This window comes from Stigmatopora nigra, chromosome 16 (assembly GCF_051989575.1).
Source record: "Stigmatopora nigra isolate UIUO_SnigA chromosome 16, RoL_Snig_1.1, whole genome shotgun sequence".
Taxonomy (NCBI): Eukaryota; Metazoa; Chordata; class Actinopteri; order Syngnathiformes; family Syngnathidae; genus Stigmatopora; species Stigmatopora nigra.
This window is the reverse complement of record NC_135523.1, coordinates 6,001,281-6,145,459: the sequence shown is the minus strand read 5'-3', so window position 1 is coordinate 6,145,459 and position 144,179 is coordinate 6,001,281. Positions and strand designations below refer to the sequence as shown.

General features: G+C 38.2%; 6 protein-coding genes and 1 long non-coding RNA gene across 13 annotated transcripts in view; 4 read left to right on the top strand and 3 right to left on the bottom strand.

Moving 5' to 3' along the window:
• LOC144209268 (partitioning defective 3 homolog) overlaps positions 1 to 52,964 on the bottom strand; it is a 234,425-nt gene extending 181,461 nt beyond the window's left edge. For 3 of the 4 annotated variants that reach the window (XR_013329067.1, XR_013329066.1, XM_077735472.1), the window contains exons 1-4: positions 52,845 to 52,964; positions 52,524 to 52,741; positions 40,589 to 40,690; positions 4,824 to 4,995 (exon numbers count right to left, since the gene is read on the bottom strand). Coding sequence is in view for 1 of the 4 variants with exons in the window: in XM_077735472.1 (XP_077591598.1) it covers positions 4,824 to 4,995; positions 40,589 to 40,690; positions 52,524 to 52,643 (394 nt within the window). In the remaining 3 variants the exon portion in view is untranslated. Of the gene's footprint in view, positions 1 to 4,823; positions 4,996 to 32,343; positions 32,547 to 40,588; positions 40,691 to 52,523; positions 52,742 to 52,844 lie in introns of those variants that run through there. The other variant, XM_077735474.1, reaches the window with a different exon arrangement.
• Positions 52,965 to 53,715: 751 nt separating this feature from the next.
• Positions 53,716 to 60,984, bottom strand: cul2 (cullin 2). The gene is made up of 21 exons (XM_077736464.1): positions 60,866 to 60,984; positions 59,743 to 59,881; positions 59,495 to 59,597; positions 59,322 to 59,416; positions 58,942 to 59,047; positions 58,788 to 58,870; positions 58,621 to 58,717; positions 58,320 to 58,430; positions 57,696 to 57,858; positions 57,466 to 57,590; positions 57,186 to 57,293; positions 57,022 to 57,081; positions 56,807 to 56,935; positions 56,573 to 56,659; positions 56,318 to 56,470; positions 56,068 to 56,145; positions 55,909 to 55,975; positions 55,392 to 55,594; positions 55,164 to 55,265; positions 54,966 to 55,082; positions 53,716 to 54,430 (listed from the first exon to the last, which is right to left on the bottom strand). Exons 2-21 carry the CDS (start codon positions 59,859 to 59,861, stop codon positions 54,299 to 54,301), a joined length of 2,238 nt encoding a protein of 745 aa, XP_077592590.1. The 5' UTR covers positions 59,862 to 59,881; positions 60,866 to 60,984; the 3' UTR covers positions 53,716 to 54,298.
• Positions 60,985 to 63,494: 2,510 nt separating this feature from the next.
• LOC144209671 (cyclic AMP-responsive element-binding protein 1-like) lies at positions 63,495 to 66,345 on the top strand. Its single transcript, XM_077736113.1, has 3 exons — positions 63,495 to 63,721; positions 65,253 to 65,382; positions 65,607 to 66,345. The coding sequence occupies exons 1-3, from the start codon at positions 63,691 to 63,693 to the stop codon at positions 65,749 to 65,751; spliced, it is 306 nt and encodes a 101-aa protein (XP_077592239.1). The 5' UTR covers positions 63,495 to 63,690; the 3' UTR covers positions 65,752 to 66,345.
• A 754-nt stretch (positions 66,346 to 67,099) lies between these two features.
• On the top strand, positions 67,100 to 79,453 carry ccny (cyclin Y). 4 transcript variants are annotated; one of them, XM_077736173.1, is made up of 12 exons: positions 67,100 to 67,776; positions 73,508 to 73,582; positions 74,010 to 74,030; positions 74,626 to 74,660; positions 74,823 to 74,846; positions 75,103 to 75,203; positions 75,296 to 75,331; positions 75,526 to 75,583; positions 75,667 to 75,786; positions 76,069 to 76,235; positions 77,095 to 77,257; positions 78,665 to 79,453. In XM_077736173.1, exons 1-12 carry the CDS (start codon positions 67,623 to 67,625, stop codon positions 78,779 to 78,781), a joined length of 1,071 nt encoding a protein of 356 aa, XP_077592299.1. In that variant the 5' UTR covers positions 67,100 to 67,622; the 3' UTR covers positions 78,782 to 79,453. The 4 variants fall into 4 exon arrangements, with proteins under 4 accessions (XP_077592299.1, XP_077592300.1, XP_077592301.1 ...); XM_077736174.1 differs by lacking the exon at positions 74,010 to 74,030; XM_077736175.1 differs by lacking the exon at positions 74,823 to 74,846.
• A 1,844-nt stretch (positions 79,454 to 81,297) lies between these two features.
• On the top strand, positions 81,298 to 83,059 carry gjd4 (gap junction protein delta 4). The gene is made up of 2 exons (XM_077736147.1): positions 81,298 to 81,575; positions 81,650 to 83,059. The coding sequence occupies exons 1-2, from the start codon at positions 81,512 to 81,514 to the stop codon at positions 82,825 to 82,827; spliced, it is 1,242 nt and encodes a 413-aa protein (XP_077592273.1). The 5' UTR covers positions 81,298 to 81,511; the 3' UTR covers positions 82,828 to 83,059.
• A 3,235-nt stretch (positions 83,060 to 86,294) lies between these two features.
• LOC144209699 (uncharacterized) lies at positions 86,295 to 143,678 on the top strand. The gene is made up of 5 exons (XR_013329205.1): positions 86,295 to 86,388; positions 94,650 to 94,753; positions 111,654 to 111,746; positions 124,758 to 124,856; positions 143,558 to 143,678. It is a non-coding gene; the product is annotated as an uncharacterized LOC144209699 (long non-coding RNA).
• On the bottom strand, positions 87,296 to 89,777 carry fzd8a (frizzled class receptor 8a). The gene has a single exon (XM_077736146.1). The coding sequence runs from the start codon at positions 89,207 to 89,209 to the stop codon at positions 87,458 to 87,460; it is 1,752 nt and encodes a 583-aa protein (XP_077592272.1). The 5' UTR covers positions 89,210 to 89,777; the 3' UTR covers positions 87,296 to 87,457.
• Positions 143,679 to 144,179: the final 501 nt, after the last annotated feature.

Here is a 144,179-nt window from a genome sequence, read left to right as displayed (position 1 = left end):
ACAATATAATGACCTTCCTTCTATGTATGGTGAAGGATTTACGTATTTCCCTAGTGGCTTTTCTTGGTCTGGCATGCTTTTAAGCCATATGTTAACTTTAAATGACTATGAATGAAAATGCAAAGCAACTGTTGCTACATGAATTGTCAAAGAGCTTCATTTTTATTCTGTGAGTTACTTTGAAAATGTCAAGTCAGTGCCAGTTCAATACCTGAATAAATTATGGCTATGAGCCATTTTTACTCTTCTTCTGCAACCACCAACTACATATTGATGTCCCCCGTGTGCAGTGAGGGAGGATTTCCTGAATACATACTTACCCAAATCCTCCATGTGAGTACAAAAGGTTCCATTTTCAAAAAGAGTGGTGTTGCTACTGGACTATGGCAGTGGATAAGAAATATATTAAAGGGCACTCAAGGCCAATATGTGGTCTTCAAGTACAGTGCACATTTAAATTCTATACAAAGTATAAATATTGTCCCTTGTTCAGCCAGAGATCAAAAATGGTTGCCTATTAAATGTTGGCTAGATGCTGGCAGCATTGTTCAATAATTATGTAATACATTTCCTTCTATGATTAATTCGAAAAAATAGAGGGTATACTGTTTACAAAGTACATCAAAAAGTAACTAGTATAGAAACTAAAGAAGTTGCACTTTTGCACATTAAAAAGTAATGTGGCCAGTATTTTTCAAAGGTTTGCAAAACAATAATAAACCAAGAAAAGTTTGTTTTGCCATGATCAAAGCTTTGATTGTGGGCCAAAGTAAGCACCCTGAAAGTGGTTGCATGAGTGGGAAGAAGAAGAGGAATGTAGCAGGAGACTTCCCTCTGGAAGGATCATCCCACTTTTTTTAGTTTGATTTGATATAAAACAGGAGGATGGAAAAAAAGCAGAATGTGAGGTTTTCAAGGAGATGCAGCCAAGATAATTCATATCTTTGTTTCCTAATATAAAGTGTTGTCAATTTAAAGAGATACAAGGTTGGATATTGAGAAGAAATAAATAAAATAAAAGAGACGAGTTGAAGCAGCCAAAGAAAGAAAGAATATTCTACTTTCAGTGCGATCCAGTTATGGAAATTAGGTCATGTTATTGAATGGTACAGGAGCCGAAAGCAATGCTCGGGCTCCCTCGAGTGAGGCCTTGATCGTCCCACAACTCAGAGCTCTTTATGAATTGAAACCCCTCAAACTTTCTGGCTCGTGTATGAGTCATGTCATGTCCACTAGGGTTTCTTTTTAAAACATAAATGCCCCCGTTGATAAAGAAATCCTATAATACAGTTTGGGGATATGAGAATCAAAACGAAGACAAGAATTGCTATCTGAAAAATTGCCACAAGCTGATAACTGTACCTCTGATTTTGCTATACTATATTTTCACAAAGAAATAACTCTGATGAACAACGTAAATTGCTTCAAACCTGAGAAAAATTGCTGTAGACATTTTTACGTGTTTAAATATCAGGTTTGGAAGCAAGGTGTAAACCAGCACCGCAGAGAATAACGATGTGGTTCCTGTGTTAAAAATGAGGTGTAACAGTGGCAACATGGCTAACAGATGTTTTTAACTGGTGTGAACATTTGTTCAAATCCAAGAAACTAATGTTATTCATTCACCTGTACATAACATAATTTCAACATATCATAATAATATTCAAACTAAATGTGCAAGGTGCTATATAATGAATAATATGCATAATATTATTATTCTAGATGGCAATTATATGAGTATTACACTTCCTCTTGGTAATGTAGAATAAACAATATATTAGTTTAACAAATGAAACTATCCAAAGGTGTACTTTAACTTATTTTATATTGGGGAATAAACATTATAATGTTCATGGGGAATGCATTGCATGGCTGTCAGTTGCAATATATTATTCTAGATCAGTTTTACTGCCACATCTTGAAGGCCGGTCTATGAAAATAATGCATATATTTAAATAAATCTACAGAGGGGAAAAAAGGTTGAGGACCCCTGCTGCAAACCATGTGCTATGTCTTAATAGGTGACCTCCTATTGAGAGACAATGGAGTAGGTCAGTGGTGGAACAACAGCGAGAGGAGAGAGCCACTTACAAAGGGGACTAATGAGACAGAAGGAGGAGGAGGGGTTGTTTCACAGGGATGAAGAGCCTGGAGACAAAGAGATGCTAAATGCCCAAAATGGCTTTGTGGACTTATCGTGACCATACTGAGTGGCAATGCCCTTGGCAAATGGTGACCCTCTATTCAAATGTCATGTAAATGCACATCTAGAGAGTAATGATGGCACACTTCTGAAATTACGTTACCCTTGGGTCTTCAAACTGTCCAATTTCTAATCATTGTATTTCCCACACTCCTTGCAAATGCCTTAGTCTTTTTTTCTCCCAACTTTATATGTACAAAGCTAGAGCGTGGTTATTGAGGTATCCCATGGGGCTTACTTACTGAAGGAAAAGCCAATATTTTAGATCGTCACAGTTCACTAATGTGTCTTTGTAATGAGCATTATACATGCTGCTGGCCAGACACCCAAGTAAGAGCAAACAAACAAAGTCTTGCTTCCCATGCTCCCTGTCACAGGGTTAAAACCCTTCGCAATTTAAGTGGATGTCTGGATGTCACGAACTGTAAATCATCATGTTTCTCATCCAGGCCTGACTACTCTTATGCTGGTTTAACTGTGACACAAAGCTCAGCAAAATTGCCCTCAGTCGTGTGAAGGAACTAATAAAGCAGTGAAAAAGCTTTTCCGTACCCACTCACATACAGTATACAGCATGATTCAGCTGTTTGACTAAGCTTTTATTGAGATCCTTACAGGAGAGATACCAGAGGAGTAATACCTGCCACAGCACTGGTAACACAATCCCAGCAGTGCTGAGTGGAGTCTTTTGCCACTTCAAACACTTCACATTTGATTTCTAAAATAATGTCTTCACCATTTAACATAGCTAGCCATTTCTATAATTAGCTGTAATAGGGTTGGGATGACATGACAGTCTGAGTGTTTTTATGACCAATATTCCCAATGAGCATGAACTGAACACCCACTCGTTAGCAGTTAAAAAAAAAAAACAACAACACAGCAAGGGAAGTGCCTCCTTGTTCCCCCAACATGACGGAGTATGATTTAGTGTGTACACAGTTAATAGCCCCTTTGCTCACGGAGGTAGACGATGGGGCTCAGGAGGTCTGAGGGTTTAAAAGTGCTATCAGTGTTATAATAATGAGCAAGCTTTTTAGATGATCAAGTCCAATAGACAGACATTCTTTTGAGTCTTTGACGCACATATTTCAAATGAAACCCAAGTGCAAGTTGGAATCTGTAGTTGACTTATATGTTAAATGACATTATCCTATTATAAGCAATGTTTCTGCCATACTTTGTCTGAGGCAAAAAAACACCTATAATACTGTTATACTGTAATTTTTGTAAAACAAACACCCTGTTTGTTTCTGAAGGCAAATCAAGGGGAATAAATAATAGAAGACAATCATCAAATGGGATAAATCAGTAGATTTCAACTCCCTGGTTCCTTTCACATAAAAAATACGAATAACTAGTGAATGTTCTGCATCACCAGCAGGAGTGAGAGATTGAGGAGGTGGTTCTGGACTGAAGGGACAGATAAAGCAAGAAGATGATAGCGATAAGTATCAGGAGCTGCTGTCACAGCGAGCAGCATGTGGTTCAAAAACTTAAATCTGGTAGTTTATCTATAATGGGCAATCAGTGCCTTTGGAAGTCACCCAAATCCACAGGGAGAGGCTCAGACCGAGCAGCAGGCTACATTATCTGCAGAAACCTTTGACAAAAAGTTTGAAATAGCAACTTTTAACACTGGTCAGAACATGTTTCTGTGAGATTGATTATTTGAATGTAATACTCAAAAAGTTTCTGTTAGTGAGCACCAGGTGTTAAGGAGTATTGGACAGGAGATCAAGTTTCTTCAAACAAGTTTGCTTTCTGTCAGATGTCGTGTCCCAATCTGAAAAGTTTCCTTAAATGTTAACTAAAGACAGGTAGGGAGCCTCGGTATGAACTTTTACAATAGTGCAGGTGAGAAGTGCTCACTCGCCCGTGAGTTTGGCTCTTTTTCTTTATGCGAGTTCTGGTCATGGATGAGCTTTGAAGTTCAAGACACCAATGCATCATCCCTCTGGTTCCACTTCACGGAACGTCAACGTGTGATGAGCAACCTCCGCGCCAATGACCTGGAGGTGGCATTTCATACTTCTCTGCTTGTCCACCTTGGTTGGCCACGTGCGCTCAAATACACGCATGACTGAACATTAGGAATATTTCTCAGTTCTCCTTGCTTGGCTTTGGTCTATCATCAGTCAGAAATTGACATTCCTATATTCACAGTACAGTCTTGACAGGCAGTTGGTTCCAAGCATTACACTTGCAGAATGTCAAAACAAACAACTGAACACCCTCCGCCCCTCCTGGCACAAGCGCAACAATCACATTCTGACAGCTAGTGTGATTCAAAACAATATATGATCTGTTTTCTTTCTTTACGCTACTTCTCTGGAACAAACATGATAAGTGCAAAAAGCTCAACAGCTGAGTGAAAGTGCCCATTTCTTAATCAACATTTTTCTTCAACTTTTATTTTAATATAGCAGTGTATAGTGTCAACTCAGTCTACATTTTGCCTTAATGAGCTTCCATTGTCACTACCCAGAGATAGTAAAGTATCACATATAAGACTGCTGTAATTACATTGCCTCATTGAACACTATACCAGCATTCAACACCAGAATTCAATGAATGAGTTAAACCTATAACCTAAACTACAAATTATCATTGCACTTACTTGATCTCAAAGCAGAGGGGGTGACCTCAATCTCGCTGTTGGGTTGGTAGGGTTGGAAGGCTGATGAACTCAGTTCACCAGCAAATGGCTCGGGACTCTGAGTGCCCGTAGAGCTGGCACTTGTACCATCACCTCCATTGTGAGGATCCTGCTCTTCATATACAGCCACCAACTAAGGAAAGAGGAAAAAAATATATATTTATTTGTTTGTTCATTTTAATAGAAAAAGTATTTCAAAAAGGAACATATATTTAGAAAATATCTACTTTATGAGTCTCAAAATTGTTATTCTTACTTCAATTTCCATTTCTACAGCAGCCGATATAAAAATTATAAATAAAAACAAATTTTACCCAGATGCATAAACATTGTTATTTGTTGTATTAACATCATTTTTTTTCCTAGTTCAAACTCGTGGGGCACAGTTATGTTTCTCCAAGACACAGACAAACATATTGCTCCATAAAATCAAATCAAAACACACACATGAACATGGTCACCATGTAATTTTGTTGGGCAATAATTTTTGCAGTTGTTGAAAGAACTTCATATTTCCAGTCCTTCTTTGGATGTCAAAACATTTCATTCACACTTTCTATTTGCATCACCTTGACACAAAGGAAATGAATGCAGTATAAATACATTTTTAAAAAGCCTATTTTTCACTAAAATCTGAAGGAATGGACTAGGCATGCCTAATTGTGTGCGTTTGGTTTACTATTGATGAAAATGACACTTCATGTTGCCTTTGCACAATTACAGGAAACTTCATGTATTTTCATGAGCTTCTTTGTAATTCCATGCATCCCAAAATGTGTGTGGAATGTCTAACACTCTACTACAATCTGTCAGTATTTCCATCATGAAATTGCATTTGAATGGTTGTGAAGGACAGGTTGAAGGCAAATTTGCTCTGGGTAAAAAAAGAATCTAGTGTTTAAGAAAAGTATCAATAGAGCACTTTGCTGAATGTTTACTCATCAAATTGTTTTTATGTCCAAATTGGGAATTAGTTTAAGCAGAGCAGTGTGAAACTTTTTTGATTGACATGACTATGTTAGACGAAAACAATGACAATGCACGTGATGAAGAAAATGCTTAATCAGACAACAAAATAGCAATCAGGAATCCTATTTCTATGATAATGATGACAGGGACAGCTGTGTGGAGATGTTAAGGAAACACCAAACATCAAAGTGAGAAAGAGAATGAGAGTGATGTCCCTAGAGGTATTTTCACTGTCCAAGCCGATGTGATGAGCCAATGAATAATTAGTGACAAAGTAATCAGGCCTTCTATTCATACGTTCCTGGGAGTGTTTAGCAACTCAATGAGTTCTCTGCCTGCCAGCTGTCCATTTCAAGACATGATAAAGACTGTTGATAATGTAGTGGCAAAATTAAATTTTAAATACATTGCAAATGAGCCTACTGTTACCTTGAAAAGTGTGATCAGTTTTAAGAAACGGCATGGTGAAATGAAGAATATGATGCACTATACAGACAATGGAAAAATGGACAATTGATTATAAGTGTCCGAATTGAACATTCTTAAACAAGCATAATGGGAAATGTTACACATGATGTGCCAGTGTACAGGGAACTAAAATATTAAAAACCCATCTTTGGACAAAGGAACAGGAATCTGTTTTTACTGTTGATGGGAGAACACTCTTGCAGCTTCATGATGAAAGTCTCACACAACTGCTTTTTTTCTTCTTTGAGAATTTGTCACAGGCAGTTTTGCAATTAGACAATTTCACATTTCATTTGGGCATTTATGTTTTTTTCTGCTTGGCTCTGCCGGTAAAATGGGTTATTGTTTTTTTTTACAAGAAGCAAACATTTTGTGACACAAATGAGAACAGCATGGCTAATTGCAGAGAAGCATGTGAGCGGCAACTTTCCAAAGTAGCCTAGGCAGGGAAAGACAATTTTCAACAATCATAATAAAATGAATGTTTATGTTGTTGGAGTAGTATAGTCTTACACGATATACTGAGTAGAAGCAGGTATAGTGACTGTCACAACAGCTGCCAATCAGCTGAATTGCTGGAGAACAACATACTGGAGGGGGATGGCGAAGTTCAAGGGTTAAAAAGACACCAAAAAAGGGTAGGTATTTTTTTGCAGGCTACAGGTGGCACTTGGGATTCAACATTTCCAACCATCATCTATCACAGTAGGAGCATGAAGATGGGGAAGAGGGGAAAAAATACCAGGGATGCCTTTCATGTCAGTCTTGTTTGATCTGCTTTCCACTTTTGGCAGCAAAAAAGGGGCAACCAAGAGATGGATTGGAAGCAGCTGAGGGGGAGATGCAGAGCTGTTTTGACAACCTCTGCCTCCCTTGTGTCTTCACATCCCTAGTAGCCTTCCTTCTTTACCAAAGGCATTCAGCCCCCTCCAGAAGCCTCTGATCTGCCACAGAGCCCGGGCATTAGGGTTGGCAACGTTACAAAACAGTTGTCCCAAGTGCTCATCAAATGGTGCCATGAAAAAGCGAGACAAGTGAGGTTATTAGCAGTCACGGAGCTACCAGTGCCACGAGAGACTTGTAATACATGTGCTGTGATGCTGTGAAACTTTATCCATATCCACCATGACAGCATTTTTTTTCCACAGGCAATGGAAAGGCTTACAAAAATCTCAGAGCAGGGAAAATATGTTCTTCCCACTCAAATTGAGAAGATCTACTATATTACATGACAGTGAAACTAGTTTGGGGCCCAACTATACAAACAATAGAGCAGAAGAGCAATACGGAAAATGTACAGTGTGTTGAAAACCGGCCTCAATTTTAAACATATGTAGATAATACACAGTATACTATTGTATGATTGATACAATATGATTTGGCATCTGGCCACAAATACTTCAAAAGTAAAGAAAAGGTAAAAACTGTAAATAATTCCTCTAAGAAACAACAAGGGTCCAAATTTGTTAAAAATTGCCATGATTTGTCAATTCTGATTGCACTCTACCCACACATTTACCATTTCTCCAGCCTGACAATCACGTGGGTGTTTCAAGGATTCACGATCAGATAATGTGTTGGATTATTGTGACCTGTCATATTATCAGCTCTTATGTCATGACCTCAAGAAACACATCATCATCCTCTTCCTGACTGTGGTTTTTCTCCCTTTTTAATATTTCATGCTTTTTCCTTCTGTCTTTTATTCCTTGCATATGCAGTTTGAAGCAAACCAGTAAAGTGCTTAGTCCTGTATTTTTCCTGCTCATTAAGGCCATCAAATATTCAAAGAATAAGTCTCGAGTACTCTGGCCTGCCATTACTGGCATATCATACAAGGCTGGAATTGTAGCCTCACCGTGCATCAGAAAGGTCTGCATTATTTCAAGAGTCACACAAGTCTGATGCAAGGCTAAGTCAAACTCAAGACCAGAAATTCTGAAAAAAATGTGATATAATAATAGAGTACATATAGAACACATTCTTGCAGCAAATATGTACCAAGGTATGACCTAACAGAGATACATAAGATAACTATAGGTCCAAAGAATTAACCTACTTGCATTCAAAAAGTGTTCAAAATTGAAAGCAGCAACTAAACATTTCACATTTTGAAAAACCCAATATTTTTATTTAGATTGTTTCTGTCAAAGCCACTAGTTGAAAACATCTTGAGATTTTTTTACCCTGGAACTTTTCTGAGTAAAATCATCAATCCATGAAGCTCTGTGCGCTCTCAAGTCTGCTTCCATCTACACTGTGTGCACTCACTCTAATGTTTTCCATAGACAGCCCTGATTCACATGCAAAACAACAGACAGGTAGCCTCTCTTGGGGGAATGCAGAGCGACACAAGCATGCAACCTACAAGTATGAGGGCGCAGACGCTGATCCAAAAACAAATATATACAAAGGCAATATAAATCATCAATATTTTTTGGACTAGTTTACGTCTGGCCACAGTGCAATATTCTAAATACTGCTATTCAAGGAAGTGTCATTCAGTCTTTCATTGCATATGCACAAACCCACAAGATATTAATTTATGAAAAATAAATAAATAAATAAAATATGCTGGCAGTCAGTATAGCCCGAGAGGTATCAAACATTACAGGGACTTAAAATAAATTGAACAATCAACTCAGAAGGTTGCACAAAAAAAGGTATGCATTTGGAAGCTGTTGCTATTAATATTCAACCATGTTTAATATGAACAAGGGAATTACTTTTTTTAAATCATGATTTATGATGTACGTTCTTGAAAAATGTTTGTGGGTGGCCTCTGTCATCACTGAAATGGCCTCAATTGAGAGTCTGATAGCCCCAGGCCATGAAGCAACAACAGAGCCAGCACAAGTGTGCACAATATGCAAATAGCACTTTCAGTTGGGGACAAAAAGACAAAGGATGAAAAAAATACCCTAGAGTGCTTGACGACCCTCAAAGAACAAATGCTAATTAAATATTGCAAAACTATTACGAATTTTAAATTATTAACTATAGAAACATTCTCCCCGGGCTTGCATAAGCTTGCATGGGCTTTCTCCGGGTACTTTGGTTTCCTCTCACATCCCAAAATCATGCAGGTTAGGCTGTTTGAACACTCTAAATTGCCCCAAGGTATGAATGTGAGAAGGAATGGTTGGCCCTCTCCTTGTGCCCTCCTTGTAATCTGTATGATGAGTAAACTCTAGGAAACTCAGGAAAACTGAGTCAAGAAGACTGTAACAGACTAAATATTGGCTTTATGGGCAGAGGCAGATAGACAGTTGATGGATTGAGAAACGGACAGACGGACACAAACATAGAGATAGATTGAGCATATATCTATGGCTGTTTTTTTTTCACTGAGGTGTTCCCATTCACGGCCATATTACCAGTATGTGTGGTAATCTGAGCACTTTAGGAAATTATCTAAGCATTTGGCTAATGAGTCATTTCACACTCCAAGCTGCTGAGCTGTATAGGAAATCAGTTGTTCTACCTGCCCATCCGAAGTTTAAAATGTGTCATTCACTTGTACTTCCCCTGAGACGCCTCAGCGTATGTAAACGGTGATCATATTTGTTTTTCCCTTGATAAGAGCCACCTTCTGAACTCTAGTTGGAGATGTATTTCAAGAGATCTTGTGCCCTCTAGTGAACACAACACTTTGAGATTGTAAAACAATATTAACTGTGATTAGTTATCACAGTTATTACAATGGTGATTATGGTCCATCCCCCTGCCCATTCAGCTCTAGTAGTAAACATAAATGCAATCAAGTTAAAATCATTAGGGTTGATGTCAACATGAGGCCATTATGTGCTTCCAGTTAGGTCATATGGCAGACTGAAATTTGTGCATGACTACAATGTTTGAGAGAATTTAAAAGGGCATAGGAGTGCAGGGCATGAATCATTAATAACTCAAACAAGTCTATCCAATTCATACAACTATTTTAAAAGATGAGATGTGGGTAGACAGTGCTCCCTTTCTATACATTACAGGAGATTATAGGACAAGACGTGGGAGTATGTCTAGGGAGTGCTGCTGAACTCCCATAACCTCAATTATTCAGCATTAGACTTTGCTATTGATTTCCTGTTGGATCGACTTACTGAGTCGCAAGCGTAGGGACTGTGACACGCTATAGCCCTCTCACAGAGGGATGGATCGGAGTCTGTTATGGAGAGGATGAAAAAAGATACAGATCCACTCGTCGAAAAGAGGGTGTAATTAAAGATACCCCTTATCAAGGTTGTGATAGATGAAGACGTCACACTAGTGAAGATAGTTTATCGAGTGGCAAGTAGACTGGTTAATTTGACTTGGTAACCTTGGAGAGAAAGGCTGCCAAAGAGTAGAGGTCAGAGGTTTCCCACAAATGGGGCTCTTGCAAAAAAGCAACAATGTTTATGTTTGAAAGAAAATGCTGCAGCAGTCAGATGTACTAAGAAAGACTAATTGGTTGTGGATATATGCTATGTTATTGCTGAGGTTGAGGTATTTGAGCAGTTTGACTGTTTTTTCAAGCTGCCATCAACAGCTTCCCTGACCTCAGCAAAAACAAACAAATCCATGCCAATGGAAGTAGCAAAGTCTGTGTCAACGTCTCTCATACTTATCCATTTCAAACAAGTGATTTAAGTGCTTCCTCTAACTAAACATATATGTTATTTAAATATTTGTTTTGTTTTAACTTAGTAAACATACCATTTAATATTAATAACCTGTATCTCATCAGAAAGAAAATAGAATAGGAATATAATAAAACATAGTGAACGGAATAAATTATTTGAATGTATTTTCCTTCAACAAAGGCCTATTTGAGAGTGATGTGGGCTACTTATAAGTTCGCTGATGTTGGCAATATGTCTTTGCAGAAGGTCAGGTGCACTTTGGCTTCATTCCAGAAAAGCTTCAACTCTGAAAGGTCTCAGTGATATTACAATGTTAATGAAAATACAAGCTCGGAAAGGTAAGGGTTGACATGGCAAAATGTATCAATGAAAAACCCTATAGTCTTATGAGGGTATAGCGGACCCTTGCTTCTTCAATATGTCCTCTGGACTTGGCTCAGGTTCCAAATAAAACAGATGGTTGGAATTGCCTTGCACGTTCCCCTTTTCCTAACCTTGGAAAGCTGTGCTGTGTATGGCTTTAATCTGGGGTGAGGTGGTTTGGAAGGAGAAAGATGGAACCAAAGTATGGTGTCAGCTATGGAACTTTAAGTTATGAGGAAATGCTTTAAAAAGGATATACAATCTTTTACCACTCAATTAAATATTATTAAATATTTGCAATTTATAACTTGAACACCTATTCAAATGTCTTTACATGAATGACAAAGATTGTTTGAACATACATAAATAGTATTATCTCGGATGTCATAAAATAGCTTCCGATGATAGTAGCCAAAGAAATATATTGGTGAATGGGTAAATGAGGTGAGATTGAAAACTGTGAGAGCAACAACTGGCTACAGCTCCTCATCAACACTTGGACCAAATTTCCCAGATAATGAGCATTTCATGTAGGAGATTGATCAGCGTCACTAGTTATTAAGCATGTAGTGGTTCACATTGATGTATTGAATCCTTTCAGTTTTTCATGTTTGGTTCAGTTTGGTTGACTTGCACGTAGTCATTTATGCGTTTTTCCCCAGCAAAAAAAAATGTGCAAGCTATGCTCTACGTGCACAATCCAAGTCCTGTTGGAATTTCCGCCTAGACACCTTAAGTGTCGGACAGTCGGGCTCTGCTTGAGTAGTCTGTGCAGGCAAATCTCATCCCTCATGACAAATGTAAGCAATAAGCCTGAGCTAAAATACCATCTGATTTCACTGCTGTTAGACCAGATCGCTTCGAGTGGCTAGTGGTGCAGCGATGGACGCCCAGGCCGCAGCCAGCGGGAGACGCTAAAACCAGTAGCAGCACTTTTGCACTTCCCCATAAAACTTGCCGATGATACAAAGGCAGGTAGCTCGATCTAGTGTGTTGCAATATAATTCAAGTTCATTTTAAGTGGAATGTTTTTTCCAATTGTCAGTCAAGAGAAGACATCAAAAGACACCATTGGTATTTGAAGTTGTTTGACGCATAAAAATTATCTACAAGGTCACCTCAGAGTGTCAAAACTTTAAACTGGAAGTCATCAAAGAGAAGTAGGAGTTGCCTGAAGTCGTTCTTCATTTTCACACACAACGCAAAGTTTTGCAGAGGTAAGCGCATACTGAAAGTTCTTCGAAAGTTTTTTTTCTCCTTTGCTCAAAACTCAGAGGATTACGCATAACACCAAAGACTGTTTAGCTATAGAATGACAGGCGAGATAAGGAGTGAAAGATGTGGAGGTAAAATCCAGATCTGCACTTCACAGGACAGCTGGCAGCTCAGTGCCGCCTTAAAAATGATGGCATGCATGCAAATCAGCCAGTGAATCAGAGCGCCTGTGTGTTTAAAACAGTCTACACTGCTTCCTAGTTGACATTTAACCACTTTTCTATCACAGTTGTGATGGTAAAAAAAAAAAAAAATACAATGACAACAACAAACGATCATACATTACTATTTTGCATTTGCAGGGCTTGTGCAAATATTCTACTTTTTTTAAATATGGTAATGTGGAATGTCAATAGATGTGTGGTTTGAACATATCTACAGCTTGTAAGTGTTGGATCGTCCAAGCTGTTGTAAAAGTGTATTCATTTAACACAGAGACGGCAAAAATTTGGCTGGCCAAAGCAACAGCTGCATGCTCTGTTGGCCCGCCGCACCAACACCAGCAGGAGATCCCCTCTGCTATAACATACATGCAAATCCCCTAAGCTGATCTCAAAGGCTCCATTGGAAAGTGAAGCCTTCAGCAGGAGCCAAATGTCAGCTCCTCCAGCAGGTGGACAGCTGATCTGCGTAGAAAATAGGCCCTGGCATGTGACGTGTCTTGAGGTGCAATGTAAAAATCCTCCCTAGAGCATAATCTCCCCTTCAGAAGATGTGTAAGCTGCAGCTTTAAGGACCAGAATCAGCAGATTTCTCACCAGTAGAAGAGCATGTTCCAACTCCTTGACACTTGACAAAAAACATAAGATCACTGACATTAAGTGTGTGTACATCCTGTCCAAGTACTATTTTTGAAGATGGCAAATTGTCCTTGGTGAGAAATACAGTAGTACCTTTTCTTAGCATCTTTTTAGTTTTGATTTGTGAGCCATTGTTTGAATTAGGAGTAATAATACTGAATTTACCAAATATTGACTGAGGAGCAATATCGATGAAAGCCTCCATTCACTACATTATTCATTTATTTCTACTTAGACTGAATATTTTTCCATATCCATCAAATGGTCGCCATTGAACAACACACTGTGCATGTTAAATGAGAACATCCCTTAAGATACTGGCAAGAGATGAGGGTCTAACGGATAGGGCTTGATCAGTAGAGCCAATGGAACAACAATTTTTCCTTCCCCAGTAAGGGTTATTTTATTGTCTTCATTACAGGAACATTTTAACGTAAAAAATCTTATTATTTCATTGTGTATCTCATTAAATATAACTCCTTACTTATGATTAGCCCAGAATGCAATAAACAGCTCCTCTAATGTGTTTGTGTTACTCCAGAGCTGTCTAAAGAATAGCAATAGCCAGTGCACCTATTAATGGGCCATGGCAGGACTTGTGGCTTACCTTCCTGACTTGCCATTTGCCAGTGTGTCTCTTGTTAGCAGTCCTTCAAACCAATTAACACCTCAACCACCATTTAAGTCCTGTTCACAATAGCTGCATGCAATTAGGGAAAGGAAGCACGGCAGGAAGGACAATAAAGACTATTAACAGGCATTTGGGTCTACAATAGGTCAGTTTTCAGGTGGTAGACAGTGGTTGCAGATACTAATAATTCTTCAAAGCCAACTCACATGTATTTTTGTTCTGAACATTAAAGTGAAACGGAACAAGTAGTTTTGTGGGCTCTTGTACCTTAAAAGAGTCTCATGGGGAATATAATAAAGGTGGCGCTGGACTCTGATCTTCATTGGCTCTGTCCAATTAGCATCATGGCTCCTGTTTTTGGTTTGACTTTTTTTTTCCGAACCTTATTTTGGCAAGGTTGCATGATACTTCAGAACATTAACTGACATCATGGCAATTATTGCTATGATTAAATTCACAATTAAAGCTCTCAAATGTTGGTATGAAATTAGGCAGTTGGTCAAGCAAACCGCACAACCTATTTTATACTGCTTTTAAATTATATATTGTTGCTACAAGTAGGAACGGTCACCGCGGTTATTAAACTTGCTAAAAATAATCAGGGTCAACTATTCATATTTACTCAGCCTTGCACCCATCCTTCATGACATATACATGTACACTACATCATACATATACATGTATGCATGCATATACTGTACATCACATGAACAAAAATGTGCGATACCAAGCACCAAGCAATGTCTTTAGTACTATTCCCAAACCGTTAATGTGACAGTGAACTAGACCAACTGTCTCACTTTCTTCTGCGGATGGTAAATAATCAATTCCAACTAGAGGACCATACATGCAACTTAACTATATGATGGCTTAATGAGGGCTATTGATCGAATAATTGATTGCTTTATGCATGGGCTAACAGACTGTCTGCCAATCCATTTGGGAAGCTCATTACTTAATATGCATTATTCAGGGCTGACCACTAACTGAAGGAGACTGGAGTTTCATACGTGGAATGAATGTCAGGAGGAATATAATAGCAGGGGCAAAGGTACATCAAAAGCTCAATGATTGTTTTGTGTAAATAGATAAATAGTCAGCAGTGAAGTGGTATGAGAAATACAAAGACAGCCAGGTTTGATTTGTCAATAGATAACAAAGAGGAACACAAATACTTGCACAGTTTCAAAGTTACCTTGAGGTAACATAATGCAAAAAGAAATTTTCAAGGATATTGCCGCTGACTGTTTGGTTTATCCAACTCATTGGTGTTACATGATGATTGATTAATGAAAGAAAAGCTCCACCTTAAAGATTTTTCAGATGAAAATGACTGAAGACCTATTTTTATAGGTTTTAAATTGAACAATAAAATCATTTTCACATAAACTCTTGCAATTGTATTTGAACGTGTATAAATAATTGAACAGTACTGGTTTTCCTGAGTTAGAGTGAGATATTCCACAAATTCAACCTAGTATCAAGGAGGCATCTTAGATAGATGCCAGCTGGATACACGCATTGTGGAACACTGGCTCTTCAGAGTCCTTCTCAGATTACTAAATTCTTCACCTCATCTCGGAAAGTGATCTTAGACACTAACGAAGGAATCTTATTTCAGCAGCAACTGCTTATTGTCCATTCTGTCAATATCCAGAGCTTGTGACCACAGACTCTACTAAATGTCTGGTGAATTTAAAACAATACTAGTGCAATACAATTATTACTGTTAGCAGAACACCAATTTGTCTGTCAAACACATTACTCATATTGCTTTAATAATCCATATACTTATACTATAAGACATATACTTTAAAGCACAATGGAAAAATGAAAAATAAATGTATATCCTCTATCGCTCTGTCCACAAGGTGCCTGCACCAGTCAGGTGCGGTACTACACAAATATGGACTTCTATATCCAGAAATTACTGATCAAATGACATCCAAAAAACAAAATGTGCTCTTTACAATAGTAGCATTGCTCAGATTTGACTGACACTGCCTGGTATTTATCAGTAGGTTTTTTACTGTAATTGTATTACAAAGGATGCACTACTTATCACTTCCCCAAACTGGAATTCATTTTGGCTCTGCAAAGATAGACATCTATGGGGTCATGGCATTGTATTTGCTTGCCCTTTGGGTGATTCCATGTGGACAGAGTTAAATACCTCTATTCATTGGCAATTCACATTCTTTCTTCTAATTAAAGTATGACTGTCCAGGTTTAAGCTCCATTTACAAGTCTAATTTGGACCACTGTCTATATTAAAGATATGGCCAATTGTAATGAACTTGTTTGTTTGTGCCAAAAATGGCAGTGGAAGAATGCCAAAATGCTAACAGGAGACTCAAGGAAGGGTAGAGTGGTCAGTTCGCCCAAATTAATTCACAAATCAGAGATTTGATTCCAAATAAGTGTGAATTGTTGCCGAGATGAGTGTCCTGTGACTCTAAGTGAAGTCAGCTGGAATGAGCCTTAACTCCTTTCAACTTTGAATGGGATAAGTGGTGTATTATATGGTTGGCATTGGAAATAGGATAAAAAATATATACTTAAACCAGACTCATTGCTACAGATTTTCTGCCAATGTATTTTGATTAGCAGACAATACACTAAAAGAAACCATCTAAAATGATTATCCAGTAGCAGCAGTTTTTATGGACCAAGTTACCAGTGGACTTCCAGGTCTATCCAGGACACCAAAGCAGTGTTTGCCACAAACACCTCACTGTGTACAAGGATACCAAAGGTTTGAATCCCCAAGAGGGGGATCATTCTGAAGGCCCAGCTCTCTAATTGGGGTAGCCCTTATACACAAATGGCAGATTATGACCTATAAATGAGAATTTATGTGACCATTAGACGTGCTGGGAAACCCTGGCTGAGATGGAGGTCCTCATTAGGTATGCATCCAGGATGCCTGGCTCTGCCCAATTAGCCTGATGACACGAAAAACAGATTTTAGCTTTTGGATTTTTTCTTTTTTTTACATTTTGATGGCCACTCTAGGCTATTTACAGTTTAATTACTGGGTTATCCACGTTGTTTGTAGTTGAAGTGAAATGATAATTGAAGGAGGGGAAAAAAAGAGTCCAAAAAACCTGAGCAAATCGTGGTGAATAATCTGTGATACCAATTTTACTTCATCAAATGTCTCTTGTCAACCTCAAAATGAATGGAATATTTGCCCAATCTTGAAAAAGATTTGGGTCGATATATCCACCAGGAAATTACATACTTAATGGTATTACTTGGAACATTGATTGTCGTTTGCCGAATCATCAGGAGACTCAAATATTTGCTTTTGCAGAGAAAGAATTATTGCAGTTGACATAGAAGGGTGACTGGAAGAAGAAGATTATAGAAGATGAAAACAGGATGGGGGTAAGGATAATAAGTATATCATACATGTATTTAATCTTGATATACTTATTAAAACTGATTATGAGCAAAAGGGAACATAGGTCTTCATTTTCTGAAAACTCCTAACGCCTGACCATCTTTGACTAAGTACGACTTTGGAATCTTTTTTTTTAAATTTTCTATGCCAGGTGATGTGTATGGCTTTGTTCGTGTAAAGCACCTGTGTCACTTTAAAGGCAAAAATATCTCACAATCTCCACATGTTTCCCTTGGTCATTAAAGTTGGCCTCTCCACATAGGGATTGCCTGTCTGTCTTCATGGAATTTAATTAAATGAGGCCAGCTACTCAATGACAGCTCATTATTGATCAACAGGCTACCTCACACAAGACACTCAAGCACACGCTGGGGTGCTAATTGTGAAGTTAGAGGAGCACAAAGAATATCCATTTTTCTGTCCAGTAATTTTTCTTAACTAATACAAAAGAGCGCAAAATCAGTGTGACATATGTGCACACACATGCACCCTTTCAGGTACTGTACATTAATGGAGAAAAAGACATGAGAGATTGAGAAGCTGATGGAGTGGTTGTCTTGGAAACTGGCCCAGGTTATTATAAGAAGAATGCAAGGTGAGGTAGACCCACAATGCAAAGGTGTTAAGCAAGGTAGTGGATATCTGGTATGTCTGTTAGAAATGAACATGAATTTATGCATAGAGTGAATGGTATTTCGCCTATCAAACATTATTCTGACAAACATTATTCTGACAAACATTAAGCATTCTAACCAAGATTGCATTATATTGCATTCATTCATGTGAACATCAAATTGACAAGGTTCAAAAGTGATGTCAAATGCCTAACAAAGAGGATGTCTTCTCTTGCTGTCCAGCAATTCACAGAGCCCTCCCTACAGCCAGGAGAGGCAACATTCTTGTTATCAGTGTCCGCACGAGCTGTCTAAAGATCAAACCAAATGTATTTGGAGATCTTTGAAAATGGGCAATAATCAAAATATGAGCCAGAAGAAAAGCCAATACAACAAACAATTCCTAAACAAAAAAGCTGCATATATAACTGTGATTATCATCAATTCTGCTTATATATTATATTGGGGGGTTTTCTATACCATACAATCATTCAATGTTTTTATTAAGACATCATTAATTTGTGAAATAATTATCTTCCTAAGCAGCCACTTCCACATCCCAAATAACTGCTGATAATAAAAGTCCAACAAAGCATATAGTCAACTGGAAATTATATATATTTCAGACTATAAGGAAGGCTAGAGAAAAGGCTGTAGGATAGATATTGTTCCAAAAAATATTTTCCACTCTAGTTCTACAAAGCCCTTAAGACATGGAGGATGGCAAAGAGAGGATGATGTGAAACCTAGCCAACTGAGTTTCAATGTTTGCTTTCTTATTATACATTGGTTGAACCAAGAAAAGCTAGTTATATTCTTGATATAGGTGAAATAGGTTTGCTTAATTTTGTCTAATAAAAACAATATACAACTACAGCACAATCCAATGCAAACCACGCTGGTCATAAAAATGTTAAATATGAATCCAAGATACAAAGCTTCATGCCAGAACAACACTGCAGTGGATTAAGCAAATGACAGTATTTTCTGCGGCTTGGTGGCCAATCTACAAAACCGACTATTTTATTTCAACAACTCTGAAAAAGTGAGTGAGTGACAAAGTTTGTAATTATCATGAAGATTCTACATGCAACACTGTGAATGGCAATTGTCTCAAAATGTGGGGAGGGTGGGATTTTGCTTTTCCTGGCCATTACTGTCTCTTGATGGTTTGACACAAGTGACGAAAAATCCCACACAGTTTGCAATCACACTGCCCTATCAGTGGCAAGTGAGGTTAGAGCCCCATGGGGAGCAATCTGGGCCATTTCCAAGCAAGCATCTCCTCCAACCACGTTTTTTTTTTTTTAAATATGCTTTCAACAGAGGAGCAGAGCTCATTTTGTACACATAATTGTTGCCCCTTCCCCCATAGTCTCATTACAACACAATCTGATTACATGGTAGAAAATACAAGGAAGGAAGAAGAGGAAAAAAAAAACAATATTCACTATGAATATATGGTGGCAGGTCTCTCTTTGTGGCTACGGAACTTTTAAACCCACTATCAAGGGAATAGTCATGTGACTATTTCTGGGCCAAACTGTTCAGAAAAATGAATCCATTACATTGCTGTTAAGGTAAAAGCAAAAGGGTTTCGTCACTTTCTTGTATTCTGAGAAGCCAGGTTTATTAATTCAAGTAATGGTTCATTTTTTACCAAGATACTAGGGGTACAATCAAGTTAAACCCAAACAAGTTCATGCAATGGATGAATTATATTTCCTTTACAATTATTTCGCATTGTAGACTGCATTAAGTTGTCAGCAATCTGTAGTTCAGCTATCATTTAACACTACACTATTGATTGGTCCTTCCATTATTTTAAAACAAAACCAAAGTATGCCAAACAAGTCAGAGTGAGCTAAAAACAATAAAAAAACACTCAAATAAAACCTGTCCAAGATGGATTGTACACCCTTGATATTATTTGCTCAAATTATTAAGTAAAAACCTTGTCTACAACATCAGAGTTTTGTTATGCCTTGGTACATGCCGCATTTCCACCTGCTACATAGAAAATAGCCTGATAGTGCACTTGTAGGCTGTAGCAAGGGTAGAAATGCAATATCTTGGTGAGATTACTCGGCTGTGGAAGTGTTGCTTCCATCATTGAAGTAGATCAGCATCTGGCTCAACTTGTGGTGTCACCAAGTAGGGTGTCAGATCCATATTTATTGCTTGATTATAAAATCTAAATCACAATGGTTCAAGGTTTTAATGTCTTGCTAAATCCCTGCTTTAATACTCTATGGAGAAAAATGGCAAAAACATTAAGCAAGTTGTTTTGTTTCAAATGAATAATGCCATTTATAAAAACAATTTTGGACAATATGTATTTTATTTAACTAAATTTAAAGCATACTTTTATATTGCAGGTGTCAAATCAACATTTTGAGTGCAGAGGAGTGGCATAGACATCATAAGGTCTAAAAGGGCTGTAGCCTGTGACTGAAGTCAGCCAATTTGTGCGTATGACAGCAGCAGAATGAAACTGTTTCGGTTCAGTAACTGTGCTGACGTTTGGTGTCCCCTGACCTGAATGAGGATGTCATTGCCCTCCAACATGTCCAGTCTGTTTACTGAGTAATAAGCCAATGTCACTCTGGCTATTGTCAGTGCAAAAAGTTGTGAAAGCGAAATCACTCACAGTGGCTCATTTTTCAAAAGTGAAGGTTTGCTCTAATTGAAAAGAGAATAATCTCATTTCTTTTTTCTAACTATTTTTTTTCCCTCAGGATGTTTCAGTTCACTTTGTTGGACAACTTTTTTTTAATGCAGTTTCTATAGCATAGCACATTTCAATTTGAGTTTGTGTTTTTAGGTGTGAGCATCTCTTCGAAAGTGTAAGCAAGTGTGCATACACATCTTGCGTTAATCAGGATGTTGTCCCCAATGTCACATCTACAGATTTTGCTTGGCAAAGCTGAGTATTTATGAAGCAGTTTGCTCACTCCAGGGAGCAACATAGTCCTCAGTTATTGGAGTAAATCTATTACACATGCGGGCAACCCCGAGACAGAGGCTGTGAACACTAAGCTGCTTAAGTTTGAGAATACATACAGTATTTGGTCCAATTTGGGCTAATGCCTTGTTCACTCTTTTTTAGGAATAAAATGTCCCACCAAAGTTGTTTCTAGTATGCAGCCTATTCAAGTATATCCAAACAGACATTTTGGTTACATTGGTCCTACCACTGAAACAATTTGGCCTAAACTTTGCTAGGACACAACTATGCATGGTCAGCCTCCTGAATGGCTTGATCTAATTGGCCTAATTAAGAGTGTTTGGTTTATTATGACTGTAAAATGTCGATGTGCTTCAATGTAAGAAATTCAAATGGTATGTCTGTCATATTCTTGTTCTTTATACATAAAGGAGAGGTTGGATATCCGATTTCAGCAAACAGAGCTTCACTTTGAGCTGTTAATTGCATTTACTCAAAGAAAGCTCGTACCTATTTTCTTCCTAGTCTTCATAGTTTCCGTAAAAAAAGAGCTTGTGCTGAAATGAAATGTATTGGATTTATCTTTCAGTCTTACAAGAGGAAAATAATCGCCCACAAGAGTGCAGTAATTATTTTTTAAAAATGGATGAAACTGAAACAGCACAGAATATAAATATTCACTAAAAAGTGCAGCCATTGTATGGTCAAATGGATCAGTTTTGCATTCTGTCATCGAGAGCGGAAAACAGCAGCATTGTAATTTAGTTTTAAGTAAGAACAAAAGGCCCTTTTGTGAGTTTCAACGCCATAATCATTTTCACAGTTTTATCCACTTGGCAGTGAGGTGTCTGTTGTCCTGTAATTCTAAAAGCAGATGGTCACCACCATCCGGAGCTGCTCCATTCCATCTTGCAAATTGATGTTTCGGGCAAGTTTACGGCACTTTGTCATGATCTAGTTACAAGCATCTAACGTCTACAGTCTGTCTAATATTTAAGGGCCCCTTGTAGACCATTTCTGAAGAAGAACAGAGGCAGACATTGCTGAAGTCAAATCAGCTGTCAAACAGCTATTGAGCAGAAGATAATTTTTTTCTACTTAAACTGTGTACTCACATCAAAGTGTATATTCTTGAATGTACTACATTCAAAAGCATTTTATATTCCTGTCAAAATAAATTGAATCGAATAGAAGATCTCATTCATGTTGTGAATTTCTAATAATAGTTTAATGGTTAGGTTAAGGTGTAGTTTATAATCATAATGTTTATTGATTGACACTGTATGTTTACAACAGTTTATATGGTAAAATAATACATTTCGCAAAATGCATTTTTTATGGTTTTGATTTGAAATATAATGGATCCTTGCAAGGCATGTTCCTCCCACACAGTTTCATGGAAGCTCTATGCGAATTGTACTAGTAATCAAAACAATACATCTTGCTCTTTCATGCCTGGGGCAAGGAAATGTAATACATCTGTCAATCAAAAGTGAGCATTGAGTTGATTGTAATCTGCAACAATATCAAATGAAAACATGAGTGATGATATGAAGCATGTAATTGTGAGCCCACATAAACAGAGTATATAACCCTGCGTCAATTGATTGCATTAAGCATGTTAACCATTTCACCTCATGACCTAATGAACTGATTAATATGGTCCACAATGAAGACATTTGGTTAAAGACAAGGAAGTTAGATCAACAGCAGACTGCTGTCTTATTATTTTTTCAACTGCCTGTGTGTGAGAGAGAAAATCAACCAGGCAGGTAGAACTTATTCACACACCTGCACTTCACTCAGCACCGCTCTGCTAGTGGAGTGTTCTGAAAAGAGAGGTATAATGGAATGTCTAAATTGCACATGTGGTTATGATATGGCGAATACAAGCCTTCAAAACCTAATTTGTCCAAAAGTTTGACAGAGCACAAAAAGTCGTCCGGATTAGACAGAAAAAAAAGCCCACATAAGCAGAAGGTAAAAGATGCAATGAAGGCCTTAGCCCAAAGTTGGACAAAGATTCTTTCAATTTAAAGGCGGACATGCAAAGCAGAAACACACTGTGTTGCCACTCTATAAAATGAGCTAAGCAAATAAAATCACGTAACACTGCTCTAGGCTTTCACAACATGAGTGTTTGATCAAGTTAAGTCAAACATCATTAAACATTAATGAATCTTTAATCATGGTCATAGTGCACAACCTGGGTGATCTTAATAAAAACAAGTTTCTCTAATGACTCACAATCATTCAACAGTTGACAGCAAAACTAATGAGAGTCTAAGAAAAACACATTTAGGTTTTTGCTAGTCCATGGAATAACAGGCATGGGGGTGGGTGAGCCATTCCCAGAACTGAAAACTCCCAGGATCTGGAATATAGAGAGTTGATATTTTCTTAAGCAGGCCTCTGGGATGGCTTTTGAAACCATGCTTGATGTAGGATTTCATTTAGCTTGGAATAAAACCCTTCCCAGGGGTGTTCCCTCCAACTATAGGCTGCTTAACTTTGCTTCGTGCACACACATACGCACGCACACTTAAAGCAGGTTATGAATCATTCTCTTTGTCATGGTTTGCTCTTAAAACAAAGTCAAACGGAGCTAATGGGAATTGTCTTCAGCACCGATTACGAGGCACACTAAATCATTTCAAACAGAACAAATGTATTTAAAGTAAAACAACATATTGCAGTGATAATGACATATAATGTGTTGTGTTTTAACATACTAATTCTGGTAAATGATGCCATCTGTTGCCCTCTCTTAATTTACCTGTTAACAATTCAAAGCATAGTGATAACAGAAGATGGACTGTTGATTATTGCAATTAGTCAATGCCTTTGCAAAAAAGCATGTTTGGATAAGGCATTTGCCATAGAAATATGAGGTTGGAAATAAGTGCATGTGTCCATTTTTTTTTTAAGGACCGATAACAATACGTTGGACCGAAGTGTAACCTTTAAATCTGTCACCAATTGGTGCAAAGCTGTAAAACATTTTGCATGTAATTGAACACAAAAGGAATGATTCATATAAGAAAGTTCACTCTTTGCTGTGTTGCCAAATGCATTACTTCGAGGAGGTGGCAACCAGAAGGATGTAAGCCAACCTGCCGCCATTCATCACAGACAACACCTCCCGCCCTCTGCACTACACTGCAGAGTCCCCCAGCAGCTTCTTTTCTGTCAAGCCTTTTACATTCTATGTTGGGGAAAGAACGCTATATCGCAGGTCATTCCTGCTCACAGCAATACAACTATTAAATTGTACAAAATAAACATGTAGCAAATATACATGCACTGAAAAACTGCATCACCACAACGTGAGAATGACAGCCCCACTCAGAAATGAAATGTGTATCTGCACAAGGCCTAGTGTGTTCACATAGCACATTATAACTCTTCGTGAATGCATACGTAACAATCTTAAAGGGTCATTGACCCTAACAGCCACTTCATTGTACTGTGGAATTCAAAAGAAATTCTCCAGATTGAAAAAAAATAAATCAGATCCCATGCACTACTGTGTTTTCTGTAGCCCACACTTGGTGCTATGTTGTGGGTGGTCTGGAATCCCACCTTGTCATACAGAGCCTCTTCCTTCCTGGAAAAGCCCATTATCATACCCATGAGATTCATGAATCAGTCATTCAATGCACTGAAAGTATCATATTTCAACTATCGTTGACAGTGGTCACTATCTGATTTGTTCTAAATGTACATGTACTTATTTGTTTTTTTTTTAAATGAGCTAAATACTGGGGAAATATATTTTAGGAGTGAAGTTCTATCCAGGTAAAATTGATTATTGTAAATAGAAAACAATGCTGTGATCCACAAAACTGTTGTATTTTTGTGGCGGTTTACAGCACCTGTCTGAGACCATTTACTCCACATTTCCAGAGGAAATGTTTACTTTTTTATCTGCTCTTCTGTCAGATATGCAGTTTTCCACCAAGTCTGTAAACTACCGCTTGAGAAACCACTATTGATGGGTCTGCTTGCACTGAAGAGGAATCAATTCTGTGTGAGTAGACATGACCAGCAGACAGGAAGTGGGCGGTTGGCTTGGCTCTGGGGTCCTGCTGATGCTCTGCACAGTTTTTTTTTCCTCCACAAAAGGCTTCTCCTGTCTTCTCCATTCAACGAACATACACCTCTGACAGCATCTGACTTGTCATAGTCATCAAGCTACTCGGGTCCTTTGGGGCCACTGATGGAGCAAAGTGTACTACCTTCCCTCCCGTGATCCAGTCAGCCATCCCCACTCAGGATAAATTAAATTTGGAGGTGCCAATGAGTGATGTAAGGAGGAGAGAGCCACAAAAGGCAGAGGGGGATGAAGGTAATTAGATACCTCCCATTGCCCTTTTCCCTCCACAGACAAGCCTTCTTTGGTCCTTTTGTCAACACTGGACACCCCCAACCACAAGTCTGCCTCCTTCCATCCAATGAAATAGACATCATTTTGTCCCACAGCCATTTTGAAAGATGGCAAGTGGAAGTAAGAATAGAGGAAAACCCTTCTGAAATGACCGATTATGGGATTTTCAGCATTGGACCGTTTAATTTATCCTTTGTCCAGGTTAAACTTTAATTCAAGCAATATGGCAAAGTAGAGCTGGACTAAAGAAAAAAATATTTAGAAAAAAAAGCTTGGAACGTAAGTCAAGTGATAAATGAGCATGAAAAGTAGTTCAAGCTGCCCTCTCACGACACATGGATAACCACATATGCTTCTTTCGTGCAGTCTGAATGGCCTTATTGAATTAAAGTGAGTAGTCTAAGGCTGGAGGTTTTCACAGGTCAGTGCCTCCTCCTCCCCCTCCCTAAGCCTACAACCATAATACCGCTCAGCCACCTGCAGCTGGGAGATACTATAAAAACAGCCCAAACCCCTCATGAATTATTATTCTTGACACTGATTTCCGAGGAAGGAAACAAGCTTTGGATCATACCACATGTTTGCTGCAAACGATTGGCATCCTTTCTTAAACATTTTCAATACTGTATTACGGCAAGTGCAAATACCTTAATTTTCCGACTACGCAGTGCTACTTTTTTTCTCCATTAGAATCCAAGGGGACAAATGAGCTCTGTTTTCTCATTAAAATAAAGTCTTCATTTTATTTCAGGCCTCCCAGTTCACCTACTTGTCACTGAAAGCGACTTCATTGGATTTAGCTGAATGCCAGCATGAGTCCACCTAATGTAAAAATCTCTTAAATAATTCAGGGATAAGATGACCATACTTTGCAGGGAAATTGAGTATTTATAATATGATCAGGTCACTGTCCCTTAAAGATATTGGCAGGCATTTGTGTGGTTTCAATTGCTGTGATTTACTGACAACCAGGGTGTACTCTATCAGCTGAATGCATATAGTTAGCTGGATTAGGCTCCAGCACCCCCACAATTCTCTTGAGGATAAGCGTGTTGGGAGATGAATGAATGGTTGCAAACATCTCATCATTGTCTCTTATGAGTAAGCATCTTAGGGGATGTCTTATTGCCTCTTTTTGTTCACTGCTGTGATTCCCATTTAAAACACATTATTTTTAATCAAGTGGGTGTGTGTCTGTATGTGTACGCACACCTCATAAATATTCAAGAAACCATCATGTAATGTGATTACAGGTTTGAAGAACAGCTAAGGATGATAGATTGTCTTATTGTTTGAGTCACCCGTGATCTGTGACCGATTGATTAAGTCGTGATTAAGTCAATGGCTCATTTGAATATTAACAACAGCCACGTTCTTGGTCTCAGTGTATGAGAAATTGATCATTATTGCAATTTTCCATAGTATTTTGTATTATGTGGCAACTTCCAATCTGTCCCATGGGGTTGTTCTGCCTGAGACGCATATTTTAATTCATTTATAAAGAATAACAGCATTTTATTTTTACATGAGTGCCGCCTAATCAGAAGTGTTGTGAGGGTTTGTGTGTTTTTTAATGTCTATTTAAAGTGAAACATACATTATGACTTTCTGTATGTGCTTTCAGAGTGATGGCTTTATTCACCAAAAACTATGTATTGCTGAAAATGGAATAAAGTTGCAAGCAAGATTCTTCAAAATTCTGTGTATGAGTTGGTACTTGTCCAAATTAGAATAGTTTTGCAATTGCAAAGGCCTGTGTTCTACCAAATGTCAGTCTGTTCTGAACTTAAATGGAGTGGAAATAGTGGGAAAACAGATGGAGGCACAGGCGGAAAGTCATGCTTGATGACATCAATTGGGCCAACCACATCTAAAGTTGCTACCTCAAAAAGACATACTTTCTAGAAAAATATTGTACTTTCATTGATATTATCACCATTACAAAATCACTTAAACTGATGATGAGACATAAAACTAACTAGTAAAGTCAGATGCCTTACCAAACAGCTCAACTTTACTGGGCTCCTGTAGGGCTCATCAGGGGAAATCAACCTCCCTTAGCTAATAAACAGTAATGACCTGCTTCCCGAAACGTATCGGAGCCTCCCTTCATGTCAGCGTGGTGATGAGGACGAAACAGCGGAGCCAGCGGAAAGACAGTGCGCCCGCGGTGGCTTGGTAATTACTGTTAATTGGTTTAACATGGGGATGGAGGGAAGAAGGATAAGAAAGAAAAGGGGTGGAAAGAAGGATGGCATGCTACCCTCGATCTCCTTCCACGGCTCGTTTGATGTGATAGGGGGTGTTATCGCAGCTCTCTATCAGCCAACTGAGCTAATGTAGAAGCGGGAAGGGAGTCAGTTAGTATTAGATACCACATTAGTGTGGTAAAAAAAATAAAAGATAAACTTTATAAACATCCATACATAGTGTGTAAATGGGAAAAACATGTAAGCATAAAAAATTACACTATATGAATGACAAGGACATGAGTGTGCGCAAATTTGGGAAATAAAGATAGGCTAAAACATAAGCTGGATGTGAATATGGTAGCACGCAGTCACTGTAAAACACACTTAGATTAGAGTGCCTGAGGAAAACTGCTCATCCAGATAAGACTGGCAATGTGAGGGCCATTTGATGCATAATGAGCCTCCTATCAGTGCCTGTGAGCACAGAGATGAGGTGTAGACTATTCCCGTGCAGCTCAGCACTAATACGCTGACCGTAACCTCACAAAACATGCATCGAATTATCAAGGCAATGCAGTTAGTGTAATTTAACTCAATGAAGTCAAAGTCCATAAAAAAAAAGAAATATGACGGAAATGCCAGACACTTCGACACCCAGAATGTACTAACATTGGGCCATTGGCCCAGAGCTGATAAAAGAAAGAAATGAGAAAGAACATTTGGCAAATATTTCCATTCCATCTGCACCTCTTTGCTGCCCTTCACTTCCCTGATTTTCACCTCTTAGTAAGCCTCTCGAGCTTAAAATGACAAAACATGTTCCTTTTGAAAATCTTGTAAAACACTTAAGGCATGGTCAATGACTTTCAACAAAAAGAATGTTATGATAAGCTTAAAATGGAAAATACAGAGAATGTCAACCTCAAAGGGTGATGTTCCCCTTTTAAGTAGTACCCTCAATTGTAGCAACACCTCCAGGTAGGAGTGGCATGCAAGTTCAACATTATGGTCAATTGCATTGTACAATACTGTAATATATGAGGAATTATATATATGTATATATAATAGGTTTGCCATCACCTTAAACTAAAGTAATTTTCTCAACACTCAAATCATATAATCTTTTCCTACACCACTGGAAAAAAAGAAAAACATGTTCCCAAATGAGCTCATAAAATAAGGTGCCCTCTACTTAGGGTTTATGACTGTTCACATTGAGACAATCAGCCGTAAAACCCCAACTCATGTGAAAGCATCCTCCAATAAGCTCATCTTATGGAAGAGCAATAAAACCCCTCCGCCAAGGGCAGAAAACTACCATTTCTCCTCAGCACCATTAAAGACATATTGCTACTTCCACTGGGTGATGTTAAAAACAAAAAAAGAAAACAACCAAAAGTGTGATATGTGTTTTGAGGTAACAGGTTGCAATGGACAATTCCAAACTGCAGCAGTAAAATAAAATAAAAATATCGTAAATCATGACGAATGCAACCTTTCTAATGCTCAGTATTGTGTCTGCACCATTTTGACTTTTGTGTTGTTTATTGTTGTTACATCTGGTGCACGATCAGGTGTACTAATGTGAATGTATAAAAATAAACTCCAGATGGCCTTCCAAAGCCTAAAAATAAGATATATATATTTTTCTAAGAGGCTGAAAAGTGCAAAGAAATGTGACAGCCACAATCCAAAGAGCAACATTGCCTTCGGGCACTGCTTCAGAGACAAAACATTGCTTACCAGAGTCATTATATCACCCACATTGTCCCAAGCTCCATTGGGCTTAATAGTCCCGCATAAGTCACAGAACATGTCCCCTCTTAGTCAATACAGCTTAAGTGCAATGTCAATATTTTAGTTTAACTGCTTTCAGATGTCACAATCACAATAAAGTATATAATTACAGATTATGAAGCTGTGCGTGTTCATGACATGATAAAATGTGACTGCTGCTTTGAAAATAGAGTCAAGAATAATATGACACTATAGATGCTGCCTTATTTGTCATTTACTTTCAGCAACTTAAATCAACTTAGTATCCTTTGAAGTAACAATATGTGACAAAAAGTAACCCTGACAAATTCAGGTTGAAAAAAATAGAGTTAGAATTTAAACTTTCTCCTCTAATACCTTTTCCATAGTGTTATATTGCTCCCACTCAGAAACCATAGTTTTGGCACCTGCTTTGTCTCCTACTCTCTCCTATCTATTGACTGTGCTCCCTCTTTTCATCTCTAAACCTCAGAAGCACAATGCAGGTTTTAGCCGAGATGGGAGAAGCTGGTGATGGCTGCTTGACTTCATCAGCTGCATAAGCCCGAAAGTTAACCAGCGCTGGGCCAGTACGCTTTCAGTGTGTAATCTCTGGGTGATGTGCAGCAGCACCAATGAGTCGTTCTCCTAAGGTGTGTATGGTGGGAATAAGGAAGCAGGAGGCTTTGAAATGTGAAGTATACTGCAGTTGAAGAAAAGTTTTCAATATTATACCACAGGGAGAGACAATATCATTGATGAGGGGTCAATGTGTCAAACATATGCATGCCTGACACAATTCCTTTGGGTTTATAAAACAACATTTAATGAAGAGGAACTTTGTGTGTTTAAGAATGCACTGCAAGATCTGCTGCATTTTGGTTGTTACGTCAATCGGATACAACTGCCAGATGCAAATATAAAATGGAAAATCAAGTTTGAATGCATTGGATGAGGAGACCGAAGCAAAAGCGGCTCAATCCATCAACTGATTTGGACAGGAAAACGTAGCCTCTCTGAAGCAGAGTGCCTTTAATGTAACTGTGAACTTTACACGCACTGTTACCAGGCTGTGAGATCACATCCAGAATCATTTGGAAATTGGGGAAAATTGCTGCAATGGTGTCAAAGCCCTCAGGGCTATCATCCTCTCTTTCCCTTGAGCCCCTTTCAGACATGCCCCCAAGTCCAGTTATGTGACTGTGTTTAAATGACATATGCTTTCGTGTGAAAAGAATGTGCTTTACTCCCACATTACTCAGTGATTTACTGCCTAGTGACCACAGGTAGTTGTCATTGTGAATTACTTGTGGTCAACATTCTTCTTTAGAGGAAGGTTACAGAATAACAACATTTATTAAGCAGTAGGTCAAAAAGGGGGAAAAAGAAGATGGAAAAGTGAAAAGATAGTGATGTCTGACAGCTGTTTGCTCATCAGGCTGAGGAAAACACTTAACACTTTCGAATGGGATGGTGCAGGACTAATTTTGCGAGAGATGGATATGCATCGCACAAACACTCACGTGGTAAACTGCAGGTGGCTAAAAAAAATAAAGGTGTATTATCCTCATAGAATATGCTCCTTCTGGTTTTAGATTCCACCCCTAACCCTAAACCTAACCCATGCCGGCATACTCAGCAATGTCTGAAAAGAAGCAAGCCGGAAATGTTCTGGGCACATGGCCCTATGTCTGGAAAGACACATTCCGTGGAGATTCCGGATCAAATCGAACAGCAGATGTCTTTGTTTCTATCCTAATGCCAAAGAATAATATTGGTGAAATCTTTGTTCTTAGAGAAGCAGGAAAATGGACAATTAAGGGCCACTGTAGTATTTTCTGCTTCTCTCGAGGCAAACATTTCCATTACAGGCAAGACATTTTATTTCAATTGAATACAGCATGCAATTCTACTCGGAGTATGAGGCAACATATATAGTGTAGCAGTCCACAGATTTGTGTTTGGGCATAAATGGGTTCAATTTTTTCTTGTGAATGGTTGTTTGTCTTTATATATGCCCTCTGGATGACTAACAGCTAGTCTGGCCTGAAATCAGATGGGATAGTTGGGTATATGTTTTCATACAGAGAAAATATAAAGTGAATAGATATCCTTGGTACACAGGTTGACATGAAGGCAAAGGAAAAAAGCTTCCATTTTTTTCTAGTGTAACAAGTGTGATAGCAGTCCTACTATTTTTCCAGAAAGACTCCAATGGGGCAGAGTCACTCTCACATAGCCACATACCAGGTCAGGCTTCACATGTTAAGCATAACAGGAATCCGTTCAATAGACAAAGGGAACCCATTTGGACCCATTTCACGCATGATGTAAGGCAACTAGCTGAGAAAGAAGGGCGACAGTGGATAATAAATGGGAACCTCTCCCTCTGCCTCTGGAGAAGGAATGTCTCTTCCCACTCTTTCCTGTCAGCGAGGAAGTGAAGGCTTCATGCATGTTATGTTCTTCCTATGAAAGAACTTGAGAGAAACTTTGGACAAAGTTTGTTCCAAGTTTTCAGCCTTGCTGTATTTTTGAAGTTTTTCATAAACAAGCATGCACAAGCGAACATAAGCCAGTCTTTACAGATCAGAAGTGTCCTGCTGTGATGAGAGTCTATAAAGGGATCTGTCATCATAAACGTCAGAACAAAGCTTTGTATTCATACAGAAAGGGTTGATGCGGAACAATGAACACCTCTTGTCTTCAACATACCTTGTGAAATATTAAGCAAGGAGATATTCCGGGTCACCACAATGATTTTTAAAAAGTTACCAAAGAAAACAGTTAACTCAGTTTCCAACTATTGACACATTTTGTTGAGAAAAGTGCAATCTATTAGCAAATTTTAGAGCAGAACAAAGCTTTGAATTCACACAAAGACGGCTGATGCTCAACAATGAACTTGTCTTGTCTTCAACCTTCCCTGTCAAATATTAAGCAAGGAGATACGCTAGGTAACAGCGATCATTTTGGAAAAAAAAAAAACATTACAAAACATTCAACTCACTGCTAACTATTGACGCATTTTGTTGAGAAAAGTGCAACTTACTAGCCAATTGTCAAGTTATTTGGGAAGGAAATCTGTTCCAAGTAGCTTTACGGAGTCCGTCTATACAGTGCAACAGTGACACCACAGTGCCCCCTGCTGCACCTGAAGAAGATGCAAATTATGGGTGCCGTATATCAGCAACACAGCCTGGAACTCCCATTTTCAGCCAGTGGATCATTGTGGCACCCTGGAGAGCTGATTATTCTTCTGACGTGTGCTGTCATTGACATGCTCCCAGTTCACGTTGAGTGAATCAATGCCAAATGAGGAGATGCTTTGTATACATGAACAATTCTCTGGTGCCCTCTTAACTTAATGGGCTTTTTGTTGTTGTGTGTTCCATGGTTACCTGGCTACCTGAGAAAATATGCAGCGACTGGAAGATTATTCACTTCTGGCAAAGCTGCCTGATGTGATAAGTTGCTTCAGTAGAGATAAAAACATTGCTTCTTGTTGATATGTTGTATTCATTTACATTATAATGCTCGTTTCAAAAGCATTTGTAGAATAACATTAAATAATTAATCAATAATATCCCATGTTCAGCATTGGTATAGTAAACCTTTAGCCAGAACTACATCGACACAGACTAGAGGGCGACTTTAACTGCATATGTTCTGCTCCTTTCTTATTTTGTATGTTTGCTTATTGGTTTTTCATCAATGTAAATGCATCAGAAAGAGCTTTGTAATACTATACTGTCAATATAATAAGTTTCTGTGGTTGTACCAGGTCAAAAGAGGTAACAAAAGTCATTTCAGGGTGAGATTGATTTCTATTCTTTTTTTCGGACATTCAATATTTTTACAAAAATGTTTTGTGCACTTCTCCCAAAAAAATTCCAACATTTTCCTCGTGAATGAATGTCAATCAGCCGGAAAAAAGTCCAACTCAAAGAAGGACAAACTACTGCAATATTGTAGCTGTCCTTGGACCGGTTAGCATTTTTTTCCAGACTATGACTGCCCACTGTAAGGGCCCTTGGGCATTGTGCAACCCTATTTTAACCCTCAATGTGTTCAAGACTATTGGCATATTAATTTGTAAATGTTTATGTAATTATTTCTCATTTTATTTATTTTCACAGTCTCTGCAATGACTAACAACTCTAAAATAATTTTGAATTATTCCCTAGTATATCAGCAACTTTGCAAGTGAACGAACAAACCATCAAATCTGTTCGCCAAAGCAATTAAACAGCAATCTCCTGTGAACTTTCTCCTCCACCAACCCACCCATGAAATTCAGGCATTGAGATTATGTTCCACTTGACATACACAAACCTCCACTGACCAAGCTCCTTAAACAAGAGAGGACACCATCTGATGTGGTATATTATCCTACACACAAACACTCTATACTCAATTATAGTATATCAGGTACCATGTGCAGTTTTGAAGCGAAAGCGGCGAACATAAAGAGATGGAGGAAGAAAAAAAAGACCAAAAAAAAAACCTCAAACACACACTGGCGCACACACCAGATGAGACCACCTGTCTGTGTAGGAGCGCCACAGGCACCATCACCTGCTGTCAGGAAAAGAAGTCTTTGATATTCATATCAACCTGCAGCTCCACACACTCCAATGTAATACCTCTCGCTTGCCTTTTTCTAGCTCACTCCCAGACATAATAATGACACAACACAAAAGCCAAGCGTGGAAAATCTAGCAGCAGAAGGTTTGATCTAAAAGAAAACACAGCGCTATGTCGGGAGCGGAACAAACTGAGAACCATGGTGTGGAGTGAAAAGACAACTGAGAGCGTGTCAAATCACCGAGAAGGCGCAGAAAGTTTTGCCAAAAGTAGAACAGCAATAAGAACACGACACAACGCCACCATACGCCGTCGGGAAGTGGTACAAGTAGCAGAGGAGTACAATATTTTCTAAGCAGTGAGGGTGCTTTGGGCCAGGCTCTGAAAGTCCTGCCAAATTGCTTGCCCCATCACTCCAACCAACCCCCTTCAAGATGGCCAAGAGCAACCATGACCAGCTTCCACATCATAACAGAAAAGAAACCCCAGCTGGTGGTCATAATAGAGAGGGGAATAAAAGGGTAGAAGCATATTCAACCTCATTTAAAGAGCACACTGCATTAATACTTGAAAGAATATCTTTTTTAAAGACATCATCTTCTTCAAGTGCAACTTTTGTTTCTTTTCCCCTCTCTGACTAATGAATGCATCCTTTTTAGGCTCACGTTATTAATTTTATTTAGCCTGCCGTTCTTCATTTTCCTATATTTACTTTAATGTATAATTTTTCTTGGGTTCTGATAGAATTTGAAAAAACGCCCTCTCAAAAATGTGACTATTTCTTTCCTCTCATTGTGTATTCTTTGACTGGTGCAACTCATACTCAGTTGTGACTTATTGTCCAAAAAATATGGTACTTTTGAAACCTAAACCCCTCTACTAAATGCATAATGCATAAACTAAACCAAGAAAATCCTCATAAAGCCTTCTAAAAACTTCTGACACAACACAATTATTACTGAGATGCTAGGCCCTTTTTGGAATTAAAAGGTACAAAACGATTAAGGCATGTTTAAGTAGTAAAACAAAGCAATACTCTAAGCAAACCTAAGACACAGTTTCACAAAAAGCAGCCGTCCGTGTGCGAGCATATGGATGAGTGTCTTCTAAATGAAAATACCCGCTTTCATTTGCTCCTTAACAGGCAAGACACCCCACTTACTTCTGAATGGGTTTAGGGTGAATAGTCTACTTGCTCACAAATAAAATGGACACACATTCACATAATGAGCTACAACTGGGGGGTCTCAAGCCTGAAGCACATCTGTCATACGACGGACATAAGGACTCAAAATTACCATGCAAAGGAACAGACCCTACCTGCCGCATGTAGTGTGATTCTTTTCTTCTCTGAATAGAAAAAAGGGAGGAATATGTGGGAAAAAATCCACTGGTAGTGACTCAAATTGGCTCACTTCCCTACAGATGCCCTCCACACTGAATGCATACATGCATTTGATTATACATGTACTTGACTGGCTCCATTTAATAACAGTTATTTATTGTTTTGAGACCAAATACAGAGTTGAATTATCGAAGACTATTAAACATCATTCCTATCCTCTCATACAAACTGAAGCTACTGGCGCTGTCGTGGTGATGGAGCATGTACTGTATGTAAGCCTTAAGCATTAGAGAACAGAACCCAATGTAATCTGAAGAGCCCTTTTAAATCAGCACAGAAGCAGTAAGAGTGTACTCCAATGCGTTCAGGGGGATTCAGCTGCCTGGCTGCGGCAACAGGCGAGCCTAAAGTGCTCACTACCAAGCTTAGCTCTGCAGCGTTGGCACCGCCACCCTGCCTCCACATGCCAGTGTCAACTTCAGCTCTTACAAAGCCAGCCGCGATGCCAGATTCAGCTTAGCTCACAGTCACAGTGCCTACTCATCAATCAGTATGTCTCTTCTCCTTAGGCCCTCTTCAGTGGTTCTAAAGTAAACGCTTTCTATCTGTAATTACTTGATTTAGGCCATGAGATATATTTTTGTTTCATTTTTCCCAGTTTTAAAATAACTGTAGAACCAAGAATAGTAAGAGCTAAAGATTGATCAAATGTGAAGATTTTACAGTATAATCACTGTTTTACATCAGGATATTGCACTATATTATAGGAGAAATTGTGTTTGTTTCCTTTTTACTCATTTTGCTCTAAGGAAGTAATAAGACATGGCATAGAATAGAATGTATGTAATGTGATTCAGTCACCAAGTTGATGTATTTGACCTCTCTGTGGCTGTTGGTCCCTATAGGCACATCACTTCTCTTTGGTGCATCCATTCAGAGGTATAGTAAAGAGTGCCAGAAGCTCAGTAGGAGGGCCTGTATCTGTCATCTTCATTCAGGGTTTGTCTCTGACCCAATTATTTTCCCCAAGCACCAACACAAAACAGCACAAATAATAAGCTTGTTTGGCAAAATACCTACTCAGTCATTCGAACCAAAGAGCCCCTGACAGCTGTCTAACAGGACAACCTTTCCTTTCTATGGCAGACACAAATAAGGGGGAGGGGGGACATATTGGTGTAATTGATTTCCAACATATGTATTTTATCTTACTATGGCAAACAACCAGTTACATTACAAGACTGTATTTTACTGGCATATATATGTATATATAAATTAGATGAATAAAACATGTGGTGCTTTGTGTGGGGGAGTAGCTGTCATTGATAAGGTATCCAAGACATCTATGTGCCTTTTTGTTTATATTGCCTCCAAGCAGAGAGATACATTTAGTGATGTGACCTGAATTTTTTCATGTTTCTACCAAAAGAAAACAGCTTTTCCAACTATGCATTTCATCCTCGGGCAATTGCATTTATGTCATATTGCATATGCGATGTGATGGTTGGGTTTCTACATAATATATATATGCTCATATATACATATACACACATTTATGTGTGTATCATAAAAAAATATTTTGAAAAGGCCGATAAATTACCATAAAAGTGGTGTATTTATAGATGTTGTACATGGATAAAATGACCAATAGGCCATAGAGTTCTTCAAAGTATAAATCCTCAGCCCCCCTGATGGAGAGGAGCACAAAGACTGTGATTACATTGGATACATCCCCTCTGTGAGGGATTATAACAGTGTGAAGGCGGTAGCTGCTGAAAAAGGGACAACAATCTTTTGCAAAGAGTGGCTACAAAATTGCCGACCTAATAAACAAACAAAAATGTGAAACATTCAAAGCCTTATAGAGAAAATGAATAGGGAAAAAAATTGCCTGCTGTTACTCATAAATATCTGAACAGAGCAGTTGAAGTGAGGATATTGTGCCCACTGGCAGATGTATCACTGACTGATGTTCCTATATTCTGACTACATTTAACTATAGTACGTGTCCAAGAATGGCAATTTCCAGTTGATATACAATACTAACTGCCAGGATGTCCTGTTGTCTACTTGGTAAAAATGCATGTATTAATATGTGTATGCTTAGCAATGTGTCTAATGTTGATGTAATATTAAAAAAATACTAATAAAAAAATACATTGTTAAATAGTATAATACATTGTTCCTGATGGTTGATCATACATGAAAACAAGGTCACCCACAATAGTCTACGGTCAATGTCAAAAGGCTTACTTTCACACAGTGAGTCACATGCACACATACATACTTAGTGATTTGTAATTAGTCTTTGATTTCCCCAGCGGTGGTCTGGAACCAGGGGGGGCAGCTGATGGGACCAAGCTTTACCCTCGGCTAATTTCACTCACAGCTTGAAATCAACCCAGAGCGGGTGCCCACTCGGTGCCAACAGCCATTGCCATGGCAATGCCAGCTTCAGAGCCCCCAAAATTGCAAAAGGACCATCATGGGATTACAAGAGCTATTTGTATTACTATATTTACTATTCATTTAGCCTGAATCTTTAAGGCTTTTCTCATAACAAAGTCTCTCATTGGCCATTTACCAGGTTCTAAAAAGAAGAAAAAATACATCCAAAAAATATGAAGCTATTTCAATTCAGTAACAAAGCGGGGCCATTTATACCATACAATTGTTGTAGGGCAACACTAAGCATCTAAGAGAAGAACGTGAGCGCCTCATAGTGTTCTAAAAGTGAAAGTGTACTCCAATCAAGTGTCTTGCCGAGGCCTCATTAGAGGATCCACTAATGAGTATTTTCGAATTTTCACTCCTGAGTATTGGACGGTGCATTCAATCAATGTCAATGGGAAAGGGCATCCTGACTCACCTCTGCCCATAATAGAGCAGACCAGACTTCAAATACCAAGGGTCCAAATATCCACTTCACTTGATAATCAATGTCACCTCAGCAAGTTGTGCATAGAGCAAGCCAACATAATTGATGACCAGTCCAAGCAGGGTATATACTCAACAGTACTTATAGGAAATAAACTGGGATCTTATCCAGCACTAAATGATTTTGATTATTAATTTTAGAGTTAAACAAATACAAAATATCCTGCAGCAACCTTTCCCATAATTTTGCCTACACACTTTTTTAATAATATAAATTGCACTTAATGCCTACAGTTCAATAATTTCAACAAAATACCAGCTCCCACAAGTATGCAGTTAGCAAACTATTGATTTTGTGTCACATGATTGATGCTCAATGGAATTGTTCACTAAAGTTGAACATAATTGTTGGTAATTCTCATTTTTATTGATTAAAATGCTTTCCTATGAATTGTGTTGTCATCTGCTGCAAGGATTACCATTGCACATATTCAAGTAATTTGCAGCCATTTCAAAGCATGCAAAGTGATTGGCTTTTATCCAAATGTTTTCAATCTATACATGTGCAATGCATATCAATTTATTCATATGTATTATTTAGATTCCTGATTTTTTTGTTATTGGGGGGGTATTATTGTCTGTAGTTAAAAATAATCTCCACTTGTGGGCAGCAAAGAACCAGAATTGCTGAAACAGGAACCAAAATGTTTTGAGTGGTATGTCAACGAATGGAAGAATTAAATTATTGCTATACAATCAATATATCTTTTTCAAAAGGGGTCACTTAAAAAACTGCTGGCAGTGGCCGTCTAATTCATTTTGACTGGAAGGGGGAGAATGAATATTCATTTGTCCCTCCCAGTCAAAATGAATTAGGTGTTTAGCCCCGTCTGTGGTACTGAAACCAGAGCATTCAAAGCCAGTTTTCCTGGATTTGGGGGATTCACAGGTATTCACTTCCTGTTGATTTTGAGTACCTGGCTAGTCATTTGAGAACATTCCTTGGACATGTCCTGTTCAGAACCCCAAGGTAAACCAGGAGTAACCCAGAAATGCCCTGAAATCAACAGATGACCTAGAATGCCCCAAAATTAACTCACTGCATGCGATAGATATCTAATGTATCAATATTTCTTGTATTACCATATCATGAGGTAATTATGATTGTGAGACTTGTATTACACGGAAATGGTTCCCACTTCTATTCACAATAATGCCTACTAGTGTAAAAACTCATTTCAAAACTTTACATCACTTACAATAGTATCAATGTTATCTACAACAAAAGACCATGGTTAAATGTAAAATGCAGAAAAACTGGGACAGGGTTTCCTGCCGATTGGAAAAACCTGATGGACTGGATTTACTACTACAAATACAAACTAAACCCCCAGACAGTATTTACACAAACAGTTCTACTAATCATTTTGGCCGTTTGTGGACACAAATATACGCAGTACTGTATAATCGTGAAGGAGGTTTAGTCTAGATTGAGTCTTAATACTTGTGAATGTGCCTCTGAGAAGGGCAAGAACAGAAATAAGCAATTATTTTTACAAAGTGTCAATGTGTTGATTCTGTTTCGATTAATACACTTTAGTAATAAAACATGCAGTAAATTAGGAGGAATCACAAGAAACTATGCAAGATATATGTGCGCAGGTAAAAGCAAATTCATTAAGGGTTGTGATTTAAATGTTCCAGTCAGTGTCACAAAGTCCTGAGTGCGAAGGATTTTGACTGTATAGTGTATAGTTCCGACTAGAGGGAAGTAGAACAGGTTGAAGAGAAGCAGGTTGATGAGATAGTAAGGGGTGGGGTTATTGTGTGTTTTGAATCTGAGGAGGAGGTTCTTGAAATAGGCAACCAATAAAATAGCTGGGAAGCAAACGTCATCTGGCTTCGTTAAAATTGTTTCATAAGAATGATAACATAGGAAGTCCGGGGCTTACAGCAATTAGCATGTGGATTGTTTTTGGTAGAGGAGTGATTTTTGCTCTGTCCTTACACCAAAAACACAATTACATTAAATATGAAGCAAGTCTGTACACTTGTACATCATACTGAAACATAATAGTATCACTTACCGTCTCCAAACTTGACTTTTTAGTAATATATTCAGGTCAAGAGCAGATTTTGTAACACATTTTGCTAATCAGTGCCTCTCAGACATGACTAATTCTCAAAAGAGTAGTAGCAGGTGCAGGTGTAAAGAACCTGCTTTCACCCCTCATCTCACCTGATTTGTTACCATGGCACCTTTTGCTCATTATCATGAGCAATGTGTTGGGGGCATGCATTGAAAATATTCTAGTTGCTTCAGTTACAAACCTGCAAAATGCTCACTGAATTGTTGGTTTCCTGTTTTTTTTATATTGCTTATATCGTATGACATTTATTCACTCACCTTGTTACTTACCTAAGTACTTACCTAAACAAGGGTGGAGTTTTTTTTTTTTTATAGAGATATAAAAACACTAGGACTCACCCTATCTTTGTCATCTGCGACGTCACTTAAAACATCATCAAGGTCAAGGATTCCTCCATCACCGTGTTCCAACCTGTGTACTTGAACCCAGTAGGTGGGGTCCTGGAAAAAAAAGGAGAATCAGCTATGTTAGAAAAGTATCTCCCACAATATGTATTAGCCATTCATGAATATAGGATTGGGGCCATTATCTGAGCCGTTCAAAATGTTCACTGCCAAGCTAACAGATATTGTAATCAGCTGATCTGATCACTATATGGGTCGTAAATGCGGAAATCAGTTGGACCGTGTTCATGGATTGACTTAATCTTGCTATTACTAAATGTTTTAATCTTCTCTGTGCCATGTTACATTGGTTCATGATTTTGATTGTGAAGAATCAACTGTTAATGTACAAAAGTGTCACCTGTTGATCAATTTTATCAAACCACTTAAAACTAACATTAGGAACAAATTACATCGGGAGTTCACAAAAAAACAGACTTAATTAAAATAAGCAGACTGGACAGGATTAACCCAAGGATACAAGACATCAAGGCCCTTAGAGTTAACTTCTAATCGGCAGAAAAATATCATTGCAAAATGAAATATTACAGCATCCAAAAGGATGTGCAACAATAGTAAGTATGAAGGTAAATTCATACAAAAATTAAATAGGAAACCTGTGTACATACTTCATTGCTGTTTTAAAGTGAAAAATAAATAATTAGTAGGTTTGGATGAAAGCATATAATTATTATTCTATTTTTTCTAAGTGGGGTAAGAGGCAAATATTTGTTACAGTTTAAGTAAATACTAAATGATGTGATTATATCACCCCACCTACTTCCCAAGGTCAACTGGGATAGGCTCCAGGTCAGCCGTGACCCTAAACAGGATAAGTAGGATAGAACTTGGATGACTGGGTGGATATAAATGGTAAAGCAAACCATGTTTGAGCATGGAAACTGTCAAAAAGTAAACTTCAGTCTATTTCCTCCCCTCCCCTTGTTATTTGTCTTCTTTTATTTCTGGCATTGGCCATCTCAAGGTCTCAAAACATTAAAACATGAGAGACAATTGAGACAGGAAAAGAACCAGAACAAAACTTTTTCTTCCACCATCATGTAAGAAAAAAAGAGAGCTCTCACTCTCTTTCAAACTGAGCTATCTTTGGGTCTGTGGTCAAATGCCTAGAGGCTCTGTTTTACTTAACTCCACTCTGGTCTGGTAACTCATGAAAGAAATGTTGGTGTGTTAAAGGGATTTTTTTTAGTTTACGAGGAAGGAAAATGACCTAAAACATGTATTGTGGCCAGAAATGAGCAGAAGAGAGTAGTAGTTAACAGTCAAATATACAATTGTACAATATTACTGAATTATCCTCAGATATGTTGAAAATGCTGTCCAGTGTTGAATAGACAGATTAACACATGTAGAAAGTCTTCCCTGTAGATTGGAAACTCAGGTGTCTAAATATGTCTATTTATTGAGTAAACTAAACTGGTTGAATTTCTGCATTCAAATACCATATGTCAATTTGGCACAGGCATCATCCTGGCTTGTTCATCAGATGGATTACTTGTGAGAGCAGGTCAGCCACAAAAAACATAATCCCGAAGACACACTCACGGAGCTGCAAGAACATGAGCGGACACTATTTGAATTTGTCATGCTTTACAACCATGGTTCTTTTCCATGAGAAATAATGTGAGTGCAAAGACCTTATTACTGAACCAGAAGACCTCTTCAAAACTGCAAAGAATCAAAGTAAAAGATGAGATGTAAACCACCACATTTTCTTGACCAGGTATTGGTTTAGGAGGTGACATGCAGGTTTTCCCTAGTGTATGAGATGCAAACACCCATTGAATCCAGAGACAAAAGATGTTTCACCCTATTATCCATGTCTTTGTACCGCACCATATTTCCTGTCTCTGTTAAAAAGCTGCACAAAAGCCTGTGCCCTGGAGTTATTTAGTGAAGGGGGACTCTACGCTTGAGAGAGAGAATGTGTCTGCAAATGTTTCCGATTGCACTGCAAGCTGCTGGTGCCGTTCATGGTGCACACTCAACTAGATTTTCAATTTGCACACCACAACCAATTAATTCAAATTAGGATCTTGTAGCACAATAGTAGTGTGACTAACTCCAGATAAGATATGTTGTGATTTTATGTGCTTGACTTCAGAATGTGCTTGATTACACTGAACAAAGTTCCAGGAAGAATTCTAGGCCTGATCTTCAAGAGTCGCCGTGTGGAATATGAAGCTGTGCTGATGGCCAATGGCTGAACATGGCACTGCTCCTACAACCACCAGATAAGCACAGCAGAATCATTAATGTATGAAACCATTCTAAATTTAAATGAGTTATGTTTTGACATCCCTGTGAAAGCAAACCATTGCAGTCTATAACTGTAATCTACTGACCCTGAACAAATCACCCCTTATGATTACAGAATGATGATGCCAACGCGAACCTCATTATCTAATGATATATAATTAAGCCGAATGAACAGTACATATATGGTCTGGCTATGGTTATTATGTGGTTTTGCATACACACCTCTTTATCAGTCTAGTACCTACACCTAAGTAGGTACTTGGTCGACTAAAAAGTAACACGGAGTACAAGATACATGTGTCTGTGGTGCAACAATAACCTAACTGAAATGCCCAATTTAGAGTCATGTGTTTCGGTAATGACACACTCAATTGTTTCTTGGTGCAGCTCACTATTGCTTACCAGGGTTGCACACAGAAATACTGCAATACTAAGCACTTCCAAGGTCATCATTAGAAAAGTGATACTGAAAGGCCCTTGGTGTCTGGCACTAACACACACTTATATCACTCATTGAGTGGGAGAAAATTAAAACATTCAGAATGAGTCAACAATGTGATTTAAGTGGCTATTAGAGGTAAGACACAGAAGGTAAGTGTCATGTTACAGAGAGATCTTGCTTCAGATCCCTGAGGGAGATGCTGCATTTAAGCCATCTGTTCATCCACAGAACCATAATTTGAGTGGTCAGATTTCTCGCAGATGTGAGGCGGTTCAAATGATGACTTGGCAAAACATAAATATAGTTTTCTTTGACTCTTCAGTGAAATTACAGAGCATTTTAATCAGGATTGAACCGTGAGCCAAATGAATAGATTTTTCCTACAGGGACGACAAACATTAAAATTACCGCCAAAGAGCACTGAAAAAAAACTAAATGCATTTTAAAAGGCTATGTATTCTTTAATCGGTTGTTACTTTTAAATCAAATTTTTTAAAAAAATGAATCATTTAAATGTTAACATAAACATGTGTTACACTTAGTTACTCTGCAAGATGTTTTTGAGCTGATCTGTGCAAGATCAGTACACACATGGAACATTTATTATTCCATATCAATTCACTCATAATTCCAAAGATTACTTTGGAAATGCAACATCTTGGCAGCATTCCATGCCTGCAAAGTCAAAATCTGATGATGACTTCTGGCTCACCCATCATTAAAGTGGCATGTTTGCAATCCAAGTTCTTACTAACAGCATGTATTCATCATAATGTAAGATGACAAAAAGTAACTAAGGCTTTCCTTAAACAGAATTTTGTATTCCGTACTTATTGCCTAAAAGAGAAATAGCCAAAAATATTCTAGGAGTCAGGTGAATGTACTTGTTGAAACAAATATTTTTTGAAACAATACTGGTCAACACCCTGCATATGAGTAAGTTTGATCCATAAAAGTAGATAAAAGGTTATCTTTACAAACCGAAATACTGAAAATCAAACAAGCAAAGAAACCTTAGGCTTAATCCCCCTAAAACGGTACTGACTAAATTCCTCCATCACATTTGCAACTGGAACACTGAGCCATATTGAGTATGTCATGTCTGCAGGGTCCAAGACTGATTCTACCACTGCTTCTCCCACTGCCCTTGTCTGCTGCTTGCTAATGGACTGACCACTCAAGCTTCAGAGTACAAAAGTGCATTGCGCTATGTTCTGATAGTCAAAAAGAGCCTTAAGCTAGTACTTGAATACGTTCTCCTACTTTGAATTTACTATAAAATGAGTAACCAATGGCTCAGTCCATTATCAATTATATGAAATACTATAGCATAGTAATGACATCCTGCAGTGTACTATTTTAAATCTTGGTGATCATATTTCAAGCCAATTTTTATTGAGCCAGAGTGTGTTGAAGCTTGAAATGCTGTGGTGCAGCTGTGGCAGGATCAGCATGAGATCCCAGAACATCAAACACTGAAGTGATGCTCAAACGGAAGAAGGACTGGATCCAGACCAGAATTGCATAGTAAGGATCTGATTAGCAAAGTGGAAATATATTAGAATAAAACAGACTGGTAATGTCATGTCTTACATTTTTGGTTTCACTGGACTGGTTTGATGCTGCCAAGCAAAGGAGGTTGCAAACAAATTTCTGTAAATATCAAATGATTGCAGCTGGTAAAAGTAACGGTTGTAAACTTAAACACTAGACAATAAAAACAGGGTTTGGTTCTGGGGCATTTTAAATAGATTCAGTAAATGCATTGTATTGATGTCAGGGAAAGAGGGAATTAGTGAGGAACTTGGAGATTTCCTTCAAGAAAATTGTGACAAATGCTAAGGTCAATGAACGTTTAGAGTGCTGCAGGGCACTCAGTGACATACAAGGTGAATGCATTAAGTTGAAAGACAGAGTTGCTGTCAGTGAGCGAGAAACCAGCTCGACTAGGTCAAAAACACGCCTACATACTCTACAGGACGCCACTCACACATGTCGTGACAAAACTGAGTAATTATTAGGAGGTCTCAGAGTCTGACAGATGTGTTGGACAGATGTGGGAGGTTTACGCAGGTCTTGTTTTAGAGAGGTTTTCCAATTCATTAGCCCCAAAAGTGTACAAAAAAATATTGGAGCCTTATTTGTTTGCCTATGGGATACAAAAATAAGGTAATACTGATGATGTAAACACCAGTGAATTTCGACTGCTACTCACCATCTTCAGTTACTAAGAAAAAGGCGAGAAGAAACATGTTCAGTGAGCATGCCCCAAACAACCAACATCACTTGTGTGGAAAATTGATCCCTACTGTGGATATTTTGATTCACCCTCAAAAGTATATTCCCTTATGTAGTTCGACTAAACATTTGCATAAATGCAATGGGAATGCATACAGTAACTGGGAGTATTTTGTCTCAAGCGGTTACTGTGATCTCCTGCCGTGCGGGTTACATGTGGCAAGGTTTCGAGTCCCACCCTGGAAGAGGGGGACGGACTGCATTGTCGGCGGACCAGTTACAACCAGTCTTTTGCCCTAGATGTGATCCATGATCCAACATGATCAGCCGAGCTGCTAGTGTCCTCTTTATAGGCATTGGGAGGGAGGTTCTCTAGACATATGTTGGTAAATTGGTTTAATAAAATTCAATTATATTTAATTGTAGTTCTACTGCAATAATGTACTATGTTAGTTTGTGGGAATCTTTAAATAAAAGTGCTACAACTTAAAAAGACAATTCAACCCAACTATTGTATTTAACATTTACAGTTTAATACAAATAGTTCCCATATTTATCTTCTGTACTTCCTCAGTCTGACCCACTTTCAAAGTCTAAGCAAACAGTTCAGAAAAAAATTAAACATTTAAATGGGCATGCTCATCAACTTCATTAGTAAACTACAGTAAATCAATCAATCAGCACATCTGGTAGAGCTGAGATAAAAATATTTCAGCCCAAACGATGGAATTTTCCTCAATGTGCCGCCAATAAATTGTGCGAGGTATTTTTCTCGTACAACTCTGAGCATGTATTTTCCATTTTTGTGTGGATGTTTGAAAGGAAATCACGCCCAGCAGATGTTTGACAAGCCGTCCAAGGTTAGATTTTATACACCGGTAAGTCCAAGTCATCTTAGGTCAAATGAATTAAACAGAAATGTTAAATAATGGAAAAAAACATGGTTGCAAAATCTATGGAAGCAAAAGAGCACTGTGTTTTTCAAACTGAACTCTCACATACTGACATTGAGGCATCAAATGTTAGGGCAACTTGAAAAACAATCAGCATTATTAGATATATATGTATGCTATATAGAACACTGTATTTTCTTACTTTCAATCTCATTAGTCTGCTATGAATCATTTTCATCTATTTATGACTCTTATTTGTGTAAACACTAAATAAACTATGCTACAAAGATCCAATATTTTAGTGTCAAGTATTTGTAATACTGGGGTGGCCTTGCTTGAATGTAAACATTCACAGTTTGGTAATCTGAGAACAAAAGACGCTCACATTTGCTCATATTAAGCCTTGAAAACGCTTTGTGAAGTCACTCTGTGCATTCCAAGGCACTCCCAGTCAGCTGTAATGTTGTTTGGTAAAACTACCACTTATGCAACTTCAAACGTTACTTCATTTGCAATATACATAAAATTACTGGACACAATTGCATCATCACAAAAGATGAACTAATTGCCTGGTAAAAAAATAGAATATTAAAATTAAAAAAATCACAACAATGTAATATAACTTAATCCTGTAATGAATTTAAGTGCCAAATATTCATTACCATTTTAGTTACAGTAATTCCTGAAAATACTTTTTTTTTTCCATTTCACAACTGTAGACACAATGGTACATGTACTATACTGTAAAACCGAAAAAGAAAAATGTTTTGAATGCTTCTTAAGTCTGACAAAGAACACATGATTGGGACTGTGTTTCAACAGCAATCATGGCTGCAGAAATAAGCTGCTGGCAAAATGTTGGATCACATTTAAGAAGGTCTGACATGTTGTGTCGTGTCAAAACACCACAATCCACATAGCTGCCCTTTGCTAGGACTTGTTTTCTTCAATTACATTCAGCTTTATGAAAGAAGTGTTGCTTCTCATGGATGCGGGATTCAGAAACATAGGAGAAATAGTTTGGAAATAGAATAAATAAAATCCATCTGCCCTCTCCACAAAATATACAAACCGAACCAATGCATTTAATTAGTGGACAGATCCTGCAGACCAAAGAACAACTATTTCCCAATTTTGACCAACTCAATTTCTTCCTTAGACTATTTCAGTTCAACCTATACAACTGCTATGGTGGCAACAATACATGCAAGCATATCATATTAACTATTGACTTGAAATACTAGATGAAGACCAGTGTTAGTGCAAACAAGCAAACAGCTTCAAGGTCAGCTTCATTCTCACATTCCCGTTCAAAACAATAAGTTCAAGTACACATCACGTTGTTGTTTTCTGTACGTCACAAGAACGGAATGAAATAATTGCTTATAAGAACTGACTAGGGACGCCCTATAAATATCTATTTCATTGAATGACAATGCTTTCAATTTGTTTTATGCATGATGTTTAAATCCATGCCTGAATTTGCTAATTTCTTAATTGTGGTGGAGCTGAAGAAAAGCTTCTCAAGGTTTCAGTCTTTGACAGCTTTGACAGTAAGTAAAGCTTCTATGAATCTGAATGTTGACAGGTTAATTGTAGACAGTAGACATTTCAAAATCCCCCATTAATCCACAAACATCCCATTTGAAACAACATATTTTCAGGGGAAAAAGTCCTTCACTTGAAAGATTTACTTGCCCCTTAAGAAACACAGTACTTAGATTTCCTTTGATAAAACGATATACTGTATTATCTTTTGGCGCAGTCTCACAGCCTAAACAGTTTACCTTGTCGATATGGACTGATTGTGTGCATCAGATGAATAATTAACTATGCTAAAAGCATGCAACCTGAACATATAATTACATTTTGCATGCTCTAAACTGGAATTATGTGCCAATGTATCATGCATTATTCATAATACTACAATATACCTACTGAATGCCACTAACAAAAAAGAACAATAGCTAGATCACTTCAATAGTAACTTACATTGCTTAATGTTCTAAGAAATAAAACAATAACCAACAAACATGTCTGTCTACTTTTCCATTGTCCTATTTCTAAAAATATTAGTAAATGATTAACTGGATTCTCTAAACCAGTGAGTTTGTAAATTGTTGACTCAGGTAGAAAATAATACACTACTAAAACCCTGACCTGGAACTACTGTTTCTCATCTGCTCTTTTCTCATTTGCATAAAGTCTGAGAAGAAAAATGATAAAGTCATCACATAATCTATTTCTGAATAGAAAATGCCACTGTCCAAAGTCATGGCATAAAAACAGACACATAAAAAAACTAAAATTCCACTGTTGAGAAAACACCAGTCATGAAATGACTTGGCAAGGCAATGGTATTTGGCCCTACTATGCGTGGCTTGCCGACTGCTGTATTTGGCAAGAGAAACCAGAAATCCTTGCAGCTTTGCATGCTCAACCCTTAATTCAGAGCCCTGATGTCTGTTGTACCATTGACTGACACAAGTCTTTGCTTGCCTGCACTCTCCTCACCACCTACACAGCACGTGTGCAACTGTTTTCAGTACACGAGAGGCATTCTAAAATAGGGGAAGCCCTGAAACAACCTTACCTTGACCCTGACGAGAAAAAAAATGTTTGATAAAGATAAGCGCCTCACAGTGGTGTCATTGATCTTAAACCCAGTCGTCTGAGTGGGGGAACCTGCTCGACAGTCATTAATTCAGCAAATGAGGTTGTAAAATACCACAATTCGTTCTAGAATAATGTTTTTTATTTGCTTTTGAAATATAGTGATCTTACTATTGGACATTTTTTGTATAGTTCTAAAATGAGGACTATAAAAATGCCATAGTGACAAATTAATGTAGTGCTTTCTACACACCTAGACCAATGTGTAGCATGTATATTTGATAATCACAGGTTTGAATATGATATATTTTTAGGAATGTTCTTGGATAAAGACCGACAGGCAATGACCTGTTGGGATAAAAGCATAGAATCATGAAGTGCAGAAAAGGCTAGTCTGCATGAAGACAACAATGTGTGCCAAGAGAAAAAAAGGAGGGATAATGATAGAAGTAAAGTTTAACATGTGAAAATCACCCAAGGGTGATGAGAGCTTACTGAGTCTACACTTCCTTTGCTCTTTTTCCTGATGTGGTAGAAATGAATTACAAAAATATCTGGTGCTTGACCAGAAGTCTGAATTTATCCATCCTCATTTACCATCAATCACACCACATTCCCATCATCAAACAGCCAAGTCACCCTCTTTTCACATATAATTACATCCAGTTGGTATGCCTTGTCTTGAACAGTTAACCTATAGATAATCTCTAGTTTTCATGTACACTAAGTGTACTGATATTTACTTCAGTTTCACGTAATAGTGCATATGAGTGCCGTTCAACTGGTTAACTCCACCTAAGAATAAATGACCCAGTACGCCAATCTTTAGAACCTTTTTGGTGAACTGTAACTTTTCCTTGCGGGTGTGAAATGATATCTGAAAGGGAATCAATGCATGGTGTTAGTCTACATTTACAATCCACATAGTTGATCAATGGAATAGTCTCCGGCCTTCTGCTGAGCACTGTAAAACAACACTGCAATGGGAAATGAGAAAATTTTCGATCAGCAATATAGCAGTTATTCCATGTAGCACAGTATAAGAACCAACAACAGAACAAAAAGTGTTCATTGACTTAATTTTGATGGATAAAGATTAAAGTTCAATAATATATATTGCAAGTACACAAAGTATAAAAATAATATGAGGATGCAGGTATTTAGGACCACACACATTGGACCAAAAGCTGCAGAGAAAAGCCAAGAAAATGCGTCTTCTCAAATAAATGACTTTGTCTCGTCTACAATAAAATAATTTTGCCCTGAAACAGCAACTCTCATGTTTTGTCTGCTGTTGAATCACAGTCTACTCACTTCACTCCATCATGACCATGTGTAGTTTCATGGCGACTCTTCATCTTTTCTCACATTATCTAATACGTCTCAATTATTACTTGATCGTCCAAGTGCTGCAAAACATCAGCCACAAGTGACGAGCAAAGCAATTTGGCATCCATCCTTCATGGTTGTGCATATTGAAGAGCAGATATGACTCTGAAGTTAACGGCATTTAAGTGGCTCATAGATGATTTTCCTCTAAAGGAAAGCCCTCAAAAGCCCCAACAGGAAAAAAATAGCACACAAGCCAAGCTTCCATGAATAACTAACTGTCAGTCAAAGCTGAATATTGTTATTCAGCTTGTAGATGTTTGCTGAACCTTTAAATTTTATGCATCGGGGACTGAAACGCACATATTGCAGTTTAAGGCCTATATTATTTTGGATCCATCATCATACTTGAAATAAATCATATAAAATGCAGCGGTAGAAGTAGGATTATTCTTTAATGCTTGTCAGCTCTGGGAGCATTTTAAAATCTCAAGTGACTCTCCATACAAGTGATTATGTCTTCCAGAGGCCCAAAAGGCTTAATAGACCTGTTGCAGATGGCTGTGTTGTCTGGAGCCAGATCTTCTCCATTTACAACACCACAGCATGGATCAACGGACCAGTCCATTTTGCTGAGCCACAGAAAACTATTAAGGGGATGTGTGATCACTCCCGTGTGCCAGCGGAAGTTCTCTTTAAAAATGCATGTTGATCTGGAGTATTTAATCAATAATATATTATTTCTTTTTAAGGGGGTCAAAATAATCCAAACAACTGCATAAATCAATTCTCTTTTAAAGATTTGTAGGTTTTTTTTCAGTTATTAGCTAATAATTATGTATTTTTGTCACATTTGTTATTTTTATTTTTCTCTTATTTTAACAACATATAACTCGAGTACTCAGCTACAAGGCTGTACTTCAACTTGTCAAGTTGTTTGCAAGTATTTAGACTTTTACTCAAATACAGTGTAGGATCATATATATCATAAATGTCCCTCATGAGGGTAAAAGGGCTTATAAGATGTTAAAAATTGATGTTATCTTTATATAGATCACTCTTCTACTGGTGATGATATCTATCTAATTAACTGGGAATGCTTGCATGAGAACTGCCCTCACAATTTAAATAAATTGGACGTCTATTGTTGTCAATGGCAGATAATAAGTGAAATACTAAGTGAAACTTTAAAAAAACAATTGGGGAAAACTCAACTTTTAAGTGCCAATGAGTGATTAATTTTAAATAATAGTATTAATTACAGGTACTGGCAATAATACAACTATTATAATAACTTTTTGAGTGGAATTGGATGATTTTATTGTCATTATACAATGAGATTTAAAGCTTTACCACCAAGTGCACACATAACAACAACAAACACAAATAATCAATAACCAACACAGTATATATGTATAATTATATTTGAAACATGATGTTCATATGTTTATTATGTTTGCTGCACTTTTATACAACATTTTAAGTGTGACGTACATGGATGCGCCTGATTAATGTGGTTGATTGTGTTTTATTATTTATTGTTATTCCCTGAACTATTTACTTAAATGTGTGTGAAGGTCTTCACTACGAACAACATTTGCGTATATTTAACCTAAATTTAGAATTTGAGACATGTATTTGTAGTGTTTCATCGTGATGTTGCGCACTGTAAAGTTCAATGCACGTGACGCACTATCTCACTGTGATCCGCAGTGGCACACCTGTGCACAAAGCGCAGAATCTTGCGCCAGTTTTTGCTTTTTGTTGTTTTGTTAGTTCTTCCGTGTACATTACACAAACTTATCCACCCGTTTCAACAAGCACATCATTATTCTTAAGAAATAAAGTGGCGATGTTTATTTCTTAAGCAAACAAATCAACGTAGGCAATAAAATCGGCACTTTGCTGGGTCCTCCATTATGGGTCATAAGAGGTCCATATTGGCTCATCATAACTATATCGAAGCAAATACTTTAAATTATCCGATTTTACCGCAATTATGTGTATTTACCCGGGGGGTAAAAGCACCATATTTCGGCTAAAACCGTGCTAGGAGTCACCCTACTTTGAAACGAGATTGGATTTTAGTTCTTACCTTCGCGATGGCTCTTTTGTATCTCATGGCGGCTTGTTCGACGAGACTGGTCACTTTGATATTCCCATCCCCACATGGGACGACCACCGGGATCCGTCCAAAACACACGGTCACCTTCATTTCCTCACGTTAATTCCCAAAAGGAAAAAAACGAGGCATCCAAGGGACACAAACCATCCCGGGTGATTGCGCGAAGGAATACGAAGGCGACCAGCTGCCTGTGGAGAAAAAAAAAGATCGAGTAAAGTGCCTAAAATCCTAGTTTCGGGATCCTATACTGAAACCGTCTGACTTGGTGGCGTCCTCGCAGTGTTGACTCACTTGAGAGAAAGTTCCAAGGCGAGCGGCTTCCTCAGTGGGGAGCCCAAAGCTGACAACACGGCGCGAGGGTCGCCCACATGTTGCAGCAAGCTCCAGGAATGTCTACCGTGCACGACCCGCAGAGGGTGCAAAAGTGTCCACATGGTTCTTAACCCTTTAACTACCAAGAAAAGTTTTAATGTTTTTATTTTTATTGTTGTAATCAAAATATATATTTATATTTTTTTCAATAAAATGAATAGCTATACTAGGGATGATATTGGTGTTCTTTGCCAATGAAATATTATCTCAAGTGGAACTTTAATGATTATTTTATAAACCACTAATATGCCAACTTTAAGAATCACTGCACTATGGAACAAGGCAAAAGACCAATTTTCCCCACAAAAAAATATATGTTAACAGCACTAGCTAGAGTGAGATTTTGGAGTTGAGCCCCCCAAATACCCCCATGGTGGTAGAAGTACGCAGGGTCCATCTGGTGGCTTTCAGAGTACATTTCAATCACATTACTTTTAGTGATGTTTTGCATTCACACTCCAGTGACATCATCACATCAATACCCAACCATTATTTTTGTATACTGTTTATGTTTCAGGGTCACAAGGAGTTGCATTGGATCTCAGCTGACTTTGAGCATAAGGCAGATTTTTCCGGGCAATTATTTGCTATACAATTGCTTGTGTAGGTTTTTAAATAATTAGTTTGTAAATCCATATTATTAACTGACTGCCCAGTTTACTACTGACACCCAAAGTTAGCTGGCATCTTACTTTCAATGAGGACAAACACTCCATAAAACTCAAGCCTCTTCACAATAAAAACATAATATAATAAACAGTTTTTCTTATTAAATTCAATGAGCCAAAAGTATAAATAAGAACCTTGCGATTTTATTAATTTGACAAGCAGCAAGAACATGTCTTTTTGTTTTCCATCTCAAAGTAAAAACAATAGTCAGCATACCAGTTTTATTACAGTATTCCTCCTAATCAGAACATTTAAAAAAATAACACACTCACACAAACAAGAACTGCAAACGTGAGAAAAGGAAGCTTCTTTTTTAAAATGTGTAGCAATCAAGGCATCACTGATGCCCCCACTGAGTCTCAAATCAATAATTCCATTTTCAGTCACCTCTGAGGTCCTTTTTGCCATTTCCTCACCAATAACTTCAGTATATAGGCATTCTCTTTGAGTCAATTTACGTGCACATGATGCACGTGGCACTGGTGTTGTTGTAAACAGCTTAAAAAATCAGACGTGGAGGTGGCTGGAGTGGGTGGGATGTGGTCTTCCGGCTTTTCCTAGCCTGCTTGAGTGACCATGTTGGGCTCCCAGGCACTCCCAAAAATGGATGCATGAGTCTATTTTATTATCGTTTTTAGGGTTTAAAAACCTGCATCAGTCACAGACGCACGGATTGGCGTTTGCGTGGCTCTTTGTTTCCATCGCTAAGCGATATAGCTGTACTCATCTGCAGAGGTTTGGCTTCGCTCGATGTACTGCTTGTCGATGAGTACTTCTATGCACTTCTTGATCATACTGATACTTGGGTTGAACCTGGCTTTGGACTGATTGATGACCTGCAAATGAGGAGAACAATTTTGTTGAAATCAGAAAGCACATTATTATGGTTGCAACTTCATTAATGCCAAGGGTGTCAGACTCGGGATATAATATTTAGATTTTATTTTAAATAAATGGATTAAAAGAACTGGATTAAAATCCATGAATATTCAGTTTTTTATACATCTCAAACAATGTTTATTTTAGTTTTTTAACATATATTTAGATTTTACAAAATTATTTTTGAACTAAAAACACTAAAAAAATGTATTAAAAAGTACTATAATTGATTTAAAAGAGGGAAAATCAGGAAATTTAAATACATCTATAATCTTCATTTAATTCCATCCTAAAACAGAAAGTCAACACTCGTGATTTACTTTTCCGGGCCACACAAAATGATGCAGCGGGCCAAATATGGCCCCTGGCCACTACTTTGACACATGTGATTTATGCCTTTCAAATATACTGTTTAAAAGGTCTCAGATAACAGAAATTAAATGAATTGAAATGCCACAACTACAAGTTTTTCCACCAAAAAGGCAAACCTACCTCTTGTATGAGAGCATTATGTCTGAGAACCTTGCGGGCCTTCATTATTCTCACTATGGCAGCTTGTAAATACATTTTCCGATCCTCGTCTACAGCACTCCGAGTTTGCTCCATCTCCTAAATGGCAAAGAGGTGAAAGATAAACTAAAAGGTTCTCAAGATGGAATGTGGCAGCCAGACGAGAGTAGAGTAACTAACCTGTGGTGTATCCTTCTGCATTGAAGTTGTGATCTTGAACTTTGTTCTTTTACTTACAAACGACATATTCAGAGAAAATGTGGATTCCACATCAATTTCCTCCTTTTGGCAGAAAAAAAAGAATAATCAAGGCTTGTAAATATTATGAAAGATCTTAATAATGTATTAGTGTCAAGGCTTAAACTGTAATAGCTGAAGTCCTCAAGTCAAAAAACTTGACTTTCTCACCTTTTCTGAATTGTGGTTAAGCATCTTTACATCCAACAGAGACTTGATGGTCTTCTGTAACTCTTTCTCATTCATCTGAGTACCATCCTGCAACTCTTTGTATGTCACTGTCTGGCTGTTATTGAATGTGAGAAGCACGGCCATCTGATAAGTGGTGACCATTGCGACGTAGGGTTTCGAAAGATAGACCATCTTCACTTCACCTGAAGAGAGGGGAGTGGTAAAAAAATACATGTAATTAAGTTAAGAAATTCAATAATTATTTTTCATATGGTTTGTTTTAAATAAATGATAATTATAGTATTGATACAGCCTGACATTTTTAAAATGACTTCTGAATAAAAAGTTAAAAAGGGAGGTAAACAACAATTGTGCCTTAGCTCGCTCACTTATGTTCATGAATATTATAATTTATCCAAGTCATTTATATCAGAAAAACATGTCCAGGCAGGCTTTATCAATTATAAAAAAAAAAAATACCTTAGAATTGCACCACATAATGTGAAAATCACATTACCTGTGCAGAGGTAGTGTAGCCAGGTCAATTTCCTTCCACTGAAGTGCTGATTATAGAATAACTCAAACTGTAGGCAAATGACAAATAAAGCTTTCTTAAGAGAGATGTTTTTTTAGTCTGTAGTCTGTGAAATCTCAACACTAATAAAAAATAACCTACCATCTGGACGCTCTTCTCTAGCTCTTGCGGGATGGCGAATGTGGAAGAGGGAACGTGCGTGAGTGGCCAAGCTCCAGCCTGCAAATGTAGTACAAGATCAGTTGGACAAGTTTTCTTTATTTATTATGGTTCACATAAATTTCTAAACCAATTGTGAAACTAGTATTTTTCTTTTTAATTGATTTGTTTGTCTACAGTACTATATGAGCTTGTTAGACTGTGTAATAAAGACTGATCGCTCTAAACTTACCTGTAGGACATATATCTGGAAGCTGATACCCAAGTCCACTACGGTCTCCTCTGTCTTGATGAAATTGTTAAACTTGTTGTTGAGGTCAGCACTTACACTCATGTCTGTGTACATTCTGTGAAGTTTGCTTGTGAACTCATAGCCGCATGCTTGCTGTGAGAAAAGCAGAACCAAGAGGTTTTTATTGTGAGTGTGTCTTTGAGCAAAATGTAAAGAAAAAAATAATTAAATATGAAAAAAGCACATTTTGCATACCTTAAGTTTGTTGATCATTGCTTCTTCTGAGTCCATTGACAATGATAAACCATGTATAAGTCGCTTTGCTAGCATTCTGGCGTAAAACTGAAAATAAGACAGAAAACAGGATTGAGTATTTTACATACATAAGCATATCCATAGTTCAGTCACGTAGATCTTAATTGGTTCAAGGTAAAAATATGGATTAAAATATCAAAAAAAGAACGAGTAAAGCTTCAAGGTTGATTTCACCTTTTGAAAGATATCTTTGTCATCTATGTATTTAAAAACAGTGATAAAGCTGGTCAGCTTGTCCTCCACTTCATTTTCAGTCATTCCCTTTGCAGACTTTTTTAGTAGATTGTCACAATATTTGGCAAGCTGCACACAAAGAAAGAGTTAAGTGATCCAGTCAAGACAAGAACTCCAACAATATTTTTTTAACAGTATGTTGATGTCCAACTGACCAGTTCTGGGGCTTTACAGATAGATTTGGGTTCTCTGAAGTTCACCACAGACGTCAAGGCCTAAAGAAAAAAGAAAAATGGATGCAAACAAAAGTGGGTTAAAGCATATATTCAATGTTGTTGTTGTTGTTTAATAGTTATGCGATTCATAGGCATTTTTTTACCTTATCAAGTGCACTCATGAAATGTTGGTCTCCATTCAGAACTGTATTAATGAGCTGAACAAATTTACTATGAACTTCCAGTACTGACTCCACAAAGAGGGTTGGCATCTATGTGGTAAAAAGAATAGCAAGTATGATATCATTATTTGTGCAACATTTGACATATTTAATGTACAGTGCATATAAAAAGTGAACAATGCCTGTTTAAAAGAACAGTTCACCATTTTCACATTTAAAAAATATACATATATATTTTATAAACACATGATTTATTACTGACATTTTCCAGAGAAAGGTTACTGGTGCCCCGAATGCCCTCATTGTTGATGTGGACCTGCAACTCCTGGATCATGTGTGGCAAACCATTGGAAACAGCTCGCAACAGCGTGTACATGTTGGCCATGTCTGGAAAAAGATAAAATGTTATTTACATATTTCATTTGAAATGCATGCAAGTGAGTTTTAAGTCCAGGAGCACATAAAGACAAAATATTTCCGAAAAATGCTAACCATCTCGCTTCTCTTGCCGAATAATGTTCTGACACTCTGCGTGGAGGAACTGCAAATGATCTGCCACCATCCTCTGCTGGCATTCATTGATGACTTTGGCATATGAGCTAGGGTGCAAATATTTCCGACATCGCATCTCTTCGTCTTTTAATCGCCCCAAAACCTGCACAGTGGGATGTAAGTGTTTTTTGTTTATTCAACTGATGCTGGACCACTCTCTAAAAAAAAAAGTATCATAGTAGTTCCTCTTAAACCTTCTCAGACTGCACACTAGCTTAGCAGTACAAATCCTACAGGAAATAATAAAGCAGGTCAAAGACTTTGTATGAGCTAGTTTTAACAACAGGAGACTACAGACTTGTTGCTGCCTCTGTACTGCGTTAATCAATTCAATATACACAGCAAAGACAGAGCCACATTGCTTTAACATCTGCTAATGCTTATGTGATAATCTGAGGAAACGATAGAGTAAGAGAAGGACATACTAAGCAAATTCACAACTAGTTAAAAAAGCCTGGGTGCCAGATGTAAATAATACAAACAGGACAAGGTTAGACAGGGATTGAGTGGCTCACACAGGAACTGGCACACTTCTTTACTTTACTTTATTTAATGTACGCTTACCTTCTCCATATATTGTGAGCAGTTGGATTCTTGTAGTAAATTTGAAGCTTCTTGTTTATAATACTCTCCCGTTTTTGTGACAAACTCCCCTTCAAAAAGCTCTTGATAAAACTGCAAGACAAAATCAGATATAATTTAGACATACTAACAGAATAACTGGCCCACCTTAGCATTTAACTCACCACACAGAAAAGTATATATAAGACAAATCAATAACGGGCATTATCAAATACCACAATAAATATGAAGTAAACGAAAAAGTGTAATAAAATAATTCAAAAACATCACCTGACATTCTCACCTTTAGTGGAAACTTTTTCTTGTACTGCTCCACGTGAACAAATGAATTAATAACCCCATGGATCACTTTCTGGTTGGGATTCTCACCACAACGGTCACTGTAGGGACAAAAGAGGAATATTTGATCCTCTAATCTTCTAGTGTAATCAATTGTGTGAAAACACTTACTTTTTAATTTCATTTAGCAGCATACGGATCAGGATGGCTTGAAGAGGCTCAATCATTAGCTTCCTCCACATGTCAAGCGCCAACTGAAGTGTCAAATTGAAAAAAAAGGTTATTACTTGTACATCAAATCTTGTATGGTGTGTCAGTTAAATACCTCTCCAATCTCCATTAGTGGCTCATTCATGTCAACTCCTCCGTAACCGTAGTTCAAGTCTGCCTCCGTCAGTTTATTCTTCTTAATGAACTGTGTGTTGAGATACCTGGAGAAAACAAGTTGTTGTTATTGTTTTTTTATCGGCTAGCTCAGATGTATCCCAGAAATACTCTTGGTTATGCAACATAGTCTTGACAAACAGTGTATTTCCTTTGATATGCCTTCAAAGGCATCGCTAAACTGAATGATTTATTAACTGAAAATATGAATAAATTGTATTAGGATCACAGGGATTGATTTTTGACAATTTTCTTCTAAATTAAAAAACTATTTGTAATTTGATTTCCAACTAGACAGTTCATAAAGACTTGTTTTCTTACCTGTACAAGCAATCCATGTAGTCAGCTCCTTTGCTGTATTCTTCCCAGTATCTGTGGTACATTACTAAAACCTTCTCTTCCGATTCCAAGACTTTCTAATATGAAGGCAAAATACAGACACATTTTAGCAAAAGCCACATGAAGTAACATGTCAGATATGGCTGTGTACTAACCTTATACAAATTGCGAACATGATTCTCTAAAAACACCTTTGTTTCAGTGTATAACCTCTCACCTAAGGGCTCAGGGTATGCAACACACAATGCATAAATATCACTTTAGTTGACATTTAGGAAAAGTATTTTCATGTGGTTCATTTGAAATACTACTCATAAATTAAAGCATTTTTATTCAGTGATGACCAATAAATGCATGCAGTATTTACTGATATTAAGTACAAAACTCATTTCCAATAGGATACGAGAAACGGTCATTCCACGTGGCTCTTTCCACATAGTCGAGCATTACGACCGCCTTGATTGTTGATAGTAACTTGTTCCAAGTCTCGTCAAAATCCACCACCCGTGGCTTGAGGGACATTGTGCAGCCTTTCTATTGGCCTAGTGAAGGAAAAAAGGAAAACAATGTCATGCATTTGCATTGCTGCATTTCTGTATGAATATTGCTCATGATGTAATATTAGCTATACAATTCACTTGATTGCATTTGCAGTTTACATAGAATTGTGTTATGCTCTCAAGGTTGACCTCTGATTTAGAAAAAAAGATGGATCAACAAAATAACATGAGTTCCAACTAACAACAGGAAAATTCCAATGAGCAGTCAGTATGCACAACAATTAAAAACTAATTCCTACTGGTTTGAACTTCAAAGCAGACCAAAGTACATACAAAAACAAGTTTGATCTATGCACCCTTATACCAAATTCTGGGTAAAAACCTAATAGACTAGCAACTAGATAGATGCATGTGTGGTGCCCAAGAAATGTAAATATGCCCATGAGCAAGGCACCTAACACGGACGGACACATGTGTTAGATGACTAGTATCTCACTCATCTCTAAAGTAGTTATGCACTGTACATATATAACAATATGAAACGCAAATGAAAGATCTAAGTGTAAAATAGTGTAATAAATTAATATTTTATAAACGTCAGCCTCTAGCTTAATGCTAGCCTCTCCTTAACGGGCGTTGATTTTTATCAAATCGTTTAAATATTGTAACGTTTGTACAACATGATGACGCGTGTCGCTTGCAGGTAGGCTTGTATTAATAATTTCAAGGGGATCCAAGTTAAAGTTACCAGTTAGCGGAATGTCAATCCCAAAATAGGATGGCTATCGAAACAGCTATCTAGCATCTCTTTAGCATGCTACTTCTCCCCGTTCATTTCTAATGTAAGGAAGCGGCTAATAGCTAGTTTACCTTGCAAGAAGCTATAGCATTACAGACAGCGCAGTTACCGGTAGCAAATGCTCATCGACTTTGCAAAATCCCTAATTTAGCACTGACAACTCACTAAAATATGTTGTTGGAACTACACAAACAATTTCAAAGCATATATGTATGAATAATACCAACCACTGTAGAGTAAATCCTTGCTATTAAACTCAAGTTTCTACGGTGTCACAGGCTGGATGTGTCTCACTGTGCTTCCCAGCCTCTTTGACTGTACCATTCTCTTACGGGGGTGAGTAACAGGGATCCGTATATTGGTTCCCAACGTTGGTTTCGTTTTACAGTAAAGGGTGCATTTTCTTTCATTTTCGATTACTATACGTTTTATATTTATTTACTAAAATGTGTTAAAGAAGGCCAAATAAACTTTATTTCAATTGTAAACACTGAATAGAAAAAGCATTTATGGTACTACCCAAAACTATGGAATGCACATATTTATGAAGGCTAGATGTCTTATGCGCGCAGTCAAGCAAAGAAGACAGATGTTGTCACTTCTCGTCTATTTTGCCGCGTTAATTTCACAGTAAAGTGTGCATTTTCTTTCATTTTCGATTACAATCATTTTTATATTTATTCACCAAAATGTGTTAAAGAAGGCCAAATAAAATGTATTTCAATTGTAAACACTGAATAGAAACAGCATTTATGGTACCACCCAAAACTATGGAATGCACATATTTATAAAGGCTAGATGTCTTACGCGCCCAGTCAAGCAAAGAAGACACGTGTATTCACTTCCCGTCTATTTTGCCGCGTTAATTTCACAGTAAAGTGTGCATTTTCTTTCATTTTCAATTACAATCATTTTTATATTTATTCACCAAAATGTGTTAAAGAATGCCAAATAAACTGTATTTCAATTGTAAACACTGAATAGAAACAGCATTTATGGTACCACCGAAAAACTATGGAATGCACATATTTATGAAGGCTAGATGTCTTATGCGCGCAGTCAAGCAAAGAAGACAGATGTTGTCACTTCCCGTCTATTTTGCCGCGTTAATTTCGGGGGGGGGGGGGGGGTGGCGGTCCACGGGGGTGTCTGTCAAATCTATTTCCGGTCTCCCTTCACCAATACACCTTAATTAAATCATCAAGATCATTATCAGGCTTCTGGATACATTTTTGATGCGTTGGTCATTTCATTTAGCTGTGGTATAAAGGAGGGAGATATGGATAACAGACTGGGTAGTGGTCTTGTCTGAAATAACCATCTATACGAGCTATAGTTTATGTGAAACAGCAGATGGATTGACAGCCAAGTCAACTAAAATGCTATGTGATTATGTAAATTATACATAGAGAAAATTACAGCTCACCCTGTCTTGGAAGTGTCTGACGTCAAGTGGTGAGGGGTTTTACATTCTCTTTCACATTCCTTAAAAACTGGAATGGCAAAAACAAAACCTATTGCAATGGGAGGTCAATTCATTTTAATTTTGTTCGCGTTGGTGGGTATTCTCATTTCAAGACAAGAGAGGGCGCCAGAAAACTAGTTTAATAGACCAGCCAGCAGAAGTACAGGTATGGTTAAGATGTTAGCACACAATATATAAAAGGGGTGTTTTGAATATAGTCATTAAATAAAAACAATAATAACGGCAATAATTAAAACAAATGTATAAGCATATATAATGCATGCTTCTGATTATAAATGATGATCACTAGTGAGGTATTTTTGTTCAGCAGGAACAAAAATCATAAAAACAATAAAAAAAAACACAGGTGTCCACTTGGTAGACATTATTGAAGGAAAAATGAATATTTTTATTAATAAATCCATCAATCAATCAATCAATAGTTGAACGAATAAATACATACATACATACATATACATACATATAGTACATACATATACATGCATATACATACATACATATCCATACATACATATACATACACATACATACACATACATACATATACATACATATACATACATATACATACATATACATACATATACATACATATACATACATATACATACATATATATACATATACATACATATACATACATATACATACATATACATACATATACATACATATACATACATATACATACATATACATACATATACATACATATACATACATAAACATACATACACACATGTACACATGCACACACACACACACACACACACACACATATATACTTACATACATACATGAATTAAAGGTTCTCGAATTACAAATACTGTATAGTTTAAACAGGAACAGCAATCTAGCTCAGTCCTCACTATGTGAAGTTTGCATATTTTCCCTGAGCTTGGGTGGGTTTTCTCTGTGTACTTTCCTCATACAAAAAAAAAAAATGTATGACCAACTGCTTGAACACTAAATTGCCTCTCAGTATAAGTGTGAGCATTAATGGTTGTCCCCTTCCTTGTGCCCAATTCAGAGTGTCATCGGCCTGATGCTCATGCTGGGACAGACTACAGCACCCTCTGTGACCCTTGTGAGGATAAGTGGTTTGTAAAATGAATGCATTACCCTAACATGCATGTTTTGGGAATGTGGGAGAAAGCCAAAATGACTGGGGGAACAACCCACACAACCACAGGGAGAAGACACTAAATTCATATGACAGGGTGCAATATTGAGATTGAAATCCAACAACACTTTGCTAAACACTTTCTTATTGGCCATAAAAGAACCTGAGGTACTATAGTGGCTTTAATAAAGGGCAAAACATTGGAGTCGTGACGAAAAGCAACAAAAAAAAAACCCTCCCCACGGACAAACAGCAGAGCCCCTGACTCACTCGCAGTGTGTGTGAGCACAGCACTGCCGACATTTGGAGGCCAGTGATATCATAGTGATGTCAATGACTCTAATTGTAAGTTCCACAACTCTGACGCTGACTCTGGTAATATTTTAGTCAGACTGAAGAAGCGGGAAGCAACACACTTGAAAATCCTTGGAGTAAAAAAAAGTATGGCGGTGACTGGGGATGAAACAGAAACAGGTATGTAAAAATACTATCTATTTTACTGCATAAAGAGAAGTATTTTTCCTGTCTATACATTAATAAACTGTTTTTTTGCAGCATTTTTATGATTTGTAGCCACAAAAACTCAAGGAGGATAAGACATGTGAATGTATTTTTTTGGTATAGCATAACATAATATGAGAAATGGTCCCATTGAAGAGTATTTAATTGAGTTAGGGTTTAATTTTGATAGATTTTATATTGTCTGCTTGTGCTTTTAGTGAAGTGCTTCATTTCTCAGCCCACACAAAGCAAATAACAGTGTTTGCTCACGTCACTGTTGTTCCCGATAAAGGTCTCTACAGTATATAATTCAGCGAATAAGATCTTGATTGACGTCAGTAGTCAGCCTTGGCACGATTCTATTCAGTTCTGTTTGCATACCAGCGTATCTTAGAATTAATTATACTTATTTTAGATATGAAAAGGGGATGGAGAGTTCTTCCACTGCAAATAATAAATAAAATGATATGGTAATTTAGATAAGGAAAATCCATCCTAAAGATAGACTCTTTACAATGAATGATTGTGATTGATTGGTAGGCATAAAATTACAAAAAAAGGGAAAATAATGACTGGATTCAATACTTAGTAATTAAAAAAATGATATTAGGCAGCATGAGGAAAAAAGGCACATCTGCTTGAGAGTTTAGGGGTTTTAATCTCTCCTTGAGCAGTACAGCATGTTCACTCTTAGGTTGCAAACATTTTTTTCTGGCTACTTCTGGCTTCTGGCATTTTATGCAATACTCTTGCAGTTATATTGACAGGAAGGTCACTTCTTTTTTTAAAAAAGACGCAACAGTGCTCTTCCTATCGCCCAGAGATAGGACTTAGCTCAACCGTGACCAACTAAATAGAAAATATAGATGGAATGTTGAAAGATAAGGTTATATTCACAAGGCAGATTTTCTCTTTAAAATGATGTGAGAATAAATTTAATGTACAAGTGAAGTTGAAAAGTTAGCTATATATAGTTATGACTATTTTCCATAATTATGGCAGAAACCTACCCATTTTTGTTGTGTGTTCTTGCATTTAATGTAAATGTTAGAGCACATGTGTCAAAGTGGCGGCCCGGGGGCCAAATCTGGCCTGCCGCATCATTTTGTGTGGCGCGGGAAAGTAAATCATGAGTGCCCACTTTTTGTTTTAGGATGAAATTAAAATGATAGATATAGATGTATATTAAATTTCCTGATTTTTCTCCTTTTAAATCAATAATTGTCATTTTTAATGTTTTTAGTTCAAAAATCATTTTGTAAAATCCCCAAAAATATTTTAAAAAGCTAAAATAAACATTGTTTTAGATCTATAAATAAGCTGAATATTCAAGGCTTTTAATCCAGTTCTTTTAATCCATTCATAAAAATTAAAAAAATCTAAATATTATGACGTTAAAGTCGCCCATGTTGTGGATTTTTGTGAAAAATTTACTACATATGTAAACATCTATTATATACTATACCAAAAGCCAGTTTTTTAAACTTACAACCTGTTTCTGCAGGATCCACAGTGAAACTCATTGGCAGTAGCTCCATCCACCCTCTGGCGATGGCACACTCCAGCACCCTTAGCTCGCAGAAGCCTTTGGAAGATGTAACACAGAAGAGGGAACAACGTTTGATAAAGAACAGGTACATTAATACTTATAATAAATTGACTTTTTGCAAGGCACCTTCACCACAATCCTAAAAAAATCAGATACACTTTAGAAAAAAAGAACATTGAAGAACCATCACTCCTTCTCTCCACTACAGACTTTATGCAAGCAATATGAAGAATCATGTTGCATTGTTTACACTTAACCTGAATCTTGTTGTCTTGGGAATCATATGATAGACATGTGACTTTTTCTTAGGGAAGCCGCCCGCGAGTGTCGACGGAAGAAGAAAGAATATGTTAAATGTCTGGAAAATCGGGTGGCGGTTCTTGAAAATCAAAACAAGACTCTAATTGAGGAGCTCAGAGCTATGAAAGACATCTACAGGCACAAAGTGGAGTGATATTTTTCCTCTGGAACATGAACAGAAGAAAAACACACTATAAAACAACCTAATTGGTGTATTGATTCAACTTTCCTGGATATAGCAACATTGTACTATCCATCCATTTACAGTACTGTACATTACTGCATTCTGTTATATACAACATGTCACAATTGCCTTAATGTATTATTTTATAATGCTTTATTTTTAAATCTCAAAAGAAATCAGGTCATTTCCATTGTGGTTTAGAATTATCATCATTCTCTCTCCAATGTTTTTAAAAAAATACCTATTGGATTGTTTAGTATATGAATGGAGTTCATATTTTGTAAATTATTGGCAAAGCTGTTACAAACCTGCAAGCAGAACAATGTTTGAATAGTACAGTTATACGCAAGTATAATATTAGTCACACATATTGTGTAATTTGTATTGGGTCAGAGACTTTGTATTTGGAAAAATAGTTATAATTTGCAATTTTCAATCGTCTATCCTTCAATTATGATTTCCATCATGCTTTTAAACCTATTTGTATTAATAATAATAATACTTGTTATATAAAAATGAAGAAAATCCACATGTGTATTATGTCTAATATGATTACATTGACAATAAATATTGTTTTTTGAAACCAGTAGAAATGTTTTGCCTCATTTATCTTTAAATGTTTCATAAACCTTTATTGAAATGTCATTCATGTTACCTGGTAAATTTACAATGCATTTTATTGGATACTTAAGTGCAATTTAATACCACCCATTACACGTAATTTAATTTATGATTGTTTCAGGTTTACCACTCCAACCCACAAGACGGTGCTAGAGTAACACAGGCTGGCCAGTGTGTGTCATCTATGACGTAAAGGACAAAGAAGATAAGGCAAAACGCAAGTGTACCCTAGATCTCGCCTCCAATGGGTTTGCAGGTTGCTGAAATACGCAAGTCATCTGCCATATTGAATGTGTCAGATCTTTCTATACTGCAAATGACGATGAATAGAATGGGCTGAATTTTACAAAATGTTAGAGTCATATTAATAAATATCACATGTAATATGAACATTATATATATTCACCCGTATAATGTTACATTTTCTTTGCGCCAAGATAACCATAAACTAAAGTTCACTACAACGTGTAACATTAGATCAGTGACGTTTTAGAAAACGTTCAAAGTATTTTAATTATGTTGGAGGATCTTGTTTCTAAGATTCAGTGTTAAAACAGCAGTAAAATTGAATGAATACTTTTTTATTTTAGTTTTGTGACACATGCAAAAAGGCGGCGGTAATGCCACACAATTCAGAGAGATTGCTTACTCTAGATGTTTTATGAATAAACATAGACAGGAAAGGAAACATCTCCGATCCAATGCATATGAGAGCATTACTGTAGCGGAGAAGCTACCGATCATCACATTATATTGACTACAATGTAGCATCAGTTGCGGGATAAATCTTTCCCAATTGGGCAAAAAAAGTGGTATGTTTTACCCTCTGCTGGGGTCGCGACAGCATAGAAAAAATGATTTGTTGAAAAATAGGAGGGGACGCTCAGTCTCGGATAACAAGACGAAGGGATTCAAGTCGTTAGAAAGAAAGCCAAGTGTTTTAAATGGAGGTTCATATTTGTCCTCGATCGAAGGCTTGGAAAAGGCGCAAGGCTGCTCATCACATCTCTTAAAATAATCTGTAATAATTTCAGCAGCATTTCAATGGTTTGGACTCATCAGATTAGCCTATTTTAGGCCGGGAAAGGGCGTGTAACGCGGGCGGATAACGGGGCCAGTTTGTAGTTTGGCTCATCGCATTACCCCCCAACCTTGTGCTTTTGTCGCTCCAAGAAGCGAAAGTTGTGTCCGATCGCCGGTATTAAATACATAATCTCGTCATGGGGAACACACCTTCTTGCTGCGTGGCATCGAGCCCCAAACATAGGCGGAACAATCACTCCAGACTGGAGCCCTACCGACCAGAACCTGAGCTAAGCCGCGAAGATACTGGCTGCAACCTCCAGCACATCAGTGATCGAGAAAATCTGGATGGTAAGATACATAAATAAATCATTTAAAAATCAGAATTATTTAGTTGTAAATCCTACTTTAGGTATTTAGGCATAGGATCATTAAATGCAAAAGCACGTGTCGATTTCTAATTTCCAAAAACAGGAGGTTATGAAAAAAAGCTTTTGAATATTTTTATGTATTAATTAATTTATAAAAAATATAACTTTGTATTTATTTATTCATTAATTTATTTATAAAAGATATTTTAAATTAATTAATTTATAAAAAATGAGCCTTTTTATTTATTTATGGATGTATCAATAAAAAAGATGATTTATTATTTAATTTATTTATTTTTATAGGGATATTATGTATTATAGTTATGCATGCAAGTTATGCTTTTGTTCTTTTAGGCCAATTGAAGTTACACTGCTAAAGATGTGTGTGCACATATATAATGTGCAATTATAAAATGTGCATGCAATGATATAATCAATGAAAAAGATGACCCCAAAACTCCAAGACTCAATATTATGGAGTATTTTAATATATGTGATACTCATCTTAGACTAATCTTTTAAAAAATAGTCCATGGGTTCTAGTGTAACTCTCATAATATCTGACTTTCCAATGTAATAATTTATATTTTTCTACAAACACAAATGTGTGTTTTCACATGTGCATGTACGTGCGTGCTCATGCAGCAAGCACGTGATGGAGAAAAAGAAAATCATTCATGAAAACTGCTGATGCAGGTTACGCAAGTAACAAAACTTGCCTGCTCATCCCAAGTAGAAGTTTTCCTAACTACAAATCAGCAGTACTGTAAACTTGATTTTCCAAAGTAGTCTTTATTTATCGATATGTTCTTGTATTTTTCCACATTACAATTCACTTCGACCAGTGGTCATTAACTCCTGATGCTCTTGCCAACAAAGTTATCTCCATTTATGTTTTTATTTTTTTGGGTGAGCTGATCACGGTGTGTAGCTTGTGATCCACAGCAAGTCACACTGCTGAGCTTGTCTGGTTCAAATAACATTTCCCACTTCAGTAAGCAAGTAAGCAAGTCTTTGTATAATTCTTCTTGGTGTCACAAAGTGGTTCACCGAAGAGAGAACACCATGACACTGGAAAAAATGGTGAGTTAGACACCAACATGGTGTGCATATTGCCTCTGGAATGCCTGTTTGTAAAAGAAAACCTTTTTGGCTGCTATAAATACTTCATTTTTGAGCAAGTTTCATACTACCAAAAGAAAAATTACACTTTTTGAACATTAATTTATCTTTTTTTACACCATCATGTGTATGACATGTTGTAAAAAAGAAGACTAATTGTTATTATGCCCTCTTTTAGCTAATTCAAAATATACAGGCAACAATAAGTACACAATTATTCATTCAGACATTTTTAAAAAATAAAAACTGGGCTCCAAAGATCTATCTATACAACTCTACTATATTCCTGCCAATTTTCATTCAAAACCTTCCATAAGGAACGGAGGAGTAACATTTTTAGTTAGTGTCTTCTTCAAGAAGAACAAGAAAAACAAACCAATCATTTATTTCACATCTTCCTAAGGGCAGTTTAAATATAAAAATGGAAGAAATGATGTTACATTAGTCTATTTGAGACCCACATTCAACATCTCAACATTAATGAATTAGTAATAGTTTGGCAGTTGTTAAAAAGAGAAATGAAGAAGCTGAAGATCAGTTTATTATTGTAAAATTGTAAAATTGGTGTGTAGTACAGAGTATGACTTTCATGTTTATGTAATCTCCAGGGACTCAACTTTTCCAAGATGAGAGATGAACACGATGATCCAGAACAGAGTGGGCAAACTATTCCACAAAGTGCCACAGTGGGTGCGGCTTTTTGTTCAAATCCTTCCCGAGGACATCATTTCACCCATCTGGCTTCTTATTTCTGCAGAAACCCCATTGGTCTATTGCAGCACTAGTTGGAACAAAAAACCTGCACCCACATAAGCCTTTGAGGAATGGTTTGTCCAATCATGATCCAGAATCACGTCCCACTGACTCAATTTTAGTTAAAGCTGACATCTGTATTTAAATGAGCAGTGGCTTGAGGCAGATTCCTGTCTTTATGGGTGTAAAATTAATTTGCGGGGTGCAGACATGAACATATTGACAAGTCTTGCTAACAGTCTAATTGAAATCTGGGCATGGATTATTTATGCCTGGTTGATGAGCCTGGGGGTCTCCAAAGTATGACTTCCAGACGGTTTGGCCTACATATTCAATAGAATAGTCTACTTGGTGAAGTAAGAGATGGTTCATATTTACATAAAGCCCTCATTTACGTCCAGTTAATTATTTTACGGAAAATGGTGGGCCTCACATTGGATGTGCGGTTACTACATCAGCCTGACAGTTCTAAAATCAGGAATTGAAGATTTTTCTTAAAGATCATATCGCAATTGCCTAACCTTTATGCAGTAAAAACAAGGGCGGCCCTAATTTTAAATTGTGTTCGTTAGGTGCATTCAACTTTGGTTGGTTTGCAGGCATTGTTGCTGAAAAAGTGATGTTTTTTTAGGGGATAGATAGTTCCACTATGGCAAGAGAACAAAAACAGGGTTGTCTTTGATTTCCACAATATACTCCATGTATAACCTCCCATAGGAGTAAATTAATATCTTGTCAAACTGGACATGCCAGTCTCTTTGCATAGTTACTTTATTCCCATTCATTGTATAAGATAAATGTCCAAAGATGTCTTGTTCACTGTTAAATGGGGGAATAGAGCATTGCAAATCATTCAAATATATATAATATATATATAAATATATCTATATATATTTTTAACTAGGTCTACATTGTCTTCTGTGTCTGTCTTGCTACTGCAACCAAGGAAATCCCCCAATTACAGGATGAAATATTGTTGTAATCTAAATTACCAGATTTGTGTCAGTCATAAATACTATAAACTAGTAACAGTGAAAAACTACAAGTATTCTTCATGCTGAAAGAATGTGTGCAGATAAAGTGATGCAATTATATGCTGTCGAGATTGTGACATGCAATTCCTTTAGCTGTAAAATCTGAATTTGTGGCTACACTAAGTGCAAGCCTGCATAAAGAAAAAAAATGCAGTCATTGTCAAAGTTGTCAGCAATTATGTTTAGATCAAGTAGAGGAATAGTAGTTACCTTTTTTAATGTATTTGATTAATACAGTATGTTGTTTAATGAGTAGGCAGTCCAAACCATATCAAAAGCAGACACATCAATAATGCATGAAGTGCCGAGGGAGTAAATGAAAAGAATAAAAAAGCAATTCTGTCTTGCCTGTTCACATCCTCTAAATCAGAGGACAGAGGAGATTCACTCCTTGTAGATGTCAAAGAGAAATGGCTTCAGTGATTTGTGTTTTAAAACTTGCTGACCAGAAATTGTATGTATAGCTGTCTAAATTCTCAATATAAGAACTTTAAGACATACCGTTTATGTGAATAGTGCACTCTTGGTCCAACACATTTCATAATGTCAGATTTTTTAAACTGGCAAGGTACTTTCTGCAGACCTTAGGCTACACACAGATTAAACATTAGGATAAATTGTTCTATTTTGGATGTAGTCTAATCTAATTCAATACATTCTGCACCGTCCATTTTATTATTACATGGTATTTTTTACTTTTTATATTTCCCCTTTAGACCATAATCCATCTCCTGTCTTGGTCACCTTGCAGAACACAGCTGGCTGACCACCCAGCTGTGACTGTTAAGATAGTGTTCCATTCCCCGCTTTTTTTTCTTTCGTAATCTTGTCTACTCACAAGATTCCAGCTTTGGTTTTCCTCTGCAGGGTTTTTCATATCTACATATAGTGTATATATTTACTTTTTGAACCCAATAACTTGTCTTTATTGTTTAATTTTTCTTTTCTTTTATCAGTTTATAGGAGCTTCCATAACATCCAATGGAAAATCCTTCCTTTTGTTGTTCATCTGAAAAGTTCACATCAGGATTTGTTGTTTTAGCATTGTCATTATATGTGACAATGTTGCTACTCTACCAGGCTTAATAGTATCTTAATTAGTAGAGAGAATAAGGGGGGTGAGGCAGATTTAAAGACAGCAAAAGCCTTTGAACGTCCTGCCTCCACCATCTGAGTTGTCACAAGCCAGCGTTGCCTAGTTACAGCAAGATGTGGGGATGAGAGCAGAGTGAAAGAAGGAGGGCGGGTTTGTGACACTGTTGGGTACAGAGTAAATGACTATTCTCTCCTTCCAATGGAGTCTTCAACCCCTCTACATCTATAGCAGTGGGATTTCTGTCATTCTCCCATTTCTTGTGAGCAGTAGACATGCATACATTAATTTGTAACATTGATATAGTCACAGCTAGAATTTCAATATAAGATCTGCCTAGTATTCATTTTCAGTTGCTGTTCAGAGCTAAAATGTCAAAATAATATGCAATATAATGTTTTTTTTTCTGAATTTGACAGATACTCAGTCTAGTTTACTCAATAACACCATCAGTTTAATATTCTATTCTCATTGTTATATTTTAATGGCACCTTTCAGCTAAATTTTAGTCTACACTTCTTACAATGTTTCACCAAGCCATTTCTGCTCCAGTTCCTGAAATGCAGGAAGTTGGATGCCGATGGTCCAACCAAGCGGGTGAAAATCAGTGGGGGTAGAAAACCACGCCATAGGTCATTGACACCAGTAAGAGTCCGTTTCCTGTCGGAAAGAATGTAGCCATTGATTAACAATTTCAGTACAATGTTTCAATTATTTGTCACTCTTTTATCCAATAACTGCTCCACTCCCAAAAATTGTGACCATCATTTAACCCTATTATAGTCTTTGCTGCTTCGTCCCACGTCCTTCATATATAGTACTGTGTCGCACTTCCTCCAACATTCGTGCCTTGTTCTGTGTGACCATTTTAGTGTGTATATGTCCTTTGAGGTTTCTCAAGCGGCTCTCTCGCAAAAAGAAATTGAGTTCAAAAGGGTTTCACACATTGTCAACGGCCTGAATGCATTACATACAAAAAGATGGTGTCATTTTGAGCCTACACCGCAAAGATTGTCGATTTCTGCAACATTAGACTCAACTATATAAAAGAGGCTTTATATTTCTCTCCCCTGGCATTTACCACTTGAAAAAAAACAACTTACTCCCATCCCCTCTTCTTTTGTATGTTTTATTTATTTTGTATAGTTCTCATTCCATTTCTCATTGGTTTTCTTAGCCATTGTCCATTTTATCTGCATCATTGTTCAAATATCTTCTTGTAGTTTAGCTTCCATATCTACATCCTATATTCTTTGGTCCCTCTTTTTAACCATGTTCTTTTTTTACCTTTCTTCCCCTGGTCTCCTGCTGACCTTCTAGGAAATCTAACCTTTCCTGTTTCACTGACATCATCCAAAAAACTAAGGAAGCTGTTTACAATGTGTCCGCTGCTCACTGTTGAATTGCTGTAGGGTGTTTTCCGCTACTTTTGTGGATTGGATAAGGTCCATACGTCCATTGTTTCTAGCTGCGTCGGTTTTGTGCTTGTGTCATGTGTTAAATATTCATGTCAGACTTGAACTGAAGTACACAGTTGCAATAAGTTTTGCAACTCTTTTGAAAGATAGTTTTTGCCACTACAGGTCTTCTCATGGAAAATATCCATGTTTTTGTTTTACCTTTTGGATGAATTCAATTGATTTGAATGCTTGTGTTGTCATTATACAAGTATAATGTCTCCTGATTGATGGTTTCACTTCTGTTTTCAGATCTGCCGATGGAGTACAACCCCTCTGACCATCCGCGAGCCAGCACCATCTTCCTTAGCAAGTCTCAGACTGATGGTATGTTTTAAGTCAGAGTCAGAGTTTTTTCCCTTAGCATTTCTGTCATTTTTAACTGTGGGTAACAGGGGAAGAAATAAATATTCACTGAAATGTAATGAATTTATTTGTTTCGACTAACCTCGGTGGAGGCATAATCTTCTTAATGCAAACATAAGAGGCTTAATATTGTTCCATTTGCACAGTCAGTAGAAAAAGCTTGTCTGAATTTGAAGTATTATTTGTTGCAATGATATTTTATTAACATTATCATTTGGTCGGCTCAATCTTTTTTTAAATTACCTTAAAAAAGGAAGAATTGGACTGAGAGAGGGCACAAAATGTGAAAAATATCTTACTAATTTTAGTAACTCAAAAATTAGAATGGAATGGACATTTTGTGTATCTAAGACAAACAAGGCGACAACTTGGGCTTTTGTTTTTGCAGTTGCTGTGCAGAACAAACGAGGTAAGGGCACGACTGTGTTTGGTCACAATGAAAAATGGTGTAATGCTCACTGTGCTTCTCTTGTCAAATGTTCTGCACACTGCTCGTAATGCAATGTCACTGTTTTGTGTTGTCTTCTCAGTAAAGCCAAAATGTGTCTGTTTTGCAATTAAATATTACTGTTATGACGCCTCTAAAGGGAATACTTGCATTATACAGTGTCTTTTTAACCTGTTTTTTTTTTTATAAACCAGGTACTTTTATATTATGACACTTCAATAGGATTTGAGAATTTGGATTCAGTGCATGGTTAAAATTTGAAGAAAGTGAACATGCATATGTGTGCTTGTTTCAATCTAATGCAAGTTTCAAGTGAAATGTCGAATTTTGCAATTGTTTTCAGAGCAAAAAAAATCACTTGAGTGAAAAGTTATTTTGAGTTGTTTCCATTATAAAGTAACATTTGATCCAATATGACAAGTTCCATTATTCGAGAGATAGAAGTGCATTAGTATGAGGGCATGCAAGGCTGTGAATCAATCCTGACTCCTGTTGGCCAGTACGTGGCACTGCTTGGAAGAAACCCTTGTTAACTTGTCCATGTTTTTCATTTCAGTTCGAGAAAAGCGGAAGAGCCTTTACATCAATCCTGTGAGTATATCACAAATAAATAAATGAACGTTTTTAACTGTTGAAGGGCTATAACAAGAAAATTAAGACTTTTGCTGTACAATAAATTGTACATGTAGCTAAAGGTTGTGGTACATAATAGAATGTGCAAAAGGTAATTATTGTCTCTTATTTTCTTGCAAGTTCACACACATTTCGGAGAGCAAGGTAAAAGTACCATTGCAATCTGACCAGATTCATGTAGTGTCCTCATTATTCATACCACACATCTCCATTTTTGTGGCATTCACTCACATTATCTAGCACCATCTTGATATCATTACCTGACTATCATTGGGTTGGTACAATCGATAAGCCCATCATTTATTTATTTATTTTTAATTATTCAAAGTTGTACTATTCTGACTCAATTAAAACAGAAAATGTGCTTATTCTTTTACTTTCCTTTCTTTATTAACTCCAGCATCACCCAGGCCCTGGAAGACGGAAGTACAGCTCATGTTCTACCATATTCCTCGATGATAGCACTGTCAGTCAACCGAACCTCAAATACACTATTAAATGGTAACTACATTTTTTTTATTAATATTTTATCACCTCACTTTTATGATGGATTTTATATATTTACATGAAGTACATTTTATCTTGTTTTTCAGTGTAGCACTTGCAATTTTTTACCACATAAAGAACAGGTAAGACAATATATGGACTTGTTCTATTAAAGTCTGATTCACTGTCTTAATTGTAATACAAAGTAGTAAAAAAAAAAAAAAGGACAAAAGTTCCGCCATAAAACGTCCAGCTAAATAGCCCATTTATGAATAATTAACTCAGACTTATACTCGAAATGTAAATGCAGTTTGATGTTCTTTGTGACTTCTTTCAGAGAGGTCGACGGAAGAATGTTGTTGGACATATTCGATGAGAAGCTGCATCCATTGTCGGTAAGAGTCGTCCTAATTTGTTTTCATTCACTATTTAAATATCCACCATGCCTAATGCCTCGTCCATCTTTTAATCACTACAGAAATCTGAAATTCCTTCTGACTACGATAAACATGACCCTGAACAGAAGCAGATTTATCGCTTTGTTAGGACGTTGTTTAGTGCTGCACAACTTACGGCAGAGTGTGCCATTGTCACCTTGGTGAGTCCCGTTGCGTTGACACTTTGGGGATACTAACATTCTGCGACTCAGTAGTAGCCTTTGCTCTGCAATACTGCTTGTTGTCATGGTGACAAAAGCCATACTATCATTTGCATGAGAAATATGTCCTCTCAAATTGTATGGGCTCATGATTGTGACATAAAATCATACTTGACTGAATACATTCCTGTGGCACAGATAATATTTACATTTTGTAATCTAAAAAGTTAAACCAATGCAATGCCATAATCAATTATTTGCCTTTTTAAAAAATCATTTTAGGTTTATTTGGAGAGGCTCCTGACGTATGCTGAGATTGACATTTGTCCTGCCAATTGGAAGCGTATTGTTTTAGGAGCCATCCTCCTGGCTTCCAAAGTTTGGGATGACCAGGCAGTGTGGAATGTAGACTACTGCCAAATTCTCAAGGATATCACTGTTGAGGACATGTAAGTTATGTGAAAATGTTATAACTCATCTTGTATTATTGGGACCTCAGTTGAAGTTTGTGTGGATGAGATGGCAAAGGTGGGGATAAGATTTGTTGATGAACATTACTATAATTGGGCATTTACTTAATTCAGTGGTCAAATGCCAACTATACGGCATTTATATGATACCTACCCAAATGCCATAGACTAGCACCCATTTTTCCAAGTGAGACAAAGGGCTTACATATTAAGTTATGGACCCAATTCTTGTAAGGCTTTGTAAAGTACCTTGAGGACCACCACATATGCTTATAGATATCCAATGTCTATCCAATGGACGGAAGTGTTTTCTGGGTATTGGTAGATAAAACACTCCTCCATAAATGTGTTGTTGCCATCACTCTGACTTGTATTTGCATTAGACCCCACCGCAAGGTCTGTGATCTTGTCCTTGGTCTTAGAAATGACATAGCCATGACTGTAATCAACCTGTTTGGGAACACTCAGATGCCAGATGACAGTGACTGAGCATTTTAGCACTGATTTCCTTGGGAGATCAATTTCCAATCCCCAAAGGCCCGAACAGACGGTGACAACCAGATGCACCCTCGGCTTGCGTTGTAAAATAAACACACAAGGACCAGAATAACTGGATGGTTGCCAGGGTTAAAATTGTTAGGCAGAGTTTGGTTGACACATAGGCTAAATTTAGGCTGACATTGCTGTATGCCTGTAAATCTATGCAGATGGGCAAAAGAGTACCTGAAAATACATCCAACATTAAAACTTTACAGGAAAGAATGGAAGAGAAACTAATAAAAGTGAATGAATCAGCTTTTAATACATGACCAAATATGTTCTTTTTTTTCCAACCAAGGAATGAGCTTGAGCGCCAGTTTTTGGAGCTTCTGCAATTCAACATTAACGTGCCGTCCAGTGTCTACGCCAAGTATTACTTTGACCTGCGTTCCCTGGCAGAAGCGAACAACCTCAGCTTCCCTCTAGAACCACTAAGTAGGGATAAGGCTCAGAAACTTGAGGTGAGTTTTTACCACTTATACTGAAACTGAATGTCATTATGATGAAGACCATTTAAAAAGACAACAAAAAGAAAATATTCTTGCGTATTACATACGACCAGTAGCAATGTAATATATGCAGTTCAAAAAATCCGAAACCGTAGATGAATAGCCATAGCTGTTGATTTTGGATAAACCTACCTATGCCGATTGGCCCATTTGCATCCTAAACACCCCCTTTTTGAGTGGCAAGAAAACAAACATGATGATTGTAGGATGAGTAACAGTTAGTGGGCACACTCTCCAAAAGATAAACACATTAACGTCTCAAGACCGCTGGAGGTTTAGAGAGAAGCTAAAATTATATATTGGCAACAAATTCAAGTAATCAAAAGACCATATGAAATCTAGGATGCTTAAAAATGTTGGTCTGACTCACCTCTGTCTGGCCACAAATATGCTGTGGAGACATTTATTCCTCTGCAATGGAAAGCCATGGATCTTTCACTAATAAAAAAAATCAAGACTTGGAGTATAGAGGGCTACAATTATTTAGTTTTAACAAAAAATGGGCCCATTTCTTCTGTAAAGCACGAAGCTGAAATCATAAGGAAACTTTATATATTATGCACATTTTATTTTTTAAAATGATTCTCTAAACCACAAATAATTACTCACTACCATTTACCATGAATACATAGAATCTAATAAACCTTGCTCCATTATAGCACTTGTAACACATAAGTTGCCCAAAGTGCTTTGTAATGATTATAATATTTGTTAAATTAAAGATGTAGTTGTGCATTAACCCCATATGGCATATGGATTTCCATGTGCACACCAGTGAATCAAGCATTCAATTTCCGTGTGGGTTATCTTGCAGCTTGATAAATTATTTAGAGAAACAGAATTTCCTTTTTTATGATGTGTAATAGTTCAGAAAAATGTGAAATAAGTCTGATATTTCCCAAGAAGTGGATGTCATAGTCGTGAAAGATATTTCTAAATGTCATTACTGTCACATCCAAGTATATTCCAAATACTTACTGTTCACCATAACTCGTGATGTCTGTAAGACCCATTATTCCATGGGCAAATATAAATATATTTAACTGGGAATCCTCAATTAAATAGTCGTTTTTGACACAATTTTTCACCCAACGCTACATCAAGTGTGAAAGTATGACCCAATGTTCAGCTTTCGGCCAATTAAGCAGGACATTCAAGCATGAAACCTAAGAGAGGAGACAGGCCTCAAAGACAGCAACAGATTAAACAGGTCTGATACTATAAAACCTGTCCTGTATGCTTTTTAATACATCTGTTCCAGTCCATAAGTGTCTATGTGCTGGTCCTGCGCACATATAACTTCCAGCACTCGAATAAATGCGGCAATTTCTTAAGGTTTTGTTTCTGACCTTCATCCAGGCTTTATCCAGGTTATGTGATGACAAATTCAAGGACCTGAAGAAGCTTGCAAAGAAGCGGTCCGTAAGTGCAGACAATCTGCATGTTGTGCGGTGGTGTCCAGCCATCATTTCTTAATGAGATTGTCAGCCGCATTGAGGGAATGGAACCTCTCAGCTGACTTTGCCTGGTTAGCAGGCAAAACAGGCGGACAGCTATCCTGTGGATACTTGGGTCTGTCTGCGTGATGAGACACACAAAGAAGATGGCACTTTTACAAAGCAAGATTGCACCTCTCTAGTCGTTGTAAATAACAGTGCACTGAAGCCGAACGAGCTGAGTGGAACCAAACTGAAGTGTGTGAATGGAACAACAGGAAGAAGTGCATTGGTGGAGTTGAAGTGAAACCATCACGGTCTGTTGGGAAATCAGAAGAACTTGACAAAGTAGCAGCATGCTACATGTCTGTCATTTTGTACTTCCTTGTTTGTTTTATTACTCCTTTTTTATTTGAAATTTGCTTCTTTTCATGTGCTCACAGACTGTTTTAAATTCTCTTTCCACTTCAGTGTCTTGCTGATACCATACATTTCTGCTCATTCCTAATTCAATGCTACGCGACTCTGTGTACATTCTATTTTACATATCAGCACGTCTCTTGATTTATGTATTTTCCACAGTGTTGATTTAGCTAACAACCTTACCTTACACCTGACATTCCTGCTTCATGAGCCAAGGTTGTCTAATAAAATCAGTGTTAAAACCTTCCAGTTGACACTTTGACAGGACTAATAAACTTCAAACCACTGAGTGACCGGCTCTTCCATCTCATACATTTTTCTTCAAGCAATATTCATGCATTGCCTCATTGTTGCAATCAGGTAGAATGAAGCATGCATATCTGAGGAGGGACATTTGGACCACTTTACTTTAGAGGTCATGTTGTACTTTCTTCAATGCCATTGTCCTGACCTGTGGTGCCTGTAATAACTAGATTAACTTCAACTCCTTTATCACTGATGAAAAGAACAAGTAGTTACTAACAAATTACTTTTTACCCACACTATATTTTGTATGGTTCTTCCTGCTTATGAAAGAGCACAAATGAACTCTCTGTATTCAGAAACCACTCTAACAAAAAAAGACTCTACAGGGTAGTTCTTTTGTTTGTTCTTGAGACAAGCTGAATGAAATTATTAAATGTGATCATTATCTAACACTGCTCAGTAACAGATTGTATACATTTTGCAAAATTGTCTCTTTTTAGTGTAAATACAGTACCAGTGTGCAACATCTGCAGTTGTACTGTTAGAATATTTATATTAGACCAGTTTCTACTGTACATGAGACAGCAAATATGTGACAATTCAAAGAATCTGAACAGTATAAACATTTAAATGACAGCAACCCTTAAAGAAGTTTGTCCTGTTTCTTACTACAATGTTTTCTTTCAAATAAAAAATGGTCATGTATTCCATGGTGTATAGGGCAATACAATTATAGGTGCACAGAAAATTACCATCTGTTTCTTTCTCTCTCTTAGACTAAGCCTATCGGTTAATTGTCTCATTTTATTTCATTTGGGGCCCAGACTGGCAGAATTATATATCTCTAAAACAGGCAGAGGTGACCAAGTCTGAATCTCGAGAGCCCCTTTCCAGTCTGTTTTCCATATCTCCCTCTTCTACCACACCTGACTCCACTCACCAGCAAGCTGTCCAGAAGCGTAATACCGATCCAGATTATTTGATTCAGGTGTGTTGGTGGAGGGAGGTATGGAAAACAGACCGGAGAGGAGCTCTCGAGGACCAGACTAGGTCCCCCCTGCTCAAAAATAAAACAAAATCTAAATGGATGCTTAACTGCCGGGCAGCAATATGAAAAATCACTTGCATCTTTGTATGCGTATCGAAATGTGGTCTTAAATCAAACAATTGGCAAAGCACTTAATTTTTTGGATCGTACATATTGTCTGATGTTTTTGATCAGATCAACTTTCTCTTGGCATAAAGGTAAGACATGCATAAAATATTTTCAGTACAGTCATCTAGCAATGGTCCTGGAAAATTTGGAATAATATTAAATAGTCCATATTTTAGTTGAGATAATTCATCATCAGCGATTATCACATACATGGATCAAAGTGAGAGGCCCATTACCCTTTTCAAACTGCATAGTGTAGTATATTAAGGGTGTGGGACTCTTTATTTTGTGTTTAGATTTGGAAAAAGCAAAAACGATTAATGAGAACTGAGTAAAATAAATGTGATCCTTTTTTGTTGTTGTACTTTCATTGCGGAGATTGGGAACAGCTGTAAGAGCAGGTGGGCAATATTACTCAAGCACCTCAGAGAGATTGCCATTTTCTTTTGGATCGTTTTTTTAATTTATCATACCAACTTCAAAACACCCTTAGCATCAATTTGAAGATAGTACGAGCAAACTTTTGAACCATCATTTGAATTCATAACTTGTAACCTCGGAGCTTCGTTCTTCTCCTGTAAGGAAATCCTGCGCCCCTAAAATATCTCTGCAATGCAATGCAGGACAGTGACGTGCCTTCGCATGTGTGTTAAGAATAGATCTACAATGGAGCTTGCTCCCGTCTTCTGTTGTCTCAGGACAGCCAGTTGTCTGCTGGAGACTTGGGGAGAAGGAGTTCAGGAGGATTTTCTCTGATTTCCACTTCTGTTAGAGCTTGGAAATTAATTGATCACATTGGACTTCTGCAAATGAATGCACATCTTCTGTTGATTATATCCAAGGAGAGGATATAGGGTTTGCTAGGGGTCTAGAGAAAATGTGACAAATGTAAAGACCTAGAACTTGGGGAAGCAGGAAGGTTTTGGATTACTGAGCAGACCAAACATGGCAAGATCCAGTCCTTCAGAAATCATCTTTGTATCTGTCAATCACAGTATTACCTTGATAGGTGAGTCAATGTCGAAGTTGAGCTTTGTATTAGAGATTCGGTTTACTTCTGATTCTGCAATGCTTTTAATTCAGGAAAAGTATGGCTCATCGTGATGATCTTTCTTCGCCTTCTCCTCCTCCTCCTTGCTGGTTACCCTCTCTACCAGGATGAACAGGAACGATTTGTCTGCAACACAATTCAACCAGGCTGTGCAAATGTGTGCTATGATCTATTTTCCCCAGTATCCCTGTTTCGATTCTGGCTGGTACAACTCATCACCTTAAGTCTGCCTTACATCATCTTTACAATCTACGTTATTCATAAGGTGTCAAACGACCTTAATGTAAGTACTAGTGCTTCTGGCCCAGGGGAAATGGAACAGTTGTACAGATTCCACCAAGAACTGTACACAAATACCTCTGGAAAAATAATTTCACAAGTACACCGAGGGTCAAACCAATGCTTCTCAGGTGCATACATACTTCAGTTAATATTCCGGACATTGCTGGAGGCAGGTTTTGGGGCAGCACACTACTATTTGTTTGGCTTCTACATCCCGAGGAGGTTTCTTTGCCAGCATTCTCCATGTACCACCCAAGTGGACTGCTACATCTCCAGACCCACTGAGAAGACTCTGATGCTCAACTTTATGCTTGGTGTGGCAGCCTTGTCCCTTTTCCTAAATGGTCTGGACTTCATTTGTGCCATTAAGCGTTCGTTAAGGCAGAAGAGTAAGGTGAGAGAATGCATATATGAGGACGAACATGCCATCATGACAGACCCTGATCCAAATTCTTCCTTCAGTCGAGTTCCGGAAACAAAGGCTGGTCAGAAAGGGAGTTTCCGGAAGAGGCAAGGTAGCCGAAGTTCCTGCAAAATAATGGCACAGGAAATAGGCCAGGATACGGCATCTGAGCCTCGTCCTTTGGTACCTATGACTCGCAACAACAATGGAAACAATGACTATTCTGCGTCCCTAGAAGAGGCTGAGGCTCTTGAGAAAGAAGGTGACAAGCTTGTCCTCTGTCCCCTAGAGACAGCAGGGAACCCCAAAGCCGTATGCGTTAATAAACGCAGGCTCAAGCCTCCTCCACCCCCGAGGCGGGACCGTGTGATTCATCCTGGGATTTCAACAAGACCTAAAAAAGATGAGACCGCAGTAACAGGAGACTGTTTGAGGAGGATTGATCAGTACGCATTGGTGTCGCTAGGCAGTGGTACAGAACTATCAAATGATGAAGGTCAGGAGAAAAGATCTGAGTGGGTGTAACATTATTTTCAGGGTTGTAATAAGATGTGAGAGCAACTCAAGATCTAGCTTAACATAGTGGCAACAACTGTCTGATCCCTCAGCATTCTACCTCATTGTACATTACTTGAATGTGTTTAATCAACACAGTGAAATCAGATCGTGTTACCTTCTCTTTGAGCACGTGTTTTTTACTCTTTGATGTGGAACAACAATATCTTGCGTCAAGAACAACACCCTTGAGTCGTGGAAAGGAAGCTGTGTAAGCCTTGGTGGGAGGGACGCACTTCGACCTTGAGCTAATCTAGGAGCATACCTCACCTGTTTCTGTCACTCCATACCAAGGCAATGCCTTTCAAAGAGGCCATGACCTGTCTTGCATATTCTTATCATGTGATTCCACCTTCGGGTGCCTCTTATGCTGGAGGCAAAAAATTGAAGCGTGTTGTTTTTTGGTAGTTTTAGTTTTTTTCTAAATGCAATTTATGTGATACATTTACTCAGGAAGTGTAGTATTTGTAACTTGCTGTTGGTTTATTTTGTATTTGTGCTGTAAACCACCGATTAAGTTGTCTTTGGGACTGTGTAATGTTAAGATTTGAATACATATTAAGATATGCATCGGCTATGAGAAGGTGAAGGGCATTGTGACAGACAACTCAGGCTCATAAAGTAACTATATGTTACCCCTATAAGTTTCTATATTTATGGAGACAGCTTGTCACTCTATTTCAGGGTCAAGCAAGGTTTAGAGGAGAAGTAGTACTACGAATAGAACGACCACCCTTGCCCATTGCCCTCTAGGATTTCTGGTTCAATTTCAGTTTCCTTAAAGCAGTTTTTTGTTTTGTTTTTAGCGCATCAGACTGCTACAAAGAATACTAATAGTCAACTTATTTAAAGTAAGCACAATGTTTGACTGCCTCATATGCTTTATACTGATTTGGGTGGATGCACCCATAGTAAATCAGTTGCCTTGCACAAGTTTCTTTCAGCCTGGAGCGTCATCTTTGTGTAAAGTGATATCTTTTGATCTTCTGAGCTTTGTACCCTTGTGGTCTCTTTGGACAGTGATAACAAAAAGCTTCAGGTTTCCTCAAACTTACCCATCTTCACATTGTGTCCTCTGACTCTCACAGGACTAGGTTGAACATGTTGTTTTATTTCCAAGCGCAGATACTGTACACTACTCATCAAAAATAGGTGTATCATCTCTTGGGTTGAACCTTACACTGTGCAAATCTGCTATACTATTAGTTGTTTCCTTCTTGTATTTTAATGCTTATGTTTTTTTTATAAAAGTATTTTCTTCATAGTTTTCCAAAAATTATAAATCATATTTACTGGAATTAGAGCTTCAAGGTTTTGTTTGCAATTAATATTGGTACATTCCAACTTGTGTATCTGTCGTAGGAACAATTTCCATTATCAACTCAAAAACTATATTCCAAATTCAATGATGTTTTTTGACCTCATATCAATTTATGAAGTTATCTGGAGACAAACATTTTTACAATAAAAAGAATTTCAGAGAGGCTTCTCTTGTGCATTAAAAAATCACCATGGTCTCAGAATTCCACAAGATTTTTGTAAATTATAGTTTGGATTTAATATAAAACTCACGCATAAGTATTACATTGAATCAACAAAATATTGCTTGCGTTGCACTTTATCTTGGGCATATTTTGAATAGTATTGTGTTTTCTCAGTTGTTTTATTTTTTATTTATAGCATTGTGTTTCTCCTCTAATACCAGAAGTGAACAATGTCCACATACCGACACTTGAAATAGTGCCTTATTGATATTTTTCCTTTCTTAATGTTTTCATTATGACAGTCATGTTTTACTTTCTTATAATAAATCTCAAGAGATCTGACACTGACATTTTTTTCCAATAATGTTTTGCACATTTTAATTACTTTAACATTACTTACAACATATGCAACTAAACTATGCTGTTGAGTGAATAAGAAGTTATACTTCAGTAGCAACGTTGCCCTCAAGTGGACACCTTTATCAACTCTGTAAAATACAGTTTAGAATTTTGTGTGATTCTATTCTATGATCACCTGTTTTTTTCATTTATACTAAATACAAGAATCCAATTTTTTTTGGCATTCCAGGACAAGCAAACTCATTCTTGTAGTATTGCATGTTACAAATTTCTACTACTGCTCCAATATGTCTCTTGCATTGTCTTGTTTTATTCATTTATTTATTTTAAATAAGTTTAAAAGGGACTCTGCTAGTCTGCGATGCAGTGTATAAGATCTGCAAAATTAGAAACTAAATTTTTTAATAGCCAACTGGGAAGCTCATGGGTAGAAAGTTCCAACAGTATTTTACAAAGTTCCCCTAACCCAGAGGTCACTTTTATGTGTTTTATTTAGTCTGAGAATACACAAGGGGAAACTGTTTTTACTTAATGTTCAAATGAACCCCATGTTTCAATATGATTGTCCTGACGCATTACTTATTTATGTTAACCAACCACTATCTAGACTGTGACGTACCTCAGAAAGTATCCTGTAACTTTCCCTTACAAACTACTTACAGGGCTTGTCGAACTAGTTTAGGGAGCCCCGTTTCTTGATAATTATAGTGCAAGACAGCACATGCTTCTGTGGTGGACAGATGATTTACGACAATGAGGAAATACTCTTTGCAAATAACGTGGCACATATTGGAGCAGAAGGTGACCGGGTGAATGAGTAGTTAGTGTATTGGCCTTACAGTTCAGAGATTGAGGGTACCATACCAGGTCCGAACGTTATGTTTGGAGTTTGCATGTTCTACCTGGGCTTGGACAGTTTCTCTCCAGGTGCTCCGGTTTCCTCCCATATCCCAAAACATGCAGGGTATGTTTGTTGAAGACTCTAAATTGCCCCTATGTATGAGTGTGAAGGGTGTATGTTTGTCCGTCTCTGCATGCCCTGTGATTGGCTGGGAACCAATTCAGGGTATCCCCCATCTGGTGATTGAAGTCACCTTGGATAGGTTCCAGCACCCCCATACGACCTTTGTGAGGTTAAGCGGTGCAGAAAATGAATGCATTTTGGAGTAGAATTTAAGAAAGACTTGTGCCAGTAGGTGGTGCTATGTGTTAATGCTTCATGTGACTGAGTAACAATTGCAATTGCAAGGTGAAGTGAAATGTGAATATATTAAAATAAACCTAAATGTAGCTATTTAAATGCCTGTTCACTTCACAGCGGGGTAAATTATGTGATGATTTCATGGAAGCATGAAAAGTTATACATATCACCAATCAAGAATTGGCTTCAGAAAAGGGGCACTATGAAGCACAGCGCCAGTGACTTGCAAATCAAATGCATTTTCAAACTATGTTACTGTATAGTGTCTTATAAAGGCGCAAAGGCTTAATTAAGACCAAATAAGATACATTTGTGGCAATAAAAAAGACCTCAATTAGACGCGCCTAAGATGTGAGATCATGTGAACAGACCACCTGTGGTTTTTTCTTTGCAATTTCAGAATCATTCATGTCAAGGCCCCTGCACTCGCTGACACAGCTTGAGCCCGATGGAGAGATGTTTCAATTCAAGCCCAGAGAAAAAGAGGTAAAAAAAAAATCACTCAAGATCCAAGGGCACTGGCAGGTTTCAGTCCTGACGATCGCCCAAGAAGCAATGGGTCCAAAATGTTCTTTCAATTGGAGAATGGCCATCAAAGCCTCCAAATGGGGACGTTTAGGGGAACCTTGGCACATCAGACGGACACTCCTAACACTCACCACCTTTATTTAGTGCTGTTCGAAAAGAAAGATCAAAGTTTGTGCAGATGAAAAGGGTCGGTTCCCTGCATTTATTCTGCATTCAGTTGGCCCCCCTTTTTACTAAATTAAGAAAGCAGGCTTCTGCAGGCATGTGAAGGGGACTTTAACAATTGTGGAGATGCTCCAACTCAACCCCTGCCTCTAATTACCACTTTCAGACGGTAAAAAAGGCTTCCTTTTTAGTTGGACAACCTGAAAAGCTGTCGTCCTTAAAAAGATGACCACAAACACGCATGCACCAACAAGACACAGAAAACAGTTTTTTTTTTATTTTAAATTTATCAAATGTTTTATTGTCAAAATAGAAGTCATATTTTTGCTCTCCCACAAAAAGACATCTACACTTTGTACAAATATACAATAGTTATAAAATGTTCTTTTATACACAAAATTTACATAAGATTTATATAAATACATTTTTGAAATTACAAACTGAACGACCCGTAAAAATTAAAAAAAAAAGTAAAACAACAAAACAGCGGGCGCTATTAAGGCTTAATTTAAACCATCTTTGAAGTGATTGACATTTTAACATCTGGCACAAGATAGGTACAAAAATGGTTGTTTAAAAAAATCTCTTTGTATGAACTTTTCTTTTCTTTTTTTTAGAACTGGCTATCAGAAGTAATTCCCTCCAAATTGGAGATGAGCCTTTAATTCATATAAACAAGGGGGAATTAAACCTGTGTGAATGCCTGGGACTTTGTTTCAATGCTCTCACTACAGTTTGGGGAGGGCAGCACCTCAGCAGCAGTTCATTACAATGCAAATTGCTTAAGACAGGGTGTGATGGGTTATCTCCCAGACAATTAGCAGTCCCATAAGCTGCTTTAGTTTTTTTGTTTTGTTTTTTTTCAAACCTGTGACAATGGCATCTGCTTGGGGCAAGAGACAGAGCTGGCCGTGCCGGACCTCCACGTCAGGCCTGTGCTAACGTCACTGTACATGGAGCCACTGGTGGCTTTGCTCCCCCAACAACACCTGGTACAAAAAGTCCTCCAAGAGTCCAAAGTCTTTCCGGACCAGATCCACACACCGGATGTGATGCCCACTAGAAGGCACATGAAGTACTTTAGCATAAAGACGGCATAGTCCGGCCTGCTGCGGTCCCTTTCGTGTAAACAGTTGGAGCAGTTGTGGGTTATTTCCCAGTTTTGCCTATTGTGCTGCTCATAGAAATAACATGCCACTATGATGGTGGCTGGAACCGTGTAGAGCACTGTGAAGACTCCGATTCTAATCATGAGTCTTTCCAGCTTGTCAGTCTTGGTGCCACCTTGCTTGATGACATTACGGATCCTGAAGAGAGACACAAATCCGGCCAAAAGGAACATGGTGCCAATGAATAAATAAATCACCAGAGGTGCGAGGACAAAGCCACGTAGGTTGTCCAGGTTCTGGTTGCCCACGTAGCAAATCCCGGCCACCGAGTCCCCGTCCACTGAACTCAGAGCCAGCACCGCTATGGACTTCATGCTGGGGATGAGCCACGCGGCTAAATGGAAGTACTGGGAATAACTGGCGATGGCTTCATTGCCCCACTTCATCCCAGCCGCAAGGAACCAAGTCAGAGACAAGATCACCCACCAGATAGAACTGGCCATGCCAAAGAAGTAAATCAAGAGAAAGACCACCGTGCACAGTGCTGGCCCTGTTGTCTCGTAGTGGATGTGCTCCACATCCAAGTCCCTGCCACATGCCACCTTCTCGTGCCCGGCGATTAGCCTGACAATGTAGCCCACTGACACAAACATGTAGCAGGCGGAGAGGAAGATGATGGGTCTCTCTGGATATTTGAAACGCTCCATGTCAATGAGGAAGGTGGCAACTGTAGCAAAAGTTGACACAAAGCACAGTACGGACCAGAGGCCAATCCAGAAGGCGGTGAAAGCCCTCTCGTCGTGGGTGAAATAGGGACTGTGGCAAGGCATGGCACAGTTGCTGATCTGGCCTGTTTTTACACGGTTGTACAGAGGGTGACGCTCCGTGTTGACGGGCACCATGGGTTCCAAGCATTTACATCCCGACTCACAGGGGGACCCGCCTGGCTTGTACTTCCTAGGCTGACTTGGTCGACCAGGCTTGATTTTGGGTGGGTTGAAGCCCTTTGCCGGGTGGTTGGTAGGCTTGGGCAGGACGGGTGACACGGTGGTCGAGTCTGTTCTGTTGTAGTCCATGCAAAGCGTGTCCGAGTTGCCTTGGACTGGCAGTAGGTCACACTTCATGCGGTCCGGCCACGGGAAGCCATACTGCCTCATGAGGGGCGCGCAGCCAGCCCGAGCTCTCTCGCACACGCTCCTGCACGGGGGAAGCGGCTTCTTGTAGTCCTCCAGACAGATCGGCGTGTACATGCTGCACAGGAAAAACTTGAGATCGGGGGAGCACTGGATCTCCACCAGGGGCCAAAACTGGTGGACTTCCAAGCCTGCCTCGTCCTGCGTGTCGTGGTTGAATTGGTTGGGCATGTAGGTGTAATTGTAGCCGATGCCTTTGCACAGAGGCACGGCTATTTCCTGGCAGGTGATCTCCTTAGCGGTGGTGCAGCTGGATCTAGGCAGGAGTGCGAGAGATAGGAGCAGGTATATCCCAAACAGGTCGGGCTCCATCTCTCCAAGCAGTGGTGCGTCTCGACTCCTTTCCTCCCCCCTTTTGCTGCTTGTCGATCCTCCACCCCCCTGCCTTCAGTCCGGTCAGATTTCACGCGGAGAGCCCATCTCGCGTCTCCGTGGAGCTTGCATAGAGTTGCGAGTGGCGGCCACGGCTGTGTTTACTTTGAATGGAGCAGGGGGAGACAAGCCTTCAGTGCGGGGAGCAGCAGTCAAGATGGCTGAGAGGAGAATCTGCTGTCTTCTGCTTTCAATGCTGTTCTATCCGTTTGACAGTCCGTGGGAAAAGAACACGCAGGAATCCTCTGCAATCACAAAAAGCATGCGCCTCCACCTTGTCTTGCGCTAACCGAAACACATTTGGCGTGTTTGTGGCTCCTATGTTATTGGTTCTCATGTAAATCAGCCTCAACCCCACCAAGTGGAGGATATATACACAAGAGGCTGGTGGGTTACGCCCCCAAATCAGCCCCTCCAATCCTAACGTAGCAAAGGCGGGCCCGAGATGAAGTCATTCAACGGTGGACAGACTGCATTTACTTTGTTTGCAACACTGACCAGCAATACCATGATGCCTAGAATCTAAAGAGACATTTTGCCTTGCAAAAAAAGACAGTGTACATGTATTACTTGAGAAGAGTGCAGTAAAAACTTCCATCAGATTGTTATTTATCCTATGGTTGAGGAATGCAATGACATTGAATGAAATAAAAAAACACATTTTCAATCAAAAGTTATTGTTGATTTGTCAGTTATATATTTTTTACTGCGTGAAATGCACAAAGAGAAACATTTAAGAATGCGTGATATATCACCCACACACACTCTTTTCGTCCCTCAAATTTCAATAAATAGATACATTGACGCAAACACGGTTCATTTTCTCATGTGAAAACGAGGCCAGTCTGCCAAATTGGTTAATTTGCGCCTGGTAAGACTACCCAGGGAGCTGTCTGTCCTTGGGAAAAGCTGTTTTATATTTCAAATGAGGTGCTAATGTTTCGTTTAACGCTTGCATAGAGCTCCACAGGAGGCGTAATTGCGAACGGCAGAGAGTAGAGCAAGCTGACAGGCAGACAGAGAAACTCATATTTGTGTTAACACGCCTAGTGCGTGACTCTGATGATCTCTCTCTTCGACTATTTATTTGGTGAAATTTATGTCGTCATCACTTAACAGTCTGATTTCAACATTTACTGTTAACAAGTTGTCTCTGTTCTGTTGTTCAGTCGTTGTTAAAATGTTCTTTCCTGAAAATAAATGACTCTCAGGCAAATGTCCTAATCACCGTCCACCAGGCCACCGACTCGACAATTCATATTTCTATAATAGTTTATGCCCATAGGTAAAATGGCATTATTTCTTCCAAGCCCCTTAAAATATCTTGAATTCCATCAAAGTTTAAAGCCTAAGTGGGGCTTAGTGTTGCTCACAACCTTTGTGCGTTAACACAATTTGTGTTAAGAGGGCATTCACAATATTTGGTGATATAATGTCACGTGATCCTTTCATAAAACCTATCCAAACTGACTTTAAATGAACATTACTCAGTGTAATGTACAGTAAGTTGCGTTGTGTTCAAACTAGAGCACTCATTGACGATAAATGTAAGGGTGCTTATTTCTAGTAATGTTATGTTTTCATTCTATTCCTTATTTTCTTCTTTCTGAATGGTACTGTTTGATGCTGATACTTCTTAAGGAATATGCTGAGGAGAAAAAACAACCAAAAGAACACGGGATGTGTTTTGAGTTGATATTTTACTTGACATAAAGCGTGTACATGGTTCACACTGATATTTTCGAAGAAAACTTTTATTTTGATCATAAGGAATATTGTAAGTGTGGCAGTTTGAAAAAAAAGTAAAACATGGTGTTTTTACTGTAAACACACAAACACCAGAGGGTGTTTGGTTTTCATGTGGTGCAACTGAGACAAAAAGGAAGAATTACTGCTGTACTTATGGTTTTGCTAGTTGTTTTTTTTTAATATATACTATGATTCTGACTTTATTATATTAATAGTAGACATTGGCACCTATCATCTTACATATAAAGGCATGTAACTTTGCAGACGTAGAAACAAAACACCATCGCAAACCATAGCTATGCTTCCAGGAGGCCAAGTTGCACTCAAGCAAAGCAGCCACTTTCTGCTATTGCCATCTAGACATAGTATATATAACATTGTCTTCGGAGCAGAGTTTAAATTGCTGATATTACGTTTGTTGTGCAGCCCACTTGTTGTCATGTGAAGTAGCTATTTTTACAGCCCTGACCCACTGAATGAAAGCAATAACCCGAAGTTGAGCTTGCTTGGACAGCACAGCTTGATTAAATAAGCCAGAAGACAAGAGTTCAGCCAGCTATAAGGAGGTTTACACATGTCTGGATGAGGGCTTGTTTATGCTCACAATGAATGGTGTGAAATCTTAAATTATGCGTAAAAATGATATAAAACAAGAGTCGGTGTACGCAATGAACGATATGATATCTGCTCATCTTGTGCTGCTCTCATGCTGTGAGAGAATATGAGCCCACACCAAAGCTTTGAGAACGGCGTGTGACCAATGAATAAAATCCCCAACGAACATCAGGACCCAAGTTAATGCGTTCCATTTAAACGGCAATTCTGCTCCACCTAATCAAGTGCTTGGAGGAAGCCCATCAAGTGTGACTGCTTCCAAGATTTGAGACTATTTGAGATGGCGAGACGGAGATATGCAAATGCAACTTTATCTTGTAAAGAGAAAGCTTGGAGGAGATTTAGCCAATCTGCCCGACACAATTCCAAGAGCCTCGGTGGCATTTAGCAGGCTCACACTAACCCTGGGCTTCTTGTTAAGACTTCATTAGCCGTGTTTGCTCAGGCCTCTTTTCTGCAAAGAAGTGGAAGAAGGCTCCCCAGGCTCGAGCCTATTTTTTTTCTGCCTATAGACACTCCATATGGAGCTTGTTTGCTCATGGCTGGCCCTGGTTAATCACTTTCAGGTGGAGCTGAAGTAGATAGAGCAAGGCTGAGGGGATTTGGGGGACTGCTTGCTTGGACCACCAATCCCCCACCCACCATCTCCCCCTCAATCGAAGTTCTCCTGAGGTGACAGAGCGTGGAGCGTGTACCCTGTGAATTAGCTCACCTAGGGCCCATTACCTTAACAAACACAGCCAGCCCCTCCAATCAGCCTACTGCTGGGAGGACAGGCGGCCCCTGTAAATCCTTCTTTACAGCTGTGGTCCCACTGTGTAACCACTGTGTGTTTTCAGGAATCTATTGAGTGAGAGGATCAAGGAGCTAAAATAGCTTTTTAAACTGAACATTTGCTCCACCAACCCATATAGGAAATAATTTATATCTGGATTGCAATGCCTAAAACACAAATTTAAAAGCTGATAACAACTTAGTGATTGTGGAAAAAAACATGAATGTTGTCACCATTTGTGTTTTTATTCACAGGTCAGTTAATTGGTGCATCAAACTATAACAAATAAGAGAACTGTATCAAAATCAAGGAATTATTTTCAGCAATATCTTACTCGCCCCGCATACATTCGTTAAGAACCCATTAGGGCAAATAAAGAAGACTTTGTTGTCCATTGTAACAATTTATTGCATTAAACCAGCCTACTATGAATGTTTTTGAGATATAGGAAGAAATGTATCACTAACAAAGATTAAATCACAAATTTTGTCATCAGAGAAGATAAAATGTAATATGGAACAAACCCCATCTGTGAGATATGTTTTTAAATTATTATTTTATTTTTTCTTTCAATTGAAAATTAATTAAAATGCAACATAGAGTGTATGGGGGGAATTTGGCAGCTCTGCATTAGCCAAAGCACTGACTAATTTTGGCTGCCGTCCCTGGGCCAAGGAAATGCATGTTGGTGTGTGCCTGTCTGTTTGTGTGTGTATGTTATTGTGTGATTGTTTGGGGTTTTCAGTCATCTGATGCCACAAGAATCTGGCTAGCCAGCAAGAGTCTGCTTTTGGCTTCTTGACGCCTGCTACTTGACACTCCTGACAGATTTATCTCCCTCTTGTAAAACAGCATGAAACTTGTTCTCTGCACTCAGGAAGATTTACAGAGATTCCGTTTACTTACAAAACGCACGCAAACGTGCATCAATTTGGAATTACATTGTTTAAATACTGACAAGCATGACATGCACTGATGGGTAGATCCTACTTATGAGAGGTTGTTCGGTACTTCTAGTTAACTTACATTCATTCAATCATTATGTTGTATTAATATAAGGTTTTACTCAAGCTATACTGTTTTGTATAAAGACTTGCTTAGATCAGGAGTGCTCAAACCTTTGGTCAAGATCTGTTTATGCCAATATAGTGACCCGTCGCTAACCTGGGGTTCATGATTTGCGGAATCAAAGTATTGCACAGTTTTAAACTATTCATCCAAAAAAACTGAAAAAATGTGTTGTTGTGTTGCCAGAAAATATGTTTCGTAGCATGACAAGCATGACTCAGACATAAGACTCGTAATTACGCTCACTTTCTTATCCTGCTCAATGATTAACTGTAATTTTCTCTATGGGTGTGTAAAAGAAACCATTGCTACCAGCTCAAAACCATTGGCACCCCTACGTCTTATGTTTTGTTTGCTTCGCTACTTGTTGCTCAATCATAACTGCTGCAACCGAACATTTTAATTAAGGTATTATTAACTCTATGAGACACAATCATAGTTTTTCAGGTGAGAAAGTGGATATAAAATGTAGATAAGCCAGTCTTGAAAAAAAGCTGATCTCACTTCCTAATTCCTGTACCAACATGTGGAGCTGCATTCTTGACCAACAAAGAGACTTTTGATGCTTTTTAAAGTGGCGAGGCTGAGGGGAGCAACAAAAATGAACCTATAAATCAGAAAATCTGGTAAAATCTCAAATTATTTAGTTTCTTCAGTGGTTTTCCTGCCTTGATAGTTAAATATAAGTATTTATGTTTACTTTTCACTCCTTTCAAAATATTAGTTTGATATTCTTTTCTATTTAATGTTCTCTGTAGAGGTTTTTCTTCATTTCTCTGCTTTTTGTATTTGTTATTGTTACTTACCATGCATGCATAGGAATTGTGTTTAATAATATTCTGATTAAACAATTGATCAATTAATCAAATATACTGTTTGTATTGGATTTCCCTTGAAAGAAATATTGTAAAAATCCAAAAAGCGTATATTTCCTCGTTAGAATGAATGATTTATTGGTGCTGCAACTCTATTTAAAAGCTTTATTTGTCAAATAAATGATCAGAAATTAACTGAGGACTGATAGCTGACTGGTAATAGTGGCCAAGTTTGAATTATTTCCAAGTCTTATTTTGGTTGTATCTCTGTGCCAGTAAATGACTACAGTGTCTCTTTGCATGCATACTTTTCATTTTTGTCTCCCTCCCTCATCCTCTTTTTCGTTCCCTCTTTTAGACCTCCTGTCTCGTCTGAGTGTGGCGCAAGGAATAACAGATGGCAAGGGCGAGGATGGCTGCCAGACAGAAGGAGGGAAACTGAGAGAGGCAGAAAATGGCAAGGTAGGGAAATGGGTAACCACAAGCAGGAGGGTGAAATGAACAGAGCAGATGTGTAACACAAATGGCCTTGTGGAGTTTGCTACTTGTTCTTGGCGCGTCTCGATTATACTCCAGAATTGTTCTTTGTTTTGCACATCAGAGGCTAAGCAATGCCACTGATTAGCTACCCTGGGCATCCTATAGTCCTCATTAGCAGTCTGATGAAAACATAATTATGTATGTAAGCAATGTTCTTTCTCTCTTTGCTGCAACCACCACCATCAAGTTCACAGTTGTTCACATAGTTCACATAAACTATAGTAGTATACAAGCAAGCAATAACTCCCCTAGGTGAATCAGTGGGACAGGAATGAGCTTATCTGGTGCACAGTTTGTAGCCTCCAACCACACCCCCCATTTCTCCACAAACAGAAAGGCCTCAGAATCTCAACCAGGTTTATCCGCCCTCTTACAAATACTGACAGCCATGTCATTTCTAAATGAATAATTAATCAGAATAATGATGATTGCAGTAGTCTACAAACATTAGGAGTCTTTTTTTCTGTCAATTAGGTACAATGAAGTCAATGATGCAATATACCTGTATTTAATTTAATAGTGACTCATGTATCAACTGCCCGACTGACAGTCATTCATCTTTTCCAATAGTTATGGATGCATGAAACTAGACTTGCTCCTGTTCGTCTGTGAAGTTTGATCTGCTTTTATCCATGGATTGGGTTAATGGTGATTAGAATTAATCTAACAAGGACAATGAAAGTTAATAATTTTGATTAGAAACTTGACAATGTTTCTAAAATCTAGTTGAAAGATAATGATTGACAAGTTAACAATCAGCCAATGTAAATATTTAAATTCAGATAAAATTAATTAGGTCTGTGCACTAATGAGTGAAATAAATCATGTCCAAGGTTGCAGTCTTCACAATGCATTGTTGCATACACTGTTAGTTTTTCAATTAATGTAATGATGATCAAATTGATGGGACATCTCCGAGTTAAAAAGGATATCCAGACACTATCCCTATTGTCAATAGAGGACAGGTTTTCTACTCCAGAGAAAACAATAATTAGATCATTGGCCCAAAGATGTAAGCAAAGGCTAGACTTGCCTCCACTTAGACCGCTTATTTGTATTTTTCCGTAGATTGTATCAGACAAACAAAGCTCAACGTTAATAATGTCTGGCTCACAGGTCACTGATGTTATCTTGACTATTATACTGTAGACCGACCATGTCTTTATCAACAATGGACACCATTTAGATCAGGATCAGATGTTATCATTTGATCGATTTTATCAAGTACTCTTGCTCAAAGAGATGCAATTGGCTGTTTTGATTTTACAAGATTAGTACTATGTATAAATGCTACACAAAGGTCTGTTTTGACCACAAATGTTTGTGATGTCAATTGTGATAATTGTAATGATATTAAGATTTATTGCCTACCCTAGTGAAGAGCATGTATGTCAAAGAAAATGAATACAGCACACTGGGTAGTGAGGTCAGACCTGATAATGGAAGCTAATGCAGTCCCCAGGTTTGGCTGAATTTGTGTGCTGACTTGAATGACATTCAAAGTTGAATGAATCATCAGAGGTTGTGAAAAGGGGCCAATGGAGTAGAAGGAAAGAACCTCCCCTGAGCTATGCTGTATCATGTGTGATTGACAAGCTACACGCTAAGCTCACCTGAGCCCCTAACCTCTCCTTTTACTTCTCCCTGTCGTGATCCTCTTCTTTTTCCTCTTTTTCCCCCGGATATCTCCGGGAGAGGGAAACCTGAGGAGGTCCACAGTGGGGTGGAATGGCTTCAGGCTTCGACCTGCTCTAAGGGGGGTCACGGGGAAACAAAGGCCATTCAGGTGAAGTGCTCTGAGCTCAGCTGAGACAGACAGGCTCCCAGCACAGATAGTGGGAGACTAATGTACTCACGTTTGCACTGTCAACGCCATCAGACTTGGTGCACATGGTGGGTGAGATGTGTGGGGGGCATTTCAGTGAAAGAGAAGGCGAAACAGACTGACAGGTGAGTAAACACAATGCTCTGAAAGCCCAACTGAGCATTCTTAAAATGTCTAGACCATGGCTGAAAAATATTCCACACAAAAGTTGCAAATCCTCTTTATGGGGGGATAATCTAAGTTGAATTTAAGACACTATCAACTAAGTACTTGAGGAGTTCTTACCTCACTTGTTTTCTGCAAAATGCATTTACAATCTGTCTAGTCGGTTGTGGAATCAATGTGTGTTTGGTGCGTGTCTCCTCACCAAAGTGGTGCAGATGGAATGCTGATGAGTGACTGAGACGTCCACATTAATTACGGGAGGAGGAGGAACATTTCCACCTTTCTGTCTTATCTCATCAGCAGAACTGGTCCATTCTTGTTCAGGAAGTAGCTAGAATTTACAGCTTAAACACAGGAAGATTGACTTACACTGCAAGTCCAATTTTCAATGAATGCTCATATTTCCATTTTTACATGTTTTTGTCAAATTTGTCTGTTTTAAATTATAAGGACTTTGTTTACAGTCACTGAAGGCATTTGGGCTCCATGTTGACATCTATATAACAACTGAATAGGCCAAAATAAATAGATATGCCATTAATGGATATACTTGTGCATTAGAAAAATACATCAAAATTACAGATGTATTTGTGGACTGAATCTGAAATGGAAGATGTTTTCTGAAAGGTGCAACGTTCCTTCATTTAAATAATTTTCACAAGTGAAACAATAACAAAGTGACTTTTTCTGTTTCATAAGGTCATTTTCTGCATCTTGTGTTGCATTGCCCCACTTATTACTCGCACACATGCTGTGAGGGAGTGAGTTTTTCTGGTATGCAAATGTACACTACATTTAACTACATGAATTTTAAAAATGTAGCTTCTAGTAGAAAAACTGCAGATTCCTTGTCTGTCTTTGGGTTTTTAAAAAATTCTTATTAATGACCACATTGCCTCTCAGGACATTCGAAATGGTAAAAGTTGAACAATTATTACGCCTTTAGCCAACTCTGCTGAACTGGAATTGGAAAAGAGATATTTCAAAATTCAGTGCACTGTATGTCTGTGTTCGTGTAAGGAGGACCCAATGGATGTGCGCTAGCCCTCCCACTGTGATGGTGGCTCATTGTGAATTGATTTCCAAAAATAAGCCCCATCCATGATTGCATCTACTTCCATAATGTAGCTCTACAATAAAATTGCAACACAAAAATGATACAAGTAAACTATAGTTTTTAGTTTGTCTGACCCCCTTAATACACTGGCAACACCAACCCCACCCCATTTTCTACCCTCCCCCTTATCCATCTTTAAGTCTTTTTTTCCAGGGTTCACTCATGTGTCTGTCATTCTTCCACCTTTTGTATCTGTAGGGTTTTTTTCTGCTATTGAATGCTTCTTTCTCGCCATCCCCTTACCTCCCTTCCTCTCTTTCTCCCCTCGCCTGCCCAACGCACTCGCTTGTCCGTCATTCACTCTAGGGCCTAATTATGAGATGGCTTCGAATAAATACATGTATTTTTCCTTCTGAAAAGGGTGTGCTATACTGTGTGTGTGTGCACTCTATTGTGTTCTACACCAGGCTGAATTCTACACTCGAGGAGGTTTTTGGGTACCTCGGCAAAATGGAGTGGTCAGGGACAGGAAATTTCCTGGGTGCAGTAATTGTCCCGATAATACTCACTGTAATGCTGGTTTGCTAAACAGGCTATGCAATTAGGGGTCTGAGCCTTCAATAGGCTGTCTAATCAGGGGACAAAAGATGCAGCTCAGAGGCCATTAGGCCTGGAGGAAGTGCTCTCATTGTAAAGAGTGGTCAATGATGCCTTCATCTACCACAAATCTGGGTGGAGTAGGCAGTCAGAAAGAGGGGGGTGGTCCCACTTACACCTGAGATCTTTCATTAGGAGTCATTATTACTTCACCTTTTATGAAATCTTTGTACTCTGTTTATGAACTATCAGTAGTCTTTGCTGTGAATAGTCTTTTTAGAAGCCCTGTTCCCAATGAACAATGTCTGTTTCAGTTTTGTATTCAGTTTTGCACATCTTATTGCATAAGACCCAAACTGATCTGGACCCGTACAATAGAATGGTAGCTTTTAAGAGTGGACCACTGTACTCTTATAATGCAATTATGTGAGCAATGGAGATTTTTCTTGAAAGGGAGTGAATTATAATTTATTATGAAAACAGAAATGGAATGCAAAGAACCTACTTATTATAATTTAGGATCATTGTCCGTGTTACTGTACTGTGCCAAACCCAACTTTTGGTTAGTGGAAACTTGTCTTTGGAACATCCTGTCTCTTCCCATTAGGTGCAGTCAAATGTAATTTAAACTACTTCCACTCTTCTGCCCATACTTCAAATTATCGGCTTAGGAACTGGAAGGCTTTTCTTTTAAACATCTGGGTAGGGTAAATGGAGAAAAGAGGAGAATATATAAACATTGTACCATATATGATCTGGCACCCTTTCTTTTGTACCTACAGTATCTCTTTGCATTTTCATCTTTCATCCTAACTAATCTCATCATCATCCATCTGAGCCAGAGTGAATAAACGATCTCTCCTGGCCATTAAAATTAGGCATTGAATCAATGACATGCAATTAGCCTTTTTTATGTCGACAAGACATTTGAAATTTTTCCCCATTGCAGCAAGACAGAGAAATAATATGACTGCTGTAGTCATCAGAAATAGACAAAAAATATGCTACAGTGTGTATAAATTTCATCAAAAATCCTATTTATCATAATAATAAGAGTGCTGAATCTGGTCCCTTCTCATTTGACCAAGTTTAACTCCCACAAGGAGTTGTGCCTTCTACTCATTATCTGCCTCATTACCACCTTAGGATTATGGTGCGGTTTATGTTAATTTTAAAATAAATAAGGACTAACAAATACTCATAGCATTTACATTCAGTAAACCAACCCAAATTTCCCCATTGAATTCGAGTCAATGTTTATATATTTACCTTGGGTGTGCCACCAGCAAAAGCTTGCTCTATTTCTTCTATTCTTTATCTTCCTCGTTACCACCTCTGGATTATGGTGTGGTTTATGTTAATATTAAAAGGAAATAAGATGTAGCAAGTAGCACAGTTTATCTATAGGCCTCGGGTGTGCCACCAGTAAAGCCCACCTTCCATGGGAAGTGTAAACAACAAAAATAATTATTAGGATATTTAATTAATATATGAAAAGCATAAAGGAAATGGTTTCTGTCGGTTGACATTGTGCGCCTCCAAGAGAAGATCCCTAATATTTTGGAACTGTTATGTACAGTAGCCTTTAAGCATATTGACAGTTTATTTCCCAAAAACTTATTGCGTTAAATTAGTCGATCAATTTTGTTATTTTTTCATCTTCTTCCTCTAAACTCTCTTATACTGACGCTTTCTTAGCACATCCAATGGATGTATGCCACCTCCTGGTTTTTCTGTGGATAATAGAATGAATCTCCACATTTATTCCTTCACTGAATAGTTGCCCCATACTCTATTTAAGTTTTTGATAGGAACTCACATTTAAATTGAAATGTATATGTGGGAAACATAAATAAAATTATTATTTTATTTATTCCCCTTTCTCCTTAGGCTCTGTGTAGTGATGCCCACTTTAACCCCAACCACAGCAGAATATTAGATACAACACAACCCGATGTTTCAAAACGGTGTGTCTGAAAATGAGGATGTATTATGCTTGCTTTATTGGCCATGGTTCTCTGTAGTATAACACACAGCACACTAAATGTCTAGGGAAGATTTCTACACACATCCCACATCCAATTTTAGTGGCAATTCCCTCATCCACTTTATGATTCACACAAAAAGTCTTAGACTGCTTGTTAGTCAAATACACATTTCACTGCAGCACAGCAGCAGTTTGACAAGCTGTTTACGCTAAGCCGGAGTAAATCAAATTCGAAGTTTGCCTTCCCTCCCCAGTAATCTCATTTTGTTTACGGCTAAGACTAAATACATTAGCAGCTGCATAGTCTGTCTGTATTTACTCTATTTACTATCACTGAACAGGCTTAAAACCACACATGGACCAATGTTGCGGAATGAAGCTAACCAGCTGTATTTTTATGACTAACTCATTTCCTAATCTGATATAAAGGCAAGGATTCAGAAGTGACAAAACCATAATACCAATTAAAATAAAACTGTCAATGGATGTACTTTATTTTGTTTGACTTATTGAAGTTGTTGGCTGTAGTTTAGCTGTAAATTATTCTTTTGGGTGTGTTTCAATGGCAAAGTATGATGTGGCAGGATGATAACATTACCCAGCTCCTCTTGCGTAATTTAACAAAAAAAAAAAAAAAAACAACAACAACAACAAAGGAATGGGTTCATTCATAGCCGAGTGCATATCACAAAGGGAATCTTGAGGGATGTTGTGTTGGGGTCACAAATCATCATGTTTCCGTGCATTTGTCCTGTTGCATCTCATGGGTGTTTAGAATGAATGGGTTTGGTATCAGATCTCACCTGTGGTAAACATCCTCCTATTTGTTCATGGTTCCAGGCTGTGACCACGGTGCAAATTCCCACAACCTACAACCTTCTTTAGGCAGCCACAGTATGTATGGATGGGTTGTGCTATTGTATTTTTCTTTTACCAACTAATTTGCATTCTGCATTGTTTGCTGCAAAATAGTTTCATTGGCATTTTCTTTGCTTAATCCAGGCATTAATGCTTAACTTTTAATGCCATTGCATTCTGTGTATGTCTCAAATTAAGTCTGTATGACATATTAAGGCTACAGTAAAAAGAAAAAAATGGAAATTATGAGGAACAAGTCACGAGAAAATAGTTGATGTATATACAGCCAATATTTTAATAAGGACATAGTGTTGTGTTAAATGTAAATGTTAACCCTTTTCAATCCATCCTTAAACTCTATGGCGGCAGGAACAGGAGTAGTTAAGAGTTCAAAAAAAGTAGTTGACCTACTGGTCTGGTATGAATGGTTCAACATTTTCAGTCATTTTTGCAGGTCAATGTGAACTGGATTCGTTCTTTTTCAAATCATTGACGTCTGTATGTAAAAGCTTTGGAAATCGCAAAGATCCCTGTTTTTACTAGGTTGCCATGGGTGGATAAATGGTACGAATCTTTTTTTTTTAACAAATGTTTACATTCAAACTGTCCTAGAAGTATTAGACTAATTGAACCATGTGGCACAACATTTGAATGAAATGCAAATATATTTCATTACACCACTGCATTTGTTTCCATATACATATATTGCATAAGTTTATCATATGAGCAAACGTAACCTGGCGAAAAATGTAATAATAAAAATAACAAATTTATTTCTGGTATGAATTTCCTTCATTGGAATTTGTGTTGTACAGACACATTCAGTTCCATCTCACTTCAGCATGCCCACAGCAGATAGACAAGCTGTCACAATTGTTATTACTAGAACTCCGATCTTGTTAATTTGGTGGATGGGATATGAGTTTTTGCCCTGTGGAAAACTAAACTCTCTCACCACCACAACCCCCACTATAACCCACCTGGCCACTGAAAAACCCGGCAGGCAGGACTGGCTCACACATAGCCTTGAGTCATATCAGACCCAACAGCCTGGCTGGAGTCAATATAGCCGCAGGCAAGAAAAAGAATGATGGTGATTTTCGTCCCCCTTAGTCCGAAACCGCCACTTGCCAAAAAAATGAGTGCTACATTCTTTATGATTGAGTTTTTTTACTCCAACCCCTGCCCCAATTTATGTCCAATTCACACTGCCCATTTCAAAACTTTGGCCTCATCAGCCCTCCATCACTTCTACTATACTAACTCTAATTGTTCCCAACTTTTGTTGATGCAAACATTGTCTCTTGTATTTTACCTGATCACTGGTGTTTGGGTAGCTTGACAATCATATCTGATTGGAAAGCAGATGCCTATCATACCTTCTTAGCTGAATTGATTCAAGTTAGAACAGTAACTTATTAACCTGGACTTTGGGAGACTTACTTCCACAAGGCATCCAGACTGCTTCAAAATACTAAGATGAAAGAAAGCTTGTTCACCTTGACTTCAAAGTGCCACAGTTTTGCCATGGATGTCAGGCAAGAGAAACACTATACCATTAGTGACCTCATTTAAGCACTTATGTGGAATTCTAAATCGAAATTAGCATCATTCAACATGAGGCATGGCCGCTGGATACACAAAGTTAACAGCAGTGACTAAATACCGCTTAGTCAAAAAGTCATACACAAGGTCAAGCATACTTCCTAACCTGAGCTGTAAAACATTTGAGTGAAATGAAAAAAAAAAAAAAACAATCTTCAAGCATAACGTTCGTACGGAAAACCTACTCCCGATCCTCAAACAGAATTCGCGAACACAAACCCCTTTATTGCAGCGAGTGAACGGCGCTGTCAAATTTCTGTTTACCTCTCTCCTGCATGTTCCCATGGCACAAACCTCTCGACAGAAGGAGACTTTTCATACTGAAAGATGTCTTCAAAACAGTACCGTTTTGCAGTTTGCTGCTCAAAATGCAGGTACGATATGCCGCATTCCCAAAGGACAAATTTGAATCAAAGTAATACAGTGTGTGTGTTTTGGGGTGCAGAAAAGTCTTCTTTACAATAACGGTGCTGAGTCTTTGCTTTCAAACTTTGTCAACAAGGACAAGGGTCACTTGAAGCAGGGGTGTCAAACTCTTTTTTTTTTTCTTCTTTAGTTTTAGCTAGGGTGTCCCACAAAGCTGTTTTGACATATCATAATACTACGATACGTTGCTATTAAATTTATATTGCAAGATTTTAGTCAAAAGAATGACTCAATTTATCAAGAAAATTATCATTATGTAGCAGGATGCCAGGTTAGGAGTGTTAATGCTATTATAGGAGATAGTTGTCAAATCCATTCTGGGCTTGGAGGGCAGGCGGTTAAGCATTCACTCCCCGCCTTCCCAATTAAAATAGGTTTGGTGTCTTTTGCCCTGAAATGGAAGTGATTGAGTTAAAGAAACAACTTTTATTGGCTGTAAATTTGCCATCTGTTTTTAACTGAAAATATTTTAAAACATGATAAGCCATGATATCAAAATTAAATTAAGAAGTGTTATCATGCATGGTTTATACTTCAAAGATGAATATAAATATGACTACACTTTCACTCAGATGCCAAGCCTATTTTTATGTCTTCCTGCTGTGCAAGTTGAGTGTATCCTGATATCCTATTATCCATTTTATAGTATATAAAGCAGCACTTATCTGAGCCAGAAAATGTACAGTTCATGAAGTTCATAAAATTCCACAGATTTCATATTTTCAAGTTGTCTTATTTGTCATTTTGTTGGTGACTCGCACTGTGTCTTTCTTGCTGGTCTGAAAAAGAAAACATAAAAGTCAGTTGTACTGCAGTGAGGATGTAGTCAGGGGAATTTTATAGTAACAAGATAATTATTATCATTTGTTGATGTGAAATGAGTAAAAAAGAGGAAGATGTGTGTACTTTAAGGCTCTTTAGGCGTGGACATCTTCCCCGAATATTTTCCACTTATTTTTGTCCTATTATTTATGTTTTAATGCTCTGAAACAAAATTATGAGTTTTACTTTACTCTGCAGTCCAGACCTGATTTGCCTGAAGTACCAAAAACCTTGACAATATGGTTACAAAACTATACAAGCAGGTTGTTATACTGCATCTACACTTTTCAGACTTTCATCCCAAGCCCACCCCCCAAAAAACGGTATCGCAACTAATCATTTGAATGATTATCAGCATGATACATTTGCTTCAATCAAGAAAATAATAATCTGATGTGTCTGGGCAGTTTAATCTTGAAAGTCACTCCTGTTCCTTTCCAATAATACCCAGATGCTAACTGTTCTTTTTTCTCTTTAAATTACAGGAGCTAAGATTCAAGGGGGAAAAAAAGGCTCGGGGGTCTGACTGTGGTGGTAGAGGGCGTTAAAAAAAAATCAAAGCAAAATCGGCAGTGTAGTTTCAGAACTGAACCGAGCAGGCCAAAGTTCTGTGAAAAGAAATGGAGACAGCCTGAATGCAAATTAAATCCCCCTCATTCCAGCAAATATTGTCTTAGCCATTAGTCCGGGCTCGACTAGAAAGGAGTGGTCCCAGTCATTGTCGCTCGGCCAGGGAGAAGTCAGGGGAAGAATTCTATTCAGCAGGCCGTCTTGGGGGCTTGGTGCACTTGGGCGCTTGTTTGGCAGCATTCAAGCTCCACAGACCGTGGCAACAAAGAGAGCTTTCAGCGTACCTCACTGTAAAAGCATGTGAAGAAAAAGAAGAAAGGAGGTGGATGGGAAGGGAGAAAAGTGGAGTAGTGGAGGTGGGGTGGGCAGCAGGACTGGAAAAGTTTAGTCGTATAGGTTGTGAGCGGAGTTGGAACTTGGATGCAATTTATTTAGTCATTGGTTTTGTTTTGCTTGCTTTCCTGCAGCTTGTTTGCTCTATTGGTGCATGGCTGGTTTATATTTTTATCTTTGTCCTTCTGTATACACTTTAGTTAATGATTTGGATTTTGTTTCCTAATGTGTATCACCTGGTTGATGTCTCAATTATCGGGAATCATGACCAAATAGGCTTACCGATTATTTGGGTCATCAACTGAAATGGGACACTCGCCAGAAAGTTGGTGATTCATCTGATTCGATTATGGCTATAGTAACTTGAATAATTAAAGACTCATCAATATAATGTACGTCTCACCCAGCAAATTTGGAAAACCCATATGTACTTTATTCTAGCCAAGATGGACCCTAACAAAAAATAATAATTGTCATGGTTATTAGTATAAACATATTTAGAAGATATTTCTAATTATTCTTTTATAAAATTACCTTTTATTCTCCTGAATTCCAGTGAGTATGGGACTTGTTTTGGAGTTAATATTTTACCAAACTGGTCTCTCCCAAAGTATACATACGTCCCAGTAGAGGTCTTCTGTGTGTGTGTTTTTAATGAAGATAAATCATTAGTCAGGTTGCCCCCAAACCCCCAAGCACCATTGCATAAATGACACACATGACAACATCAGGTAGTGGAACATTACATACTTAAGTAAACAAACAAAACAAAACAAAAAAAAACACCATAACTCGTTCCGACACTCAGTAACCACCCAAACAAATACAAGAAAAAACCTTACTGCATTGTAGAAGTGCCGTAATTAACACTTCATTATTAGTTTTTGTATGGGTTTGCTGATGAAGTCTCTAATAACTAAATAACGTCTCACGTAAATTGATGAATATTTGTTTGTATTTAAGGGTGTTGTGAATCAATCTTCTATTGTAATAATTTTGTTTTAGTTTTAAAATAAACTGGTATATAGACATTAACAATGTTATTAGCCCAAAGTACTTATCGCCACCTATACAAAAATGGTCAGTTTAAAACGAATGTGCGCTATATCTAAGTCAAATCCCCTTCTTGTTCAAATTCCAAAGTCTTCTGCCCTATTTGCCTACACTGAAATCAAACATGACAGTTCATGACAAGATTATTTGTTTTTGAATCCACATGACCAGGTTCATTTTGCAGTGCACAAGGTGATGGAACACAATGAGACTTACATCCTGCCTTTGAGGCTTATTATGTAGTGGTAGCTGTCGAAGCACGTACAAAATGAATAACTCAGTTAAGGATCACCTTCCAGGTTTGTGTTTGTGTTTGTGTGTATAGGTGGTGTCCTAGGTGTGTTCAGAAAGTAGAATAGCCCTTGGCATCTTACATTTGTTTTGACTGGTGCGTTTGCAGCTGCTGCATAGCATGGGTGAAGAAAGGCGCAGCCAAAGTAAAACAACCAAACTTTTACATTTCACACTTGTTTTCTTTTTATTTTCCCCTCTCTTGGCTTTGGGAGAATGGCTCCCGGCCAGTTAGCTGAGTAATGTTGTCTTTCATTTATACGTTATTGATAGATGCTACTAACCTTGGATGATACAGGTGTTTTTCAAACCTTGGTGATATAGAAATATTGAGAACAATGGCAGAATGACATATACTTGGCAGAATGTTTTTATTGCTGGACTGAGACATTATTTATCTACTCCTCTCAAATTTCCCAAGATACTTTTTCTCAGGATTTCAAAAATGACGACAAAGATGAATGGAGGAAAAATAGAAATTAAAAGCCAGAGTTAGTTAGGATGCTGACGTGCAGATTATTTTTTTAAACACACCAAAGTCCAGCACATAAAAAAAATATTTAGAATTACACATGCATAGTTCATGGCACAAGTTGTAGAATTATCTTTAGATGTGAAAAGGTCCACTGCAGGCCTCTGTTAGTTAGACATCAAATCAGTACATTTCAAAATATCAATCAACCATTTTTAAAAAACAATTCTTGCCTGCATTAATTTATGTACACAATTGTCAACCGTAAGTTGACAGGCCATTAATGGATGATTGGAAATGTATGTCCTAGTGCCAAACCATATTGGCCTATTTGAAAATAGAAGAGACATGCATGATTTAAAATTAGGCTCCTTTTTGTCCTGCTCCAGCCCACTTGTAAAACATAGAGATAGTTCATGAACATCTCATCACGTAATAAGATTGCCCTACTGTCCTTAAGTCACATCTGTCACCACCACCGTCCTCGCGTGTCATCTGGCTCAAATAATCCTGGCACATTTTACTTCCTCTGTTTGTAAAGGTGAAGGATTCTTGGCTGACAACATGGAACCAGAAAAAAAAAGAGCAGTCTAGTTTATTTTTCCAATTTGAGGCCGTGCTCAGTGATCCAATGTAGAAAAGCAGCAGATTTATGTCAACTAGAAGTGAATTGACATATGAACGCTTTGCCATCACTTGCCCTTGAGGTAGTGTATCCATTAGCAACCAATGATTTGGCATGCCGACACGCTGAGGTCAGCCTTCATGCACAATATGTTGACATACACATGCAAGCATGCGTGATACTAAGGAAATCCAAACTTTATTTCCTCATTCTTTTGGTCATAAAATTGGTTGAGTCAGTGGAACTAAACTGATTTAGTTTGTCAAAGTATGGCATTCTTTTGGTTTTTATTGCTGTGAAGATACTGATAGGCATCACTCTACAATTTGGTTGTCTAATTTGTGGGTTTATATTACAGGCTGTTTATTAGTTGAGATTATGATTGAGAAATGAATAAGAGGATTTTAGTCATGCATTTTTCTTTCAGATTTCACAACTGTTTTATAGGAGGAAATAGCGCAGAGAACTATCAAATGAACTAGAAGCTAATGTGCGATTGCCAATAAATACTAAAATGGAAAAGGAATATCCAGTAAAAAGTGCTATTGTGATTATTATAACATTAATCAAACTTTTTTAAAGAACTTTGAATATGTACTTTATTTTGTCACGAGGTATCCAGATGTTGTAGTTCATCTTATATGCCAAATGTTTCCCAAAGTTTTTCTGGTCCTTTTTACTTTGAATGGCCCACTTTGTCATCAGATTTAGTTACTGTATATTTTGGAGTAGAAATTGCACCTGAGTATAATTTGCACCAGCCAAAGAATGCAAAATGAAGTGAAAAATATATATAAATTATTGGAGTATAAACTGCATTTTGAAGGGACTATTTTATCAGATGAGTCACTACCATAACAATTATACCCGTCTTCTCCAGTGTCACAAAACCACATAGTTTAAAAGATTGGCCAAAATTAAAGAAAATAGTTATTTTATTTAACATTTCAATAGAGGTATAGATTTTCAACTTTACAATTATAATAAATTGAAATTTATTCCACACAACCTGCATTGGTGAGGCATCTACCACATTGATTGTGACTATATTTGTATTGTTATAATTATTTCCTATCTGATTGGTTAGTAGAAATATCAATTTTGCTATCTCACTGACACGTGGACATTTCTAAATGGTCCCTTGCCCAAATCCGTTTGAGCCATGGAGCAGTGAATACTGGTCAAATTCAATAAAGTGTTTTTTTTTTTTAAAACCAGAATGGCTGTCAGTGATAAAATATCTCACATGCTCCATTGCAAGAAAATAAAACCAGTTTGATGCTAATACCCTGTATTTAAATTCCCATGGTCATTTTACATTGTATAAATGTTTATGTTGGTCACATTCGGATAGGCACGTGGAGAGCGAGATGATGTAGTGGTATTCAAAAATATATTTAGTGAAAAATGACCTGTGTTGGAAACCACCACACAAAGAAGCCACAGTCAGTGTTCAAACAACTATAACAAACCGGGGTTTAATTTTATCTCTGTGGTAAAGAAGTCCTCAGGACACACACACTTTAGGGTGGACATTTGTGGTCTTTACCAGAACCACAATCCATTACCATCTAAAATAAAAATGTAAAGCCAAAAATACGACTCTAATAGGCAGTTAGGTTATTAATCTCTTTTGTTTAGTTCTGAGGCCCATTAGCCAATCTTGAGTGACATGGGGAAAGAGGTGCTTGGTGGCACAGAAAAAGTATTGGGAGTTTTACATTCTGACAGTTATAGTATACAACATAGAGAGACCAAATCCGCTTGAGGGTGGATAAAGTTTAATAAATAGTCTTTACAATTGCAGTCCTAGTAAGTGTAACAGCACATAATGTTGGAGTTCATCCACCATCATTTAAAGTCATCAACCTCTGCTGCTTACAATAATGGTCTTCTTAAGGTATGTCTCGGAGTTACAGGTAAAGCCCTGAGGAATTAGTGGGAGTAAGTAATTCAGAAGACACTGTTGTGGATACATTTCACAAGGTTAAGCGTCTACGACTGTCTGACTGCAGTCATGCACTCCTTAACTTTCTATTCTATGATATGCAGGGGAATACTTAGAGCTTTAGGCTATAATTTTCCCTTAACTGTACCTCACAATTGTACCTTAGTAAGGCGTTAAGTAGATGTTTTGTAAAAGGCTTAGTTTCATCCCTTGTGTACGCACACCTGGGGCTGAGAGTCTGAAAGACGGAGCCATTCTCAGCCCAAAAACTATTCATTTGCTTCACTTTTATGTGAAGCTGATAGACACTCTAATTTAACATTCACACCACAAAGGAAACCGGTCAGAAAATTAAAGCATAGAAGATATGATTTTCAAAGACAATCTGAAGTTCTTTCAACATCTTTGATTTACACCATGGCGTCATTATATATAAAACCTGATGAATATCAGTTTTTATGGGCAGGATAAGAGTATGTCCTGTCTACACTAAGAGTGTGTCTTGACATGTATCGCAGGAGATCGTGACAGGTTCTGACATGTTAACTTATGAAACGTGCTATACAAAGCCCCTTAGCATGACCTAACTGTAGATAAGACAGTTGTTCAAGCAGAAAGGAAATTGGATATGAGGTTGTGCACTTGAAAGCTGCCTGTCATTACTACCAACACACACATCTATTGCTTTCCTGTTCTAGCAGCAGGTGTGTAGCCATGATTCATAAAGATGATTAGGGCGGGGAGAGTCATTCAGGTATTTTTACAAGTAGATGAACATCCTCTTGGGTGGAAATACTCCTCTCCAAACTGTTGTTGGGTTAAAACTTAGCACCATATGTTGTTTTCATAACGAGAATATTTTTTTTATACAAATATGCCACTTTCTTGTACCATTTCTTCCCAAGTAATGATGTTAACTTCTTAAACAACTCATAGGTAGCCTTAAATCAGTCTATCGTGGCTTCAAGGGTCTTCTCTCAACAAGTTGGCATTCACCATAAATAGCTCTTCTCTTAAACATAGCCTCTGGAATGTTATCACTCGGAAATGATATGAAGATGTGTTTGACGGTGCACTACAGACACACCCTGCCAAATTTTGTAACTCGGAGCGTTGTTGGATAATGGAACTTTTGTGCTAGTTTTCAGGGTTGCTGGATAAAGTAGGTAAAGACTGACCGTACTTAAGTGGCAACATGACCATGACGCTTTGAGTAGCTATGGAAAATGGGATGAAATCATTTTCTACTTTACTTTGTAACAACAAACCACAAAACTTTTGCTGAAGTTCAGCTTGGCTGTTGTGACATAAAAGATGGAGATATTGAGCTGACATGTGCGTTTAGTCCTCCAATGATCAGTTCATGTTATTGACAGACGAATACTACAACAATGGAGGAGACAGGAGAAAGACATTTTTAACACCACGAGAGTGAATGCATGCTCAACTGAACCTGCACTTCCACTTGACAAAGTGGGATAATTCCTTGTTTAAATCATGCAGGAGGCCTTTGGCCGACGGCGTCACCGCAAACTGTCATCTTGTGTGACATCTGTAACGATAACGCTAAAACCTCTGTGGCTCATCTCCAGTGCACCCTTTACACTCAGATTAATTTCAGCAGTGCCGTGACAGACTGACAGACAGTGCAGAAACTTGTATCGCTATACTCAGTAACTGAGGCAGGGTCGCCATGAGGAATGTGTGCATGTATGTGTGTCTTCTCTTATTCCCTGCCTCCTCTAGACTGCCACTTCCTTAAATATGTCAGACATAATCCTGTCATTGCTGCAGGGGAAATAGTCAAGGTGGATAGACGAGTGTGCTGATGGGAATAGGCGTAAGGCGGAGACCGTAAGCGACAGAGAGTGCGTGCGTGTGAGGGAAATTAGCAAAGAAACCCATTCATCAACTGTGAGACTAGTAATTTAAACTTTCATAGCTGTAAGTTAGAAAAACACAAAAATAAAATGAGAGTGGTTCTGTAGATGGTTTTTTAGGTCTACTTCAAAACAACTACAGTATTAACGGGATTTTGTTGCACTGTCATTTATGTGTAATGACAATAAGGGCACCTACTTAATAGCCTGTTTTCCCACATTTTCCTCCTCAAACTTACCCGAATTTAATGTTCAACACCTCAGCAATCTCCTCAGAAGGCTAATAATGACCATGTTTTTTTTTTCAGGTGTGTTGGCGAAGGCAGATAAGAAAACAGACTGGACAGATCCCCTCCAGGACCAGAGTTGGTGACCCCTGGTCATCATTGACCAGCAAAACTGTGAGTAGTAATCTTTACACTTTAATACATGTAGTAAACATCTCTGGTGATTACTAAGTTTTCATTTAAATATGATATTTTGGCTCATTTGTTTTTTAGTTTCTATCTTTTTTGATAAACATTACTTCTTGAATTGCTCTCGATAATGTCAATAACTTAATTATGTTTTTATTATGGTATTTACATTGCTAAACTGATAACATAGTTCCTTGCCCAATAAAGGGTGAATATGAGACACACAAACTTCCAAAAATGCTATTTATCCATCAATATCAAGGATAAGCTTGTACTCATGGAGTTTGATCTAAATTCAGATGCTGCATGAAAATCAAATCAGGAGGGAAACACTGTAAAATAACAGCTTCAGATTGTTAGGCTGTATATTCAGCAATGCTTTAATGCAATTGGCTCTCTTTTCGACGGTCTGGTGTTGAAGGAGCTAATGAGGCCAACTGGGCTGCCCATCAAACCACTGAAAGACAAAGACCAGTTTGAACCTGGCGAATGTGCTGTAAATGACGTGCACACTAAATAATAATTTCTAGTCACCTCTCACGCTATGTGTATGGAGTGTGGGAGGAAGCTGAAGGGAAGAACCCTGTATAAACAGTGGTTCACTCTCGTCTCCAGCGTGCGCCATGAGCGTCTGTCATCAGACGTCTACATTGTTTTTGAACAATTGGCATTAATTTGCCATCTGGTTTGGGGGGGCTTTGTTGCAAAGGAAGGGAAGCATTGTGCAATTATCAATGGCAAGTCCATGTAGGGGAGCCATCGGTGGAAGAAGTACAGACAAATTAAGTTCTGCTCTGTTTCACTTTCCTGATGTAGACATCAATTCAAATCGACATTAATTGTATGTTTCATTTAAGTGGCCAACAACACTACAGTAATTATTATTGAAACATGGGAAAACAACACCGTTTTGCAAAACAAACATAATTCAAAGTAAAACTAAATGTCAACAGAGTACTCATCGTGGTTTGTAGCGAGAGTTACAACATCATTTGAAGCCATTGTACTAAGATTTAGTTTTAATTTCAAAACACGTAGATACATACATACATACATACACACAATTGATGGTTTGTGGGCATTTATGGAACTTACCTGTGTTAATTTTTCGTTGTTGTATATGAAAATGTGCTTTAAAAAGGCTTGGGTTCGAGTACCCAGGGAACATTCTCCATATTGCACAATGACCAGAAGGTTAGAAGGCCCAGTGAAGTAGATTCTCAGACCACCAACTACTTTTCTCCCAACCAACTTTTCTATTTTTCTTTACCTCCCCACTCTGTCCTCGGGATAGGAGGGTGTGACGTCATTAACGCTGACAGAGTAACAAAAGCACTGGTGCCTCTTTTTCCCCAGTTTATTTCTTTCTCTGGGTCTCCTTCAACACCCCCCACTCAATCTAACAGCCTTCTACTACATTCTCTTCCCTCCCCACCACCACCACACTCTTTTTAGCCCCCAATCCATTTTGCAGCTGGGGCCAGAGAAGATGAGAAGTGGGGCTTTCTGTCTACAAATCAATAGGCCTTACTCACCTTTGAGCAAAGGGAACATCATCACTGTATTTGGCTGTACAATACGGGTGTGCATGGGGTGGAGGGTGGGATTCTAAGGAAGGGAGGTGTACGGGGGCCCCAGGGTGTTGACTAGCCTACCTAATGCATAATTGAGTATATCTTGGCCATCAGTTGTATGCAGCAAGCTGAAATAGTTTTCAAAGCTGTCACAGACCTCACCTGGAGAGATGATTACTTTGCCCTTCCATTCTGTTTCTGAAACATTTCGATTAAATATAGTGGTTTGGATTTTAGAAAAAAATATATTCTTAATGTTGTCAGTTATATCACATTGTGAAGCGAGAATATGCATGTGTATAAGTGATAATTAAAAGGTTAATATGAACTTCACATGGCTTTGAAAAGGCTACATTAAAGTAATCACCTCGCCTAAGGAAACTTTTTTTCCCAAAGTTCAAATTGTAACATTGTTGTTGTTATGCATACAAAAATCTCTGGGAGATAGTGGTGAAGAGATGACAAATCAGTCCTCAAATTGTCATTTTCATTTAATTGGTTTGTTGAGTGTGCCAGAGCATGACAGAATTCAGCAAATGGTGTTTCAAATGTCAGAATCCAGACATTCCTACATGGATAACAAATAGAGTTGCTGATTTGCAGAGGTCTTGTTTGTTAGAAAAAATGACACGTTGACATTTCAGGACCTAACTTTTAATGCCAATGAAAAATTGTCTCCCTGATATATTTGGTAAATACATTTGGAATTTACAACAATTCATGTACCAAGTACGTATGTGAGGTTACCAATACAATTGAAACCATTGTCATGTAAAGCTAAATCGAGTTGAACACGACCATGAAGAAATCAAACCCAACTCTCTTATTTGGATATTTTGACAATACGTAGCTGAGGCTCAGGTACTATAATTCCAGCACCATATGAGCCATTTCAATCTATATCACTAGCATCCTGGGCATACCCAGAATTACTGAAATACTCACAAGAAATAATCATAACATAATTTGCCTTTAATTTTTGTGACCGACCAATGAATCCTCCTCCATTGACCATCATGTAAATTACATTTGTATTGGTTGTTTACTTATTAAACAAGGAGAGAAAAAGAAGCTGTTTAAAAAGATAATACAATCCCAAAAAAGAGCCACAAAAAGTTAACCATGTACCTGCTACGATTGGTGATGTGAGATGTCATTGTATTGCACCAGACTTTGTGGCTCTCAGCTCAGCCAGCATCAAAGCTTTAACTAAACCAAGCAGTGGCAGACTCCAGACTCCAGTGTGGGTGGTGTTTGCCTGAATGTAGTATCAGAGCCACAACAGAAGTGGTATGGCGCCTGTGTTTAGGGGAATACTGTAATATCGGGACAAGGGTGTGATTTTTAACACTCAACACTCACTTTCTCTCAGCATATTGTGCCGAGAAATACATCACACCAGATGTACGTAATGATGTTATAACACAACTGATGCTGGACAGGTCAACCATTCAATTCTGATGTATTGGTTATATCCACATTTTTAATTGCATATCCTTTTACTAGCATAGTTTGGTGTTGTTTCAGGCATGGGAGTATAAACTTGGAGCTAAAGAAATAGTATTTATGTAGAGTAAACCTGCATTTATTGTGGATGTTACAGAATAGATACACGACTTGCTGAAGCACACTTTTTTGTATTAAAGTAGACATGACTGCCTGTCTATTGATAGTGATCTCGGTTTCAGGGAAGTAGCTAGTGAAGCCTTTGATAGGCTTTATGGATATAGGAAATGTAATATGCTTGCTGGTTAATGCCAAGTTTAAACTGACAGTTTTATTATTTTGGAGTGATGTGGTTTTGTGTGAAAGAATCATATTTGCTAATAAAAGTCGTCCTGCTTACTTGTGAAATAATGGCGACATCCATACTTGTAAATCTGTTGTATTATTGTTTCCTGTTCATCATCTACAACTCTAAATATTTGTACTACTGGTAGCTGAAGACCCTGGAAATTATTGAGTGATTTCAACTCATTGAATGCTCAACACTTGACATTCATGCAGTCAACCAACATTCATTCATGGCTCTCTGCCTGGACAGGCTCAGTGTGTCAGGCCTCCATGAATCCTAATTGTTAAATAAATAAATGGACAAGTTTAGAACATATGACAGGATGGACACAAAAGACTGAGAAGTGCAGATGGTAATCATACCGCCATGCTTGAAGAGTATTTTCATTCTGCCTCCTCAAACAATGCTTCCAGTCAGGCTGCTTACACGAGTTCTGCGGCAATCATTCTCAGAGTGGTGTCAAACCCAATTACTCCAAAAGTCAACCGAAGCGATATGCATCTGGAGCAACTGCCATATACAAGTACTTGTTTTCATATTTGGCTGAATAGAGTTATTGGACCATACGGCAATCTCTTATTCGTGTGCAGGCAGATGCTTGTATCTCTTTTGTTTCTTTCAAACACATGAGTGAGCGCATGCAAGTACGCGCTCTTTTGTCATTACTCCTATAGGCACTTCTAGACTCACCTTGACCCTGAAGGAGATAAATGTTAATACTGTATACTTACTATATGCCGGTTACAGATTTAACATTGGATAACTTGACAGCAATAGCAGTGAGAGCTTCATATAAATTCAAGCAATGTTTTTCCCTCACCCACAATACAACATGATACATTCCTCGTCTCTTGCCTAATACCGTGAACCATGTCGGTGGGTGACGCCCCAAAGTTGAACCCATGGTGACCTGATAAGTACCTGACAGGTCAGTAGAGGGTGTTGTCCAGGATATGGATAGTTGTCCTATGACCTGCTGACCTGCAACACAGCTTGCATGCTGCTATTTACACAAGCGTGTGCTTATTTCCAGGGAGGAAATGCAAAACATTGGTCTTAAATCAGGAAGGAGCGCTTTTGAGAAAATAACTGTTGAATGATTGGTGGACTGCAGGTGGTTTGTAAGAAAAAATAGAGACGTGGCAGTCATGAACGCAAATACAGATATTTGATATGTATGTGTCATAAACCAAGTTTGAACAAGAATGCTATTGGGAAATGTAAAATATTAAGGGGTTAGAGCATAATTGATTACAAAAGATTAGACTTGTCAAGTCCATTTTATGTAAGTTGTTGTTTTCCAAATGAATAGTTTGCATTTTCCTCGGTTTACCACAGTCAAAAGTATCACTAGCAAGATTTTTAACACAGTTGTTTCAGTATGAGGCTGTAATTGCATGAATTAGGTGAGGATTTTTCTTCCACAATGGCATATTATGTGATTGTTTTTGGTGATTTCAAGACACGTTTTTTCTACTCAAAATACTTTTTTCTGATGACAAACTGATTCCAGCTTAGTTTGACCAAGTTAGGCAAATGTTAAATGTGGAACCATCTTAATGAAGGTGTGATATAAAGGTTGCTTGCATTTCTTAGATTCTTAAGATGTTAATTAATTATTGGATGAATTGGCACACTGGAAGTAAACAGAAGGGACAAAACAATTATATGCACAGTACCAGTAATGTTTCTTCTGCAATGAAAAATTGAATGACTCAGCATTCCTTGTCTGTGCCAAGACTGTTTCTGAATCATAAGTAGCATGAAAGCCAAGGCAATATGCCTTTATAAATGTTGATTCACAAAATGATTGAATTATAACATTCATGAACTGAGGTTCCACTGTAATTTCCAAATCATTTTTTCCAGTAAGAAATTATGACAGGTATTTTCACCAAAAGTCGTCAGAGTTCATTTGCAGTTACATTACCAAACACGAAAGTTTAGAGTGCATCATCACTTTGCAAACACTTGAGAAAGATATCACTCTCAGTGAAGAAATGTTGCGTGAGCAGCATTCCTTCAAATTATAATGATGTCCTGGCTTACCACTTAATATGGCAATGGAGATTCAAACCAAAAAGGGGCCCATTCAATCAATCTAAGAAGTCTAAATGTAAATAAACGTGTATGATGGTGGTGCTGGCTGTGTAGCTCAAGGGAAATAGAGCAAGAAAAAGCAAGCAAACCGTGACCCGAAGTGATTTGTACCTCTGGAGTTACTTCTTTGGGATCCTCAGGGTTCCTTACAATGCACCGTATATTGGATTTGTTTACACTTCACTTGTCCTCAAAGGCCACCACGGCGGGTGGTGCAAAAGGGAGGGTCAAACACGAGGATCACGGCTCCATTTGCAGATGGATGGTGCAGAGGGAGATCTCTGGGTTCGCAGACTTGAGGTCAGCTGGAACAATCTCGACAAAACATGCCATTGTTGGGAGAATAGGCAAATAACCGCTTTAGGATCGGAGGGGGATGAGTTTTCAGGTTTGCAGGAAAAGCACATAAGCTGCAGACTGGACGTGACTGTGAGAACACATCACTGCTGCCACCTACTTCCACAATTAATGCCAAGTCCTCTAGTACAAGAAGACTTCAAAAAAACAGCTGATGATAGGAAAATCTATATAATGTTCAGTGACAAGATTAGAATTAACAAGGAGTCTGCTGAAGCAGCACTACTTTTTGTTCAAGTTGATACTATGCTGACAAACTATCGACAGATTAAATTGGGAAAAACTTTCAATGACGTTTATAGGAGTATGACATTCAAAGTGCTGACCTTGAATAATCTTATACATGCTCCTCGAACGCGTCAAATCGCAAAATCATGGCTTCTTTACCCTCCACGTACTGACATGTTTCCATGATACATTGGCTTGCAGCAGCAGCTTGCACTGTTCTTTTGTATGTACTATGCTGTTTATTGCTGTAGTTCTGAAACCCCAGAGAGATGTTGTATCGTTTGCAGTGCCACTATGACGGTAAATAGTGTATCCAATAGGAGAGGCGGTAATGGTACATGGAGCATAACGATGGAACGGCAGTGTCCGCTTATTTTTTAAAGAAAGTACATATCCTAGAATTAAATATAGCAACGCTACGACTACTCCTTATAAAGAACAAAAGCTTTCTATAGTGACAGAACAATTGCTATACGTATGCCTGCTTTAGCCAATGTCCAAAACATTCTGTTATGCAGGCCTTGTCTCTCCACTGTCCTTTTTCACAGTTTGAGGTATGTACTACGCCAAACAGGCGCTGTGTGTAAGTGACTTTCCACACCAGTCCAGTAAGTGTCTGTAATGTGCATTACAAAATGGACAAACATGTTATTTTTCACCTCAGTGCAATCTGCTGGGTCACTGCCCCACTTGGCCTCACCGGATAGGACTATGATGGCAAATTATCAGACGTCTTTCACCATGTGCGACTAGGGTGAAGCTCACTTTACTTGCTGGATCTCTTAAAGTGAATTTCATCCGAACGATGCCCATACCATAATGGTTAGCCAATATGTAATGAACAAACTTGGCAATTTGAAATGCTCTCATATGATTGACTGATGTAGTACTTGCATTTAGAAATGTGAGACCTATTTTACCTAGTTTATGAAAATATTGGGTTTTATTGACATTTTCCTCCATTTTCAAGATGATTCTATATTTCTGGTATTATTTTTTTTGCAGATACATACATTGATTATTCTGATGATAGTGCATATACATTCAAACAATGTTTATTTTGTTTTGATTATTTATTATAATTACTGATCAACCCATGCTGTGTCAGAGGTAATGAATTTTAACCCAGTTAAACGATCACCAGATAAGTATAGGCCCCTTGAGTAATGACTAAGCTCGAAGACAAGGAGAGTACTGTACGGTCATGTTGTTTTTGTGCCGTTAAAGCCATGTCTATGTGAACGTATGGGGCCATGGAGGGCAGGGAGCTGCCTGCCAGCACAAATGCAGCTGCAGTTCTTAAGGAGCCAGAGGCCCAGCAGTATGAATGCATCAAGTAGATGTTAATTGGTGGCCCCCACTTTCTGCCACAAGTTGAACTCCTCCCCCTTCCCGCTCTCCCCTCTCGTCCTCCTGTTCTCTCTTTTTGAGAACAAATGCCACATTCCAGCCATCAGTTATCTACTCTGCTGACAGCCTCAGTGGCCCGTGGAAGACTGCCCCCCTCCCCTGCAACCTGTCCACTCCAGGAGGAGGCCTGTTTACACAGTGATGACTGGGAACGCCCTGCACTGCCCTAGTGACCCCCCCTTCAGATGGCCTTGCTCTTCCCCCCTCACTTCTCCCTCTTTTATTTCGCATTTCTGCACTCCTATTCTTTCATAGACCACTCAACCTCCTTCTTTTCTGGACGTTGTACCCTAAAAACCTCTGTCTCTCGCCAAAGCAAACCCTCGGGGAGGCACCGTTCATCTGTGGAAGCCCAGGCAGCATGAATGTAAATCAGTCAAGGTTTTTACAGGCCTTCCGTAAGTCAGCCCTCGGGGCAACAGTGAGTCTTGCTGCTAACTCAGCCAGATATTGTACATCTTTGCAACAAAATACTATTATTCTACCTAAAGGTACTTTGTTTCAACACATACAGTAAGCCTGTGCAGTCAGAAAGTTGGATATTTTCAATTTTGGACCATGAAAAGACAATGAATGTTACTGGGAGATATTCACACAAGAGTAGTGGTGCTCTCCAGGTGGACTACCTCTATTATTTTATTAATGCAATGTTTAAATTATCACTGAATATTCTACTGTGCGGAAAACACATAGCAAGAAATACTATTTAAATCATATTTCTACCAACATATTAATTTAATCAAATGATATGTTGTTATTATTAATGGACTGTGCAAAAGCGTATACTGGTCTTGAAGAGCAATTGCAGAGTTATTTATAAGAAACCATATGCCATTTAGCTTTAAATCTGGAGGAACATGTCTGAATGATGGAGTGCAGTCTTAAACCAACACAAACTGAGGCACAAAAATAAAAAATATTTAACATTGTCAAGGTTGATCAACAGTGACCAATACCTGAACTCTTAATGTATAGCAAATAAGTGTTAAAATGGGCAGCATAAGAAGAAAAGTGAGGAAGGAGGGGCAATTGAGCAAAGTAACAAAACTGTACACTGGCGTGAGTTCTGTCGAGGGGCCGGGCGCACGCCTCCCCAGTCTGGGGCCCCGAGCGTCCAGCTGTGCAAAGGGTTACTCTGCAGCTTGTCATCACATTGGGAGGAGGCTTCAGAGAGGTGGATAATATCCTACAACATAAGCATTACTAAGCTAGGGAAGAATGCCAAGTTCCATGCACTTCAAAATATGCAAACATAATAGCAGATAGGCAAGCCTTTATAGTTTTTAATTATTGCTGCAGTCCCTCCTTTTTTAACACTGTTAAACATTGTCTCCCACCAGTGATAAACTTTATTGCATGTAATGTTATTCAGAGTTTATACTGGACAAGGAATGCTGAATTCAATTCGTTATAACGGTTTATTTGCTTTTGAAATACATAACAATATGTCCAAACACTAAAATATATGTTTTAGCTAAAATCCCGTTAATAAATCAAAGAAAAGTTAATTCTGCCATTTTCACTGGATGGGAATAATAACATTCTGTTCTCAAGGGCATATGCCCCTGTTAGATAGGAAATAAGATTAAACCTCTCAATACCAGATTAAGAGACTTGTCATGACAGACCCGTGTATCTGTTGGCCATGCTGAGAAATATTGTTACTCATGGCATTTTGTAAGTTGAAAGGGGACCAAAAGGGGGGCGGAGGGCATTGACCCTAGAGGCAGTGACCCAGAGTGAGTGCAATGTCCCTTGGTGGCCCTACTTGCCTTCAAATTCTCCAATGTCTCTCACTTTGCAGACAAACAGCAGGATGCCTGTTCCATTTAGTGGCTGTTTTGGAAAATGCCTTATCTAAAAAAGGAAAAAGAAAATAGTGGCTTATCACTACCTACCTAAATAGTTCATGCAAAGGCAGGCTAAGACTGATTAATGTTTATGTTCCAGTTTTACAAAGTGTTCTCAAATGTTGTGATTTCAGGAAATTGGTCTGTCATTACAGGCGTCTGAATGAGATTGAAGCAATTAAAAATTATAGCGTTTGATGTTTAACTGGAAAGGGAAGTTTTAAATAAGAGTGTGGCATAAAGAAATTGCCGTTGTGGTTTTTTTTTGAAAACACCAGTGAGATAAGGGGTTGTCCTTTTGTTGGGGTAATGTACAATGTACATTTGAATACTAACAAAAAGAAAATTCTTGCAAATTATTTTTATTTGTTTGGCTAAATAGATATACAATTAATCACCATTGTAGTGTAGCCCGAGCATCAAACACTGTAGCATATATCTTATAATTCCTATTCTGACATGGTAGATCTTTGAGAATGTTTTTGTTTAATTTGCAATCAGGCATGTATCTGCAATAACCAGCATGAGGAACCATCATGAGCTCTGCTCACGTCTGAAATCCAAACTGAGGGAAATGAGTATCATTACATCAAAAAGCATTGATACACATATGCACATTGTAATTAATATTGCAAAATATATTGTTAAGAAACTCTGTTTACCAAAAGCGAATGCATAGTGACTCTGTCTCTGCCCTGTTATTGTCTGGGTAATGTTGAGAGGTCAAAAGGAGATAAAGAGCTGACTGACAGTAAGGACGGGTCTGGTGTTGGAGGTGTCAAAGGTCACGCGCTCTCTGAAGCCCCCGATTTATGGCCTTTTGGATTACTGGGTCAGGAACTCAAGAATTGTTTGGGGATGTGATCATTTCCATGACACTGTGTTTGTGTGTGTCCATGTGAGAGATTGAGGAGTTTTCTCACTAAGTAACTTTGTAACTTCGTAAGACACTCGTTGGTGTGTGTAAGCAGGAGAGAGCCTGGTGTGTGTTTGTGTATGTGTGAGAGTACTTGAGAAAGAGATGTGGTAGCTAGAAATAGCAGCGTGGAAGCTTGCTCTGCTGTTTGCCTTTCCAAGTTTGATTTGACATCCTAATTGCTACATGCAGGAACAAAATACTCTGAGGTTCCCCAAATTGGAGTTGATGTTGAACCAACCAGGCTATGTTTAGTGGGCTATCTGTGTGGAGGGCCTACATTTTACGGAAAGTCATTCTGTATTCATGCCGGTGTCTCGAGATTTTATTTTTCACTCTATCGCTTTGTGAATGTGGATAAAGGAGAAGGCTGAAACAGACGATTGACTGGAACATGTCATTGCAAGATAGAGTTTGCACAAACAGTGTTAGAGATAGAAAGGGGAGCAGCAAAAAAAAAAATGGAAGATCACTGCATTTAATTCACAGACATGAACATGCGCACGTACACACATTTTTCTTTCCCTTCCTTTGCACTCACTCTACACAGTCCTGTCGTATATATAGGCACCACAGACAGGTAGCTGACAGTCAAACTGATGCCTTGCAGACTGGATTAATTAGCGCTAGCTTTCTGAAGGAACGTGACAGATTCAAACTTCACTTCAGCCCATAGAATGTCCCCAGCAGGGTTGTCCACCGTTCCTTTGCACGTGTCATCGACTTTGTGTCCGAAAGCAGTGTATGTCTCTGCGCAGTGTCCATGCCACTTCATATCCATCTGATAAATGCAATAAAGTAGTGTGGACAAGCCTGGATAACTGTAAGTAGCTCTTTATAATTAGCCTGTTCAAGCAAGCAACAGATTATATCTCTATCTCACGGTCAGTTATAAAATAGAAGTGGGGAATATTGTTTGCTCAGTCCTAGTCAACCTATGGCTATCATCTCTGGCAGTTCTGGAAGGTTTAACCATGGGTGGTGACAAGTTGAGTTGTGTGGGGAAAAAGTTTATAAAAGCATGACATCAGTTTTGCAAATTACTTTTTAAATATAAAATATTGACTCGTTCAACATGTGTTGCCTGGAGCTATGGTATGTGTCAGTATGTATCAGACTAGGATGTATGAGCCTCCTCTAACCATGCCGTTTGCAAAGAGTGATGGTGTATAAACTCAGCATTAAGGTCATGGGTGTGTGAATTAATGGTGCATTTAATCATTGGGTTTACCGAGGCAGCTCTTCGCTTACCTGATCCCCTGCTGTGTAACCCCAACAGCTCCTGGCGTATTTGGCGTATTCCAGGCTCCCATGGCAGCAGGGGTAAACATGCGTGTAAATATTCAGGGTTTTGCACTCATACGTATATGATGCATGAGTGCACACTAAGGGCAGAGTGAAACCAGCAGATAGTGTTTACGTGTACATGTAGCAAGCTGAAATATACAACTAAAGACTCTTACACTGCACACACATGCATCTGCAAGGCAAGGACATTTATTTTATGACTTAAAAAAATGCCTTTTTTGACAGATTCAAACTTAACACATTCTCACAATAATTATTAATACAAATATTTACAGTGGGGTAGGGTGTGGAAAAGGACAATGACAAGGCCAATGGTGCCCCTATTAGGCAACAGCCACAAGGCGAGTGGATTAGCTTGAATAGTTGGCGTTCCCCAGGTGTGGGATTTGCTTTACATTATCCCGCTTTGCCCACGGCAGCCTTTGCTGATCAGGCCACTTAACTGCAACTCACCATGCAGTACATTTGCTTTCTGTATGCAATTAGGAAAAAAATATCTAATTGATTAACAGTAATTGTGTTTGACCTGATATAGTATGTGTTAAAATAGCAGATGGGGGAGTCCGCTTGGTAGATACCTCACCTTCCCAAAAGCCAGCATGCATGACAGTAAGAAAGAGGCATAGCTTGGGGCAACAAGGCTTTAAATTTTAAACACAATTTCTGTGCTGCCCTGTTTTAATGTTGTACGACTGGAGGTGGAATCAGAATGCATAAAATTGACTGCATGAAAAGCTACTGTATAATAAATGTATTCTGCACAGCGTGCCGCACTGGATCGAATCATTGATTAGGAGTACCAAGCCCAGTGGTGAACCTCCTTGTTTCATACATATTTCATTAACACCACTTTCAGTGGCTGAGTCTGCTGTCGTGGGACTGTGACAGATGTCCATTAGTTGAACCCAAGGCTAGTGAAGAGGAGGTTCTAGTAACCTATGCCACCCTAGAGCTGATGTCCCCATCTGGCAAGCTTCAAAGTACAGTCTATACTTGCAGTTGGCAATGTCACCCCAAACAAACTTATGTTTGGTCCCCACACTCTTCTAGCTTACATCATAAATCCTTTGCAACACAAACTCTATATCTGGAGTTACCAGACAAATAATTTCTTAGACTATGAAAAACATCAGTGAAAATAATTCCGTTAAGATCGGTGTAATGAAAGACCTGCTTTAATTCCCACGAGGAATAGCCCCCCATGGTGGCCCTGACATAGAGGGCAACATAGAGATGAGAATATGTTCCACAAACACAAATATTCTGAAATTGTAGAACCCAAGGGGACTCTGGGTCTCATACACTCACAGTGAAAAAAATAATCCTGTAACCTGTTGACTCTCCTGTTTAGCATACTTGGTCACATAGGAAAAAAGAACAATGGGTCATTGCAGGATTTTATTCTGCAGTTGTATAATTCATCCATGCATCTTTTTTTCTGTTTATTTTACTCTTTAGGATCACAGGAGATTTGTCTACACCAATGCCTGCTGCACAGTCAAATCACTGGACAAGACTTCTCTTTTGGTTGAGATCTCCACAGCACTATCAGTGAAGGTAAGAAACTGTCCAATAATTGTAAGATGTACACAATTATCCTAATTGTGGATTCAATCTTTCATTTTTATTCAACATTACTTTTATTTGATCTATAAAGAAATGTTCATATTTCAATTAAACCGTTATAAAGATAAATACAGAAAAAAAGTACAAATCAAAACTGTAAAAAAAATACTTCAAGTCATTTTTTTCTCCTTTAACTGGTGCTTGTTTTGGGATTGTGTATTGGTTAGCATTGGTTATTTTTTCCACAAACCAAGCGTTCACTCCGGGGGCTGAAAGCCGGTGCCTAGAAAGCACCAATTCCTTGCTGAGCCAAACAAGCCAACAGAGCTAAGGGGGGTTATGTTGATGACACGGAAGTGGGGGTTGTTGTGTGAGCAAGTCGAAGTTGAATGACAGAGGTTGAGGTGAGCAGGAGCACAAGAATGCCACCAAAAAGTGTGCAGAACCGTAGTCCAGCTTTGGTGATATAAAGGCATGAACTAGCTTTTCTCCATCCTGCATGGGTAAGATGTGATGAAGCTTGGTGGTATTTCCAAAGTGATAGAATAATATTGAGCCAGTTGCATGATGTGGTTAAGTTGGTGATTGAATTGAAGTTTGAATTGAACCCTCGGATGTGTAACTGTGAGATAAAAAAATTACCTGATGGTTGAATATGAGTTGGGATAAATATTAGATTTTGTTGCTGATTAATTGAGTCTTGCTGCTTATCCAACTTGCTTTCTCCTCAAGTCAAGAACCTTGAGAGAACGCATTGTAGAAGGGTTGGGAGAAATCCTGATATCTTATTTTCCTTTATTTCAAAGAGCAGTGGCAGCACGTGTTCCTTATTAATTCTTATCACCATCCAATGACAATTTTTGAGTCTGTATATATTTTATTTTCTGTTTGAAATTGACTAAATGGTAGTATGGTGGATTAATTATTTATCCTTTTTGACGTGAAGAGTTGTGTGATGCAATAAAACGATTTGGCAAGTGTGCTGCTTGACATTCCCTTTAGGCTTGGTGACCTTGTGATGACACACAGATAATGGACATTCACATGACTTCTAATTCTGGGTAAAGAGTAGATTTTCTGTTCCCAATTGTGGAGGAATAATCAGGTTCCCCGAATGCACGTAATTCGTTTTTTGTTTTTTTTCCTTGGAACACATTTTGACAGAGTCCAAAAAAGGCCACTCTGTAGCAGTCCAAATAGAAACATTTCTTTCAATTTCAACAGTAACTTTGCAAACGTTTAGAATGTGATCATAATCAACCATTTATATACATCATGTTTTATTCAGGAAAACAATGTCGAGTGGGAATTTACTGTATTTTGCACCCACAGTTACTTTAGACATATGTAGTCATTCTTTTTTACACTCTGAATGCAATTTGTCAGGTGAAGACGAGTGGAAAAAATGAGGCCAGCATATGGGCTTACTATGTGTGTATGAGGGTGTGCTTATGTGTGTGAGGGAATGTTTCTCCTCTTTATTTTGGGGAACTAGAGCATCGTCTCAGCGCTTTGCTATTCCCCACTAATCAGGTGCTGCCAACCTGCCAGCCAAGGCGTTATGCGAGGCCTTTCAAAACTCTGCTAATTAACAAGCCCCCAATGCATCCTTTACACCACTAGCACATCTGCCATAGAAAACTCTGAAGAGAGAAACTAAATTATCACCACCAGCTTGAGTGGACCCATCACTTTCACACATTTTGAATAGGTGTGTGTGTGTGTGTGTGTGTGTGTGTGTGACGTGAAATGCATGTCGTCTTTACATCACAAGTTTCGATTTTTTTTGTCTGAATGTGATGGCACACTTTGCAGTATACAGTTAGTTACACGTATTTAGACATTGGTAAGGTTTACTTGTTTTGCCAGGCAGCTGACAAGCTTAAATAGCATAACAAGCATATTATAATGTTGCCAATACAGATTTATAGATGCTAGTGGCATTTTCTTGGATCCTTCTTTAAAACTTTGACAAGCTTTTGGGATTATAATCTTTAAAAGTGACAACTATATACTTTCTCAGAAATGTGTCATAACTCATTACACCTAAAGTTCTGGTTCAACATAAAGGGATGTGCAGTTCCTTCATTTTACTTTTTATATACTCAGAGATTCATTTGAAAAGACCGACATTCTTATATTTTATAACATAATCTTTCTGAGAAATGAACACGGAAAGCTTGTTCGGGACTAATTCGTGTATCACTTTGTAAGGTGAGTCATGTTACTAAGAAATTGCACACAGTGTCCATCTTGGAAGTGGTCTACAAATGTGTATATGCTCGGATGTACTGTGATTAGCAGTAGGCATGCAAGTTGGCTGATATTTTCAAATTATTGAACAAACCTTTAGAACATGTTTGGAAACTATGAGATATGCAGTTTGATATTTGATATTTGTTATTCAATGATTGTTTACAACTCATGGAGCGTTCCCTTTAAAAAAATGATACCATGATTTTTATTGTGCTTCATTTTTATATCATAAAACCACATCTGTAAGCCTGAATTCATTCATGGATAAGCTGCCGCTTCAAGCGTGCATACAAATGAGCTACTACTTTAATAATATAACTAAAAAGCTAACACAACACAGCTGCGTTATATGTCATATATATTACTATGTAAAATTTGCACTGACTCATCTTTCTTTTGATAGTATACAAATAACATGACAGTATTCCGCCATGCTCTTCCCTCTTTCTCAACACACTATATGTTGAATATTTTGCAATTCCTTTTTTCTGTGATGTTGCCCGATAGGCTTAACATTTAACTATAATGAAGTATATTATAAATCTCTGCAGCTGATTCATATACTATTGTCCCTTTGGTGTATGAACTGTCAAAGAGAAATCTACATTTGTTTGAATGTTTGTTTGTGTCACAAGGCACAGTCCAATCCACTCTCTCCTGGATTTGAACTTTTGCCCTTTTTTTGCAGTCAAACCCGTGTTTTACTCTCCCACACAAGCCATCAGAAACAAAACACAAGCTCAGGGTAGTCTGATGTCACATAATTGTGCCCTTGTACTTGTTTCCCTAGCTCAGAGGAGTAGTGTGGGAAGTTTGAAATGGAATTGTCATGAAGGCATTGATCGTTCACAAGGGCTACGCACGTACAATTTAAGTCTTTCTTGCGGTGGTGCAGATGGCATCGTAAAAGAAAAGAAAAGATAAAGAAAAAAGAAAAAACAGACCGCTCTTTTTTTCTCCTTTGCAAACACCAAAAGCAAACACACAAACAGCAGTGACTCTGTGAGTGTCCAATCCATCTTTTCTCCTGTTGGGCACGTATTGTCTTTGAGAGATCAAGGCATTTTCACTGGGCTAATGTTGTCATGCTATTGTGCACGCTAATTTCAGGCAACTCTTGAAATGTAAATGGAAACTTTTGAAAATGTTCTGGTTTTCTCTACGCTTTTGTTTCGACTTTATAGTTTACACTTCTTTTGTTTTGACTTTATAGTATACACTTTTATTATCACACTTTCTCAATGGTTTGATTTACAGTTATTTAGTTTTACTCATCAATCTGGGCTCAATTCAGTACTCCGTATGGAAAACAAGCTCATTTGCATACATTTTGGTTCTCCTTCTTTAGCCTGTGGAATTTGTCTGCACAAGCAATCACAATTGTATCTGATGAATACTTCAAGGCAGTTGGCTCCACTTAATGGATGGCAAATTGGGTAACTCCTTCAAATGTTTACTAGTGGACTTTATGGTTTCTCCAAAACTAAATAGGACTTTATAGATTGTCCATCTAGGACACAGATGCTCCTATTTCCAAATAATGCAATTTTCTTCAGGGCTGATATTTGGACCTGGCATGGTCACACTGTGAGAATTGCAGCTGTGCCTCCACATTTGTCAAAGTCTGTCATCCAGAAGAATTTATATGTGAAGTATCACACGGGACTCACAATTGGAGCGGAGGTTTTTGAAAACAACATAGTGATCGTTCGTCTGTAAAAGCATTCTGGCAAAACTCAGGTGTTTTAAGTGTTCCCACATATGTGTAAACACAGGAAAAAAGCTTTTCGGTGGACTCGGTTCACAACTGAAAACACAAGGCAAAAAAATTAACTATCATTGTTCTGCATATTTGTAAATTGATGTAACATTCTAATAGTAGTACCTTGTATCGTTTGATAAATTGGCTTGTAGCACATGGCATTAATTCTCATATGCATGTTTGGATTAGTTTTTATTACATGACACTCTAGCCGGAGAATACAGGCCAAATAAAACTAAAAACATAGCGAAAGGCTTTCTGATTGATTATTGTCGGTTTTTAATGTTTTTTCAGATTTTCCAATTGCACGTCTAGGTTATTTGGCTTAAAAGGTCCCTCTTTGGGACACCCGTCGTATCTCATTGTATTAACGCAGGTACTAAAAAGACAGCATTTGTTGCTTAAAAAGCCTACACAAAAGTAGGTCAAAAGTTAATGAGGCATAATAGTGTTTGTTTGTGTGCTAATGAAGGTTAACAGTGTAGGTTTATGGTTTTATGATGCTACAGCATTCACATTGAACCAAAACATCGAAGGACTATGTCCTTCCTTTGCACAGAGTGAGCCAAATTATATCCAGATCAAACATAAAATGAAATGGTGTAGTTTTGGCTCAACTTGAAACATCATAATGTTTGTAAAATTGCTGTGCACAGACAATAGTGTCAGAATGTTATGGTTTCCCCATATCAGTATTTTAATGTGATTAGGAGTTGAGGGGCAGGTAGTATGACCACAACACTATATGCATGAATCATATTTTGAACAAATCCTATTGAGAATTTATACCACTCAGTTGTTAATATATAATGTAAAAATATTTCTTCAGTTTTTCTGCACATTTTATTTTATCAACTTCTCTATCAACTGCTAATTTCTATGTACAAAGTAACTCTGTTTATTTCTTATGGATTCTTACTCTTGTATATTTTATCTCAATTCAGGCGAAATATTTTTTTTTTAAACACAACATTGGCTCGGGTAGCGATCCAGCATGGTGTTGACTTCTTTTTCAGCCTGTCGAAGTTTCATGAATGATTAAAAGCGTTGGGCCCAGACCGGCTCATAAATAAACAGCAGGCAACAGGACTGAGCAGGCTTCTCATGGACAGGGGGAGCTGACAGACTGCCTTTCACATCATACCACTCATTGCTAGTTAATCCACTGAATAACATTTTTCGTGGAGATGGTGGTAAAATAAAATAATCATGCATATGAACTACCACTGGAGAGAATTTGTTAAAATGTAGGCCCCCCAAGAAAAGAAAACTACTTCTGATATGAAGACCGTTTTCTCTCTCTCTCTCTGCAAAACAACAAATAAGCCAACTTAAAGGCGTGTGTGTTTCTGATAGCTTTGTGATGCCATTCATTGCCGTCTAGTTGAGTAAATGTCACCCACATGATGTCATCCACATGTGCAGCTGACAGAAATCCAGAAGAACGACCCAGATAATGGCCCCAGTTGGCTTCCAAATGCTGATTTCAAGAGTTCACTCAGTCCCAAAGTGAGTTGAAGGGTCACTGCATCCATTTGTGGCCTTTTCAGCTGCTCCAAATGAGAGCTGAGGTGCCACTGGGCAACAGTCCATCTCAGGGCCTCTGCATAATAAATGGTCTTCAACCATTCTGCTCATGCTGAACTTTTGGCTTCAGAATCACATTTCTGCCAATATTACCCCCCCAATGCAAATCTCTTTACCTACATGTCAAGAGCTAGCAAAATCACTGCCAATTCTAATCCGACTCTAGGGATAAAAATTGCTTGTTTATATTCTGAGTTGTAAATCCTGAAATACTACATCATAGTAATACATACTGAACTCTGGCTAAATTATACATTTACACTATCGGACACATTTGACAAAAAATGAAAATGTTGTTATCGTTGATTGCTTCAAAATATTAATTTAAAAAAGAATGCATGAAATATTGATTGATCAGAACCTTGCCATTTTTATGCAGTAACGTAGCAAATTAGTTTTTACTTGACTTACTTAAAGACCACAAATCTAAGTTATCAATTCAACACATTTTCTAGCTCAACTATGATGATAAATATTCATAATGCTTGCTGTCTTGGATAAGATGAAGGATGTTTGTCACTGAATGAATTTGGCTCTCTCTCATGCTGGGGAAAAACCAACAACCTAAAATGCAATATACAGCAGTAAAAATTATGTGATGACGACAAGGTTCTATAGTCTTTTCTCTTTTTTGTCACTGAAAAATGTCACATGACACTCTTCTTTTCTTCCTCTGATTTACCGTATCACTCTAACCAGATTTGTGACACAAATTGGCATATTATGACAATGACCACAAGGGTTAAATGTTGTTCGCTAAGCACTGACTGGTTTCCCTTACTTTTGAACCCTCCCTATTCTCACCCTTTTCTCTTTTCAGCCCATTATGTCATGGCCCCAAACCTGCTTAACACATTTCTAAATGACACTTAGTGCAAGTCTGCAAAAGAAACCTTGAGTTGTGGGTTTTCCTCGCCTAATGTGGCATCTTTTGCTGTGCAATAGAGTGAAGGGGGAAAGGTGGGGCCTTTGGGGACAATGGTGGTTTGTCTTGGGAATGGCAGGGAAGGGGTCAAGAATCAGAATGCGAGGGACATTACCAGGGAGCAGATTGATACAGAACCATTGATTCCCGACTTCTTTTATACTTTCCTCCTGGACATGATCTGCATTGCAAATAGAGGTGCTGTCGCATTGGCCTTTTTTGGAGTCAGAAAGGATGGGGGTGGATGGAGGGAGGACAAGGTTGAGCGGGGAGATTCAGGTTCCCACAACACACTGGCCTTCTAGACTCCATAAACCCACACACCCTCCCCAAAATACTACACCCCTCCTTCTTGTCAAGCTCCAGCCCTTGTCTCAGGATCCCACCACAGCTGCTGATGCAGTCTCCCAGGACTTGCCCTCACTACTGGGGAAAAGCACAACAGGCTCATTGTTGAACAGGATGGAGGCATTGGTTATTGCTGCTCCTAGGTGTATAGTAGTATTACCCTGTAACAAGCCCCATAAGGTTGCAAGAGGCACTGCTCATCAATGTGGGGAAATTGAGTACTCATCTGTACTAATGAGACTGCTCCTTTTTGGCCCCTGTGACACAACATGCTTCAAGTGATCAAGTCGCTCTAACTCCTATTTAATGTGTGAGAGTGGTGTCAAATTATTCAATCACCACAGTGAGGCTAATCTGAATGTAAAACCTTAAGTTTTGTGGAGGACTCCAAATAAAATACCAACTATTTGGTATATGTGGAAAGATCAGGCAAGTAATATATATATTTTTTGGCTGATTAATTAATTGACCATTTTTTGTTACCTATATTTGATGCCCATACTTCATTTTGTAATTGTGTTAATTATAGATCCCCTATTAAAAAGACACTGTAGTGTCTACATAATGTAAACATTTTGTTAACAAACTTTAACTAGGACAAGGGAAATATACAATAGTGTTAAGTTAAATTAAATGTGTATGCAAATATGTTGACTATGATTATCAGCACAATCTGTGTACACAGCTAATAATGTTCCATCACCTCAAAGAATTGTAGAAGCCATATGCAAATGTCTTGCATGTCCTCCAATTATAGGCACTCACGTTGCCACTGGCCACCACTGAGCAATTAGCTTCCCTCCCTGTTCAGCTGTTTAGTCGCGTTGGTTTGAAGGCAAGTTGGTATTGAAAATTCAACAAGCAGCAGGGTTCCCACTGGATTCATTACAAATTCATTTGGTATGATGCAAACATTTTTCCCGGCTCACTTTTCTAAATTAGATTTTGAGAAAATTAAGTTGTTACCCAACAGGCTTCATGGTTGCCAAAAATCAGGGACAATCTTACAATAAATGTCTATGTGCACTTGTGTCTGCACCTGTCTGAGCTTTAAAATGAAATTCATTGGAAGGCATCTCATTGATGAGCCCCATGAAGACACCACCGTCCCTATCCTCTTCATTTAATGTCTCTATTGACCATGCATGTCTCTTTAATATATTCTCTTCTTCATTTTTTCCCACATTGAGAAGCACAGAAAGTCCGTTAAATTTACTTTGCCATGGAAGAAGTAGATTCAACAGCCTTACTATAATGCCGCCTGGGTTTGTCATTGAGGGCCCTGGCTTTGATTTAGAGTCTCTGGCCTCAAGACATGCTTCCTCAGTCTCTGGTGTTTGCCATCCTAATCAGCCGTATTGTCTCAGCGATGACCCAACTCTAACCCCGGGACCGCCGACTTCAAGGCTGCTGCCTTGGATGGCAAGGCGGTGTTTGCGGCAATCCCTGATCTAAATTCATTAACCCTCCCACAAACACTTTCCCAAGGTTTGTTTCCAGGGCTGGGCACAGCATCTGAAGCAGTACTAGACAAGTAGTCTTGAAGCCGTCAATAGAAATCCTTGTGGTTATATAATTGGAGAAGTGCCGAGGACGGATAGCACAAAAATCAATAATTAAAGAATTACAGCGCAGGGGATTCACGTGCAAAAACTACTGGCAATTACAATGTCTGATGTAGTTATTTTGTATGATGTTTGTCTCTTGTTGCATTGTTATATGGATTTTAAACTTCACAATGCATTTAAGAACAAGAGAGTAAACCAAAAAATAGACCCCCGATTAGGCAGTAGATATCATTTCTTGTATTTTGTTTTTTGAAATTCTACTATTTTGGGATATTTTAAGAATATACCATATTATATTAATATAAACTATTTTTCAAAAAACAAGAAATTACAATTCGGTTCTGTTTTGTTCCCCATAATGTTTTCATCAAGCGCTTTACAACGGGCACAGGCAAACCTCAATCATATGATATTGATTTTCTTTCTCATCCCATATTTAAATGAGCAGGTGTTTTTAGTGTATCCTAATCGAGAAAATATATAGGAGGCCTCAGATTTAAACGTATGAATTTGAATTCATAAAATTTAAGTTTGATGTTGCATGAGTAAATGTCTTTAGAAAGGAAAACTACATGTTGACCACAGATGGATAGCGATACAGATGTATAAAGACGAGCGGATCTAATCAGGTGGTGGTGTCATGCAGAGTGGCATGAGATATGAGTGGCACTCCAACTAAGAGTCACATTATAACAGCTCTCTGGGGCACTGCGAGTATCGCAGTGGCTCATAAAAAATGTCTTGTTTCTTAGTCTTTGGGGAACTATATGGGGGAGCCAGAGAAGCCCTGCACCCCTTTTAAGGCTTGTTGGGGGCTTTGACAGAAGCTGTAAATTTAATCCATGGACCTGCTGGGATGCAGAGGAGGTGAGCAGCGGGAAAGCCGTTCCTACTTCAAGGACCTTGGCTGACTCTGGGATAGCTGCCAGAAATCTTTAAACATGATGACAAATTCATTTTGCCCAGCTGCACCCAAAGTCCAATGCAGAAATAAAGCGTGAGATACCTCTTGCAAACAAAATTTGCAAATAATAGTCTGGCAATTCTAGGTCGGAGAATATATTAGGGGCATAATTTATTCTTGCTTGAGAACCGCTTGGTGAAGTGTTTCTAACTTCCATGATATTGTGCCACCAAAGTGTTGGATGAATGTGTGGCCTTTGGCAATGTGTGGGTCCGTCTTGCTTGAGAGGCATTTTGATTTAACTTGATTATATGGAGAGACTAACTGTGCTGAGGTGGCAAAGGGATTTTTACAGCTACGAGAAGAGTGAATTGCAAAAGCAGCACTGTTGTGGCTGGAGGCCTGCTTGAAGAGCAGTTTATGAATATGTTTGTATCTGAGTTTTTGCCCTCCCCTTAATGTCAGAGCCATGCTAATCGCTTGGTGCTCTGACATCTGGAACCCCCCTGGTGAAGGAGAAATTACACTAGCTTTCTTTGGATTTTTGAAGTGGTCACACCTCATCTAAGAGTCAGGATAACCGTTAGAATGGAGGCGAGTTTATTTTTCTGTCTCTCATGCGGCAACATGGTTAACCATTAGAAGGATGCCATCTTTGGTATTTTGAAATATCAGTTATTGGTTAATATGATTATGAATGACTTTTTACTTGTAATTTCGTCCAATAACTGTGAGTGTCTGAGATTATTTCTGAATCACATGATAGCATTGCCTGACAGAAGTGTTAGAATGTAATCTGAATAATATATGTATTTTCCATTGCATTCTTCATAAGACTTTGGCACTCAGTCCTTCTTTCTAAGCTTTCAATCACTGTACCCCGGGGGGTTATGGATACCTGCTCTTTGAAGCAAAAAGAAGCAAGCAGAGGATAGCCGGGACATATCTCCAAATACAATGTGTGACGCACAGTGGAAGTGACCATTATTTCAAGGCTGCACACATAAACCCTAGCTATAAAACAGAATCTATCAGCTTTTTGGGGTTATTTTCAAGTGTAGCATTATTCTTCTGTCTTAAAGGTCCCCTATAATGCAACAAACATTGGCATTTATTCTAACGTGCTTGTTTTAAAAATTGTTTACAGGAAAAAGCTTTCCGCAAAACTCTAGGATTGATTTTGATCTAGTTGCCTAGAGTTAATTCACTCATTGAAAAGCAGATTTTGAGCAAAGAAAGTTTGATCAGCCCTGATCTAGAGACTGTTTTTTTTATGTTGATGCTCCTGAAATGAGCTCCTTAACATGTGCAGTAATTTAGTTTTTACACAACCAAATGACTGACGTCATCTTATCTCATAAATCTGAACTCCCAAACAGAGGGAACATCTTTAACCCACACTTTAACCTTTAACATGTCTCCAATTTAGCAAACAATAGGATTTCTTGCATAAAGCACGCTTCAGTGATATTTCTGTATGCTGGAGCCTCTCTCTTCCTCTTGGTAAAACCAGGAAGCCAAAGAACAGGAGATAAGCAGCTTCCCCAGCAAGAGCGCGTATTTAGGATGCCTTCCTGTATGCACTACAAGTACAAAATAATTTATCTTTAACGTAGTAGCAAAATAACATGGCCTAATTTTCATGTATATAAAAACTATAATTGAAGTGTTACAAACTTATAGCTTTTTAATCTTGTCATCAAAATGTGAACCAGTGAAACAGCTCACAAGTCCTTTGAAACACACTGCTTCTTAGTTGCAGAAACTAAAACTCAGCATTATATTTTACAGATTTTCAGACTCAGATTGAACTAACAATAGGAACAGAAATATTTTCAGATCCAAATTTCCTTTCTTAGAAACTAATTGTTTCCTCGATTTGATACAGAGACTATCCTGCATTGCCTGGGCACTTCAAACAGCAGTGCTATAGTTTGGAACGATAAAGTATCCTCTTTATTCATCTTGCATCAAGCACATACTCGATCAAACGTCCAACTCTTCAAACAAGGTGTCACCTGCAGCTGTCTAGTCAGATGTCATGTGAAGAGGACTTGACTATAAGAGGTTTGTTGATGGTGCTTGGCTATCACCTACTCAACTGTTACCTCACTTTAATTTATAAAAACAAGCTAAATAAAATCAGACTTTTAGAAACGATGGTTCTCAAAATATACCAATATAATGCTTCTGCATGGCAGAACCCAAGGTGGCAAAAGTGGACACAAATTAAGAGTGTAGAAAAAGATTCAGAGGGACAAACAACTTGCTACAACCCTAACTTATGACTTGCCATTATTTTTCTTGAACCAGAAATGCTCACATATACTCTGCGTTAACTGCAAGACTCAGACAGAAGACAGTGCGTGGCCTCACATGGGTCCGGGAAGCCTGCGTCCAATTTACTGCAGGTCCCTGTGAAGAGAGGAGTTGTGTTGGTTTTGGCACTTTATTGCAGTCCCCACAAACAAATGTGGTTATTTCTTCTAGCTGATATGTTGGCTCACTGGATAACTAGGGGAGAAGAGAGAATGAAGAAGAGGAAAGGGGAAGGCAAAAGGAGAATGAAGAAAAACAACCTCAGGGATGCAGGGAGATATTGTATGCATGTGCGCTCAAGCTCAAGGTTTGTGGCCAGCTGCTTAAGGATTTTTCCGGGGAGTCAAGATTATCCACAGAGTCAATAGAGTGGGGGAAAGGGGTGAATCTTGCCAACCTCTGCCAGTGCAACTCAATTCTACTGGGCATAGACACTGTCCGCTTTGTTTTTCTTCCCCTTTTTTATACCGAGCTGACGAGAAACCTATTATAAGTTATCTAATATGCACTAGAAAGTGTCACAGCCTAGAAATGTACTAAAACTGTACAAAGAGTTGTCAAATTAGAATTGTATTATGATATAGTTTGTATGAAGCGTTCCTGAAACTCCATCAGATAAAGGTTGCCATATGTTGAACTCTGACATTTACATAACTTTTTTAAATATTTGAGGTTAGTTGATATGCACAATTAGAGTGAGCTGTAGATGAGAAAGAACATTTACTCTTCCTGGCTGCATGTAGCGTGGAATGGGGACTGTTGCCAAGGTCACCGCTCTGCATTTTCACGGACATGGTTGTCAAAAGCTGAAAGGGCTGAACCCCTGGAAACACCTCGTGGCAAGCTCGTCCTTTCTGCATGCGCTAAAACTGCTGAAGGCAAAAGAGAAACAGAAAGGACAAGAGGGACTGAGAGACTGCGGCGATTTGCGGGAGACAAGTACACTGTGAAGGCAGTCTGCTTTTTAGCGATACCAAACTGCACCACACCGTCACACTTTGCGTAATTGTGAGGGACAGCCTTGCGGGCACCTCTGAGCCAGAGTTTGGGGCAAAGTAAAACCCCTCCTCCAAGTTTTCTCTGTCATAGCTGCACAGAGGCCTTGACGCCAAAACCAGTTATATCTACAGTAGCGAAACCACCAACACAGTTAAATTTGAAACTCTAGTCCAGTGCTCCACCTTTTTCCTAACAAAATAAGACACATTCCAAAAGTCTGGATTCAGACCTCGTTTGCTAAAGATTTCTGTCACCTCCTTGCATTGTATATTGGCCGTCCTTTTAGACTGCTTTTAAATGGCTCTGTCAGACAGGAATTTAGATTGGAGTCCAACGTGACCTTTACTAGGGGTCAGTGGTTGTATCCATTTGGTGCTTTTGTTGGCACACCTGTGTGAGAGGACCCGATGGAAGTACAAGCTCTTGTTTCAGGTCTTGTTTTTTTTTGCCAGAGACAATAATTGACTATCCTGTTGCACTGCATTGGGAAACTGAAAGGAAATATCTGCGTGTAATATTGCATTATCACAAATCACTACTTAATGGAAAGTTTTACATAGTACTATGAGAGTTTTGTCATTTAAATTTTGTGGTGGATATGGCTCCACACACTTAACTATTACAATTGATGGTTTGGCAATGAAGTGATGCATAGGAGAGCGAGTGAAATTCAAACAGTGTTTCTCATCTGTCCTAAGCATGGATAATGCATTTCACATGCAGAAATGTAACACATTTCATTGAAATAACACTTTTTGACCACGAATAAAGGATCCACACAGTTGGATTAATTTGTCTTCATGGGTGTTCCTGCATGCTTTGTGGAGTCTTGAATCATCTTGTGGCACCCCTGAAATGCACTTTCATTGTGATGACCAATCCTCCCAAACTGTATTGTAATTCAAAATGAAAAAAGAACATTGTACGTATTGTATTTTTTTTTATATACAAATCCTGACCCGAATACAGAGTCACTGCTATGTAAGTACATATTTCGTACCTAATCTTAGCTATGACCCATAAGCAGATGTTACCTGCACAAACAAACACAGTTGAGTGAGAAAGACCACACTCAACCACTAAGTATTGTATTTCAGCAAAGAACTCTGGGAAATCTGAAAATAGCCCAGAGGCTCCTTGTGTTATTGTAGGGATAGTAGAGGATGATGCAGAAACCATTTGGAAGCCACAGCGGGATGGTGCTGGACCAGGCTTTGTTTGGATAAATACGCTGCGAGATTATGTGGTTTGCCAAAATATAGCCACTTGTTTTTGCTTGTTAAAACACTGGGGATGTTTTTCCTTGAAATTGTGAATACTTTTTTCACTTTAAAAAGCACATTGTAGAAATATCCTGGTTAATGACTGATGTCCAACCAGCAGTTTAACCTATTGGAAACAATAAAAGATAAGAGAGAAAAGTATTACTAGAAAGACAAAATAAAAAACTCAAATAAAGTAGAAGAATACTTGACAAACAATGTTTGCTTTTGGGGTTTAAAGTATGGGTGTTAATATTTCTCCTCCTGTAAACAAACCATTGGGAATATGTCTATCATATATAACCTCCCCTTCTGTGCAGAAACGGTACAGTACTTGCAAGGCCTGGTCCTTTGAAGAACCTAAATAATAGCGTTCACTGCACTCTGAAAACAATGGTCATAAAGAAAAAGATCTGTAATGCGAAAGATGAGCAGGGCCAACTATAGAGGATTACATCCATAAATCAACAAGATTTCACCTGGCACCTGCCTTTCTCCTTAAATTGAAGCTGGTCGAAAAAAAGAAACTGCTGATTGTCCTTTCCGGTCTTCTTTTTAGAAAGCATTGAAGTGAAACCACTGGGCTTTCAAGATGTTTTCCTGCTTATTCTTACCGTCCGTTCATCTCTTACTGGTCCCCAGTGATTAATCAAAGTGCCCTGTCATCAAACACTGATCCTCAAACAATTTGCCATCCAACTGAAGGGCAATTGCGTGTGTCATGGGATCTATCACATTGAATAAGAAAGACACAAAGCACCTAGAAACCATATGCTTTACATGTTAATGTAAAACAGACAGCCACACACCCAGAAAGTGGTACTTCAAAGCTAGCCAGAGCCACATCTGACAAAGCTGCACTTGTACATGATAAAAGCATAATAAACACAAGAGCACTCAGAAGCAGACCTCTGCAAGGGCTTAAACATTTGTCACATGTAAAAATAATGAGTGAATAGTTCATTTCTAAAAGAACATCCAAATTCAAATGTATTTTGGTTTCAATAGAAAACAATGTAACGATAATTTATGATACATTAATTCATTTATTTTCTAAACCACTTATCCTTACAAGCATCAGAGGGGGTGCTGGATCATATCCCAGCTACAGTCACCAGGCAGGGGACTCCCTGAATCCGTGGCCAGCCAATCACAGGGCACAAGGAGATGGACAATCATTCACCCTCACACTCATACTAAGGGGCAATTTAGAGTTTTTAATCAGCCTACCCTGCTTGATTTTGCGAAGTGGGAGGAAACCAGAGTACCCGGAGAAAACCTATGTAATCCCGGGGAGAACATGTAAACTCCACACAGTGATATACGACCTTAGATCGAACCCTCAACCCCAGAACTGTGAGGGTGATGCGCTAACCACTCGGCCGATATGATACAAGCACTTCAAATTTTAAACATTGAATTACCCTTCGTATATTTAATAAAAATCAGATGTGGAGCTTGAACTTAATTTGACATTGCCTAATTTGACCCATTTTAGCACAGCAGTAAACATTTTATATTTTTATTTGTTTTTCTTTTATAGCCAGCAGCATAAATATTCCAAAAATAATATTTCACCCAAGGTAAAACTTATACCCAATATATATAGGTATATATATTTATAGACAACCGCTACTGCATATATGTCAGTGGTGTTCAGCCTCGTGTTTTTGTATGTTGTTATGGTTCAGTGCAGTGACATTAGAATATTGGTTTTTTGGGGCTTAAAATAGCCACTTTGTGGTAGGTACTTGGACACATACTCCTATAATTTATCTGGGATCCCTCCTTGTAATATGAGAATATGACACAGTGTATTGACTAAATCAACGACAACCTTCGTCTTAAAGCCAAGCATACATGCTGCGGTGGTGCGTCTCACCAAACTTCTCTGATGAAAACTAAACACTATGCCAATATGGCACAGGAGAAAGAACAACATATTTTTTCTCCACGGACAAGGAAAGCTATTTTAGAAAAGAAGAAAATAGTTGGGCTTCTGTTAAACCTTTCCGATTTAGGTCTGTTATTTGAGTGATGACACCTATAATCTGCAGGCATAATTGTTCTGCTTCATTTCCTGTTTTGCATTTTAGAAATGCAAATATTGATGTAACATTTTCTAAATCTTTAAAGACAGCAGTTTGATGATTCCTGCAAAAATGGCACAATGTTTTCATGAATATAAACCTTCACTGCACACGGTATGGTATTTAATGGTCACTGCATTTCGTCAACTACCTAACTACGTTGTGATGATGTTGAACGTGTTCCAGAAAACATTGTGGTCACCTCGACTGTGAATACTGGTGTGGGGACAGGGTAGTAGTTGTGAAATGTAAAATGGTCTTAACAAAGGCAGGAAATGGCTTGGAATAATCTCCCGTACAAGCATTGGCTGTGAATGTAAACACTATGATTGAAAAGAAAAACCCAAAGAAATTCTTTAAGGGCAAAATAAAAGAAATTTAAAGAAAAACACTTTCCCTCATGAATTGTATGAGTTACCCTGTAGTTGAATTATAGATCCACTTCAGTATCTTTGTCCATATGATTGACAGGCACAAATTCAGACCCTATGCCTCAACCATGAATGTGAAAAGAAATCATGAAACGCACGGCATCATCTACTATTCCCAGGTTGTCTTTTTTTCTCAGTCCTAATGATAGCTAGTGAAACTGCATTTTTAACCATAGTTTGTGAGATGCAGTCAAATTGTATTTCATTATTGCAGCTCCCGTTGAGAAATGTTCTTACTTTTGTTTATTGTCAGTCAACATGTTTGAGCATGGTTTACCTTTCTCAACTATTTACTTACTTCAAAGTGCCCTTTGTTGCTGAAGTAACTTGTACTTGCAAATTGTAATCTCTTGGTTAACCTTGCTGATATTCCTAGTGAAAGAATCTGACCTTGAACTAGGTAAAGATGATTATTGCACCATAAAAAAAGAAAAACAAGAATTATATATCTATATATGTATATATCTATATATATTCATATGCACAAGCATGACTGCACCTCATTGACCAATTAAAAGTTCTATTGGCAAAGTAAAGGGGCAGTTATGCATTTATATGAAAGGCATTTTTTTCTGGACTGGTACTGTCACTGGGACCGCAATTCTCTCTCACTGCTTCAAAAACTGAAAATTTACATTCATTTAGAGAAGTCATAGTGCTCGGTGGTGGACAGTGGTGTTTTCTTTTTTTAGCAAGAGCGAGGAGACTTAATTACCTCTGTTTTAGTGTGCAAAGCTCCATTCATCAAGTGACAAGGGAAATATACTGACAATTTTCTAAAGGCTTATTCAAAGCAGCAACGTCCGTAGTCCAATACTCGATGGCATAGTCCAATTTGGGTTTTTTGTTTATTTCTTTTGTGTGTGTGTATAGCTGTGTCCCAGTGTGTAATACGGAAGTCCATATGGTCTATTTGGTGGATTTGAAAACCAAAAAAAAGTGTACATGGACTACTGACATTGCATGAAGGAAAACTGATACATGTTAAATATGAACAAAGAAATCAGATTTTTTTTCATCTAGTGTGAGCCTTGTAATTCCCTTATTTAACAACAAATAAATACCCAAAGTTGTTCTCAAAACAGGAAGATGATAGTTTCCGATGTAGTTATCAGTCTAGCATCAACTTAGCACTCACAAGACAAACCCTTTCTTCTGCAAATTATCTTCTCCTTTGACATATCATGTTGCATCAGTTCAAACTTAATGTTCACTTTGTATTTCAAATTGCTATCAAGATAGTCCATTCGCACACAGTCTCATGAGGAAAAAAAAGATCATTTCAGTAAAACAAAGAAAATCAGTCCCTTCATTATAGTGCGAGATGAAAGAATTAACAGCAACAAAAATCACGATTGATCAACTCCCTTACATTTACAGAAACACGCACTGAATAAATTGCCGCTTTATCATTGTTGAAAATACACACAAGATATGTATTCATCATTTTTTTTTGGGGGGGGGGTCATTTTATTTTTAAATGAAATTTAAAAAGTGTATGTGTACATTTTGAATAATATCTTGTGTTCCTCATCAATCTACAGAATTTTTCATATTCATTTTTTTAATTTATTATTTAATTCTTACCAGAATCAGTGTTAATTTACTGAGTCTGGTAGCTCATAATTTAGATTGTAGGGAGTAAAAATTCAGCAGTGCTGCAATTAAAAAATATTCAGTACTGGCACCCAATTTCACTACCTCGCTAATGTTTGTATTATTCAAATTTAGCTATGGATCCTATTTCCTCGAAATCATTATGAATCCTCACTTCTCTACAACTTTGAGTCAAGCGTGAGCATAGTTCGAGGCGATGTGTTCCATTGGGTTTAAATAAAATTAAAGTTTTAGAAATTGGCTCATGCCAATCAATGTGCTGGGTTAGGGGTGAGCGGTAGTTGGGGAAGGGAGGGAGAATACGGGGAGAGATGCAAGAAGAGACTTTAATGAGGGCAAGAGTGCAGTAGGGATAAACTGCAGCGATGACTAGAGTGACAGTGATTGAGGGGAGAAGGAGGGAGAAGCAGCCCATTTCAAGCTCAACAAACTCTGCCATAGCAATTGTCTCTTTACAAACTGCCATTCTACCTGATGTCTTTCCTTATTACTCCTTCATCAAGCGCTCCATCTACCTATTTTTCTTTCCTCACGTCTTCCGCCGATGCATTTCCCCCCTACATCCCCCCCTTTTCTGTATTTAGATTTGGGCAGATTTAAACTTCCCTTCTATCCCCCACCCAGCTATGAATCAAATGGAGCCTCGGGACCCAGAGGCTGCCAGGGCCTCCTGATGACTCCCAGCCCGACCATAACAAGTAGCTGACAACTCTATTTACATAAGACCAGCAGGCAGAGTGAACAGGTCAGTCTAAATTACACACTCACAGAACCACACATACTTATAAACACGCATCCAGAGTGCAAAAAATATGTCACAATACTGTTTGTGTATTTATGAATGAATGATTTTCTACAAATGAATACAGATGCACATGCAATGTGTTTTATGGCCTTAGGGCACAGAGCCAAGCATTTTTTTTAGTTTTTCCACATGAGTGGTGTGGGTGGAGGGACCCAGGGGATGTGGGGGACTTTAGACCTCTATATCCGCTCTAGTCATACGTCTCTCATCATGCGTTACCTAGAAGGCTAAATGAAGGATATAGTCGCCGAATGATATTTGAGGTGAATTTACCTTTTTGACCTTTCTTGTGGCCCCAAAACTCTGACCACTCCTGCGTATATAATACATTTCCTTCATTCAAATGACACTCACTTAAATCTTGAAATGTATTTTCTATTCTGTAGCCGTTATTTAAATAAATGATAGATTCAAGTTTGGCTGTGGTTGCGAACACTATTG

Excerpts from the sequence above, each read along its gene's own strand:
- gjd4 (XM_077736147.1), top strand. The coding sequence starts at position 81,512 with ATGGCAAGATCCAGTCCTTCAGAAATCATCTTTGTATCTGTCAATCAC. Across the intron at positions 81,576-81,649 it reads TCACAGTATTACCTTGATAG|GAAAAGTATGGCTCATCGTG; the intron begins GTGAGTCAATGT and ends CTTTTAATTCAG.
- LOC144209671 (XM_077736113.1), top strand. The coding sequence starts at position 63,691 with ATGGCGGTGACTGGGGATGAAACAGAAACAG. Across the intron at positions 63,722-65,252 it reads TGGGGATGAAACAGAAACAG|GATCCACAGTGAAACTCATT; the intron begins GTATGTAAAAAT and ends CTGTTTCTGCAG. Across the intron at positions 65,383-65,606 it reads CAACGTTTGATAAAGAACAG|GGAAGCCGCCCGCGAGTGTC; the intron begins GTACATTAATAC and ends ACTTTTTCTTAG.
- ccny (XM_077736173.1), top strand. The coding sequence starts at position 67,623 with ATGGGGAACACACCTTCTTGCTGCGTGGCATCGAGCCCCAAACATAGG. Across the intron at positions 75,332-75,525 it reads TTTTACCACATAAAGAACAG|AGAGGTCGACGGAAGAATGT; the intron begins GTAAGACAATAT and ends GACTTCTTTCAG. Across the intron at positions 77,258-78,664 it reads ATAAGGCTCAGAAACTTGAG|GCTTTATCCAGGTTATGTGA; the intron begins GTGAGTTTTTAC and ends ACCTTCATCCAG.
- fzd8a (XM_077736146.1), bottom strand. The coding sequence starts at position 89,209 with ATGGAGCCCGACCTGTTTGGGATATACCTGCTCCTATCTCTCGCACTC.
- cul2 (XM_077736464.1), bottom strand. The coding sequence starts at position 59,861 with ATGTCCCTCAAGCCACGGGTGGTGGATTTTGACGAGACTTGGAACAAG. Across the intron at positions 59,598-59,742 it reads ACGTGGAATGACCGTTTCTC|TGATATTTATGCATTGTGTG; the intron begins GTATCCTATTGG and ends TGTCAACTAAAG. Across the intron at positions 58,718-58,787 it reads CTGCTAAATGAAATTAAAAA|TGACCGTTGTGGTGAGAATC; the intron begins GTAAGTGTTTTC and ends TTGTCCCTACAG.